At 40.7% G+C, this 134,386-nt stretch overlaps 1 protein-coding gene across 3 annotated transcripts; it reads right to left on the bottom strand.

Moving 5' to 3' along the window:
* Positions 1-22,076: 22,076 nt before the first annotated feature.
* On the bottom strand, positions 22,077-133,031 carry ELP3 (elongator acetyltransferase complex subunit 3). 3 transcript variants are annotated; one of them, XR_004350481.1, is made up of 16 exons: positions 132,924-133,020; positions 127,137-127,236; positions 124,275-124,413; positions 114,726-114,796; positions 113,724-113,787; positions 111,955-112,023; positions 109,441-109,595; positions 86,995-87,156; positions 83,756-83,882; positions 74,884-75,077; positions 55,119-55,209; positions 52,564-52,629; positions 50,760-50,987; positions 49,742-49,823; positions 35,935-36,168; positions 22,077-23,405 (listed from the first exon to the last, which is right to left on the bottom strand). XR_004350481.1 is itself a non-coding variant. In XM_032635841.1 (15 exons), the coding sequence occupies exons 1-15, from the start codon at positions 132,940-132,942 to the stop codon at positions 23,329-23,331; spliced, it is 1,644 nt and encodes a 547-aa protein (XP_032491732.1). In that variant the 5' UTR covers positions 132,943-133,031; the 3' UTR covers positions 22,077-23,328. The 3 variants fall into 3 exon arrangements, 2 of the variants coding, with proteins under 2 accessions (XP_032491732.1, XP_032491731.1); XM_032635841.1 differs by lacking the exon at positions 35,935-36,168 and having other exon boundaries at positions 132,924-133,031; XM_032635840.1 differs by lacking the exon at positions 35,935-36,168 and having other exon boundaries at positions 74,884-75,074; positions 83,750-83,882.
* Between the last annotated feature and the right edge of the window lie 1,355 nt (positions 133,032-134,386).

Raw genomic sequence — 134,386 nt, 5'->3', positions numbered from 1 at the left:
ATCGATAGTGTGAATTTCATTTTAAACTTTCCGTGGTTGAAAACGATTTCACCCTTATATAATCTCAGTCTAAGGATTTGTCAACTGAAGAATAAATGCGCAACCTAAAAATTGAGAATTATGTTTTATTTAGGGCATCACTGAAGACTATAGCCCAGGAAGGCAGCTTCTCAGATGTCTCTGAGGGTCTGTTCCAAAGAGGTCAGGGAGGAGCTGGGATATATAGGAGCTTTCGCTAAAAAAAAAAAAAGGTAGTGGAACATCAAAAGAAAACCACTAACTACATAAAACAGACATCTGGGCTTCCCTGGTGGCGCAGTGCTTGAGACTTCCCTTGCCGATGCAGGGGACACGGGTTCGTGCCCCGGTCCCAGAGGATCCCACGTGCCGCGGAGCGGCTGGGCCCATGAGCCATGGCTGCTGAGCCTGCGCGACCGGAGCCTGTGCTCCGCAACGGGAGAGGCCACAACAGTGAGAGGCCCGCGTACCGCAAAAAAAAAAAAACACCAAAAAAAGATACCTTAAGTTAATGATTTTAGCACTTTTCTATATATGGGAAGATGCAAGAGTCTGGGTTGGTTGAAATCATTCCTTTGATATGTACTTTAACTATCTAGGGCCAGTCTCCTGTTACTCCATCCTGAATCCCCTGAGGGCACACTGTCAGGGCAGCTGCAATGGCTGCTGGCTTGATGGCCAGCATAATTTATTGTTTACCGGAAAGGCAGGCAACATTCTTTGTTTACTGAAATGCAGGCAACGTTTTTTGTTCACAGATTTAAGGCTGCATTCTCTAGTTACAGAGCAGTGTCAAATTCCACACCTGGCACTGAGATCTTGGTACAGAAGAAAAAAATGTCTGTTTTCAAGGGGGGGGTAACAAATGATTAAAACAAAAGCGGTAGTTAAATATTTGTTATTCAATTTTTTTCAATTTAAAATGCAAATCGAGTGTTGCCCATTCTAATTGAATGGCCTGAGGGGATGGAGTTGGGTCAGAAGAATGTCACTACTATATATATTTTTTATGACGAGGTCTTTTTTAAAATTTTTATTGGAGTATAGTTGATTTACAATGTTGTGTTAGTTTGAGGCACACAGCAAAGTGCATGAATTATAAATATACATATAGCCACTCTTTTTTAGATTCTTCTCCCATATAGGCCGTTACAAGAGTATTGAGTAGAATTCCTGTGTTGTACAGTAGGTTCTTATTAGTTATCTATTTTACATATAGTTGTGTGTATATGTCAGTCCCACTCTCCCATTTTATCCCTCCCCCCTTCCCCCTTGGTAATCATAAGTTTTCCGTATCTGTGACTCTATTTCTGTTTTGTAAATATTATAAGTTCATTTGTACCATTTCTTTAGGTTGCACGTGTAAGTGATATCACATGATATCTGTCTTTCTCTGTCTGACTTACTTCACTCAGTATGACACTCTCTAGGTCCTCACTACTGTCTTGAATGAGCCCAGTGGATGGGAGGTTCTCAGGGGCCTCCCAGGACTTCTGTGACCTCTCTGAGGTTATGAGAGGTCCTTCCTTTTCTTCTGAGTCCCTCAACACAATCCCGGTTCAACAGTGAGAATGTCCCATCCCATATAAAAGCCGTGCTTCAAAGGTGTGACCTGTACCCTCTCCCTATCGGTGGGGGTGGGGTGCTGCTACGGTGGGGTGCCAGGCCTCCTCCGCACTCCCTGCAGGATGAAGGGCTGGGGCCGTAGACAAGTCCAGGTGGGGAGGCCTGTCCTAGGCTGGCTTTGTGAGGTCATGCATCTCTTTTCTGGTTGGCCACTTGCTCCTGCAGCCCTAGGAATCTGGGGGTGCTTTCAGCTTCTCCTGGCAGAGACCTAGTTGCCCCTAGTTTTGGACCAGCCCTGGAACCCCACGCTGGCTTCCTCTCGCGTGGCTCACCTCTGGCCCCTGGGAACATTTGTGCGTCTGCATCCAGACAGATCCTGGGAGCGCGTCCCCTCCTCTCTCCCTCCTCCCTCCCATCCCTCTCACTTCCCCTGGAGGGGCTGTCAGAAGATTCCAGATTTCCCTGGAGGGCGAAACTGTGCCCATGCAGGCGGAGCACAGAGCAAGCTCACAGAGGGGCCTGCTGAAGCCGAATTCAGGTGATGGCAACTTCCACCTCCCCTCTTTGAGGAAAGGGGATGAGGGGTGTCTCTAAACCCCTCATTTTAGATTCCAAAATCGTCTCATCTCCAATCTGACTTACATTCCTGATCTGGATGATGAGAGGTTTAAGATCCATGTCCAGTGCCCTGAGTCTGGGTACCCCACTTGGATAGCTCCCTCCTCAGAAACCTGCTGGAGCTACCATTTTGCTTTTCGTTATATGGACCATCTCCACAGGCAGTGTCGCCGACCAGCTTTATTTAATTTAATTTTGGCTGTGTTGGGTCTTCATTTCTGTGCGAGGGCTTTCTCTAGCTGCGGCGAGCGGGGGCCACCCCTCATCGCGGTGCACAGGGCTTTCACTGTCACGGCCTCTCCTGTTGCGGAGCACAGGCTCCAGACGCGCAGGTTCAGTAGTTGTGGCTCACGGGCCTAGCTGCTCTGCGGCATGTGGGATCTTCCCAGACCAGGGCTCGAACCCGTGTCCCCTGCATTGGCAGGCAGATTCTCAACCACTGCGCCACCAGGGAAGCCCTATTATTATTATTTTTTACTACCAATACCTTCACATGATTTCATCAATTTCCCTCTCGGCCCCCCTACCCCCTATGACATCTCAGACCCACGTTTGTCCTGTTTTAGCTGTAAGAACAGTCTCCTTTGCAGACATTTAAAAGTTAGCCTAAGTCAGCACTGTGACGTCACACTGAGTTCCAGATGGGTCCCCTCCCCTGGGGGTGAGGAAGGAGCCTGGGGTGTGTACTCTGGCTCCATCTTGCTCTGTCACGCTTTCTATGTCCTCCTGCTGCAGGCTCCTCAAAGGTGTAGGGAGAGCGGGGGGCACAGAAGAAAAGGGTAAAGCCTATGTGACAGGAGTGCCATGATGAGGCCACCTGGTACCTCTTTACTTTAAAGGCATGAGGTGTGTTTCTGGAACACACCTTTGCAAGGACCTCTGTGCCATGTTCTTTCTTGCCATTTGGTGGATTCTCTCCCTACCCTGGTCCCCATCTGCATCTACAATATCTGCTGTGGTCTGAATGTGTCCCCCCACCATTTAAATGTTGAAATCCTGCCCACCAATATGATGGTCTTAGGAGGTGAGTCCTTAGGGAGGTGATTAGGTCATGAGGGTGGAGCCCTCATGAATGGGATTAGTGTCCTGATAAAAGAGACCCCAGAGAGATTCCTTGCCCCTTCTGTCATGTGAGAACACAGCAAGAAGACAGCTGACTGTGAACAAGGAAGCAGGTTTGCATCAGAAACTGAATCTGCCGTCGCCTTGATCTTGGACTTCCCAGCCTCCAGAACCGTGAGAGATAAATTTCTTCTGTTTATAGGCCACTGGTCTATGATATTTGTAACATGGACTAAGGCAGCCTCTTTTTGCTGATTTCCTCATCGCTGAAGACACTCCTCTTGGAAGGAGGAACTTCAAGGTGTTTCAAGCAGGCTGTGTTCCCTGGATCCTCTTGCTTTATGGGGATGTGTCCATCCTTGCACTCCTACTCACTGCTCATGAGCTTATGTATCCTCTGACTCGGGTTCTCCCCAACCCTCTCTCACCATCTACATCCTGGTGGCCCCACCAAGATGGTCCCATGAGTTTCTATAGCTGGAGGGAGACCTCAGGCACCCCTTCCCTGGGAGCTCCCCATCCAGCTCAGTACTTTTCCTGGAGACCTCTCAGCTGGCTTGTGGGAGGCCCCTGCCTCCCTCTTCTAGTCCTGTGAATTCCCTGCCAGTAATTCTCCTTTCAGTCTTCTCGTTCTAGGCTGGGGGTGTCCAGCTAGATTGGTTCTGCTCTAGTTCACTGGGTTACTGGATCTGCTCTCATTTATTAAAATGTTAGTTTATTAAATCTCAGCTGTCTGTAGAAGTAGAGGTCCTTGTCACTAGCCTCAGCTTGGGGACTTCAGCCCAAACTCTGACACAGCAGGAAGAGTACCATCACGTCCTGCGTGAAGGATGTACTTACACATAGGTTATTATACTTTTGGTTGTTGATCTTTTTCTTAAACTTACTTCATTTATGATAATCCCCTGCAAGCTTTGAGACTGTAACCCCGGCTCTATATTTCTCCTTATTTTTTAAAAGATTGTTTGATCTCTTTTTTTTTATTGGAGTATAGTTGCTGTACAATGTTAGATAAGTTACAGGTATACAATATAGTGATTCACAATTTTTAAAGGTTATACTCCACTTATAGTTATTATAAAAGATAAAAAAGATTGATCTTACTCTGACAGAAGTGAATTAGTCTCCCATTGCTTTGCGTTTTATTAATTTTGCTGCATGTTTGGCTTTTTGCAGGAAAAGTTATCTGAAACTTGGAAACAGGAAAAAGAGAACACTGAAAGTGTTCTTTCAGTGCAATGCTAGGCCTGACTCTATTTACTAGGTATTTCACAAGCCCTTGGGGCAGAGGTTAAGTTAACTTGCAGATGGTCGTCAGGTAGAGATGAAAATCATTTCTGTCCCGCGGAATAGATAACCCCAAAGGCTTATGGCCCTGTTGGACATTAACCAGTTTTGTATTTAACCCGTAATTAAACCATATGTACATATCTAGCTTCTCAGTTGATCTTTTGATAGGTTTCTTTGTTTGGTTTTTTAACAACAGAAATTTATTTCTCAAGAGTTTTGGAGTCTGGAAGTCTGAGACCAGGGTTCCCACATGATTAGGTTCTGATGAGGACCCTCTTACTGATTTGCGGACAGACGTCTTCTCTCTGTATCCTCACATGGCAGAGAGCAGAGAGGGAAGCAGGTTCGCTCCTGTCTCTCTCTCTCGTTTTAAACATTAATTAATTAATTAATTAATTAAATTTTGGCTGCATCAGGTCTTAGTTGCAGCATGTGGGAACTTTTTTTTTTTTACATCTTTATTGGGGTATAATTGCTTTACAATGGTGTGTTAGTTTCTGCTTTATAACAAAGTGAATCAGTTATACATATGTTCCCATATGTCTTCCCTCTTGCGTCTCCCTCCCTCCCTCCCTCCCTATCCCACCCCTCCAGGCAGTCACAAAGCACGGAGCTGATCTCCCTGTGCTATGCGGCTGCTTCCCACTAGCTATCTACCTTACGTTTGGTAGTGTATATATGTCCATGCCTCTCTCTCGCTTTGTCACAGCTTACCCTTCCCTCTCCCCATATCCTCAAGTTCATTCTCTAGTAGGTCTGTGTCTTTTTTCCTGTCTTACCCCAAGGTTCTTCATGACATTTTCTTTCCCCTTAAATTCCATATATATGTGTTAGCATACGGTATTTGTCTTTCTCTTTCTGACTTACTTCACTCTGTATGAAAGACTCTGGGTCTATCCACCTCATTACAAATAGCTCGATTTCGTTTCTTTTTATGGCTGAGTAATATTCCATTGTATATATGTGCCACATCTTTTTTATCCATTCATCCAATGATGGACACTTAGGTTGTTTCCATCTCTGGGCTATTGTAAATAGAGCTGCAATGAACATTTTGGTACATGACTCTTTTTTGTTTGTTTTTTTGTTTGTTTGTTTTTGCGGTACGCAGGCCTCTCACTGTTGTGGCCTCTCCCGTTGCGGAGCACAGGCTCTGGACGCGCAGGCTCAGCGGCCATGGCTCACGGGCCCAGCCGCTCCGTGGCATGTGGGATCTTCCTGGACCGGGGCACGAAGCCGCGTCCTCTGCATAGGCAGGCGGACTCTCAACCACTGCGCCACCAGGGAAGCCCTACATGACTCTTTTTGAATTATGGTTTTCTCAGGGTATATGCCCAGTAGTGGGATTGCTGGGTCATATGGTAGGTCTAGTTGTAGTTTTTTAAGGAACCTCCATACTGTTCTCCATAGTGGCTGTACCAATCCACATTCCCACCAGCAGTGCAAGAGTGTTGCTTTTTCTCCACACCCCCTCCAGCATTTATTGTTTCTAGATTTTTTGATGATGGCCATTCTGACTGGTGTGAGATGATATCTCATTGTAGTTTTGATTTGCATTTCTCTAATGATTAATGATGTTGAGCATTCTTTCATGTGTGTGTTGTCAGTCTGTATATCTTCTTTGGAGAAATGTCTATTTAGGTCCTCTGCCCATTTTTGGATTGGGTTGTTTGTTTTTTTGTTATTGAGCTGTATGAGCTGCTTATAAATTTTGGAGATTAATCCTTTGTCAGTTGCTTCATTAGCAAATATTTTCTCCCATTCTGAGGGTTGTCTTTTGATCTTGTTTATGGTTTCCTTTGCTGTGCAAAAGCTTTGACGTTTCATTAGGTCCCATTTGTTTATTTTTGTTTTTATTTCCATTTCTCTAGGAGGTGGGTCAAAAAGGATCTTCCTGTGATTTATGTCATAGAGTGTTCTGCCTATGTTTTCCTCTAAGAGTTTTATAGTGTCCGGCCTTACATTTAGGTCTTTAATCCATTTTGAGCTTATTTTTGTGTATGGTGTTACGGAGTGATCTAATCTCATACTTTTACATGTACCTGTCCAGTTTTCCCAGCACCCCTTATTGAAGAGGCTGTCCTTTCTCCACTGTACATTCCTGCCTCCTTTATCAAAGATAAGGTGACCATATGTGCATGGGTTTATCTCTGGGATTTGTATCCTGTTCCATTGATCTTTCTGTTTTTGTGCCAGTACCATACTGTCTTGATTACTGTAGCTTTGTAGTATAGTGTGAAGTCAGGGAGCCTGATTCCTCCAGCTCCGTTTTTCGTTCTCAGGATTGCTTTGGCTATTCGGGGTCTTTTGTGTTTCCATACAAATTGTGAAATTTTTTGTTCTAGTTCTGTGAAAAATGCCAGTGGTAGTTTGATAGGGATTGCATTGAATCTGTAGATTGCTTTGGGTAGTAGAGTCATTTTCACAATGTTGATTCTTCCAATCCAAGAACATGGTATATCTCTCCATCTGTTTGTATCATCTTTAATTTCTTTCATCAGTGTCTTATAATTTTCTGCATACAGGTCTTTTGTCTCCTTAGGTAGGTTTATTCCTAGATATTTTATTCTTTTTGTTGCAATGGTAAATGAGAGTGTTTTCTTGATTTCACTTTCAGATTTTTCATCATTAGTGTATAGGAATGCCAGAGATTTCTGTGCATTAATTTTGTATCCTGCTACTTTACCAAATTCATTGATTAGCTCTCGTAGTTTTCTGGTAGCATCTCTAGGATTCTCTATGTATAGTATCATGTCATCTGCAAACAGTGACAGCTTTACTTCTTCTTTCCCGATTTGCATTCCTTTTATTTTTTTTTTTCCCTGATTGCTGTGGCTAAAACTTCCAAAACTATGTTGAATAAGAGTGGTGAGAGTGGGCAACCTTGTCTTGTTCCTGATCTTAGTGGAAATGCTTTCAGTTTTTCACCATTGAGGACGATGTTGGCTGTGGGTTTGTCATATATGGCCTTTATTATGTTGAGGAAAGTTCCCTCTATGCCTACTTTCTGAAGGGTTTTTATCATAAATGGGTGCTGAATTTTGTCGAAAGCTTTCTGTGCCTCTATTGAGATGATCACATGGTTTTTATCTTTCAGTTTGTTAATATGGTCTATCACGTTGATTGATTTGCGTATATTGAAGAATCCTTGCATTCCTGGAATAAACCCCACTTGATCATAGTGTATGATCCTTTTAATGTGCTGTTGGATTCTGTTTGCTAGTATTTTGTTGAGGAATTTTGCATCTATGTTCATCAGTGATATTGGCCTATGGTTTTGTTGTGGTACATGGGCTTCTCTCTAGTTGTGGCATGCAGGCTCCAGAGCACATGGGCTCTCTAGTTGTGGTGTGCGGGCTCAGTAGTTGCAGTGCATGGGCTTAGGTGTCCCCAGCATGTGAGATCTTAGTTCCCTGACCAGGGATCAAACCTGCGTCCCCTGCATTGGAAGGCAGATTCTTAACCACTGGACCACCAGGGAAGGCCCTTGATAGGTTTTAACATCTTTCTGTTTACCTCATTAATTAGTTAAAATCTTTGACATGTGTTCTTTTTTTTAAGGTTATATTCCATTTATAGTTATTATGTAATGTTAGCTATATTCCCTGTGTTGTACAAAACATTCTTGTAGCTTACTTATTTTATACGTAGTAGTTTGTACCTCTTAATCCCCTACCCATGTTTTGCCTCTCCCCAGTGGTAACCACTAGCTTGTTCTCTATATCTGTGAGTCTGTTTCTTTTTTGTTATATTCACTAGTTTGTTTTATTTTTTAGACTCTGCATATAAGTGATATCATACAGTATTTGTCTTTCTTTGTCTGACTTATTTCACTTAGCATAATGCCCTCCAAGTCCATCCATGTTGTTGTAAGTGGCAAAATTTCATTCTTTTCTATGGCTGAGTAGTATTCCATTGTATATATGTGCCACATCTTCTTTATCCATTCATCTGTTAATGGACACTTAGGTTGTTTCCATATCTTGGCTTTGTAAATAGTTCTACTATGAACATTGGGGTGCATGTATCTTTTCAAATTAGTGTTTTCCATTTTTCTGGATATATAGCCCAAAGTGGAATTGCTGGATCATATGGTAGTTTTTAGCTTTTTGAGTAAACTCCATACTCTTCTCCCAAGTGGCTGCACCAACTTACATTCCCACCAGTAGTGCATGAGGCTTCCCTTTTCTCCACAATTGCCAGCATTTGTTATCTCTTGTCTTTTTGATGATTGCCATTCTAATATGTGTGAGGTGATATATCACTGTGGCTTTGATATGCATTTACCTGACAATTAGTGATGTTGAATACATTTTCATATACATGTTGGCCACTTATATATTTTCTTTGGAAAAATGTCTAGGTCCTTTACCCATTTTCCAGTTGGATTATTTTTTTGGCGGGGGGGTTGTTTTTGCTGTTGAGTCGTATGAATTCTTTATATGTTTTGGATATTAACACCTCATCAGATACATTGTTTGCAAAGATTTTTCCCATTCTGTAGGTTGTCTTTTCATTTTGATAATCATTTATTTTGTTGTGCAAAAGTTTTTTTTTTGAATAGTCCCACTTGTTTATTTCTATTTTGTTGCTGGTATTGATACTTTAGGTGTGATTTCCAGAAAATCATTGCCAAGACCCATGTCAAGGAGATTTTTCTTATATTTTCTCCTAGGAGTTTTATGGTTTCTGGTCTTGCATTTAAGTCTTTAATCCAGTTTGAGTTAATTTTTGTGAGGTGTAAGGTAGGGGTCTAGTTTTATTCTTTTACATGTGAATGTCCAATTTTCCTAGCACCATTTATTGAAGAGACTGTCTTTTCTCCATTGAGTATTCTTGGCACACTTGCCAAATATTAGATGATTGGATAAGTATGGGTTTATTTTTGGATTCTTGATGCTGTTCCATTTGTCTATGTGTCTGTTTTTATGCCAGTACCATACTGTTTTGGTTTACTGTTTTGTTTACAACTTTATAATATAGCTTGAAATCAGGATGCCTCCCACTTTGTTGTTCTTTTTCAGGATTGTTTTGGCTATTTTTTTGTGTGGGTCCATATAAATTTTAGGATTTCTTCCTATTTCTGTAAAAAAATGCCCTTGGAATCTTGATAAGGATTGCATTGAATCTATAGATAGCTTTGAGTAGTATGGATATTTTAGCAATATTAATTCTTCCGATCCATGAACACAAGATACCTTTCCATTTATTTATGTCTTCTTTGATTTCTTTCATCAATGTCTTGTAGTTTTCATTGTAGAGATCTTTCACTTCCTTGGTTAAAATTATTCCTATGTACTTTATTGTTTTTAATTCTATTATAAATGGGATGGATTTCTTTTTTTTTTTTCAGATAATTCATCGTTAGTGTACAGAAATGCTGATTTTTGTATGTTATTTTGTATCCTGCAACTTTACTGAATTCATTGATTAGACCTAATAGTGTTTTGAAGTCTTTATGATTTTCTATATATTCAATTATATCATCTGCAAATAGAGACAATTTTACTTCTTCCCTTCTAATTCTGATGCTTTTTATTTCTTTTTCTTGCCTGATTGCTCTGATGGGGAATTCTAGTGCCATGTTGCATAGGAGTGGTAAGAGTGGGCACCCTTGTCTTGTGCCTGATCTTAGAGAAAAAGCATTCAATCTTTCACCATTGAATATAATGTTAGTTGTGGGCTTGTTATATATGGCCTTTATTACGTTGAGGTATGTTCCTTCTATACCTATTTTATTAAGAGGGTTTTTTTTTATCATGAATGTATGATGAATTTTGTCAAATGCTTTTTCTGTACCTATAGAGATGATCATATGCTTTTTTTTTCTTTCATTCTGTAACTGTGATGTAGCCCATTGACTGATTTGCATATGTTGACTTATCCTTGCATCCCAGGGATAAATCCCGGTTGACCATGGTGAATGTTCCTTTTAATGTGAATTTGGTTTGCTAGTATTTTATTGAGAATTTTTTACATCTGTATTCATCAGGGATATTGACCTGTAGTTTTTTTTCTGGTAGTGTCCTTTTCCGGCTTTGATATCAGGGTAATGATGGCTTGTGAAGTGAGTTTGGGAGTGTCCTCTCCTCTATGATTTTTGGAAGACTTTTAGAAAGATTGGAGTTAATTCTCCTTTGATGTTTGGTAAAATTCACCAATGAGGCCATTTGGTCCTGGGCTTTTCATCATTGAGTGATATTTGATTACTGACTCAATCTCCTTATTAGTAATTGGTCTGTTCAGATTTTCAGTTTCTTCTTGATTCAGTCTTGGTCGGTTGATTGTAAGAATTTTTTCATTTCTTCTAGGTTGTTCAGTTTGTTGGCATGTAGTTGTTCATAGTGGCCTCTTATGATCCTTTGTATTTCTGTGATATCAGTTGTAATGTCTCCTTTTTCATTTATAAGTTTGTTGATTTGGGCCCTCTCTTTTCCTTGGTTAGTCTAGCTAAAGGTTTGTCAATTTTATCTTTTCAAAGAACGAACTCCTAGTTTTATTAATCTTTTCTATTGTCTTCCTGTTCTCTATTTCATGTATTTCTGCTCTGATCTTTATTATTTCCTTCCTTCTGCCAACTTTAGGCTCAGTTTGTTCTTTTATTTTGGTCATGCTGTGTGCTTGTGGGATCTTAGTTCCCCAACCAGGGATTTGACCCGGGTCCCAGCAGTGAAAGTGCCGAGTCCTAACCACTGGACTGCCAAGGAAATCCTTCTTTTTCTTTTTTTTTTCTAGTTTTTTGAGACATAGAGTTAGATTGTTAATTTGAGATCTTTCTTGTTTCTTAATGTAGGTGTTTATAGCTTTGACCTTCCCTCTTAGAACTGATTTTGCTGCACCTGTAAGTCTTGGTATGTTGTGTTTCCATTTTTGTTTTTTTCAAAATACTTTTTAATTTCCCCTTTAATTTCCTCTTTGATCCATTGGTTGCTCAGAAGAGTGTTGTTTAATTTCCATTATTCATATATTTTCCAGTTTTCCTCCTATTATTAATGTCTAGTTTCATACCATTGTGGTCAAAGAAGACACTTGGTATGATTTCAGTCTTCCTGAACTTGCTGAGGGTTGTTTTGTGGCCTAACATTTGGTCTATCCTGGAAAATGTTCTGTGTGCACTGGAGAAATATGTATATTCTGCTGTTATCAGGTACAATGTTCTGTATATGTTATGTCCATTTGGTCTATAGTGTTATTCAAATCTGCTGTTTCCTTATTGACTATGTCTGGATGATCTATCCATTGTTGAAAGTGGGGTATTAAAGTCCCCAATTATTATTGTGTTGCTGTTTATTTCTCCTTTTAGCCCTGTTAGGTTTTGCTTTATACATTTAGGTAGTTTGATGTTGGGTGCATAAATATTTACAATTTTATATCTCCTTGATGGATTGACCCCCTTATCATTATATAATGACTTTCTTTGTATCTTTTTACCATTTTTAGTTTAAAGTCTATTTTGTCTAAGTATAGCTACCCCTGCTTTTTTTGGTTAGCATTTGCTTGAAATATCTTTTTCCATATCCCTTTACTCTCAGTCTGTGTATGTCTTTAAGGCTAAAGTGAGTCTCTCGTGGGTATCATATTGTTGGATATTTAAAAAAAAAAATTTTATTTATTTATTTATTTTTGGCTGCTTTGGTTCTTCGTTGCTGTGCACAGCTTTCTCTAGTTGCAGTGGGGGCTACACTTCCTTGCGGTGCATGGGCTTCTCATTGCGGTGGCTTTTCTTGTTGTGGAGCATGGGCTCTAGGCACGTGGGCTTCAGTAGTTGTGGCATGTGGGCTCAGTAGTTGTGGCACGTGGGCTCAGTAGTTGTGGCTCGTGGGCTTAGTTGCTCCGTGGCATGTGGGATCTTCCCAGACCAGGGCTTGAACCTTTGTCCCTGCACTGGCAGGCGGATTCTTAATCACTGCACCACCAGGGAAGCCGCCCCCCCTCTTTTTTTAATCCGTTCATCCATTCTATGTCTTTTGATTGGAGAATTTAATCCATTTACATTTAAAATAATTATTGGTAGGTAAGGACTTATTATTGCCATTTTGTTAACTGCTTTCTGGCTGTTCTGTAGATCCATTGTTCCTTGTTTCTTATTCTTCTGTCTTTCTTTGTGTTTTGAGGTCTTTTAGTATCAGTATGTTTTGACTTCTTTATCATGTTCTTTTGTGTAATTACTATGGGTTTTTCCCCTGTGATTACCGTGGGACTTACATAAAATATCTTAATATTATAACACCATATTTTAAACTGATAGAAACTTAACTTCAATAGTATTCCTAACTTCATGCCTCACAATTTAGGTTATTGATGTTACAGTTTACAAATTTTTTATATTGTGTAACCAATAACAGATTATTGTAGTTATGGTTATTTTTTTACTACATTTGTTTTTTAACTTTTTTTTTTTTTGCGGTACGTGGGCCTCTCACTGTCGTGGCCTCTCTCGTTGCGGAGCACAGGCTCCGGACGCGCAGACTCAGCGGCCATGGCTCATGGGCCCAGCTGCTCTGCGACATGTGAGATCTTCCCTGACCGGGGCGCGAACCCGTGTCCCCTGCATTGGCAGGCGGACTCTCAACCACTGCGCCACCAGGGAAGCGCTGTTTTTTAGCTTTTAAACTAGAATTGTAAGTGAATTATGCACCACCATTATCATATCACAAAATCTAACTTTGACTATATATTTATCATTACCAGCAAGTTTTATTCTATCTTCTTATGTTTTTAATATGTTAAATAGCATCCTTTCACTTTCACTCAGAGAAGTCCCTTTAGCACTTCTTGTCAGGTAGGTCTAGTGGTGATGAACTCCTTCAGCTTTTGCTTGTTGGGGAAGTCTTTAACCCTCCCTCATTTCTGAAGGACAGCTTTGCCAGGTATAGAATACTTCATTGACAGGTTTTTTTTCTTTCAATATTTTTAATGTGCCATGGCATTCTTCCTGGCCTAAAAAGCCTTATTGAGTTTTCTTTATGTGAATCTTCTCTCTTTTCTCTTGCTACTTTCAAAGTTTTTTTTTTGTCTTTGACTTTTGACAATTTAATTATAACATGTCTTGGAGTAGACCTATTCAGGTTCAACTTACTTGGGATCTTCTGGGCTTTATGGATCTGGATGTCCATTTCTCTCCCCAGGTTTGGGAAGTTTTCAGCCATTATTGTTTTAAATATACTTCTTGTCCCTTTCTCTCTTTCTTCTTCTTCTGGAATTCCCATAATGTGGATATTACTTCTTTTGATTGTGTCCCATAAGTCCTGTAGGCCTTCTTCACCACTTTTCATTCTTTTTTCCTTTTACCCCTCTGACTAGATAAATTAAAATGTCCTGTCTTGTAGGTCATTGATTCTTTCTTCTGCACAGTCAAGTCTGCTTTTAAAGGTCTCCTTTGAACTCTTCAATTGTATTTTCTTAAGTCATTGTATTCTCAGTTCTTGGATTTCTGTTTGTTTTCTTTTGATGTTTTCTATTTATTTGTTGAAATTTCCATTTTGTTTATGCAATGTTTTCCTAATTTAGTTGTCACTGTGTTCTGGTGGTTCACTAAACTTCTTCTTTTTTTTTTTTTTTTTTTTTTTTTTTTTGCGGTACTCAGGCCTCTCACTGTTGTGGCCTCTCCTGTTGCAGAGCACAGGCTCCGGACGCCCAGGCTCAGCGGCCATGGCTCACGGGCCCAGCCGCTCCGCGGCATGTGGGATCTTCCCGGACCAGGGCACGAACCCGTGTCCCCTGCATCGGCAGGCGGACTCTCAACCAGTGCGCCACCAGGGAAGCCCTCACTAAACTTCTTTAAGAGGATTATTCTGAATTCTTTGTCTGACAGTTCATAGATCTCCATTTCTTTAGGGTCAGTTATCATACCTCTATTGGTTTCCTTTGGTGGTGTCATGTTTACCTGATTTTTCATAATCCTTGATTCCTTATGTTGGTATTTGTCCATCTGAGTAAGTGGTCTCCTCTTCCAGACTTTACATGTTTCCTTTGGCAGAGGCAGGTCCTCACCGGTCAGCTCAGTTTACGTTTCTGAATGTGTGTGCTGGTAATGCTCTTGGACAGGTAAGACTTGCTAGCAGGGTCTATTTTTGGGTGAGGCCACTGCCTGAGCTCTGAGGTGGCAGAATGGGGTTGTGCCACTGGCTGAGAACAGTTGGATAGGACTACTAGCTTGGTTCCCTGCCCAAGCAAACTTGGTTCTCCGCCTAAGCAAAGTTGTAGGATGAGCTCTCTGGTTGCCTCAGTTCTCTGATCAAGTTTACTAGATGGTCAGGATTGAGTACTCTACTCAGCAAAGGATGGGGCTATGAATTAGCTTCCCTGTCTTGGAGGGGCAGCAGGATGGGCCCCAGGACCTGCATGGCTTATTCTTTGGGGACTTGAATCAGGTAAGACTGAGCTGAATTCCCTGGCCAGTTGGGACCTCTGGTTTTGCTCTGCAGACAGGGAAAGCCGTGAGTGTGCTCTCTGTTCAAGTGCCTCTGTAAGTAGGACCATTGGGTGGGCCGTGCAGCTTCCCATGTGCTCTGGTCAGGTTTTCTGGTAGGATGAGCAGAGGGCTGCATTTAGCAGTGGGTGGGGCTACGAATTAGCTTCCCTGCCCAGGTGCAGTGGGAGAACCAGTTCCAAGGCCTACAAGGCTCTTTGTATGTGGTCTTGACTCAACCTGACCCATGCCCCAAGTTCCCTGGCTGAACAGGGCCACTGGCTTTGCTCTGCAGACCACCAGCTCTCTGCTCAAGGGTTGCTGGGTTCACAGCTTCCAGGTGTTATGGTCAGGCTTTTTGGTCAGGCGGGGCTGGAAGCTACACTCATCAGTGAGTGGGGCTGACTCAGCTCCCCTCCATGGGCAGGAGGAAAAGCCAGCTCATAGCTTCTTCCCAGGTGTTCCTGATCAGGCCTTCTGGTCAGAAGAGGCCAGGAACTACGCTCAGCTGTAGGTGGGGCTCTGGTTTAGCTCTCCTGCTTGGGTGAAGAGGGGAATTCTCCAAGCCCAGCAGGGCTTTTTGTTTGTGGTCTTTACTCAAGCTGACCCACTCCCCAAGTTCCCTGGCCAGTTGGTGCCCCTGGCTTTGCTCTACAGGTCATCAGCTCTGCCTGCCATATCCCCTGCTCTGCTTGAGCACTGCTGGGCTATGCAGCCTCCCAGGTATCCCCAGTCAGGCTTTCTAGCTGGAAGGGCTGGGAGCTACACTCAGCAGTAGGCTGGGCTCTGACTCAGCTCCGCTGCCTGGGCCAGGGCAGACCAGCCTCCAGGGCTGGCACAGCTCTTCGTTTGAGGGCCCACATCAGGCAAGCCTGCATCCTGCCGAGTTCCCTGGCCAGACTGTGCCCATCTTGGCTCTGCAGATGAACGAAACGGCTGCAGTCGTTGGGACCACTGCTCAGGTAGGACTCGGTCTGCTAAGATCTGAGTGGTGGTTGTTGCCAGCCCTTCCCCACTTCTCCATCACGATCGGATTCCCGGGGGTCAAGTCCTGCAGGTACCCCTGCAATTCCTGTGGGGCATGACCAGAGTGGGGGGATCCCAAGAAGGGACCCACAGTGGGAGCTGGATATGTACCCTTGGCTCTCTTTTCCCACTGGAGGCGCCGTAGACTCAGGGGCGACCGCTCAGTGTGATACTGCACCAGCCTGGGGATGAGGCAGTGCTGTCAGCCTGCAGCGGCTCCTCTTACCCTTCTGATGTGGTGTCTTGGTCTCTGCAGTGCCGTGCTTGCTTCAGCCTCACTCTTGTGTTCTAGGGTTCTCTCAGTGGTGTCTTGCCCATGAATAACTGTTAGTTCTTCTTGAGGGGGAGTGAAGGCCTATAGGAATGGATAGTGTCACTGTCTTGGTGATGCCACTGTCCTCTGTTGTCTCTTGTCTAATATTATTGGATGAAGGCCCCACCCTGTGACCCCATTTACCCTTAGTTACCTCCAGAAAGGCCTGATCTCCAAATTCAGTCACATTGGGGGTTGAGGCTTCATTTTTGGTGGGGGGGACACAAACATTCAGCCCATCAGAGCAGGGCTTACTGATTTTGCCGTGGAGTTGCCGTCTGGGTTGTTTCTTGAGGAACTCTATATGATTGTATGTTTAAGTCTTTCCTCTTGGGCTGGTTATTCTCTAGAAGAGCCTGTCAATTTCTGGCCTGCGGGGGAAACATCTTGTCAGCATTCTGAAAACTGAGCTGGGGAAGACGGCGGGAAGTCTCAGTACTCACTATTTAATATGCATGGGTTCACTTCATCATCCTGTTCTCAGTTGTTACCTGGACCTTCGGCTTCATCTGGAGTTCTCTCACCCGAAGATCCTCTCTTGTTTGACTCCCTTAATTCACCTCCAGTCTGTTGCTGAGGTAGTAACAGAGCACGTGCTGAATGGAGGGAACCCAGGGGACCCAGGACCTGTAAAGGGGCTCTGTCAGTCCTGCTCCGGCTCTTCCCTTTCCCTCCAGTGTGTTGCCAGGTCCTGTGGCTTAAATTGTACTGGAACTTTCTCCACTATCCAGTCTCAACTGCCAACTGAGTTACTATCGTCCATCTGCTTTAGAGCTTCCAAAATCTTAGCACTTTCGTCTCCTCTTTTGTCCTTGTGGATTAAAAAAAGAAAAGAAATCCCCTTTAGTCTGTGTGAGCTTTGGTTGGGAGCCAAACTAGATGTGCACATTTACTCCTCTATTTTAATTCGGAAGCGTCCATCCTTTTCTCTGAGAGTAACTTCCAGAGTTACTTGGTTTCAGCTCTCTGTTTAAGTGGATTAATTACCTACTGCTGGTTCTCTTCCCGTATTATTCCTATTCCTAAGTTCCTTATTTGGATATGTCTCTTGGCTGTATTTATTCGAGTTGTTTTTCAAAGGAGAGCTCACTGGCAGTTGTGGTGAGAAGTGGCTTGAGGTTGATGGGGGTGGAGAGCAAAGAGCAGCAAGGCAAACATAGCTTCAAAAAAAAAAAGAAAAAAAATCCCTTTCCAACCCAATTGCCAGCCTGAAACCATCGGTTTTAGAAATTCTAGAGCCACCACTGCTCATAGGTATTAGGGTCCTTAAATCTTTGCGAGTTTGCGAAAGTCAACCTGTTGCCTTTATACTTAGCTCTTCACTTACCAGCTTTGTGGCCTTGGTTACGTTATTTAACCGTTCTGAACCTTGGTTTCTCATTCATAAAATGGGGCCAAAATTCCTACCTCGGAGGATTGTTGTGAGGGCAATACCAGGCCTGTCCGCTCAGATATTCTTCCCTTTCTCCTTCCCTTTCCCCAGCGTTCCTTTCCCTTCCTTCAGGTTGACGTAAGTAGTCCCTTAACTACTGCCCCAGCACCCCAAGCACGCAGTGGTCCAAGACCCTAGTTTTTGCAAAGCTAGATGGAGGCAGAAGCCAGCCTCAAACCCAGGCAGCTGGATGCCATGCCGGCTCTTCCTTGGAGGGTGGGGTGGGGTGGTGGCCAAGTGCCAGGCCCCTCCCCACGCCCCGCTGGACAGCAGGGACTATCATCTTCCTGGCTCACTTCCCTGGTGGCACAGTGGTTAAGAATCTGCCTGCCAATGCAGGGGACACAGGTTCGAGCCCTGGTCCGGGAAGATCCCACATGCCGTGGAGCAACTAAGCCCATGCGCCACAACTACTGAGCCCACGAGCCACAACTACTGAGCCCACTAGCCACAACTACTGAAGCCCGTGCACCTAGAGCCCATGCTCTGCAACAAGCCACCACAATGAGAAGCCCGCACACCGCAACAAAGAGTAGCCTCCGCTCGCCGCAACTAGAGAAAGCCCGCACGCAGCAACGAAGACCCAAAGCAGCCAAAAATAAAAAGATATTAATTTAAAAAAAGGAAGAGAGTTACAGAGAAGGCATGTGAGCCCTGAAATACCATTTAAAAAAAAAAAATGTTGTGAGGTTAGCTCATACCGCTAACCTCACAGACAAGATCGGCCCTGAAACAAGAGGATAACCTTCCCTGCAGGGCTTGAGCAGTTGAGGAATGTGACCTGAAGCAGTAACTTCCATCAGGGGAGATGAGATAAGGTACGGTCACCTCTGACCTCAGTGAAAGTACGTTCACGCTCCGGCGCCTCTCGGTGACGCAGAGCTTGGCATTTTGTGTGATGGGACTTGCTCCCAACCGCAGGTGCTGCTTCCTCTGCCGGGGCATGGCCAGGCCGCAGGCAGGTTGCTCCTTCCCCATCTCCTGGAAGGTGGGTAACAGTGAAGGATGGAAGGGCTTGGGGGCGAAGAACCACAGGGAGGGACACAGAAGCCTGTCACGGATGAGTGAGGCTTGTAGAAAAAAACGAAAGCAAATCTTAGTATTGAGTCAACGAGTGTATCCCCATGCTTCATACACAATTCTAGCTATTGTGACAATGAGGATATAAAAGAATGTAAGATATGAGAAGACGCACTTAAAGTGTGGGATCTGCAGACAATGGGAAGCTAGGTAGTCATTAAAAAGGATGAAGTAGATCCGTGTGTACTGACACGGGAAGATGCTGGTATTACTTACATTTTGTGGAGTGAAAAAGGTTATAAAGCGACATGCACCGTGTGACCATTTTACGTAAAGGTGACTGATGGCTGTGTGTGTTTGGGTGCGGGTGAGACGCATGGAAGCACGTTCATCACAGGGCTTACCAGTGTCTGATGGTGGGATTTCAGGTTATTTTGTACCTTTCTGTTTCATTTCAATCTGTTATATTGAGCATATATAATTTTTAGAACCAAAAAAAGCTATTTTTATTGAAACGGAAAGAGCAGACTCTCCCTTTGCTCTGCGTTCTCTCTTGATGACATCGTGCCCTTCCACTACCTGCACTGGGGAAAACCGGGCTGGTGACAGGACTCAGGTTACAGGTTGCTGTGAGGATGAAATAATGTGAAAGCACAGCCTCGTTGCTCAATACTTGTGTCTTCTTTAAACATAAGCTGACTGAAAACATGGGGGTGGGGTGGAGAAAGGCCGAGTCAGTGACTCGCGTTGGAATCCTAAACCCACTTAGTATTATAGCTGAGCTCAGGGCTTCTGTGCTGGGCCGCTCTGCGGGCACCTTTCACGTGGATGTGTATGCGATCCGTGGACATTTAGGGCTGGTGCCGACTCTAATGGGCAACGTGGTGACCCTGGGGCTTCAGGCCCAGCCATGATGACACCAGCCTGTGTCTTCATTTGTTAATGGGGGAAGATGAGCGTTGACCATGAGGGCTGCATAAGGGTGGCCTAGATAGAGAAGCAGCACATGGTGGGCCTCAGATGGCAGTTCCCTCCTCGGAGGAGTCGTCCTCCAGGTGGACAGAAGGGTATTCTAGGCATGTGGAGACAGGAAGAGATAAGGCTGCACATTTGGCTGTAGAAGAGCAACTGGTTTGCCCCTTGTTACAGCCATGTTTGATAATCTATGTTAAAATCAGATTCTTTAAAAGGTCTGTAAGCTTAGTTTCTGGAGCTGTCTGCACGGAGTTCAACACAAGCGTCGAGGGCACACACAACCCTAAGGCACAGATGGGGCACTGCTTCTCCTCCCTGCCACGGAAGGTGGCCAGCCTCCCTCGGGGGACTCCCTAAGTGGATGTGGCTACCTGTGCGCACTCATGGGAGACCGCAGTCCATGCTAATACTGGACAACTTTCCGGGAAGCCCCCAGAATGAGTGATATTTGGAAATGCTTTTTGCTGTTGCAGAGTCTCAGCTAGTTTCTTGTCCCTCAAAGCATGGATCTGACAATTTGTAACCCTAGACTTATGTGAATGCAACAGAAGGAATGACCAGAGGATGGGAGAGAAGGCAAAAGTCAGAGATTCTAGCTGCCAACAGATAAGAAACTCCCATGTTAAAATGGGCCAGATACTGCACTTGTTACACATTGGTCATAATAGCCAGTACCTGTAGTGTGTTTTACATTCCGCAGGCCCTGGTCTAAGAAACTGACATACGTGAGCTCATTTAATCCTGACAACTACTGCACGGGGGAGAAACTGTTATCATTTCCACTTTACAGACAGGAAACTTGCTGAGAGGCAGAGTTTTCTTGCTCGAGGTCACACATCTGTCGAGAAGCCACTTCACTGGAGTTAACCGCATTTTACATAATGTCGTGGTTTATGCAGTGTCTCTCAAATGGGACCCCACTGGACCTTGCGCTTACCCTGACAGATGGGCGATTCTCTCATGTTATAAACTGGAGGGGGGGGAGTGTGTAGTTGAAAAAGGGGAGGGGACTTGCCCACAGCTTCAGAGTTAATAAAGGAGCCCAGGTTTTCAGAACCTAGATCTTGAGCTCTTTCATCAGCTTAAGGGTCTGTGGGTTCTTTATGAACAAAATTTTGTTTTTCATTAGATGATAATCTTAAAAAACAACAACCCATAAAAACCTTTGGAAATGAAAACTTGCATTTCGAAAGCTGTTTTCATAGAACAGGCTTTGGCTTTTAAGTTGTACTTTTCAGTATTCGTTTGTGTTAGCAGACATTTTTTCCTTTGAAAGGGCTCCACATTCATTCCTAAGTTGGGGAAACAGTGAGCTCTACCAGGCCCTTTTACTTGGCGATAATGTATTTTTAAAGTCTCATTTTTTATTTGAATAGATTTCAGTCTGTTTTTGATAATTTAAAAACAACAACAAAACCTCTCCAGGTGATTTAACAGAAACTTGAGTCAAAAGCGGAGCTATGTGAGTGGGCCTGAGATGGTTGCTAAGGAGTCATTCAATACAGATCAGAAACACAAGCTGCAGCTTTAAACGTTTCACGCGGAGGCCGACAGGATCCTGCCTAACTGATCTTTCTCACGAGGTGGTCATTTGAGCAAGTGCACGTATCTCTAGGAGAGCCAGGCCAGCCGGGCTGTGGAGGCGCCAGGCACCACAGATGCCGGGGACAGTGCTTGGCAGTCAGGGGAGAAGCTGAAGCTTCTAGTGGCAGAAAGGCTTGGTAAAAGAAATGTTCACATATCGAGGTCTGGGGAAGTCATTCTGGCTTATCCGTGAGTTAACTTGAATCTGATGCTAAACAGAACAGCCTGTTTGTGGCCTATCAAACATACGCTGTACATCTGCTTTAATTATTGAAGAAAAGGGCGCACTGACTGGAAGAATGTCGATGTTAAACATGAAGATTAAATGCCTCTCTGGCTGGGAAGCCAATGCCGATACTCCTTCCGTGACAAGACTTCCTTCCTAGGTGCCAAGAGCATACTGACTAGCTGTGTATGTGCTGATCTTTTTTGTTTTTTTTTTCCCCCCAAGACTGTGCTGAAAACCACGCTTCTCCGGGGCAGTTCCTCAGTTATCTGAGAGGCTGTGTTCTGGGCTATAATTGTCAGTTTGGCTCAAGATTGAGAAGTAGCTGACTTCCTTAAATGGCACTCACAGAAAGCCTCTGCAGTGCCACAGCGAGCCCACAGGAAGTCAGCGCCGTTTGCCTTGTAGCAGTTTAACAAAATGGCAAACGGGACCCAGGAAGAAACAAACAGTGCCCCGGGCAGGAAACCCAAACCCGTAACTCACAGCAAATGTCACTGCGTTTACAGGGAGAGGAAAAAACCTTACGTGATTCTTCCTTGTATGTTGAAGATTTTATTTTTCAAACTTTTAGAAGAATCAATTCCATTTAATAAACCTTTGTAAAATGCCACAGAAGCCAAGGGATGCAGGGTTAAGCTATGTTCTTAAGAACTGACCCTCTCCAGGCTGAGTCTCCTTAGATTACCTGGAAGTTACATAGAGGCAGTTCTATAAAGATGAAACTTTGAAAAAGCCAGTCTCTTTCCTATTTTTAGATTTGGGCCTGTTTTCCATTTTTTTGCTTTCACAAAAAAGTTTAACCTTGATTTTTCTCCATTTAAAACAAACCAAAATCGATTTAAAGAATTAAAATAAAGGGAACAGCACCTGTGGATGTGCCTCTTGACATCCACAGATGTCACCCAAACCCAGACACATGTACGACAGACTCTGCCTGCTCAGGACAGACCAATGGGGAAGCCAAACGCCTCTCTGGGAAAAAGTGCCGCCCAAGGTGTTTTGCAATTGTCAAGAGACTGCAAAGTACAGACGATTAAAAATGTGAAATAAACGGACGTCTGTAATGGCCCTTCATAGATGGTAGACGCCCAAATGAGAAAGGCTGGTTTCAAGCTTGAAACATAAGCCTACAATCTTGCTTCTTCTCTCCCCATCACACTGTCATTTCAAACCAGAATGATGTCCATGAAAAGAAAAGCTCATTTTCTTGACCTGTGCTGGAAGGCATATGTAGTTATAGGTCAGAGATCAACGTGACAGTTTTCACATGTCCCAACCTGGCGTTTTGTCTGTACAGGATATAAATAACCTGCTGATAGAAACTGGATATAAATAACCTGCTGATAGAAACTAAGTGTCCTCCTCAAATGACATAGTCAGTTTTTAGTTCATGAACCATGCAGTTCAAATGAGATGATCAGTTTGCTTTTGTCACTGTGCTTGAGTCATGGTTAGGTCACTTGCAGGCCTCATGCAGAATTTAGAAATTGGATACAGGACTAAAGCCTCGAAACGGAAGTGACGTCTTGAGAACATGCAGGAGGGCGCGGTGCGGGGGCTCTGAGCGCCCAGGCTCCGTGGGCTTGGTCAGCAGACACCCGGCCCGGCCCTGAGTGCGGCTTCCAGTCTCTGTGGCTCCAGCGGGAGGGCGAGGGGGAGGCTCCTTGTCAGCGGGTCAGGGAGGTCCATGTGCTTCGCTCAGCCTCTGTGCTGAGTGTTCAACACATCCTGAATCTCTGTTTTCTGCCAGGGAGGATAGGTGTCAAGGTGCGCTGGTGTGGCGGTTATTTTAGATTTTTTACCATGTACGGACCTTGCAATCTGTAGCCAATCTTTCTGTAATAATTCCTGGTGCCAACCCCTGTGAAGAAGCAGAAAAACAAAAGTCAGAAGAGTCTCTAACTAAGCATGACTTTAGCAGCCCTCAAAAGCCAGCACACGTGCCCCTCGTAGCCGTCCTCCTTTTCCCACTCTCATTCACAGGCCAAAGTCCTTTCCAGATCGAATCTCATTCGATTAAGTTTGGAACTTTAAAAACATTCTGAATTCAAGTTGCATTAAAACACAGGAACTGTATTTCAGAGCCTGTGGGTTTACAATCCTGTGGGTACCATGCAGCACGGCTTCAGGTGTTATAGGTGAACGGGAAGTGGTGGATCTAACGTGTGAGATGTCCACACTCCAAGTGAAGCGAGACAGCGTTATGGTTTCCTGGAAGGTTGAACGAGAGGTCAGGTATGGGAAGTGGAGTCTCCACAGCCGCCGGCAGCCAGGGTGCCCTGACCAAGCGAAGTGTCAGTGCCACTCACTCATCCAGAGCAACGATTTTCACCAAACACCATCAGTGGCATTAAATGAGTGCTACTTAATTTGCATTTCATTCACTTTAATTTTTTTGGGGGGGTATTAATTGGTATACTTGTTTTGATATACGAGCAGTGTTAAGTACCAGGAGTTTACGTCAGTTTTATATTTGCATCCATTTGAGGAACACTAGCTGATTTTAAGTCAATATTAAAGGTCTGTGAAGTTTTTTTCTTTAAAAGGAATCATTATCCTAAATGGTGCCGCTGTAACGAAACATGATCACATTTGAGAAGCTGAGCTCCTAGGAGGATAAAGCATGGCTTATGTGGTATTAGCTATACGAGTGGCTAAGAGAACAGGCTTTTGATCATTCAAAAGATACGGATTTAAGGTCTAGACCTGTCATTTTAAGGGCTGTAGCTCTGGCCAATTACTTAATTACATTTTATCATCTATAATAACGTACCTATGTTTTAAGGATATTAAATATTAAATGAGATGGTCCTTGATATGTGCTTAGTCCGGAGTCTGGAACAAGCCAATTCCTCCAGGACACTGGCTGCTGCTGTTATTATTTCAGAGCTTTTCATGGTCTGATATCTGATTCTATTTCTAGCTTCACTGCTCGCTACTATTCTCCCCTGAAACACTGTGCTTCAGCCCCAGCGCAGATTTAACTTCTCTAAAAGCTCCCCGCGTGTCGGGCTCTGCCTAGCTTCCAGGCTTGGCTCATGCTGTGCCCTCTAGCAAACTGATCGAACCCAAGGAGGGGGTCGTGGGAACCTCTGAGCCGGAGCTCGTCGGTCAGAAGCACAGTGACAACCTAGACTTGCAATTGGCATCTGAGGTGGGGTCAGTCCCGCGGGACCGACCTGTAACCTGTGGAGTCTGATGCCACCTCCAGGGAGACAGTGTCAGAACGGAGGCAATGGTAGGCCACCTGGCTGGTGGTGCAGAGCTGAGTGACGTGTGGAAACCCCACACGTCCGGCGCAATAGCGGTCACGTAAAGGAAGACGCTGGCATTTCTCTTTACCGTGCTCCTCCCCACGGTGCACTGCGATTGCCGGTCGGCCTCCCCACGTGGTGGAAGCTCTATGTATCTTGTTCGTCACTTTGTATTCCTAGCGATCAGTATGTGCATTAAATCAGATCACTGCTAGCCCCCTCCAGTCTCGCCTAGTTCTGTAGCCCAAACATTTACTATTTAGGAAGAGGGTTTCCTAGCGTGTTTTGTTTCCCACCTCTTTCAAAAAAATTTCAAGTATTAAGAAAATGGAACTGAAACTGATGTGATGAAGGTAACAGAACCGTGTCATGTGATAACAGGTCACTGGAGAATTTCCCTTTTAATCCAAGGATTACTAATATTCCGTCTTGCACAACTTCAACCTTGTCTTTGTGTTCTAATCATTACTTTTGTTCAACACTGTGGCTTGGGGTAGAGCAGGGGGAAGACAAAAACATGAACAAATAATGGGTCAGGCAGCAGCTCAGACCCACCGGATCCAGGAAGACACCTCACACCCCTCAGAGGGTACAACCACTTTAATGTTTGCACTCTCTCCTAAAGTTCTGTATCCGTAAGCGTGTCCTATGACCCAGCAAGTATACTCCCAGAGTGAAAAGAGAAATGAATGCTTACAGCCAACAAAAGACATGTTACTCATAACAGCCAAAACAGGAAATAACCCAAATATCTATCAATAGTAGAATGGATAAATTGTGTATTTTCACACAATGGACTATGATACTGCAACAAAAAAGAAAGAACTAGAGCTACCTGCAATGCCATGGATGAATCTTACAGACCTAATTTTGCATGAAAGAAACCAGATGTAAAAGATTTCATCAATACAAAGTTCAGACACAGGCAAAACTAATTTTAACTGGTTACATTTGGAAGATGATATGGACTGAAAGAGGGAACCAGGGAGTCTTCTGGAGTGCTGAAAAATGGTATATCTTGAGCTGGATTATTATTGCATGTACGTCTTAGCTCAATTTAAAAAAACTCAAGAGGGGGCACATCCATTTAATAGATGTTCAGTGTGTTTTGAGAGCTCAACTTGTCCAAAGAATTCAGCAAAATAAGGAAAAAGGATGAGAGGCAGGTGGTTAAGAAATCATTCCTGGAGTGATCACTCTATTACACAGATGCCTCTGAAGTCATTCAATGCAGTGCTTTCTATTTCTAGAAGCCTGCATGCCAGAAACTATTTTTTTCATCCTCTTTCTCCGCACTTTAAAAGTTCACATTCCAACTGAACTATGCTCTGTGACATGACAGCATTCGTCAGAGGCACAGGCACCCTGAGATTAAAACGTGCTTTTCCTCATCACCTGCATGTACAGACTACAGCATAAATCTAAGAATTCTGAGCAGAGAAGTGACGTGACTGACTTACATTTGAAAGAGATCACTCTGACCGCTATTTTGAGAACAGAATGAAAGCTCCAGGAGGGCAGGGATTTTTACCTGCAGAACTGCTAGCACCCGGAGCAATGCCTGCATATATTAAGTACTCATTGAAATATCTGTTCGATGAATGAGCAAGTGGCCAAGGGCAGAAACAGGGAGACCAGTTAAGAAGCTATTGCAATAATCCAGATGAGAGATGGTGGCTCAAAGCAGAGTCAGGGTGGTGAAGAGTAGCTGGACCCTGGAAACATTTAAAGGCAGAGTCAAAAGAATCTGTTGATGGGATGTAGGGTGGGACACACAGAGAGGGGCCCGAGGTGACTCTAAGGTTTTTGGCCTGAATACAGGAATGGTTTGGAGAAAGAATGAACTGCCAGTTAGTGAGACTGAAAGATGGTGAGAAGAGGGTGGGGGAGGAGGACATCAGGAGCTCGGCTGTGGCTGTGCTGCAGGTGAAATGGCTATTAGACATTCAAGTGGGGATGCTGAGGAATAGGTGATTTTGGAAGCCTTTCTTGCTCTTAGATGGTCTCTTTCCTTGGATGCTCTTTTGGAAAGAAATTTGTTTTATCTTAATTGAAGGATAACTGATTTATAATAATATTAGTTTCAGGTGTACAACACAGTGATTCAAAATTCTTATAGATTATACTCCATTTAAAGTCATGATAAAATACTGGCTATACTCCTTGCTCTGTACAACATATCCTTATAGCTTATTTTACACATAGTAGTTTGTGCCTTTTTTTTTTTTTTTTTTTTTTTTTTTGCGGTATGCAGGCCTCTCACTGCTGTGGCCTCTCCCGTTGTGGAGCACAGGCTCCGGACGCGCAGGCTCAGCGGCCATGGCTCACGGGCCCAGCCGCTCCGTGGCATGTGGGACCTTCCTGGACCGGGGCACGAACCCTTGTTCCCTGCATCGGCAGGCGGACTCTCAACCACTGTGCCACCAAGGAAGCCCTAGTTTGTGCCTCTTAATCCCCTACCTTCCTTCCCTCTCCCCACTGGTGACCACTAGTTTGTTCTCCATAGCTGTGAGTCTGTTGGAAAGAAATTTCTGACTGGGGCAGTTGTCTTATGAGGGGAGCTGGCTGGGGAGGAAGCAGGTGGGTGGAGGCTGGTGGAGTGGGCAGCTGAAGACAACCTGGGTCCTTTTTGATACTGTTAGTTTGAACAACTAACCAAGTGTGAAGCTGCTCTACCAAGGAAGCTGTTAGGAAATAATGTTTTCCGTTTGGTTTAAGCCATTTTGTTTTGGTACTTTTTTGTATTGTACTAATATACATAAGATACTTATTTTAACCACTGTTAAGTGTACAGTTTACTGGTATTAAGTACTTTCACTCTTGTGCAACCATCACCACCATCCGTCTCCAGAAGTAAAACTGAAACTGTACCTAGTAAACAATAGCTCCCTGTTCCCTCTTCCCCCTGTCCCTGGCGAACCCCCGCTCTACATCCTGTCTCTATGGATCTGGTTACTCTAGGTACCTCATGTAAGAGGAATCATTCCGTATTTGTCTTGTGGTGACTGGCTTATATCTTCAAGGTTCATCCATGTTGGGTTTAAACCATGTGAGTTGAGTTCTGTGTTACTTGTAACTGAAAATGTTGTAACTGACATGTGAGCTTGAGGACAGGAAGAGATTAAACACATGAGGTCAAGTCAGCACTTAAAACCATAAATCAGGGTGGTAATTCTGACCATGCTGCTGTCCTACTGGCAAGTCCCAAGACAGAGCTCAGATTCCTCAGCCTGATTTTCACAAAGATTTTCACGTCCCATCTGGTTTACCTCTAGTTCCTGCCACAACTGACCTCAGTCCTTATAGTCCGGCGTTACCAAACCAGGCATGATTTCACTAATCCACTGGCTTGGCCGCTGCCCCTTCAGTGCTGCAGCCCATGCCCCAGGGCACTCCCATTCATCCTTGAACCCTCACTCGGACACCACTTTCGCCAGGAGACCGCTGCACACACCTCCCCTCTCCACAGAGTCTGGCATTCATAACCCCCCTCTCCACGCTGGTGGGATCCTTTAGTCCTTTAGAGTTCTACCGTTTCAGTAGTCATGCTGTGCTTTATTTTACTTGCATGTCTAACCCCCTTCCTAGAATGTAAGCCTTTTGAAGTCAATGACTTCTATCCTCAGGGCTTAGTACATATAATCAACAGGCAATGAATGCTTGCGGATTTACTGTACTGTATTCAGTTATCATTGTGTTGTGTATATATAAAGAAATGTGCTCCTGGGGGATGTATTTTTTTTAAAAAAAAGAAGAACTGGCCCTATGTTAGCTGCCAGGTAGTGGGAATGACTCAACGTAAAACGGATGAAGGGGGGTAGGGCTTCTTAATCTAGTTACAGATTTCCTACTTGGTTAGCTTACAGATGTAGAGGCAGCTCTCTGATTTATACTATTACCTCTAACTAATAAAAAACTTCCCCTAAAATTTTCAGAAATATTTCTGGATTTTAAAAAAATTGAAGTACAGTTCATTTACAATGTTACCTTAGTTTCAAGTGTATAGCAAAGTGATTCAGTTATGTGTGTCTGTGTGTGTGTATATATATATACACACACAGACACACATATAAGACATTGAATATAGTTCCTTGTGCGATATAGTATGTCCTTGTTGGTTATCTATTTTACATATAATAGTGTATATCTGTTGATCCCAACCTCCTAATTTATCCCTCCCCCTATTTTCCCCTTTGGTAACCGTGTCTGTTTTCTATGTCTGTGAGTCTATTTCTGTTTTGTAAGTAAGTTCATTTGTATAATTTCCTTAGATTCCACATATAAGTGATATCATATATTTGTCTTTCTCTTGCTTATGATAATCTATAGGTCTACTATGTTGCTGCAAATGGCATTATTTCACTCTTTTTTATGGCCGTGTAGTATTCTATTTTCTGTGTGTGGGCATTATTTTGTTCCTTTTTATGGCTGAGTAATATTCCATTGTACATATATACCACATCTTCTTTATCCATTTATCTGTTGATAGACATTTAGGTTGCTTCCATGTCTCGGCTATTGTATCAATCAATAATGCTGCAGTGAACACTGGGGTGCATGTATCTTTTCGAATTCGAGTTTTCTCTAGATATATGCCCAGGAGTGGGATTGCAGGATCATATGGTAGCTCTATTTTTAGTTTTTTAAGGAGCCTCCATACTGTTCTCCATAGTGGCTGCACCAATTTACATTCCCACCAACAGTGTAGAAGGGTTCCCTTTTCTCCACACCCTCTCCAGCATTGATTATTTGTAGACTTTTTAATTATGGCCATTCTGACTGGTGTGAGGTTGGCTTTTTATACTTCTAATTTTACAAAATAGATGCCATTTCCCATGGGCTTAAAACAGTCTATTACAGAGAATTTCAAATATACAAAAGGAGAGACAATGGTATATTGAACCTCCACAGACCCACTACCCAGCTTCAACGATTATCAATTCATCCATCAGACTTCTAATGCTTCTAGCTGTCTACCCACGTGAAGTCACAAGACAGATTTAACATTTCCTCTTGGTTCTGTTCAGCTCAGTCACTGGAGACATGTTTAATTCCCCTCTTTCAAATAAAGATGATGGTAATCTTTACCATCTTCTTTACCAGTTATTACCAGATTGAAGATGTGCAGCTGGTCAAAGAGCTTTACTTCCCCAAACATGCCACAAGCTTCATCTGTCCACCATAAATAGCTGTAGAGGTGAGAGAGAAGCTGTTCCTTACACCCAACACAGGACTCGACTCAACACCCCTGGACAACCACAAAGTGCCATGTTCTGGAGTGCCCTAAGTGTGCCGGTTAAAGGAACAGCTTTACTGGGGTACAACTCAGCATTCCTCAGTCAGATTCCCATTGAGCATGCAGCCTCCTCAGGTTCTCTACTTTTGCCCTAATACAGGAGGTGGGCGCTGGAAACTGCTACCACCTTGAGGAGAGGCACTCAGGCTTTGCTATGAGCCTTTTTGAAGGAAAGGCATATCTTTCAAGCTCCTCTCCTTGTTTTCAGTAACATGCTGTAGCACTGAGATGAGAAGTCTACTTCTAGACCTTCAGGGAGGCCTTAAGTCTTTTAACCTCTAGCCAGTCTGGACTCCAACCTCTTACTCAAATGACTAAACAAAAATATTCCCCATTTGTATTTCTCTGTGCCTCTTTGTTTCTTGAAAGAAAGATTCTTCCTCCGTTTCTACACTCTGCAGAACAGGCTGGCAAAAGTATTAGCATTCTTAGCCAGCTTAGAAGGGAACACACCATCACTGGCGTGGGTGGAGGCCACACTCGGCAGCCTTTCTCCTCCTTGGTTAGCAGGGCTCCTACAGTCCTCGTCACAGTAACTTTCCTCTTGTTAGCCAGCCAAGAAAAAGCAATTACCTTTCACAGCTGACGTCAGCCAAGCTCCTGGACTGACGTGGGCAGCTGTGTCACAGGCTCCTGCCCTTGAGGACAGACACGCAGCGGGGCTGTACAAGTATCCATGTTCTCTACCTGATCGCCTGCGTGCGATTCTGCCAATCCCTGGGCTGGGGGTGAGCAGGAGTAATCTGTGCAGCAGTCCTCAGGGAGCCCTAGCGGCAGAGCCAACAGTTGTCAGCGGAGCAGTAAGGACGGGGAGCAGAGGGGCAGTCCACATGCTTGCTTTGTTTTATCCTCCGAGTTGCTGAACCCACAACCCGAATCTACCTCTATCACGGGGGCCTTTTTCCTACTCTTGGAGGCAGGATAAATATTTTTATCTTCACTACTTTACCAGCTATGATGATGATGAAAGGAGAGACAGTGAAAAAGAATACCTTGGGGCTCCCCTGGTGGCTCAGTGGTTAAGAATCCACCTGCCAATGCAATGCAGGGGACACGGGTTCGAGCCCTGGTCCGGGAAGATCCCACATGCTGCGGAGCAACTAAGCCTGTGCACCACAACTACTGAGCCCATGCACCTAGAGCCCGTGCTCTGCAACAAGAGAAGCCACCGCAATGAGAAGCCCGCGACTGCAACGAAGAGTAGCCCCTGCTCGCCACAACTAGAACAACTAGAGAAAGCCCGAGTGCAGCAATGAGGACCCAAAGCAGCCAAAAAACCAAACCAAACCAAACCAAAAAACTAAAAAAAAAAGTGTGTGTGTGCGGGGGAGGGAGGGGGAAATCACAAAACCTTGAATCAAAGATGAAAATGGAAGAAACCTAGCTGTTTATTTAAATTCTACTGATTCTATATTAGAAAGTATGCAATCTATTTTAACATAAATTTAGAGGAAGCAGGCAAAAGGAGTAAACTAGTCAATGTGGTACCTGATTTGGCTGCAAAACTCTGCCTCTCCACCTTACTGCAGCCCTTTCTTTCTAAGGGGATAAATCCAACACCAGAGTAAAGCTTAGAAGCTGAAAATACACACATTTTCCCTTTAAAAGAGAAAATAAGTCAGGAGCAGGAAATGAGCCTCAACTCAACCTAGCTTGTGATTCTGACTAACTCCATCTCAAAACAAAAGAAGCAACAACTTTATAGCTGAGCAACTGTGAAGTACAAAGCTAGAGGAAGACGACTCTTTTCGGAGCCCTTAAATACATGCCAGGCACGCATGCTGGATGCTCAACACACACCAACAAGACTGAGATTACTATCCTGGGAGGCACGAGAGCTTCAGAAAGGGTCATAACTCAAGGTCACATGGCTGGGAAGTAGAAGAACCATAATTCAGGGCCAGCTTGTCTCCACGGCACGCAGAGTGTTCCCAAGGAGCCATGGTGCCTGTGTTGTGGGTGATGCCACACCCTGCTTCCCCCGCTCTGGCTTTAAATATCTAGTTGGCTCTGATAACAGTACATCCATTTTTTATTAAAGCACAGAAAGGACATTTGACTTGTCTCAATCACCTTACCTCCTCTATCTGTGTCTAACTTCTCAGTGTCCTTTGTTTGATAAATCACTAGATGAAACAAACATGGTGACCTTATTTCCATTTCACTAACAGAGCTCAGTAAGAAACAATACTTACATAAAAGATTCTGATAACATAGGCAGGCAGCACAAAACTGTGTTAAAAGATATGGCTTACAAGTGTGAGAACTACTGGGAAGGGGGATACTTTTAAATAACAACTGGATAAATGTGGTCACCCTTTTTAAAATGAAGAGAAATACGATGTAGAGTTCGGGGGAAAAAAAGCAACAAAGATGGAACAATGATGGAAACTAGACCCTAGAGGAGGAAACAAGTCAGGAGTATTTAAGCTTACAGAAAAGGTGACTTCAGTCTTTGACCAGGATCAACTTTCCAGCTGAAGACAATTAAAAAATTTAGACAAAATTAAAAATGCTTCCACTAGAAAAATATCAAAGATCTAACAGTTATTATCAGGCAGAAAATAAGGAGAAAACGTGAGCTTTGAGAAGGAAGTAGAGCCTTTTCTGCCTCAGTGGTGATGCCAACCCAGGAAGGTTGACCAGAGACAAGTAGGATGGGAGGAGTCACGTGGCCACCAGAGGCAGAGAACCAGCTGCCAATACCTTGAATCTCACTCCCCTTCACGAAGGGAGGTGGGGGAGCAACGAACATCTAGGTCTTGAAGTATTCCTGAAAACAAATTCTCTCATAAAATGCTCAGCGAACAATAAAAACGAGGCACACTTAGAGACGACAACATGATAAGAAATAAGAGACTTCAAATCTGGAGTCCCTGCCATATTTGACATAGACTGTAGAAAAGCTATGCTTACTACATACATGGAGATGGATACCGAATTTAAGAATGTTTAGAAGCAACAGGAAACTATAAAACATAATATAACAGAGTTGAAAAAGATGCCAGAAATCAGAGAATTGAACGATAAAATAACTTAGGCATCAATGGATGAGTTTAATGGTAGATTAGACTTAATCAGTAAAGTGTAAGTTAAGTCAGAAGGAACTATCAACAACGAAGCATGGAGAAACAGAATAACGGGTGGGGGAAAGAGGGTATGAGACACAATAGATACAATGAATAGGTCTAACATATGTTTAACTGGAGTCCCAGGATGAGGGGGAAGAGACTGGGATAAAATCAATATATGAGTCAGAGACTGAAAATTACATTGGAAAAAAAAAACCACCAATTAAAGAAACCCAAGCAAACCTAAGCAAGCTGAAGCAGAGGAAATGCACATATAGCAACAATCATGGGAAAACTAGAGAAAACAAAGACGATCTAAAAATAAAGATACTAAAGAAATCATAAAAGCAGCCAGAGGGCATCCTCAAAGACAGACATCTGACCTCCTAACTGCATCACTAAAAGTCAGAAGACCCTGGAAAGACAGCTTCAAGGTGCTGAAAAAAAATAAATGCAAACCCAGAATTCTATACTCAGTGAAAACTTACTTTAAGAATAAGCAAAATAAGATATTTCATACAATCAAAATTAGAATAATTTGCTACCAGCATATTATTACTAAAATAAATTCTTTAGGTACAAAGAAAACAATACTTGCAAATTACCCAAATAAATACTCATCAGTAGTAAAACAGATAAACTGTGCTATATCCACATCATGGAATCCTATATATCAATGAAAATGAATAAACTATCTTAGAGATTCAGCAACGATTGAAGAGCAAAGAAAGTGATAAATACACCAGTAAATCTAAATGAATATGGACTGTATATAACAATAATTATAGTAGTAATAATAATGTCTTTTGGATTTTTGAAAAAATATATCTCACACACAGACACTTCAGAAAAGAGGACATCTAAATGGCCAACAAGCATATGAAAAGGTAGTCAACTTCATTAGTCATCAGGGAATGTAAATTAAAACTACAAAGAAACACCACTACATACACATCATACTGAACAACTGAAACTCTTATACATTCCTGGTGGGAGTGAAAATTGGTAGCCCTTTGGAAAACCACTCTGCAGACTCTTATAGTTGAACAGATGTATTCCCTGAAATCCAGCAATGCCACCCCTAGGTATATATTCCACACAAATGTGTGTTTATGAGCCTTAAGATACATATATAAGAATATTCATAAGCCCAAACTGGAAACTACCTAAATATCCAGCAAGAGTAAGACAGATAAACTGTGAGATGTTTGCATAATGGAATCTAGCCTATCAATGAAAATGAATGGACATAGCCACATACAATGTGACCTAATCTCACAAACAATGTTGCACCAAAGTAGCCAGAACAACAAAAATATACCAAAATGATCCCACTTATCTAAAATTAAAAACAACAAAACTAAACTATTTATAAATGATTCATAATTAGGTAGTGGAATATAAAGAAACACACAGAAGAAAGTAGGAAAAAAGAGGCTACTGGTGAAGGAGGAAGGCAAGGAGAGGGGAGGGGATTACAATGGGGTGGGGTCAACAGGGATGTTGGTTATGTTCTTGACCTAAGTGGCAGCTGGTTAAACAATTCATTTTTTAACATCTAATCAACTTTGCTGTCTATTTGCTACAGTTCACTGTCAACTTTTAAAAATGAAAAAAAAAAATGAAAACGAGAAGGTAAGATTAAGTTATTTCAACTACATGAATGTTTCTTTAAATGGGGAAATAAATCAGTTCTTCATGCATATGGAAATTCAAATGAGAAAACTTGGGTTTAGTGATTCCAACTGGACAAAGAAAACATGAAATTTCTAATGTGACTTAATAGAGGAAGAAATCGTTTAATCAAGTATTTATTGAGGATATACTAGGAGCCTGGAAATTAATGAGTTTTACCTCCTGGAATCTTCAAGAAAAGAAAAACTCTAGCCTAATAGACATTTTCATGTCTGAAGAAGGAAAATGAATTCAAAATCTGGAGGTTCATTCCTGTTCTTTGACACGACCTTTGTTAGGACACAGGGCTGTGCTTCATGGCTAGTTATGTGTTGGACTGAATTAAAATTGAGCCCACATCACATTCCTAAAGCCAAACTTGAAAAAAGAGAAAATATGCTAAATCTATCCTTTGAAACTTAAATCTCTGATTTTTCTGATTAGATGCAAAAGATTGAGATAAGTCATGATCACTTAGTAAAAAAAAAAATCAGTGAAATAAAAATAACTTCAAAAAACTGTTTTAATTACTTTTGGGTTCAATTAATCAACTATTTATTGAGTGCTTGATATATGACTAGCAGCATTAATACAAGGCAAATGTATTCATTAGTTTCATTCATTTGCTACTGAAATGAGATTTTATTACATCTCACTGATCTCTTGGTAGGATGGCAATATTTCACTCTTCAACAATACACACTGGTATCAGAGCTGGGGAAAGGTTTTTCTTCTGTTTGAAAATGAGCCAGATTAACTCAATGACCCTAAATCTTTGAAAGAGAATTTTTTTTCCGTTCTGTTAAAAAGAAACTCTTAGGTTACCCACATATGATCTTAGCTCTTCAAAGTAGTTGGTTATTGCAAGTCATTAACACAGCACGTTAGTACATTTATTCTCCATCACAGAGACTATCTCAGGAGAAGAGATTCAACCAGTTACCCAGCAGCCTAAAGGTTCCCGTTTCTTCTGAAATGGGTACACCACGATAACAAAGTAAAAATGAACAAAGAATAAAAGCAGTAACTTATAAAGCACGTATAGAGACTCTAAATAGAAGCTACTGTGGTAACTTACAGTAGGGTGATACTTACAGCAGGGAGATGCTGGAGGGTTATCCTATAGCTCTTAGGTTTATTCTTCACAGGGAGTCTGACATAGGAGGGCCCACAGTCATCTAATTCAAAAATGAGTGGCTCTGTTCCCACCAGTGCAGAATGTATGCTATGTCACAGATCGTTTTCACTACTTCATGTCTCAAATCATTAGTGTGTTTCTGTAGAAGTTAAAGACTGTCATCGGTAACCTGGTAGGAGGAGGGATCCCTTCTATTTAAAAAAAAAAAAAAAAAAAAAGACTTTAAGAAGGAAAATGCTAGAGTAGAAAACACTAGAGATCAGTCCCTCTACTGAAACAACCAGTTAGCTGGAAACTTCAATCAAAGCCAACTACATGGGGACACCAGAACCTGATAAGGCACTTACAGCAACCAGGGGAGTGTCTGATGAAGGGAGAGGCCGCTGCCCTTTGGTAAGAGGGCAGCAGATGTGAACCACCTACCATCCCCCTCTCCTAGAGTGGCCAGCTGGAGCCAGGGTGGGCAGTAAGGGTATCTGTTGTATTCCCTTACCACCTTTTTAAAAAAGATTCAGACATTTAAGGAAATCCCTGTCAGGTCACAGGCTGATTGCAGAGAAAATGAAACAAGAAATTTTAGTGAGCTCATGCAACAAAGAATACTGATTTTGCCAAAATAGCTTGAAGAAATACAAGTGGATGACTGCAGCCCTTAAGAGCAATCCCCGAGGAGGGAGAGAATCTGACTTTTATAATTCTTGAGTATGTGCAGTTCTAAACAAAAAATTGCAAAGCATACCAAAAACAGGAAACTAAGACTCATTCACAAGAAAGAGAGAAGTGGACAGAAACTATGCCTGAGGAATCTTAAACACTGATTACTAGGCAAAGTCAACTGTCTCAGTTATGCTCAAGGAGCTAAAGGAAATCATGTCAAAGAACTAAAGGAGCACAAACAACAAAAGCAGAAGTCAACAAGTGGGACTGCATCAAACTAAAAAGCCTCTGCACTGCAAAAAAAAAAAATAAATAACAAAACGAAAAGGCAACCTACAGAATGGGAGAAAATATTTATATTTGCAAACCGTATACTGGATAAGGAGTTAATATCCAAAATATATAAAAACTCATATAACTCAATAAAAAAAATCGGATTAAAAAAATTGACAGAGGAACTAAATAGACGTTTTTCCTATTGGCCATAGAAGACATTCAAATGGCCAACAGGTACATGAAAAGGTGTTCAACATCACTAATCATCATGGAAATGTAAGTCAAAACCACAGTGTGATAGCACCTCACATCTGTTAGAATGACCATCACCAAGAAGTCACAAGAGATAACAAGTGCTGGTGAGGACATGAAGAAAAGGGAAGCCTGGTACACCACTGCTGGAATGTAAGTTGGTAATGTTTTTTTCCACTATGGAAAACAGTACAGAGGTTCCTCAAAAATTTAGAACTACCATATGATCCAGCAAATTCCACTTCTGGGTATATATCCAAAGGAAATAAAAACAGGATATTGAAGAGAAATCTGCACCTCCATGTTTATTGTAGCATTATACACAACAGCCAAGATATGGAAACGACCTAAGTATCTGTCAATGAATAAATGTATAAAAAAACTGTTCACACGCACACACACACACACAGAAATATAATTCAGCCCTAAGAAAGGTGGAAATTCATTTTCATACCATTTGCAGCAACACAGATGAACCTTGAGGACATTATGCCAAGTGATAATAAGTCAGATAGAGACAAATACTGTATACCACTTGTGGAATCTGAAAAAGCCAAACTTGTAAAAAGAGAGCATAGAATGGTGGCTACCAGTGGCTGCGGGGTAGGGAAATAGGAGAGATGCCATTTAAGGGTACAAACTTGACACCTGTAGATAAATAAATCCTGGTGATCTAATACACAATATAATGATTACAGACAACAGTACTGCGTTATAAATATCAAATCTGCTAAGAGACTGGATCTTTATTATTCTCACCACAAAAAAGAAATGATAATCATGTGATGTCTTAGAGGTGTGACACTACAATGGCAATGATTCTGCATTATATAAATGTAAAAAACCAACATGTTCTACATCTTAAACTTACACAGTTATATGTCAAATCTATTTCAGTTAAAAAAAGAAAATAAAAAGGACTAAAGGAAATGAGAACACTGTATGAACAAAGGGGGGAACCCAATAAAGATAAATTATAAAAAGGAACCAAACAGAAATACTGGAGCTGAAAAGTACAATAGCTAAAATAAGGGACCTGTGTTACACCACCACCATCAAGCATACTAACACCACATCATAGGAGTCTCAGAGGGAGATGAGAGAGACAAAAGGTAGAAAAAATAAATATTGGCCAAAAACTTCCTAAATTTGATGAAAGACATGAATCTACACTCCTAGGAAGTTCAACAAGTTCCAAGCAGGATAAACTTAGGGAGATCCACACCGAGGAACATTATAGTCAAAAAAAAAAAAAAAAAAAATTTCTTTTTTGGCTGTGCCGAGTAGCATGTGAGATCTTAGTTCCCTGACCAGAGATCGCACCCGGCCCTCTGCAGTGAAAGCGCAGAGTCTTAACCACTGGCCCACCAGGGAAGTCCCCAAACTGTTGAAAGCCAAAGATAGAATCTTGAAAGTAGCAAGACAGAAGTGACTCGTCACATACAAGGGATCCTCAATAAGATTAAGAGCTGATATCAGAAACCATGGAGGTCAGAAAGGAAGTGGGGTGACACATGTAAAGTGCTGAAAGAAAAAAAACCTGTCAACCAAAAATTCTTTATCTGGCAAAAGTATTTTTCAAGGATAAAGGATAAATTGAGACATTTCCAGATAAACCAGAACTAAGGAAATCTATTATCACTAAACCTACCCTACAAGAATCCTTCAGGATGAAATAAAAGGACATTAGGTAGTAACGCAAAGCCATGTGAAGAAATAAGTAAACACTGGTAAAGATAACTATATAGGTAAATATAAAAGCTGATATTATTGTTCTTTTGGTTTGTAACTCCTCTTTTTTCCCGATATAATTTAAAAGGCAAATTCATAAAATAATTATAAATTTATGTCAAAGGTCAGACAGGTATAAAGACGTAATCTGTGACAGTAACAATGTGAACAAGAGATAGAGATGTATAGGAGCAGAGTATTTGCGTATTACTCAAACTAAAATGATTATTACCCAAACTAGGTTGTTATAAATTTAAGATGTTAATTGCAATCCCTAAGGTAATCACTAAGAAAATAACTCATAACCAAAAGAGAGCTGGGGTGGATTTAGTATCAAATGAAACACATTTTAAGTAAACAAAAGTTTATAAGAGACAAAGAGGGATGTTGCAAATTGATAGAAGGTTCAATCTGTCAAGGTTTAACAATTATAAATATATATACATCAAATGACAGAACCCCAAAATATATGAAGCAAAAATGGACAGAACTGAAGGGAGGAATAGATAGTTCTACAAGAGCTGGAGACTACCATACACATTTTCAATAATGGAGGACTTGAACAACACTTTAAACCAATTAGATCTAACAGAACACATCACCCAAAAACAAAAGAATACACATTTTCCACAGGGGACATGTAGCATTCTCCAGGTTAGATCATACATCAGGCCATAAAACAAGTCTTAATAAATTTTAAAAGACTGAAATAATACAAAGTATGAAAAAAAAAGTACAAAGGAAAAAAAGACTCAAATCACTAAAATTAGAAATGAAAGAGGAAACATTACTACTGACTTTACAGTAATAAAAAGAATTATAAGAGAATATGAATAACAATATGAATACGTATGTACACCAACACATCGGATAACCTAGTTGAAATGGACAAATTCCTAGAAACAAACTATGAAAACTGACTCAAGAAGAAACAGGAAGTCTATATAGTCCTGTAACAAGTAAAAAGATCGATTCAATAATCAAAAACCTCCCATCAAAGTAAAACTCAGGACCAGATGGCTTTACTGGTGATTTCTACCAAATGTTTAGAGAATTAACACCAATCCTTCTCAAACACATCCAAAAACCTGAAGAGGGACACTTCCTAACATCCTATGAGGCTAGCAATATCTTGATACCAAAGCCAGACAAAGACACTACAAAGAAAATTACAGACCACTGTCTTTATGAATATATATGGAAGAAAATATTTAAGAGTCTTGTAGCCAGAGGATATTAAAAATTCCTACAACTCAACAACAAAAAGACAAACAACCCAATTAAAAAATGAGCAAAGGACTTGAATAGACATTTTTAAAAAGACAAATGACAAATAAGCACACAAAAAGATGTTCAACATCATTTTAGTCATCAAAGAAATGTAAGCCAAAACCCCAATAAAACATCACTTCACACCATTAGGATGGCTATAAAATAAAAAAAAAAAATTTAAAAGAAAGGAAAATAACAAGTGCAGGCAAGGATGTGGAGAAATTGCACCCCTTGTGCACTGTTGATGGGAAAGTAAAATGATGCAGCAGCTGTAGAAAACAATTCGGTGACTCCTCAAAAAGTTAAATGGAATGACCACTGATCCAGCGACTCCACTTCTGGGTACAGACACAAAGGAACTGAAAGCAGAGACTCAAATAGCTATTTGAATACCAACATGATAGCAACAGTATTCACAATAGTCAAAAGATGGAAACAACCCAAGAGTGTGTGTGTGTGTGAAGCATGGATGAGCCTTCAAGACATTATGCTAAGTGAAATAAGCCAGACACAAAAGGACACATATTGTATGATTCCATTTCACAGAGTCAGAAAGTAGAAGTTACCAGGGGCTTGGGAGATGGTGAAATTGGGAATTACTGCTTAGTGAGTACAGAGTTTCTGTTTGGGGTGATGAAGATGCTTTGGAAATAGTGGGGATGGTTGCACAGCATGGTGAATGTAACTAAAGTTACTGAACTGTATACTTAAAAATGGTTATAATGGCAAATTTTATGTTATATACAATTTACTGCTTCCCCAAATAGGGGGAAAAGTCTTTAAGGTGCATTAACTATTTTCGGTATTTATGGAGAGGAAGGAACGTCGATTGGGGTCAGATCTCCCTAGGGAAAGCATGTACCCTTGCCTAAGATGGTCTTCTATATTCCATAGCCTAGAAGGAAGACATAAATGGGCAACATCTTAGACCTAAAGCGTGAGACATTTAGACAGGCCTGTAAGGGGAAACAGAGGAATGTCCTCATGGAATAGAGGGCAGACATAGGTCAGATGCAGGTGCTTCTTGTGCGGCCTGCCAAACTCCGCTTAGGACAGTGTTAGGTGTGCCTGTGCTGCATGATGGCTGCATGAAAATACTGACATCAGGACGGGGACAAGAACCCCTAACGCTAGGTATGCCCAAAGACAGTCCATCCTGGGAGAAGGCTACATGAAGTTTCCTGTAGAAAGGGGCTGGATGCCTATTAATCACAAGTTAATGAAAGTGTGTTCGCTCACTTAGTATCCAAAGATGGTCACTACCAGAGCCTCTCTCTTTGAGAAGTGGGATTTTTTCCTTTCCCTTTAAATCTGGGCTGGCCCAATGACTTCCTTAACCAAAAAAAAATGGGGCAGAAGTCACATCGTGGCAGGCAGTCTCTAAAATGACCCTCGAAGTTCACTGTCTCCCGGTATTCACAGTCATGTGTACTCCCTTTCCCTTGAAGGTGGCATTAGACTCGTCGGCTCTCTTCTGAGACCAGGCTATGAAGACTAGGCTTCCATGTCAAAGGGACTCTGTCTCTGTGATTACTCTGCTGGGGGAAGCAGGCTACCACATGATGAGCAGCCCCATGGAGAGGCCCACATGGCATGGGGAGGAACGGTGGCCCTGAGACCAACGGCCCGTGAGAAACTGAAGCCTGCCAAAAACCATACAGTGAACTTGGAAGTGACCCTTCCATCCCAATTGAATCTTGAAATGATTACAGTCCCGGCTGACACTGTAAATGCAGCTGTATGAGATGCTCTGAGCCAGAGGCACCCAGCTAGGTCCCTTCTGGATTCCTTACCTACAGGGACCATGAGATAACTGCTTGTTGTTTTCAGCCACTACGTTTTGTGGCTTTTTTATTACACAGCGATAAATGATGCATATAAGATGTTCTGCAACTTCTAAACTGAGGCCTTTCCTCCCTCCTTTTAGAGGCCAGCCTTCATGCTAGGAGAAGTTCAAGGCATGTGGAGAAGCAGCAAGGTGCTCATGTGGACAGTCTCAGCCAAGCACCCGCTACCAGCTAGAAGACAGACTCTAGGCAAGCCACCCCAGCAGCTGCCAGCCATTCAAGCCACTCCAGCCGAGGCCCTAGACATCATGGAACAGAGATAAGCCATCTTCTCCATGCCCTGCTGAACGTCTGACCTAGAAAATCACTGAGCAAATAAAATGGTTGTTTGAAGCCACTAAATTTTGGGGTGGTGTGTTCCACCACAATAAATAACCCAGACAACCACTAGTTAGTAGGATTTGCAGTAAGAGGTAACAGACCACACAGGGTATATAGATCTGGGGCTTCTGACTGGTATACTAGACATCAGTGATTCATTCACAAATGGTGGACAAACTGAACAACTGGATGCATTGGGAGGCACAGGATGAGGTGCGTAAGGAAACATTACCCTGTGGCTACAATCTAAAACCTAAATCCACCACTTAATGTCTTGAAAATGTGAGCCGTTGGTTAGAGTCGACAGTTTAAGCCAGACTGACCAAAGAAATCCCCTGTGTATGTCTTGCTGGAATTAGCAATGCCCAAACTAAAAAGGCTCTATAATATCAGTATCTTGGTTGTTGCTAAAAAAAAGGAGCATCAGTATTTTCCAGCATTATTTAGTCACCTGCTCACCCAAATGGGAAGAATCTGCCAAAGCCCTGCCTCTAACAGATCTAAAAGAGAAAAGCTTTATCAAATTGAATGGGTTATAGCAATGTCAAACATTCAGAGAAAAGCACAGTACTGATCACATGAATGTTACACTGGTAAGGAGTTAACACTGCAACAAACTATAAAAGAGCCTTTGTGATAGCAGATGGTGAGCAGTGCAGGCTAGACCACTTTGGAAAAGGAGTCCTTACTCAGAAAGAAGCCTGTGAAGCATGTAACTTTACAATAAAGGGGGTCCTTTATATTAAAGCTCCCAGACCTCTCGGGCATATTATTGGGAACCACATAATATAACTCTCTTCCTCTACCCAAGCAGAAGTATACAGCTATCATTCCCAATACCCATAAACAAAAGGGAACAAGAATGTGGAGAAAAAGTCTACAAACGTAGGTGTGTCAACTAAATTAGCAAGGCTATCCTCCGAGACTTTAACCCGCACGTTTCGGAGACACAGGAAGACTTGACAGCATGGATGTGGGAAGAGCAACAGCACATGCCAAATGCAACTCCTGTTCCTCCAGTGCCAGCATATCTGCTGGTATCACTAGCTTCTGCCTAGGGAACATCACCAAAAATTCACTTGCCCACAAGATCCAAACAGTGGAAACTGACTAATGGCCTATTTGGGAATGTTTGAAAAACGTGCGTTAATTAATATAGTCATGTGATGCCAAGTGAGAGATGGGTCCAATGCACTTGATATGTAATGTACTATATAACTGGTACCTGATTCATCTATAAATGAATAAACATCAAGTCAGGGAATAAAGAGTCCTGAAGTGAGCTATGTATCAATGCCTCCACAGCAATACAGACACCACTTAGCACACATTTAGCTAATTTGACACCAAGCTAAGTAGTATTCTATGCCATCAGTGCTAGTCTGATTAATAAAGACGATGAAATTAATAAAGTTCTTGTTGTAAAGCAATATTTTATGTTGTACTTATTGTTCTTGAAAAGAAAGATATTCACCACCACCACAACAAAATCCCACTGGAACATGCACCAAAAAAGAAATATGTATGATCACAGTTAGAATATCAAAATGAAAGAAACAGAGGAATATACAGAGCCCTAATAATGTGCATTTAACGAGGGAATAGTTAGGGGATAATTTATGAAAAGATAAATTATGTAAAGGGATGAAACAGAAGCTATAAAAGAGCAAACAGCCTTTTCCCTTCCTTTCTGAGAAGTCCTATATTAACACATGCGGCACAAACCGGTTTGCATTTGGCAGGCTTCCTGTGTCCATTAGCAAATAGGTAAGCCAAAATAAGGAAAGCTTTTCTAGGCATTTTAGTAATGATTACAAGTCCATTACCAGACAGATCTAGTTACAAATGTACCCTTTTTTTTTTTCCAATTAGATTATAATGCAAAGAATAAAACTACCTTCACCTCAAAAGGAGGGAGATGTGTCACAGCCTGGAATACAGGCCAAGTTTCTGGGGCCCAGTAAGTAATCTCAGTCATTGGTAGTTCACTGAAACAAAACGACTGTTACTTTCTGCCCACATATCATTTGATTAATCAGTGGCTCTGGAGCACAAGACCATTAATTTCAGTCCCAGGAAGCCATATCGGATGCTGTAAGTCTCAGGCACGTTGATTTTTTTCACTAGTGGGGATTGTACATGTGGCTTTAGAGTCATACAACTCTGAGCATCATGATCTAGAACGATGTCATCCCACGGTGACTCGTTTGCTCATCCTGTATTTAAGCTCTTTTCTCCCCTCTTCTCTGCCTTTTTAAAAGGTTTAAACAAAATGGCTATCAGCCTCTGACTTCAGTGATTTCTGTCATCAAACACTCAGACATTTTCCTCCTTTCTCATCATCATTGTTTGATCCGTCAGCCTGGTACAATTCTTGGCCAATGGCCATGTTAATTTTCTACTTGAAAGAACACAAATAGGATACCGCTTATGACGAAGGTAGTAGGGGGAGCTTGGGGAATAGCTGTTCATCTTGATGCACAGCAATTAGCTTGGCAAACAGAAACAGGAACATGATTGGATCTGATGCCTAGCCAAAACTGCCTAAAGGAAAAAAAATCATTTTGTTGGAGGTATTAAGTGGCTCTTTAAATAGTGGCTATCAACAGTTATATTTGCCCTTTGAGAAATCACACGGGCAGTGTGACATCAGAGATCTCCAGTTTCCATGGTGATTATTAGTGATGGCATTTCAAATGTTATGGTTAAGTTCTACAGTGTAATCTTTGCACTTTACACCATATGAGAGGGAAGGAAAAAACTGCTCCATCTTAACGTTTTTAAAGGAAAGAATGCTGATCATCCAAGTAGATAAACATCATGGCTTTTAAGGAGATACGATTTGTTAATCTTAAACAGATGTGTGCTGATCGAAGCTACATGAGTAAGTTGATGAAAGATACTAAAGTACTTGGACTTAAGTATTAATTAACTTAATTAACTGCTTAGATTAATTAACTGCTTAGATATTTAGCAGCAATTAACTGTTATTTCCTGCCTACACATTATAAGCTGGTTGTTCTCATACTACTGATTTACCCACTTTTATATGTAGGAAAAGATGATTTTCTTACGCTGAAGCAACTAATCCTGAGTTGAGAAATAGTCTAAGTAGGGAAAAATTTGTCTTCCTCTGCAGTTAAGGACAATCTGCAGGGTGAAGACTGAGCGAGCTGCTCTGGCCCCATCAACATCCCTCAAAGGCAGGGTGGCATCTCCTCCCTCCTCTCTCTGCCCTCTCAGTCCATGTTCCCCACACACAGGAGATACTCAATACACGTAGTGTTTTGATGTTGATGAAGTTAGCCATTTCATTTTTGCTTTGTTTAATTTTCACATTTAGAGTTGATGGTTAATTTTAAAACACACAGTTTACTTACTAAGACAATTTTATATACTTAAGCAGAATGAATAAACTTAAAAGTCACTCTGAGAAAGTGCTTCATTGGACTCTGATAAGTTTTCAGTTTTCTCATGTATCTATAAAGTTAGTCTTTTAAAAAAGATAAATCAGCTATAAAATATACAGTATGTACCTTTTATTAACAAAATATCTTGAGGTAACAGATAAAAACAATTTGGTTTTTAATATGGAAAAATAGACTATATGGAGTCTTTCTGACTAGTGATTCAAATCACATCTACTGTGTAGTTAATAATATTGTCTAGAGGCAGAATCAAAGATTATAAATCCAAGAAAACAGAGAAAATCTGCCGGCAAGATGAAGGGACGTCACAATGAATCAGGATGTAATTAAAAAAAAAAACTCTACATAAATGCATTCCTCTTACAGTCACAGAAACCAGAATGATAAATGATCTGTCTCTCCCTTTACTCAAGCTACTAGTTATGCCAGGATAGAATACCTAGACCACCACCGTGTATGAGTTATGCAAAAGCCTACAGACCAGAACAAGGATGGATTTACAAATAAAGGACAAGGTCAGGGAAAAAAAAGTAGGACACAGGTCATAAAATATCACTACTTGGGACAAAAATGGACATGCCTCCACAAATCATGGCTAGGATTAGCTACCTACGGGAAACTTTATCATCAAATACCCCAAACTAAATGAGACTGAGATCAATTACTAATGAAATTAAAGGGTCTCTTAATATGGTTTTAGAAAAGAATCTACTTCATATGTAATCAGTACAACATAGTTGGTCTTGTTGAGAACTAAAAGCAATGAAGATGTTAAGGGGCAGAATTCTAGACTGTTAGAACTGTAAAAGATAACCTAACCCACTTATTTTTAGTAAAGAAATAAAGGTCCATGGAGATCAAGCAACATTATTCAAGATCACAAGGAGAGCTACTGTCAATGCAGGAATAGAATCCTAACACCCCCGTCCAAGCGTCTCTTCTTACACACCACACCTCATGAAGTCTTGTGAATAAATGCAGCACACAAGCACCAGTACTATCACAAGACATTTGCATTCTAAGGATCAACCTATGGAGAATAATCCACTTTTTACAAAAACCAATTAAACACACACACACACAGCATTGTACTTAAATCAGAAAGACCAAAGTCAACTGAACAAATATGGAAGAAAAAAAACAACCAAAGAACACATTATGATAAAAAAAAACCACTTTAAATCTGCCTTCCTTGAAGTTCTGAATAATGGACACCTCAGATGTCTGATTCAGAAACTTAAATAGAACAGTAATATATTACTAAGTTAGAGAAATAAAATGCATCACACACAGAGTAAATGTTCTTGGTGTTTTCATTTGAAGAGTGATCAGGTTGTCAGTCAAACAGCAAGTCAAGGCCCTAGCTGGTTTCCCCAGCACAGAGCAGTGGTGGGGAGGCTCACAGACCATAGAGACAGGAAGTAACACAGAACTCCCTTGAGCGCCCACGAATGCAGTCCAGGGCTGCTTCTGTAGAAACCCTCTGGCTAAGAGAAACCCCTGTACAGAAACCAAGTAGTCTTACTGTGACAACTAATAGGCAGAAAGGTTCTTCCCTGTTATTTTCAGCAAGTCTCTTCTTGTTATTTTAAAAGTTCTACAAGCAGATGATCTGAAATTGAGCTATTATTTAGAGTATAACAAAAGGCTAGAAAGAGGACAGACGCTGATTTCCACTTAGAAAGACACTGCTCAAAAAGCAGAAACTGAGGCTCTTACAGGCAACTGAATGTGACCTCAGGCAAGTCAGAGGCCACTCTCTGCATGTAACATTTCTAAAAAGAGATAGATATCATGAAGGCAAATTAAATATAATGGAGACGTGAAAGAATACAGATGCCCTGGGACTTCCCTGGTGGCGCCGTGGTTAAGAATCCACCTGCCAATGCAGGGGACATGGGTTCGAGCCCTGGTCGGGGAAGATCCCACATGCCACAGAGCAACTAAGCCCATGCACCACAACTACTGAGCCTGTGCTCTAGAGCCCATGAGCCACAACTACTGAGCCCGTGCGCCACAACTACTGAAGCCCTTGCGCCTAGAACCCATGCTCTGCAACAAAAGAAGCCACCGCAGTGAGAAACCCGCACACTGCAACAGAGTAGCCCCTCTCACCGCAACTAGAGAAAGCCCACGTGCAGCAACGAAGAACACAGCCAAAAAAAAAAAAAAAAATTAAGAAAGAAAAGAATACAGATGCCCTTCAGTTTCAAAACTGATCAAGTTCCCACAGATACCAGAAAATCACTTGATTGCCTATCAGACTTTGGGAATGCAGGCACTGCCAGGGTCACAGAGAATATCTTTACCTTAGTGATTTGAAAGAGGATACTGCATTTGGAAGAGAATACTAAAACCCTTGCTACTCAAAGTATGGTCTGAAGACGATCAGTATAGGTTATCACTGGGTGCTGGTTAGAAATCTAGGCTTTCAGGCCCCGCCCCAGACCTAACGAGTCAGAATCTGCATTTTAACAAGATCTCCAGATGATTCACAAGCACATTAACGCTTGGGAAGTCCTGTACTGAGAACACTGACAGTGCGCTGGCAAAAGAGGCCACTGAAATTTCGGGTAATCCCCGGGTGCACATGTACAGAGTTCTGAGTCGGTCTGGCTCTTTCCTGGTACCAGGAAAGGCTGACTTCTGGACAACCACAGGCTATACAAATGAGAAGTAAACATTTTTTTTATTACAAATATTGGCACCAATTAGGTGAACCTCATTTAGTTCCAACTTCTTTAGTGGGATTAAAGGTAACACAGAACAAACAGAGAACAGACTTGTGGTTGCCAAGGGGGGAGGGGGAGCGGGAGGGAGAGGGATGGACTGGGAGTCTGGGGTTAGTAGATACAAACTGTTACATTCAGAATGGATAAACAACAAGGTCCTACTGTATATCACAGGTAACTATATCCAGTCTCCTGGAGTAAACCATAATGGAAAAGAGTATAAAAAAGAATGTATATATGTGTATAACTGAGTCACTTTGCTGTACAGCAGAAATTAGTACAACACTGTAAATCAACTGTACTTCAATAAAAAATATTAAAGATAACACAGAAACACAGAGCTAGCCATGTTAAAAAAATGCTTTATTATCTGTCTGGATAATGCCAAAAACCATAGCCAGACTGAATAATCGATTAAGTGAGCCTGGGTCATTACATTTCCGTATTTGGAATCATTGAAATCTGGGCAAAGGTACTGATTCATTGATTGGCAACAACTTACTGATTTTTTTTAAAAAAGTGTCATTTCAACTTTCATTTAATAATGCCATAGTCTAATGGGAAAACAAATGCTGGAGGGAAAATAACCTGAATCTTGATCATGGCTTTCACCATGTTAGCTTCTTATTGAGAATAGCAAAGTCTGTGAGGATATGAGTGAAAGGGTGCATATGTGTTATTTCTTGCTCCACTTACAGCAGGCCTTCCTTTACATGCCCACTTCTCCACTTATCTGATGTCCTAGGCAAGGTAAGGGGAAAGCTTCCAAACAGGGGAAATCTGTTCCCCAGGAACAAAGTCACTGAAAACAATTTTTAAGGAGCAAGGAACGCTGCCTTTCAACATCTTGTACTGGCAACTAGGTTCTGTTTTAATTTCCAGAATGATACTGACAAATCTCCACACTGACTTATGATTTTCTTAGATCCATATCATCAAATTTCATTTTTCCCAGACAGAGTAACTGGGCACAAAGCACAAGAGACCAGTGTGACAGACCACGAGGAAGACAGGATATGGATTACTGGCCTTGCCACTCAAGAGATGGAGAGCTTCTGCAAGCTCTATTCCGCCAAACTGCTTACAGGAATTTTCTTTGTGTTTGAGCACCAGCCTTTCCCTATTTGGCTCTGCCCAATTTTGAACATAATAATCATATATGGGGAAAAGAGAGGCCTGAGGTACTTTTCATTGTGGTACCAAGTTAAAAATGTGAACGAATCATGAACTTTGCCCTCCCCCAGTTACCTGATATAACAGCTATTTTCCCAGATCCATGTTCTTCTCTAGCTATTCTTTCTGCTTCCTCCATCAGTAGCATGCCAAATCCCTGTAAGAGGCAATGGAGGGGTTAGGGAATTAAGAAGGGAAGAAGTCATTAAGAGGGGTCCATAAAACAAGAAGGGTAATATTTTGTAGCTGCTAAACTCTTTTAAGATAAGAGTGACAAAAAAACCATTTACGGGGGTAAGGAAAAGTTTCACTATTCAATTATACCAGAAGCACACTGTAGCAGACTAGGAATAACTGCAACAAAAGCCATCAAAAGGTATTCTGTGGATGACTAATCTAGTCACAGCAAGGGTGTAATTGCCTCTCGATTTGTCTCTTTTTAAACAAGTTCTAGGCAATCTCCAGGTGATGAAAGTCTGGGGCATCTACCCTTGTATTATTAGTCACCCCTTCAATTTCTAAAAAGCTTTTTGAAACCAGGCAATATTCTTAAATCACCAATATGGGGGTTTATGCTACATCCACCATTAGCAGTTTTAACCTATTCTCCTGAAATTTTAAAAAGTGAGTTATTTATTTAGGTTGTTTGGGGGAGTGGAATAGTGTTCCACTATATATATCACATAGCTTGCTTGTCTTTACGAAGTGCTTTAACATTTCATAAGTGCTTTCTTTCAAATTATCATCTCCTTCGATCCCAAAATAGTTGAATCATACGAAATTGCCAGTATTAGACCATTTCTGACTTTCAAAAATAGCAATTTCATACGGTTCAGTCTATTACTATATTCCACTTGACTGAGTCTCAATTTGTCTCTCCCTCCCCCTCCCTCACACCCAAAGGGGAGCAATTTAAAGAGAAAACATCTCTGAACAACTGTAGTATTATACTGGTTCCTGTTTCTACACTTCCCGAATTTCCCCCCTCCTTTTCCTCTGCTCCCACCCTTCCACCCTTGCCCCATTCTTTTTCTCTTTTCCTCCTCTGAGCAATTTCTTAATCACAGTCAAACAGAAATGGAATACAGGATACCTGATGCTGAAATTTAGTGGGATCCCGACTGCTGACGGGGACGACACTTCCATACACATGCAGCTCTCGGACTATGGACACCCCGCCGACCAATTCGAAACGGAATGTCTCCTCTGAGCACTTCCGTAATCTCAGGAGGCCAATCAAAATGTCTTGATCGGGGTCTTCATAGGATAAGAATGTCTCCCAGCCACCATTTGCAACATAATCTCTTCTTACCAATTCAACCTGTTTCATAAAAAGCCACGCAAAAACTTTTTTTTTTTAAACTAGAGAACAAAGCGCATTTCTATTATTATATATGTTTATTTAGACTAATATCCACGATTAGGGATAAAGAATAAATAACCACAAATTATGTTTCTTTTTACTTGTCTCCTCTCAATAGCACTGATTAAACGAGAGTTCATGACTTGTTCGCGGACTATAAAAAAGGAAACCAGTCTTACAATTTCATAAACATCTGAACCTCATTAACCTTGTGATTCTTACAGTTTGGCTCAGTAAATGCTTCCATGTATTTAAATCTGATCCTCCATGAAGAGTTTCTAAGGTAAAATTATACATTATGTCACGTGTGCAGCTCTTGGGAGCACCCTGAGGCCCCAGAACTGTCAGGTACTCAATGGTTTTCTTTTCTAGTCCTTACCTCCTCCACTAAAACCTGCTTTTAGGGGAAAAAATGTGTTATTGGTTACTTATTCCTTGATGGAATTTTTAAAAAAAGTATCCCACAGGACCTTTAAAATAGTATGCCTAGTTATGAGATTAACATGTTAAAGAAAATCCAACCACCGGAGAGGGGCTTTTGGGGAAGCTTCTGTGTCAGCAGTCTACATGGGCTTTTGACTCTTGCTTCCTGCTCAAGTGTCCCTTGTACTTTGCGTAAATATAAGCAATATGCATGCAGAGAAAGCTACAGATGTGGGCATGGTCACACCCAGATACACTATGAAAATGGGCAGACTGGACCCACAGCGAGGTGAATAAACAGACTAATACTGATATTCCTCCTCAACTTAATGTTTGCTGAATAACTGGATTGCACAAGAATTTGACAAAATGACTAACTATGCTTGGGTCTCCTTTTTTCCTCAAAAGATCCAAAATGTGAAAAACGTCAATCAAATAAACAATTCACTTTGAGAACAGAAATATCAATGCAGATCTACTCTAGCCTTTCTCAAATGGGCTCCTACACGACAGCTAACCCCCACAGAAAATCTGGCAAATGGCTAACACGATGTCATTCTAGGAGAGAAGTTAATTTATCACAAACACGTTGTGTGGAACCCCTGTTGATATGGCTGATCTATTCGCTTGATTACCATCAACAGGCAATAATTTAACAGATGCACACAGAGATAAGCACATGACACTCAGCTTTACCTGAAGGTAGCCACTAGTCACATTTGGCTATTTACATTGGAATTACTTGAAATTAAATAAAATTAAAAACTAAGTTCTTCTTTGCACTAGCCACATTTCAAGTCACATGTGACTGGTAGCTGATATCCTATTAGATAGCACAGATTATAGAACATTTCCAACACTACGGAAAGTTCTACTGGACAGTGCTGATCTACAATGAAGTTCAAACTTGGTTTTCCTAACCTGGCTCTTCTAGAGTTGAGCCACCCTCATATCTGGCCTTCCCGGCTTGACTTCATTCTGAATTACTCTTTGCTCTTAGTTTACTCATTAACTTCTAGGGTCTAGGTCCTACTGGTAAGTAGGTGTAGGCCCAGGCTTAACAAAGATTAATGAACAGGACCCAATCTCTCTATAAAATGAAGAAACTAACCTGGTATGGACGCACTTTGTGATGAATTTCTTGGATTCCAACCTCTCTGGTTCTCACATCTCGACACTGCCAAAAAAAAGAAAGGAAAGAAAGAAAGAAAAGAAAGAAAAAAAAAAGTGGGAAGGGGGGCAAATATAAAACTGGTAACTAATTCAATTTTTATTGAAACTTCTCCACCAAATCCTGGGCTCAAAATTAAGTTTGGACATAATTTACATTGAGGTAAAAGAAATGAATTAAAAATGAAGCCATCTTTAATAAACCTGAGGATAGGGAAAAACAAACTAGAAATACATGAAGTTGGTACAGTATTGCTTTTAAAATAAGTTTAGAATCCAAAGGAGATCAATATACAATATTGAAAGTAAAGAACATACATTCTAAAATCTGAAAATCCAGAGGATATAACTGTATCTGAAAGTGCAACCCAAAACTATGTCTACCAAAGAGTAAAAACTGAATTCCTGGGCTTCCCTGGTGGCGCAGTGGTTGTGAGTCCGCCTGCCGATGCAGGGGACATGGGTTCGTGCCCCGGTCCGGGAAGATCCCACATGCTGCGGAGCGGCTGGGCCTGCGCGTCCGCAACGGGAGAGGCCACAGCAGTGAGAGGCCCGCATACAGCAAAAAAAAAAAAAAAAAAAAAAAAGAAAAAAAAAAGAAAAAACGGAATTCCTAATTTTTTAAAACCTTCACCATTTTATGGCAGTTAACATTTTTAGCATCACCATATTTGTATCATTTTAGGAATGTCAGAAAGAGGGATGCTAAGACTGCTGTTTTTTGCAGAGAAGGGCTCTGTGGAAGAAAGGATGGGAGGGAGGAAGGAAGGGAAGGAAGAAGAATGGAAAGAAAGAACCTTGAGCTATTTATTATACAATCTGAACCACAGTCACAGATTGGCTCTTTGAGTGTCCCTGGGAAGCACAAAGCTGCCTGCCTATATGGAAGCAGTGCCTGGTCTGCACGGCCAAGCTATGTGATGTAACTCTTGCTTCTATTCCACAACCCAGTGTGCAGGCTACACAGCCTGACATTTATAATTACAGTAACTATTATATGCCCTATGGTATATTTTCCCCTATAGAACTGTAAAAATTATTTCCAGGATTCTAACATTTTCCATCAGTGAGAAAAGATTGCCACAGGAAATCTGATGATGTCATGCAGCTATACTACTAATAGTATATTTAGTATATATATGGATGGAATTCTATGAGAAAAATAAGAGCTCATTATTCAGTCCATGCCCCGGGAACCCATATTACATGCTTTTAATGAACACTTGCATGCTTTTTTCTTTTTTTTGGAGGGGAGGGGAATGCTTTTTAAGGCAGAGATTGGTGTGTGCTTATTTTCTAGTAAAGACACTGCCTATGTGAACTGGATGTCTTTCGGTGTGACTGCATTCCAGTCTTTAGACTCAATCCCAGGTTACCTGATGACACGCTATCACGGGTTAAGAGGGGTACAGGGTTAAAAACAGTGCCTGGTTGATGAGGTCAGCAGGCTGGGCAGGCCGGGTGGGTCACTGGGCAGTGGTACTCTCAGGAGGAGGAGCTGGACGACAAGGACAGGCAGGGGGACTGGGAGGCTGAGCAGGCACATGCTCTTGTTTGGGGCTTTCATTACTGCACATACATTTGCTGTTTTTCTAGAACTGAAATTTTTTTGGGGGGGAGGGTAGAATAAGCCATAATGTTCACAAACTCTCCTACGGACAAACAATTTTCTGAAAAATTTTCTCCATAATATATTGACAGAGGACAAAATGTTTTGGGTAGGTCCACAAACATGATATGCAGTCCTCTCAACGACATCTTTCGAAGTGGGGTCCATGTTTGCACTGTGCATGAGAACCTCCCACAGCTCCATCCCAGATGGAGTGAACGAGAATCTTTGAAGGCAGAGGCCAGGAATCAGTGCTCAGGCCTAGACACCCTCCTGGACTTTTCTCTTTAGCAGCTCTGAGAAATAGCTCCTAGGGCACTGAGTTTCAAACCTTATCGTGATTTCAGAATCATCTACAGACTGTCAAATTGCAGATTCCTGGGCTCTTTCAGGGAAAGCAGAAAGGAGGTGTTTAGTAAATATTTGTGAAATAAATGAGTGAGTGAATAGACATGGGGGTGGGGCAGGGCGAGGGAGACTGGTATATCTGGGCAATAACATTGCTAATTATTTCAGTATGTAACCCTTGTTTCTTCAACTGTTGTATTCTTCTCTAACCACTAGTCAAGAATTGAACACCCAATACTTCAAAACAACAAAAAAAGTTTTTTTAAAAAAGGAGTTGAACACAGTTGGCAATCTGAGAAGGCAGGGAAGACAACCATTAAATTGACAAACCTACGCTCTTTTAGAAGAAAGCAGAGGGGTGTAGGGGATAGGATGCAGACTTTGCAACCACTAGCTTCAATTTCAATGTGTCATACAGTAAGAATGGCTTCAATACATGAAAGCTTTTTGACCAAACCTGTAAGTTTGTAATGTGATAGTATCACAGGTTTTCGTGTCTCAGACTACTTTGATCTCAACAGTTATGGTCAGACTCTTACCTGTATTCCAAGGTCTTTCATTCTTGCGAATGCCAGCTCTCTCAAGTTACCATGCTCTACTCCTGAGCTGACTAAGGGCATTGGAATATCTCTGTAGGAGAAAAACATCAGCTGTTGTAAAATATAAGTCACTCTCTACAGCAGTAAAAGGCATGGATATTTAAAAAACAAAAAGAACAAAACCACCCCTTCCCCACCTCAAAACCCGACCAGGAAAGCAGAGGTTGAATATTCTGACCCGAAAGCAAGGTTCACCGCTTTCCTACCTCCCAGTTTTCCCATCTATGAAGTTATGATTTTCACCTATCACTCAGGGTTTTTCTAAGAAACATCTGATGAAAACACTTTATAAGATTACAAAGTACAAAACAAATGCCCAATAACCATTAGTAATGATTTTTGGCTGAAGAGACAGACATCTGTACTAAACAAAACAAGAAATAAAACTGTCTTTTACAAAGTTTTTACAAAGTCCAACTTCAGAGAAATAAAAATTATTATTAACACACTGATTTATAGCTTACAGACACTTTCCCATACAGTTGCTGAATGACAAGTAACCAGGAAGCGCAAAAGCCTGGCTTAGACAACTGGTCTCAAAGAATAAATTTTTTCCCATTTCCTAAAAATCTAAATTAGAAGTGACTCTGCATTCGAAGAATAAGAACTTGCCTAAAGATGAGAGTAGATAAAATTTTTTTCCTGGCATTAATATAGTGTAAAGTGCCCAGCACCAAGGAAATGTCAAGCAAAAGTTGAAATTATGAGTTTCATTTTAGTAGCCCCCACTATCCCCTCTAGACAAAAATCAGTATCCAAAGACAGTTTAAAAAAAAAACCCTAAAGTAAGAATATGCTCAGCACATCTCCAGTTTAAAGACAAATCCCCAATTTCTTTTGTCTAATATTTGGTTGATTAGAAGACTTGAAGAATACGTCATTTATCTTTTCTTCTCATTTTTGCTTTTGAATCAGCTTGAGTCTTTTCCTTCTCTTTTCACTTATCCCTCCAAATGTTAAGTAAATAAAATTAGCTAATTCATCTATTTGATTCTAATAAGATATTCCCCACTCACTCAAAAAAGTATCAAAAGCCAATTGATTAGCATTAAAAACTATACACAATAAATCTATCAGGCTCTGGAAGCAACTATAAAGCACTGATAAGCCAAAATTCTTTAAGAGAAAGACATACCAAGGAGTTCAAAGTGAGAGCAACATAAAAAACATATTTTAGAGTGATTAGTTAATAGATATGGTTTACTTATACTTTCTAGTAAAATAAACTTTCTATCTTTGGAACTATAATTTCTTAAAATCAAATTCATCTTAAATTAGTAAGCAGATGAAACCGAAAGAAGGCTACTCAACTAAAAAGTATAGTTTATTTTAGCAAGAAATGCACAAACAACTGTTTAAAATATTTTACTACTTCATATTATATAAGTCAAAGTTAGTCTTCCACATGTCCCTTTTAACCCTGAAATATTTTATAAACCACTCACAAATACATACGTATAGTTTCACAACAGAGTAAAATTTTGAACACTGTTATACATCATGTGAAATTAATCTGATAAAACCAATGGCAACCACTGTTAGTGATAGGGACAAAGTAAAGGGACAAATTAGGCAATTAAACAGTTAATCCCACTAGGGGATTGTAAGTAAAGAAAAAAGTATGGGAGACCCCTGTAAGTTAATGGTCATTCAAGAAAGCAGGTTTGCTTAACCACAAAGCCAAGTAGGCCTGCTTAGCAACAAAACCCATGCATGAGACAAGCCCCAAAACAATAAAAACAATGGTGACATGAGACCCACATCCTGCCCAGTGAGCTCAGTAAGTTCATGATCCCTAGGACATGCTCTCTGCACATATAAAAAACAGTACTTTATGGAAAGGTGACATTTCAAAGTGAAAGACCTGAAATAATTTTTCCATAGTGCCATGACAGTCCTGGCTTGACCATGTAGGGACAAGAAAACTCCCCTGCCCAATCTGGAGGAGGAGCTGATGATGGAAGCATGACTTCTACTCAAGAATGAGGAAGAAGGTGGTCTTTTCACCCTCCCCACTTTTCCTTTGATTACAAAACTGTAGCCCACTAAGTTCTCAGGGCACAGCACCTTCTTGCCCAGCCGCTTGTAAGCCTCACAAACATCCTATTCTATTCTAATAAATCACTGCTTATCTATCACTTTGACTCTCGCTGAATTCTTTCTGGGCTGAGACATAAAAGACCGGGTTCCTTGGGGCCCCCCTGAAACGACACTTATCGGTTTCGGCAGTACCCATTACGCGAGATACATCTGATTCTTGTTATTCATGGCAGTGAAGTCCTATAATGTGCCATGAACACTGAATTAGCAAACAGTGAAGCACTGCTCCCATGGAAAATGCAGGGTTAGGTTCCTGTGAGCCTTTAGTCCATTTTCTCCAACTGATCAACATGTAACCTTGTTTTATGTGGGTTTCCAGCTAAAAACACTTTATTTAACACAGAATTGATTCGGTAACATTGCACTTGTGGCCAATAGCACTATAATTCATGCTGCAATGAAGCTTATCTAACACATTCATTTTCTTTGTAAGACACATCACAGCCTTCTTGTACTTAGGAACACTAGATAGACAGCACCTCGGCACTACATGTGGGGGCTATTTTAAACAGCAAAATCAACAAAAAGCATAAAAATGTGAAAAATGCGTTATTAAATGGACTGTGAAAGGACACTTGTTACAGTATGAGAGCTGAAACAAGTACACTGCATCATGCCAATATCCTGTTCCTCACCAAGCCTCCAACTACCAGTCTAGCATCCACCGATGACTCCTTCTGTATCACCGTCCCTATAATAGACATCAACGGTGATTATCTATTTCTACCATCCCTTCTGCATTTATTAGTTGAGCTTGTATATTAAGGAAGAACGTTCCCTTCTCTATTTATTCATTTATTTATAAACGCATAGATTTCTATTTTATTCAATGAGCTGTAATCTGATATTAACAGTATTTATTTTGTTGCTTACATTAGATTTGGTCAGTGGGCATGCGTTCAGGCTGGCTTTGGGGTCCTTCTGACACGTTCCCACCATTCTTTGAATATTTCTTTTACTTTCTGGAACAACATGATGTTACACGTTGATCTTATATGTTTGCTGCCCCAGTCCTAGAATTGGCCACTTATCCAAGCATCGCTGATTCCTTTTAGTGGAGGGTGGTATTTAGAAACCAAGATCTGAGCACTCATTGTGCTCATTACTATTGAGGTATCATTGCCTCTAGACCCTTTCAGTGTACACAACTAAGAAATTTATGTATGTATACACATATGTATATATATATTTATATTCATATATTCAAATATAGAAACATGATCGTTTCTACATACAAATTTAAAAAGCTGTGAAATCATGCTGATAATTACAATTCTAATCCAGTGCCTCAGTGTTCTTTTCAGCTTTCTACCCTTCAATGTCTGTAAATCCCTTTGGACAGTGAGAAACCTGGCTTCCTTATCTTTAGTATATTTATTTGTTTGCTAAATCAAACAACTTATTTGCTCAATATAACCAATCTCCCAACTACTCCTGGTGATACCTCTGCACTCACTATTACTCTACATTTCTTCAGATGCCAGGCATGCTGCTCTCAACACCTCTGTGGCACTGCCTCTGGAGGTGATGGGAAGGGGAGATGAAGGGAAAGGAAGATGGGCTCTACAAGTATTTTTAATAATGAACCAGTCCTTTTTTTTTTTTTAACATCTTTATTGGAGTATAATTGCTTTACAATGGTGTGTTAGTTTCTGCTTTATAACAAAGTGAATCAGCTATACACATACATATATCCCCATATCTCCTCCCTCTTGCGTCTCCCTCCCACCCTCCCTATCCCACCCCTCTAGGTGGTCACAAAGCACCAAGCTGATCTCCCTGTGCTATGCGGCTGCTTCCTACTAGCTACCTATTTTACATTCGGTAGTACAAGTAAGTCCATGCCACTCTCTCACTTTGTTCCAGCTTACCCTTCCCCCTCCCCGTGTCCTCAAGTCCGTTCTCTACATCTGCGTCTTTATTCCTGTCCTGCCCCTAGGTTCTTCAGAATCATTTTATTTTTAGACTCCATATATATGTGTTAGCATACAGTATTTATTTTTCTCTTTCTGCCTTGCTTCACTCTGTCCATCTACCTCACTACAAATAACTCACTTTCGTTTCTTTTTATGGTGAGTAATATTCCACTGTATATATGTGCCACATCTTCTTTATCCATTCATCTGTCAATGGACACTTAGGTTACTTCCATGTCCTGGCTACTGTAAATAGAGCTGCAATGAACATTGTGGTACATGACTCTTTTTTGAATTATGGGTTTCTCCGGGTATATGCCCAGTAGTAGGATTGCTGGGTCATATGGTAGTTCTATTTATAGTTTTTTTTTTTTGTGGTACATGGTCCTCTCACTGCTGTGGCCTCGCCCACCGTGGAGCACAGGCTCCAGACGCGCAGGCTCACCAGCCATGGCTCACGGGCCTAGCCGCTCCGCTGCATGTGGGATCTTCCAGAACCGTGGCATGAACCCATGTCCCGTGCATCGGCAGGTGGACTCTCAACCATTGTGCCACCAGGGAAGCCCTATTTTTAGTTTTTTAAGGAACTTCCATACTGTTCTCCATAGTGGCTGTATCAGTTCACATTCCCACCAACAGTGCAAGAGGGTTCCCTTTTCTCCACACCCTCTCCAGCATTTATTGTTTGTAGATTTTCTGATGATGGCCATTCTGACTGGTGTGAGGTGATACTTCACTGTAGTTTTGATTTGCATTTCTCTAATGATTAGTGATGTTGAGCACCCTTTCATGTGTTTGTTGACAATCTGTATATCTTTTTTGGAGAAATGTCTATTTAGGTCTTCTGCCCATTTTGGATTGGGTTGTTTGTTTTTTGATATTGAGCTGTATGAGCTGCTTGTATATTTTGGAGAAGAATCCTTTGTCAGTTGCCTCATTTGCAAATATTTTCTTCCATTCTGAGGGTGGTCTTTTCGCCTTGTTTATGGTTTCCTTTGCTGTGCAAAAGCTTTTAAGTTTCATTAGGTCCCATTTGTTTATTTTTGTTCTTATTTCCATTTCTCTAGGAGGTGGATCAAAAAGGATCTTGCTGTGATTTATGTCATAGAGTGCTCTGCCTATGTTTTTCCTCTAAGAGTTTTATAGTGTCTGGCCTTACATTTAGGTTTAATCCTTTTTTTTTTTTTTTTTTTTTTGCGGTATGCGGGCCTCTCACTGTTGTGGCCTCTCCCGTTGTGGAGCACAGGCTCCGGACACGCAGGCTCAGCGGCCATGGCTCACAGGCCTAGCTGCTCTGTGGCATGTGGGATCTTCCCGGACTGGGGCACGAACCCGTGTCCCTGCATCAGCAGATGGACTCTCAACCACTGCGCCACCAGGGAAGCCCCTTTAATCCATTTTGAGTTTATTTTTGTGTATGGTGTTAGGGAGTGTTCTAATTTCATTCTTTTACATGTAGCTGTCCAGTTTTCCCAGCACCATTTATTGAACAGGCTGTCTTTTTTCCATTGTGTATTCTTGCCTCCTTTGTCACAGATACAGTGACCATATGTGCGTGGGTTTATCTCTGGGCTTTGTATCCTGTTCCATTGATCTACCTTTCTGTTTTTGTGCCAGTACCATACTGTCTTGATTACTGTAGCTTTGTAGTATAGTCTGAAGTCAGGTAGCCTGATTCCTCCAGCTCCGTTTTTCTTTCTCAAGATTGCTTTGGCTATGCGGGATCTTTTGCATTTCCATACCAATTGTAAAATTTTCTGTTCTAGTTCTGTGAAAAATGCCTTTGGTAGCTTGACAGGGATTGCATTGAATATGTAGATTGCTTTGGGTAGTATAGTCATTTTCACAATGTTGATTCTTCCAAACCAAGAAAATGGTATATCTCTCCATCTGTTTGTATCATCTTTAATTTCTTTCATCAGTGTCTTATAGTTTTTTGCATACAGGTCTTTTGTCTCTTTAGGTAGGTTTATTCCTAGATATTTTATTCTTTTTGTTGCAGTGGTAAATGGGAGTGTTTTCTTAATTTCTCTTTCAGATTTTTCATCATTAGTGTATAGGAAATGCCAGAGATTTCTGTGCATTAATTTTGTATCCTGCTACTTTACCAAATTCATTGATTAGCTCTAGCAGTTTTCTGGTAGCATCTTTAGGATTCTCTATGCATAGTATCATGTCATCTGCAAACAGTGACAGCTTTACTTCTTTTCCGATTTGCATTCCTTTTATTTATTTTTCTTCTCTGATTGTTGTGGCTAAAACTTCCAAAACTATGTTGAACAATAGTGCTGAGAGTGGACAACCTTGTCTTGTTATTGGTCTTAGAGGGAATGGTTTCGGTTTTTCACCACTGAGAACCATGCTGGCTGTGGGTTTGTCATATATGGCCTTTATTATGTTGAGGTAAGTTCCTTCTATGCCTACCTTCTGCAGGGTTTTTATCATAAATGGGTGTTGAATTTGTCAAAAGTTTTTTCTGCATCTATTGAGATGATCATATGGTTTTTCTCCTTCAGTTTGTTAATATGGTTTATCACACTGACTGATCTGCGTATACTGAAGAATCCTTGCATTCCTGGGATAAACCCCACTTGATCATGGTGTATGATCCTTTTAATGTGCTGTTGGATTCTGTTTGCTAGTATTCTGTTGAGCACTTTTGCATCTGTGTTCATCAGTGATACTGGCCTGTAGTTTTCTTTCTTTGTGACATCTTTGTCTGATTTTGGTATCAGGGTGATGGTGGCCTCGTAGAATGACTTTCAGTGTTCCTCCCTCTGCTATATTTTGGAAGAGTTTGAGAAGGATTGATGTTATCTCTTCTCTAAATATTTGATAGAATTCGCCTGTGAAGCCATCTGGTCCTGGGCTTTTGTTTGTTGGAAGATTTTTAATCACAGTCTCAATTTCAGTGCTTGTGATTGGTCTGTTTATATTGTCCTCCTGATTCAGTCTTGGCAGGTTGTGCTTTTCCAAGAATTTGTCCCTTTCTTCCAGGTTGTCCATTTTATTGGCATATAGTTGCCTGTAGCAATCTCTCATGATCTTTTGTATTTCTGCAGTGTCAGTTGTTACTTTTCCTTTTTCATTTCTATTCTATTGATTTGAGTCCTCTCCCTTTATTTCTTGAGTCTGGCTAATGGTTTGTCAATTTTGTTTATCTTCTCAAACAACAAGCTTTTAGTTTTATTGATCTTTGCTATCGTTCCCTTCATTTCTTTTTCATTTATTTCTGATCTGATCTTTATGATTTCTTTCCTTCTGCTAACTTTGGGGGTTTTTTTTGTTCTTCTTTCTCTAATTGCTTTAAGTGTAAGGTTAGGTCGTTTGAGATGTTTCTTGTCTTTTGAGGTAGGATTGTATTGCTATAAACTTCCCTCTTAGAACTGCTTTTGCTGCATCCCATAAGTTTTGGGTCCTCGTGTTTTCATTGTGATTTGTTTCTAGGTATTTTTGATTTCCTCAATTATCTCTTGCGAACCGGTACTTTTAAAAGACACTAAAATTTTCAATACAAGTAAACTCTCTAAGGTCTTATCATATGGTGTTGTTAAGCAGAACTATATGACAGAAAGACAGAATTACCAGCAGGGCTAGCTAATAATTTGTGGTGCCTAGTGCAAAAGGAGAACAGGGGGCCTCTTCTGAAAAAATTATTAATGGTTTCAAGATGGTGAGAGCAAAGCATTAGGCCAAGCTAAAGACCTATGAGACTATACAGGTCGCATGTCCCTGAAGCTGGCACTGACTACCCCAAAGCACAAGTCAGTGTGGACCTGGTAACACAGGGCTTTATAATGATGCTGACAGTTCATAAATGTCCTTAAATTTATGTCTGTCACTACAAATGCAATATGGCTTTAATGGTCTTTGGCAGTGAAATACCTGGAGTGTACCAGACAGGAGTTTTTCCTCATTAGGGAATAGAAATGTGGCAATCTCCACTTTCAGTGATAAAGTTTTTTTCACTAAAAATGAAGAGAGAGAGTTCTATATATGTTGAGCATCTTCTATGTGCAAAGTAGTATATTAAGCAATTTGGAATATATAAATAGACACTGTTACAGACTCCTAGGAGTTCAAAACCCAGGTAAGATTACTGACCATCTGAACTTGATACATCCATCTAGGTGGGACTTAAAATTATTTTTAGGTTTTTCAATTTGTTTCACTTTCTTGGCTTGAAGAGATACTACATTCAAGAATATTCACTTATCTCTTTCACAGGTAACATTTCAAGCTTACAGGCACTAATATTTGCAATCTGCTCATCAAAAGCCTTTCAAAATGCTGTCTAGAGCTTTTTTGGTCTGAAGTTTCTCGCACTTCAGAAGCATCTTTTGGCTGCAAATTGGTATTCTATTCTAATGCTTCACAGTGATTTAAAAAAATCACATCAAGGCAGACAGCTGTTAAACAGCCTGTGGGCACCAGCAGTTTAATGTGGCTCCATCATGTCCCTGTACAGAATTTTACATTTAATCATTGACTGCACCCTTCAGGGCTGCAATACAGAATCATCTACTGGGATGCTACTTCATAAAAACACTGTGTAAAATGGTATTGACTCAACTGTCATAAAATTTAAAGTGTAAATTAATTAAGAAAAAAGGGGGGTGGGGTGGGGAAAATGGCCAATTAGAAAAATATCAGGTAATCTAATAGTAAATTATAGTGTTTTTTTAAAAAAAAGACAAGTGTAAAACATTGTGTTTTCACTTGAAGTATCTTCCCTCCCATTTTTCTTCCTTTGTTCCTTCCTTCTGACACCTGTCTAGAAAATAATTCCTTAAATCTTCTCCTCCATGTATAGGTTTAGATTTCCTAGTCAACACTAAGCAAGTTGCTTGTAATTAGTAGAAGCTGTCACCAGGTGAACCAACATAGAGATAGCCAGATTTTCTAAAGGCACAGAACGATTTTCCTCTACTATGATTTAAAACAAAAATTAACTATAATTATTAAAATCACCTGGATTAAACACCCTAAGAGGAGGCTTTTTCATTTGCCAATGGTTTCTTTCCAGCAAGACATAACCAACTGCTTCCAAATTAATAGAGGGTACTTAACTGCACTTCTAGACCACTATCAGTTTTCTACATTTTCAGAATCGTTCTAAAAGTTTAAAACTGAAGCTAGAATAAACACTGCGATTCTCTTCTCCCAACTCAAAAGGTTTCTCAGCCCCTGAACACTGTGTAAACACTCAGCCTTCTCTTGTACACATCTGTATGTAAACCTGAGTTACCCATTAACACTTTCCTTAGCACTTCTTTTTCAAGATTTTACCATCAAGCCCTCGATACAAGTTTTTTTCTAGAAGTCTAGATATACCAAGTTCCAGCTATATCTGAATATAACTTTAAAAACATCAGTAAATGGAGCATAAAGTTTTTATGCAGATATATGAAGCTGTTTTATCAGAACACAGCTACCAAATTGTTATTAAGTGTTAAGTGTACTATGTGAACAAGGACAGCTCTCCAGAGAGCTGCAATGGGGTCATGACAGGAGAACAGGGAACAGGGAGGTGTCTTTAATCAGCCTCATGTTCGTTATCCATAATATCATGCCTTTCTCCTTGTACACCCTTTTGGTTGTATAATATACATATTCTTAATTCTTGCTGTCATGACCCCTTTACAATTTTCCTATAGAGACTATATTTGCTGCTCCTGTTTTCTTGAAATCCTTATTTTTTCAGTTGGTGGTAAGCCAGGATAATGTCCCATAGTGGTATTTCATAAAGCCTATAAAATTAAGCTCTTAATGTTATAGCAATGTCTTTGTTGCTTTTGACTCGCTGGTTATAGCAGTAAGAAATTTAAAGCAAAAGGAGGATGAGGGGAAGATGGCAGAAGAGTAAGACGCAGAGATCACCTTCCTCCCCACAGATACACCAGAAATACATCTACACGTGGAACAACTCCTACAGAACACCTACTGAACGCTGGCAGAAGACCTCAGACCTCCCAAAAGGCAAGAAATCCCCACGTACCTGGGTAGGGCAAAAGAAAAAAGAATAAACAGAGACAAAAGGATAGGGACAGGACCCACACCAGTGGGAGGGAGCTGTGAAGGAGGAAAGGTTTCCACACACTAGGAAGCCCCCTTGCGGGCAGAGACTGCAGGTGGCGGAGGGGGGAAGCTTTGGAGCTGCGGAGGAGAGCACAGCAACAGGGGTGCAGAGGGAAAAGCAGAGAGATTCCCGCACAAAGGACTGGTGCCGACCGGCACTCACCAGCCTGAGAGATTTGTCTGCTCACCAGCCGGGTCGGGCGGGGCTGGGAGCTGAGGCTTAGGCTTTGGTCGGATCCCAGGGAGAGGACTGGGGCTGGCGGCGTGAACACAGCCTGCAGGGGGTTAGTGCACCACAGCTAGCCGGGAGTACGGGGAAAAGTCTGGACCTGCCGAAGAGGCAAGAGACTTTTTCTTCCCTCTTTGTTTCCTGGTGCGCGAGGAGAGGGGATTGAGAGCGCTGCTTAAAGGAGCTCCAGAGACAGGCGTGAGCTGCGGCTAAAAGCGCGGACCCCAGAGACGGGCATAAGATGCTAAGGCTGCTGCTGCCGCCACCAAGAACCCTGTGTGTGAGCACAGGTAACTCTCCACATACCCCTTCCAGGAGCCTGTGCAGCCCGCCACTGCCAGGGTCCCGGGATCCAGGGACAACTTCCCCGGGAGAACGCACAGCGCGCCTCAGGCTGTGCAACGTCATGCCGGCCTCTGCCGCCGCAGGCTTGCCCTGCACTCCATGCCCCTCCCTCCTCCTGGCCTGAGTGAGCCAGAGCCCCCGAATCAGCCGCTCTTTTAACCCCATCCTGTCTGAGTAAAGAACAGACGCCCTCTGGCGACCTACACACAGAGGCGGGGCCATATTCAAAGCTGAGACCCGGGAGCTGTGAGAACAAAGAAGAGAAAGGGAAATCTCTCCCAGCAGCCTCAAAAGCAGCGGATTAAAGCTCCACAATCAACTTGATGTACCCTGCATCTGTGAAATACATGAGTAGACAACGAATCATCCCAAATTGAGGAGGTGGACTTTGAGAGCAAGATTTATGATTTTTTTCCCCTTTTCCTCTTTTTGTGAGTGTGTATGTGTATGCTTCTGTGTGAGACTTTGTCTTTATAGCTTTGCTTCCACTATTTGTCCTAGGGTTCTATCCATCCATTAAAAAAATTTTTTTTCTTAATAATTGTTTTTTATTTTAATAACTTATTTTATTTTACTTTATCTTCTTTCTTTTTTTCTTTCTTTCCTTCCTTCCCTCCCTCCCTCTCTCTCTCTACCTTTCTTTCTTCTACTAATTCCTTCATTCTACTTTTCCCCCCTTTCATTCTGAGCCATGTAGATGAAAGGCTCTTGGTGCTGCAGCCAGGAGTCAGTGCTGTGCCTCTGAGGTGGGAGAGCCAACTTCAGGACACTGGTCCACAAGAGACCTCCCAGCTCCACATAACATCAAACAGCGAAAATCTCCCAGAGATCTCCATCTCAACACCAGCACCCAGCTTCACTCAACGACCAGCAAGCTACAGTGCTGGACACCCTATGCCAAACAACTAGCAAGACAGGAACACAACCCCACCCGTTAGCAGAGAGGCTGCCTAAAATCATAATAAGTCCACAGACACCCCAAAACACACCACCAGACGTGGACCTGCCCACCAGAAAGACAAGATCCAGCCTCATCCATCAGAACAAAGGCACTAGTCCCCTCCACCAGGAAGCCTACACAACCCACTGAACCAACCTTAGCCACTGGGGACAGACACCAAAAACAATGGGAACTACAAACCTGCAGCCTGCAAAAAGGAGACCCCAAACACAGTAAGATAAGCAAAATGAGAAGACAGAAAAACACACAGCAGATGAAGGAGCAAGATAAAAACCCACCAGATCTAACAAATGAAGAGGAAATAGGCAGTCTACCTGAAAAAGAATTCAGAATAATGATAGTAAAGATGATCCAAAATCTTGGAAATAGAATAGACAAGACGCAAGAAGCATTTAACAAGGACCTAGAAGAACTAAAGATGAAACAAGCAATGATGAACAATACAATAAATGAAATAAAAAATACTCTACATGGGATCAATGGCAGAATAACTGAGGCAGAAGAACGGATAAGTGACCTGGAAGATAAAATAGTGGAAATAACTACTGCAAAGCAGAATAAAGAAAAAAGAATGAAAAGAACTGAGGACAGTCTCAGAGACCTCTGGGACAACATTAAACGGACCAACATTCGAATTATAGGGGTTCCAGAAGAAGAAGAGAAAAAGAAAGGGACTGAGAAAATATTTGAAGAGATCATAGTTGAAAACTTCCCTAATATGGGAAAGGAAACAGTTAATCAAGTCCAGGAAGCACAGTCCCATACAGGATAAATCCAAGGAGAAATATGCCAAGACACATATTAATCAAACTGTTAAAAATTAAATACAAAGAAAACATATTAAAAGCAGCAAGGGATAAACAACAAATAACACACAATGTTAACCCCATAAGGTTAACAGCTGATCTTTCAGCAGAAACTCTGCAAGCCAGAAGGGAGTGGCAGGACACATTTAAAGTGATGAAGGAGAAAAAGCTGCAATAAAGATTACTCTACCCAGCAAGGATCTCATTCAGATTTGATGGAGAAATTAAAACCTTTACAGACAAGCAAAACCAGAGAGAGTTCAGCACCTCCAAACCAGCTTTACAAAAAATGCTAAAGGGGCTTCCCTGGTGGCGCAGTGGTTGAGAGTCCGCCTGCCGATGCAGGGGACACAGGTTCATGCCCCAGTCCAGGAGGATCCCACATGCCGCAGGGCGGCTAGGCCTGTGAGCCATGGCCGCTGAGCCTGTGCGTCCAGAGCCTGTGCTCCGCAACAGGAAAGGCCACAACAGTGAGAGGCCCACGTACCGCAAAAAAAAAAAAAAAATGCTAAAGGAACTTCTCTAGGCAAGAAACACAAGAGAAGGAAAAGACCTACAATAATGAACCCAAAACAATTAAGAAAATGGGAATAGGAACATACATATCGATAATTACCTTAAATGTAAATGGACTAAATGCTCCCACCAAAAGAAACAGATTGGCTGAATGGATACAAAAACAAGACCCATATATTTGCTGTCTACAAGAGACCCACTTCAGACCTAGAGACACATACAGACTGAAAGTAAGGGGATGGAAAAAGATAATCCATGCAAATGGAAACCAAAAGAAAGCTGGAGTAGCAATTCTCATATCAGACAAAATAGACTTTAAAATAAAGACTATTAGAAGAGACAAAGAAGGACACTACATAATGATCAAGGGATCGATCCAAGAAGAAGATATAACAATTGTAAATATTTATGCACCCAACATAGGAGCACCTCAATACATAAGGCAAATACTAACAGCCATAAAAGGGGAAATCAACAGTAACACATTCATAGTAGGGGACTTTAACACCCCACTTTCACCAATGGACAGATCATCCAAAATGAAAATAAATAAGGAAACACAAGCTTTAAATGATACATTAAACAAGATGGACTTAATTGATATTTACAGGACATTCCATCCAAAAACAACAGAATACACATTTTTCTCAAGTGCTCATGGAATATTCTGCAGGATAGATCATATCTTGGGTCACAAATCAAGCCTTGGTAAATTTAAGAAAATTGAAATTGTATCAAGTATCTTTTCCGACCACAACACCATGAGACTAGATATCAATTACAGGAAAAGATCTGTAAAAAATAAAAACACATGGAAGCTAAACAATACACTACTTAATAACGAAGTGATCACTGAAGAAATCAAAGAGGAAATCAAAAAATACCTAGAAACAAGTGACAATGGAGACACGATGACCCCAAACCTATGGGATGCAGCAAAAGCAGTTCTAAGAGGAAAGTTTATAGCAATAGAATCCTACCTTAAGAAACAGGAAACATCTCGAATAAATAACCTAACCTTGCACCTAAAGCAATTAGAGAAAGAAGAACAAAAAAACCCCAAAGTTAGCAGAAGGAAAGAAATCATAAAATTCAGATCAGAAATAAATGAAAAATAAATGAAGGAAACAATAGCAAAGATCAATAAAACTAAAAGCTGGTTGTTTGAGAAGATAAACAAAATAGATAAACCATTAGCCAGACTCATCAAGAAAAAAAGGGAGAAGACTCACATCAACAGAATTAGAAATGGAAAAAGGAGAAGTAACAACTGACACTGCAGAAATAGAAAAGATCATGAGAGATTACTACAAGCAACTCTGTACCAATAAAATGGACAACCGGGAAGAAATGAACAAATTTTTAGAAATGCACAACCTGCCAAAACTGAATCAGGAAGAAACAGAAAATATGAACAGACCAATCACAAACACTGAAATTGAAACTGTGATTAAAAATCTTCCAACAAACAAAAGCCCAGGACCAGATGGCTTCACAGGCGAATTCTATCAAGCATTTAGAGAAGAGCTGACACCTATCCTTCTCAAACTCTTCCAAAATATAGCAGAGGGAAGAACACTCCCAAACTCATTCTACAAGGCCACCATTACCTTGATACCAAAACCAGACAAGGTTGCCACAAAGAAAGAAAACTACAGGCCAATATCACTGATGAACACAGATGCAAAAATCCTCAACAAAATACTAGCAAACAGAATCCAACAGCACATTAAAAGGATCATACACCATGATCAAGGAGGGTTTATTCCAGGAATGCAAGGATTCTTCAATATATGTAAATCAATCAACGTGATACACCATATTAACAAAATGAAGGAGAAAAACCATATGAACATCTCAATAGATGCAGAAAAAGCTTTCAACAAAATTCAACACCCATTTATGATAAAAACCCTACAGAAAGTAGGCACAGAGGGAACTTTCCTCAACATAATAAAGGCCATATATGACAAACCCACAGCCAACATGGTTCTCAATGGTGAAAAACTGAAACCATTTCCTCTAAGATCAGGAACAAGACAAGGTTGTCCACTCTCAGCACTATTGTTCAACATAGTTTTGGAAGTTTTAGCCACAGCAATCAGAGAAGAAAAGTAAATAAAAGGAATGCAAATCGGAAAAGAAGTAAAGCTGTCACTGTTTGCAGATGACATGATACTATGCATAGAGAATCCTAAAGATGCTACCAGAAAACTACTAGAGCTAATCAATGAATTTGGTAAAGTAGCAGGATACAAAATTAATGCACAGAAATCTCTGGCATTCCTATACACTAATGATGAAAAATCTGAAAGAGAAATTAAGAAAACACTCCCATTTACCATTGCAACAAAAAGAATAAAATATCTAGGAATAAACCTACCTAAGGAGACAAAAGACCTGTATGCAGAAAACTGTAAGACACTGATGAAAGAAATTAAAGGTGATACAAATAGATGGAGAGATATACCATGTTCTTGGATTGGAAGAATCAACATTGTGAAAATGACTCTACTACCCAAAGCAATCTACAGATTCAATGCAATCCCTATCACACTACCACTGGCAGTTTTCACAAAACTAGAATAAAAAATTTCACAATATGTATGGAAACACAAAAGACCCTGCATAGCCAAAGCAATCTTGAGAACGAAAAACGGAGCTGGAGGAATCAGGCTCCCTGACTCCAGACTATACTACAAAGCTACAGTAATCAAGACAGTATGGTACTGGCACAAAAACAGAAAGATCAATGGAACAGGATACAAATCCCAGAGATAAACCCATGCACATACGGTCACCTTATCTTTGATAAAGGAGGCAGGAATGTACAGTGGAGAAAGGACAGCCTCTTCAATAAGGGGTGCTGGAAAAACTGGACAGGTACATGTAAAAGTATGAGATTAGATCACTCCGTAACACCATACACAAAAATAAGCTCAAAATAGATTAAAGACCTAAATGTAAGGCCAGAAACTATCAAACTCTTAGAGGAAAACATAGGCAGAACACTCTATGACATAAATCACAGCAAGATCCTTTTTGACCCAACTCCTAGAGAAATGGAAATAAAAACAAAAATAAATAAATGGGACCTAATGAAACGTCAAAGCTTTTGCACAGCAAAGGAAACCATAAACAAGACCAAAAGACAACCCTCAGGATGGGAGAAAATATTTGCAAATGAAGCAACTGACAAAGGATTAATCTCCAAAATTTATATGCAGCTCATGCAGCTCAATAACAAAAAAACGAACAACCCAATCCAAAAATGGGCAGAAGACCTCAATACACATTTCTCCAAAGAAGATATACAGATTGCCAACAAACACATGAAAGAATGCTCAACATCATTAATCATTAGAAAAATGCAAATCAAAACTACAATGAGATATCATCTCACACCAGTCAGAATGGCCATCATCAAAAAATCTAGAAACAATAAATGCTGGAGGGGGTGTGGAGAAAAGGGAACACTCTTGCACTGCTGGTGGGAATGTGAATTGATACAGCCACTATGGAAAACAGTATGGAGGTTCCTTAAAAAACTACAAATAGAACTACCATATGACCCAGCAATCCCACTACTGGGCATATACCCTGAGAAAACCATAATTCAAAAAGAGTCATGTACCAAAATGTTCATTGCAGCTCTATTTACAATAGCCCTTAGATGGAAACAACCTAAGTGTCCATCATCGGATGAACGGATAAAGAAGATGTGGCACATATATACAATGGAATACTACTCAGCCATAAAAAGAAACGAAATTGAGCTATTTGTAATGAGGTGGATAGACCTAGAGTCTGTCATACAGAGTGAAGTAAGTCAGAAAGAGAAAGACAAATACCGTATGCTAACACATATATATGGAATTTAAGAAAAAAAATGTCATGAAGAACCTAGGGGTAAGACAGGAATAAAGACACAGACCTACTGGAGAATGGACTTGAGGATATGGGGAGGGGGAAGGGTAAGCTGTGATAAAGCGAGAGAGAGGCATGGACATATATACACTACCAATTGTAAGGTAGATAGCTAGTGGGAAGCAGCCGCATAGCACAGGGAGGTCAGCTCAGTGCTTTGTGACCGCCTGGAGGGGTGGGATAGGGAGGGAGGGAGGGAGGGAGGGAGGGAGGGAGGGAGATGCAAGAGGGAAGAGACATGGGAACATATGTATATGTATAACTGATTCACTTTGTTATAAAGCAGAAACTAACACACCATTGTAAAGCAATTATACTCCAATAAAGATGTAAAAAAAAAAAAAAGAAATTTAAAGCTAAAAATGAATGGGGAGAATGCAAATTCTTCATCTTATTGCCCGTGTGATCTATGCCTTGTTACTCTTGGTAGGAAAAGTATGGTGTCTATGGCTGTGAAATTTCTATTCTGTGATATCTGTTGCCCTGCTCTGCTGCTGGGAAGTAGTGTCTTCACTGTTCTCTGGTTGCCCCAGTGATGGCTTCACTGCTCTATGGTTGCCCCAGTGAGTTAAATGCAAATACTATTTTTCTTTTGTTGTTATTAGTATTACTTATTGCATCTTTGTTTCTATTGTATTAAGTTTTTGAAACAATCTCAAAGTCACAGAAAAATTCCCAAGTGTGGTACAAATAACTGTATTCCTGAAGTATAATACTTGAAAGTAAATTGGGAACAAGATGTCCCAATACCCCCAGAATACTCTAAGTATTTCCTACAACAAGGATATTCTCTTGGATAACAGTAATACAGGAAAACTAACATTGGCACTTTACTATTGTCTAATCCTAGACTCCATCCCAGCTTCCTGTGAGCCTCTGGTCACAGCATTTCCATCAGCTGATCAACACATGACCTTACTTTATGTGTATTTCTGTTTAAGGTGTCTCTCTCTCTCTCTCTCAATAAATAGGCAGATGATTCATTATCATGAAACTCATAGCTCATGTCTGAATGAAGCTAATCTAACACATGCCTTTTCTAATCAAACTGTCAAAAATTAAATACAAAGAAAACATATGAAAAGCAGCAAGGGAAAAACAGTATCACACAAGGCAATCCCCATAATTAAGGCACAGCATAGCCTTCCTGCACTCAGGAACACTACACACAACACTTCAGTACTATGCTTAGAGGTCATTTTAAACAGTGAAATCACCAACAAACAGCACAAAAGTGCAAAAATCGTGGCCATTAAACAGACTGTGAAAAGGACATGTGCACACACCATTGTATTTGTTATTGTTTGTTACATTTACAATTATTTCTATCTCTACCAATATGTTGAAAACCACAAGTTCACACCAGTATCTCCTATTCCCAAACACCATGGGGTACATTCGAATTTTCTCCTTTTTCCTATTTGTCATTCCCTTTTCAGATAACAGAAAACCCAGCTCCCATTATCCTTAATATTATCTGCTTATTAGATCCACCCCTTGCAAGTTACTGACCCTCTGTTGCTGTCCTCGTCTCCACACCCCTCAGACACATCCTCCTCGCCCTACTGAGCTCTGACATCTGGTGCCAGGTCAGCCCTCAGTGAGGACGCCTTCCTCACACATCTGGGCTGCAGCAGCCTGAACCACACCACCACCTCCCCCCCCGAGAACACCCTTCTCCCCGTGCTCTGGGCCCTGCGGCTCCCTGTGTCCCTCGTGTGGATGCCTGCGTTGCTCAGTAGCTCCTAATGTCTTTTGGACTGAATTGTTCCAGAAAGGTGGAAGAGAAGAGGAAGGATAATGCAAATGATTTTGATGGCTGATTTTCTAGTCACTATCTCCTTAGTATTTTTACCTGTATTTTAAAAAATAGAGATCATTAAGCAATTTAGGTCAAGTTGGGCCAATAATTTTAAAAATTTGAGAAATAAATACGCTGTGCCAGAAATGTGGTGGAAGTACCCTTTGACCTTTAAGGAAATCCATTATTTTATATCCTTGATAATTTTCCTTTAGTTGATAGGTCTGCTTTATGTTATTAGTAGCACAGTTGTTGTGCTCAGTGGAATCCTAGTCACAGCAGCTGACTGGACATGCATTTATCGATCCCCATTTGGCCTTGTACTGGTAATACTAGAATCCAGGCAGTTTTTGGCAGGGTGGTGGAAATGTGCCTTAACGACCAGGAAGTACAGGAATGGCTTTGTCAGGATTGTAGGTAAATAGATAACTTTATGGCTTCTAAATTTTTCCTTCAGTGTTATGTTTCTATTTAAAAAAAAAAAAAAAGACCACGATTGTAAATGAGATCTCAGTTTCTCCTAGAAAAGTAGTTCAGATGATTTCCTTCACACTATCAGGAATATGTCACTCTTTCTCCACATTTACATTAATGTCAGTAAAGAATGCTCGTTGATACTCTTTCTTTTTTCTTCAGAGGCTCTAGAACAGGGATAACAGACACATGGCTCGACGTCCTCCTCCCACAACTAGAGTATCTGGGTTGGAGCAGATCTGAGAAAGGAGACGCTGATGTAGATCACAAGCTCCTGGAACCAAACACCATGCCCACTTCCCATCATCCTCCATCTCCTGGCTCGCGAATGGAGAGATGAACATGTGAATAAACGTGATACTGGCAAAGAGGCTTGGACGTGCTGTCCTATCATTTCCATCCTCTCTATCTACAGACAGCATTCTAGGTGTCCCATTTTTAATTAAAAAAAATTCAAACCCATCAATTTGCAGTAAGACTCTTCTCATTAGAAACTGTTAACAGATAAGACTCGTCACTGATGACTTCTGGCATAAAAGATTAGCACATTACCTCTGCACTCGGTACACTCGAGTCCACGGAGGCACGAGGGCAAGGATCCGGGCCACCAATTCAATCAGGTCACTGGGAGAATAACTCTTGTATCTTCCCGATTTCCACAGCTCATAAAGCCCAGTTCCACGAATCACCAGGGTAGGGTAGAGTTTCAAACCATCAGGACGAAAAGCAGGGTTCTCAAAAAACTCCTGTGAATAGAGAAAATGACTTCTCCATTAGTTATATGGAGATTACCCATAGTGAAGTTTCAATCTGGGGCTGGCTTCTCTCACACACCTATGTGGTCCTTAGACTGACTTTCCTTCCTATCAAGCGAGGGAAGGTAGACAGAACAGAAACTCATTGTTTTTACAGCCTCAGTGGAACAAAACATGTGTGTGCTGGGTGACCAAGCCCTTGCCAACCAACCCAACCCCGGTCCACTGCTGTGGTGTCATCGCATGCTGCCCTCCCCACCTTGCTTTTCTGTCTTTGCAAAGGCAATTTCCTCTGCCTGGAAATTTCATCCGTTTTTCTTCGTCTAGCTAATCTTCAGGTCTCAGCTTGAATGCCAGTTCTTCAGAGAGGTCTTCCCGACGTTCAAATACAAGTTGCTTCACTTAAAAATGTTTTTTGGAATTCTGTATTCTTGCCTTCCTAGCAGCATCATACTGACAATTTATCTGATGCCTGGCTTCACCTCCAGACTGCATCCTCCTTTAATAATGGAATGTATTTAATTGTTTAAACTTTTAAAAGTTGTGACATAGATCATCATCTGGGCTGCAAAACCTAAACTGTCTACTATATGGCCCTTTGCAGAAAAAGTATGCCGACCGCTGGATATGACTATTTTGTCCTCAGGCCAACCGGCACCATTCCTAACCCGGGATACACACAGTCCATTTGTTATCTGGACACTGAGGGATACATCTAATTCATCTACTTTGACATAGTAATTTCCTGCACTGTATCATCCCAGCTGGCTGCCTTATTTCTTTACTTGGGATGTAGCAAGGAGACATCAGGCATTCTCCTTTCTATGACTTTGCACTGCTAATCTGCTCTTATCTTGATTTCGCCTGACATGTGATAGAGGAATGAAGGTGGACTCATACAGCTCCCTCTCACCCCGACCCTGGCGTTAGTACTTAAATGGCCAGCAGTACTGTGTCTTTTGAATTGTGAAAATGCTTTTTTATCTTGTGCTGTTATTCTTACAGAGCTTTCCATTGTTTAACTTGGTTTTCAAAGAAATATATAACTATAGAGTTTTCAATCTCTCTCATTGATTTCTGTCACAGTCTTAAATGCTATAATCTTTGTGCACCATTTGCTCTTAGGGCTATTCTTCTGTAATTGCATGTAATTTTCCCTGTAACATTTATATATTAAAGATTCATGAGGTCTTTAATATTCTATAGCCATCCACAAAGAGTATGTATGCAAGTCACTTTCTACCTAGTATGCATCTATATTGGAACATAGGATTTCAGTAAAGTACTTCTGGTTACTCGTGTAATAAGTTAGGGGGACATATGGGCTGATATAATCCTTTCATAAGAATGATGATAGATGGAATTGGTGCTGGACTTCCGGTTATACATGGAGAATTAAAATATGTTTCTTTCCTTTCCTTCCAAAATCACACTGAAATAAGAGGAAATAATTTTTTAAAAAAGCATAAACCCAGAAGAACAAAGAGAACATCAGAGGAGACAGGAGGGGGAATAAGTGATAGCAATAAATTTTTGGAAGACAGAAAATGGGTGGAAGATTGGTAAATGACTTTGCAAATGAAGAAAACTGTAAACAAACTATCTGCAAAGGGGGATACGGATGAAAGGGCAGCTCAGTCACACCAGAGTCCCAGGAACGAGCATGGATCAGAAATAGCAGTAATGACAGTTCTTCAGAATATAGTTATGATTCAGATGATGTGAATATTATACCAACAAAAAGACAAAAACCTTAGTGAGTGATTCTGATACAGAAAGTGAAAATGAAACTCACGATGCTGGAGAATGCTCCTTTGCTTCTACAGAAGAGTGGACTGAAGACATTTCATGAAAATTAGAAGACTTTACAGGTGTGTCAGGTGTAACTACTGAATGTAATAACCCACAAAGTGTTAGTGAAATAACAGAATTAATTTTGATCAGCCGAAATAAAAATTGCCGGCCACAGGCATTAATTTCTGCAAAAATACCCCAGTCAATAAGGAGTTTAAAAAAAAAAAAAAAAGGAGGGAAAATAATTTCACAGAATTCTGTAAGTGTGAAGGTATTAGAACAGAGACATTTTGGGGCATGTAAAAGGCTTACTTCCCATGATGAATCCTTTCTTAGAAAGCTGCTGGAGAATGTGTTTTAGTAAAGTAAAAGAGTAAACCAATAAAAAGGATTAACTTGGTTTCTAAAAAACAAAGAATCCAATCCTAGAGAGTGGAGAAGAGGAGCCCTAAGGAAGACCTCTGTGAACTAGGCACAGAGAACTGCCAGTCCAGTTTGGAGCTGGAAGATTAGACCTCTAGGAGTTATGTCTCCAGCCTAAAAAAGGGACTTAGAGAATATCTGATAGGGTCGGCTACTGAGAGAGGGGCTTTAACACTGAATGGGCACACTTGAAGGTTACATATACTCAGAGAACTAATAAGCAAATAAAGAAATAAGACAATTTTACTGTTAACTCTAGGAAAAACAAAGTTATTTAAGAAAAGAAAGTAAGTATAGTATATTACTTGGCTCCATGCAAATAATAATAATTTATGTAAAAACTGTAATGAAAACACTGACTACTCACATAACTAAAATAGTGGCCTAATAATATTGGGAGAATGGGAGTTCCAAGAATTAACTCTTTAACTATTGTATTGGTAACAGTAAGACAAGAGAATCTCTCTACTGATAGTCAGGAAACAGGAATCCAAGCATAGAAGAAGGAAACATAGTGGTAAATACTGGGAGCCCACCCCCCACCTCCCCTGGCCTGGCCACAACAGTTGAAAGTGGCGGAGGACTACAGTGTTTTTGATGTGACCCCTTTAGGACTTACTGGATTTTCAAACACTAGTTAATAATAACTTTATTAATTAATACCTTTTATACTATAAAGATAATTAATTTAATAAACATCATTTTGGTGGCAATGTGGATGATACATTAGAAGGGAACATGGCTGGTGACCGTGGGACTTAGCTAAGCAGCTGTCTACCTGTGCAGTGAGCTGACAAAAGCATGAACTGAAGTTGTGGCAGTGGGGATGAAGAGGAGGCGACAGCCCTCAAAAATATTCAGAGGGAGTAATAGACAGGACCTCCTGTTAGATTAGACCCACGGTAGAGGGAACAGCGACAGCAGCAGCAGCAGTGATGTACTGAGCACTCGCTATGTGCCAGGCATTCTTCTAAGCATGATGCATGCATTACCTCTGCCCACCTTCACAACAGCCTCATTCAGAGATGAGGAAACTGAGGAACAAAGCAGTCCGTTTGCTACCAAGTGGCGGGTGGGGCCAGGATTCAAACTAGGCCCAGTCTGGCTCCACATATTCTCTCTTTCCTTCTGAATGACTGAATGTCTAGCTTGGGAGGGTATGTGGATGATGGAACACCAATATCACAGGAAACAGAAGACGAGGAGACCACGGGGGGAATGAAGTATGTCCATATTGGACACGTTAAGTCCGAGGTACAAGTAAGACATCTGGTGCTAGTTGAAGAGTATTCAGCAATTGGACTTAAGAGCTAAGGCTTAAGGCTGGAGAGGAAATGAGATTAATTGAAGTATAAGTGGTAAAGTTAGAACAACAGAAGAAAGACGAGCATATAGATGAGAGCAAAAGACAGAAGCCACATTTAAGTGGTGGGAAGAAAAAGAAGATCTAGTGGAAAAGAAATAGTCCTAGAGGTTAAAAAGGGAACCAGGGGACAGCAGAGTCACAAAAGCCAGGGAGGTGAGAATTTAAAACTGGAGAGTCTTTAACAATAACAGGTGCTAAGACTGGATAAAATGTCAGCCAAGAAGTATCCTTTGGATTTGGAGATTACCAAGTACTTTACAGTGTTTGAGAGAATAGTTTGAGAGAGAGAGAGAGAGAGAGAGAGAGAGAGAGCGCGCGAGAGAGAGTGTGTGTGCGTGTGTTGGCGGGCAGTGAGTAGAAGCCAAGCTGCAGTGGATTTGGAGGAAGCAGGGACACTGAAGCGTTTGTAAATGACATGGGGGCACTCAAGGGAAAGGAAGGCAGGGTACTGCTGTTTTTCACTGTAGGCCGTACAGTACAACTTGACTTTTAAAATTTTGCATGTATTCCTTTGATACAAATAAAAAATAACTGAAAACGGAAAGTTCTGTATCTGTAAGATCCAACCCGACCAGGATTTCAACATCATTCAGGTCATGCATAGTGATTCATCATAAAGCAGACTTTCCTTGGCCTAAGAAAGGCGACACAGAAAGGTGCAAAAGAAAGGGTGCCTTCCTAAGAGCCTGCTTCTACCTGAGACTCACCATGGCCTTTAACAGTTACTTAACTGCGTCAGGTCTTGTTTCCTTATCTGAGGAGGCTGCAACAGGTGGTCTTTTCTGATATAATTCTACACTACCTGTATTCTATGATATTACCTTAAGTATCAGGCCTTTACATTAGGAAAACCGAGCAAATGAAGACGTAACAACAACAAACACCTCTAACCATACCTGCCAAACTGTAACTTGATCATACTGGCTTTTAGGAAAAACAGCTCAGTGGGGAAAAAAAGGAACTTCTGAGTGTCCAAAGGGTGGGCAAACATTAATGGACTTTGAAAGATTTCGCATTACTGACAAGAGGTTCTGGAGATAAATTTCTCCTCAAGAGAAACTGACACTCTCTAGGCATTTTCAGCAACCTGAGCTTGGATATCCAGGAGCAGTCTAATTTTAAAAGAATAAAATACAAAAACAGCTAAAGGTTATTTTGAGTAGTAAATGATATACCATTTTGGAGGCCTGAGGACAGATGGAAAGGGTGAAGTTAATGCTCGGAGGATAAATTCCTAAGATGTTAAACATTCTCCATCACAACCAGGACTTTCAGCTTATAAGAAAAAGGAAAACTTCACTTCCAAAATAAATCTCAGTTACTGAAAAATATAAGCAAGTGCTATTTATCACAAACAGCTATGAGCTCTGTACCTACCACAAGATAAGAGTGTGAATCTGCAATGAACAGACGCAAATGACCAGCCCTGCTCTTAGCGACCCGGAACTGACCTAAGCAACAAGGTGTGAGAGCAAAGCCAATTTATAACTAACACATGCAGGCACATAGCTGGGTAGAGGCTTTATGGATCCATGCCAGGCAAGGCTATCTTGTCCTCTACAGATGTAACATTTTTTAGACTTCTACAATTATACAAGTAGACCCTTTACTTAGCAACCCTCCCTATGGATAAAACACATTAAGGGAACTGTATCTGTGGGTCGCTAATAATGTGACAATAAAATAAAGTAGGGAAAAAAGAAGTTTTTAAAGTGTAAAATATACTGCCTACTAATTCAGGAAAAGTTGTGAATTCCAAATAGGCCCAAACAAGATTTCTTAAACAAAAACTAGTTTAAAAAAATTTAGTAAACCTTTTATTGAAATATATCTTAGTATAAAAAAGTACACAAATCATAAGTGTACACCTTGATAGATTTTTACAAATCATGTAGCCAGCACCTAGACACTCAAATCAAGAAAAGGCACCTTATCCAAACCTCAGAAGCCTACCATATGCCTGTTTCCAGCTACAGTTCCATCCAAAGCTTCTGAACCTCACATTAATAGGATTGTACGTTAGGTAGTCTTTTGGATCTGGTTTCCTTTGCTCAATATTGTTGAATAGAATCAGCCACGTTGTTGCATGAAGTCATAATTAATTTACTCTTATTGTTTTATGTATTTCATTGTTTGATTACACCACAACTTACAATATTGATGTTTTTGACTTTAATGGACACTTGGGTTGTTTCCAATCTGACGGTACTACACTCAGTAATTTGTGACTGTGTCTTGGTAAATATGTGTGTGCGTTTCTGTTGGGTAAACATGAAGGAGTAGAATGGCTGGGTCATGGAGTATGCCTACGTTCACTTTTAGCAGATACTGTCAAACAGTTTTCTAATATGATGTACTATATTCCCACTGGCAGTAAATGAAAGTTCCAGTTGCTCCATACTCTTACCAACACTTGATATCGTCTTTTTTCATTTTAGCTATTCTTAGCTATTCTGATGAGTATACAGTAGCCATGTATTGTAGTTTTAAATTTCATTTCTTTGAAGATAAATGACTTTGAGAACTTTTAAATAGTTTTACTGAATATTTGAATATCCTATCTGTGAAGTGTTTGTTCAAGTTTCTTTTTTTCCCCCCATTCTCCTATTAGGTGGTCCCTTTTTTTTTTTTTTTTTTTTCGGTACGTGGGCCTCTTACTGTTGTGGCCTCTCCCGTTGCGGAGCACAGGCTCCGGATGCGCAGGCTCAGCAGCCATGGCTCACAGGCCTAGCTGCTCCGCAGCATGTGGGATCTTCCCGGACCGGGGCATGAACCCGTGTCCCCTGCATCAGCAGGCAGACTCTCAACCACTGCGCCACCAGGGAAGCCCATGTCTTTTTTTTTTTTTTTAACTGATTTGTAAAAATATTTAAGACCATCTATAGATTAATTTTTTAGAGAATTTTTCTCTAGAGAGAAATCAGATTTCTCATTTTAGCTCTATTTTGTTACTCATTTGCTGGGATGCAGTTAGAAAAGGCATATGGTCTGCTCACATTCCCTGAAGGTTTCTTTGAAAAGATTATAAACAAGCAGATAAATCCGTTTACATGAAGGGCTGTCTTTGCAATATTATTTCTGAACTATTCTTTATTTTGAAGACACTAAGAAAATGAATTTTAAGACTCAGCTATTTGCTATCACTTGACATATTTTTTCCAAGGGCACTTAAAGTTATGAATTCTGGTTATAGCACTGGCCCACCTAGGAGCTGTGCTAAAGAAAAGTGTGTTTCAGGTGCCTTTTAGGCCTTAAGTCTGGGTGCCTGGCTAGTACTACTGAGGGGAAGATATTAGACTCAAAATCTATTACATAGTCAATATGGGGGAATTAATAACCTCTGTGAATTAATGCTGTCTTATAAAATAGGCTTTTATTTGTAATTCATTGGCTTAGAAATAATAAACTTTTTAAAAGGAAATAATTATTAACTTCACAAATAAGGCATGATGAATTCTATTGCTCTAATAAACAGAGCAAAATAAAAGCAATTTTGTGGATGAAATAACTTGATAAATATTTTCATTCTCTTCTCTAAAAGGATATCCTTAAGCCACTTTCCCTATTTGAGAATCAGAAGTAAAAAAGCGTTTTGAGCAATCTCATTTCCCAAGACAAAGCTAACATGTGATGGAGTAAAAACAAACAAACAAACGAACAAACAAATGAACCCCAGAGTTAGGTATTAAAATTCAAAGAACAGAAAGGCTAGAGGAAAACAGAATATTTTCTTCCACTGTTTAATGAAATGCTGTACGAGAAAGGCAGTTCTAAGCTTAGAAGTATCTTAAGAAATCATCACTGAGAAAGTAAGTAAGTAAATAAGATAGATTTGACAACAGAAACAAAAGGTCAAGGATAGGTCGGGGAAAATATTTTTAACAAATATAAAAAACAATCCATAATGTTATTACTTAGAAAGTCCATATAATTAATATTAAAAATATTCATATCGAATAGAGTAACTGGTCAGAGGACAAAAACACACAATTCCAAAAAGATGAAAGAATTATACTTATTAAATACAAACCTGAAAAATACATTACCTATAATTACAAAATACAAGTTGAAACGGCACTTTTATCCATCAAATTAACGAAGATAAAATATTGTATATGTGTGTGTGTGTGTGTGTGTGTGTGTGTGTGTGTGTATATATGTATGTAGAAAATACATACATAGGAGAGAATTATTTTGGGAAAAAGATAACCCTGCTGAAATGAGTGTAAGTTGTTACAACCCTGGGAAAAACAACTAAGTAATATGGTGAGATTCTTTTTTTTTTTTTTTTTTTTTTTTTTTGCGGTACGCGGGCCTCCCACTGCTGTGGCCTCTCCCGTTGCGGAGCACAGGCTCCGGACTCGCAGGCCCAGCGGCCATGGCTCACGGGCCCAGCCGCTCCGCGGCATGTGGGATCTTCCCGGACCCGGGCACGAACCCGTGTCCCCTGCATCGGCAGGCGGACCCTCAACCACTGCGCCACCAGGGAAGCCCGGTGAGATTCTTAAAGTAGTTATACCTTCACCTGATAATTCTACTCCAGGGAATTTGTCCTAAAGAAATAACCCTAAATACTACAAAAAATTACAGGCGTAAAATTTGTTGATGTGCAGTCTATTTACAATATCAAAAACTGATAATATCTTCAATTAAAAAAACTGGAAGTGGTTAAGCAAAGTATGGCATATTTGTTCAATGGAAATTAAGTGGATATTTAAATATGTTAACCTTTTAACAGAGACCAGGCTATAACAGGAATAAATGCTTGCTATAATGTTAGTGAAAAAGCTATTAAAATAATTACTATCATATATGTAAGTGTAAGTATATCTTTGTGTATCTATGTATCACCCACCCCATCCCCTAAAAAATCCTAAGTATAAAAAAGTCCTGGGAGTATACTGACATGTTAGAGTTTTATTTGGTGTCGGGGCTGTGAGTGACTCCTCTTTCTCCACTGTGTCATAATGAGAATGTCTTGCTTTAATAATGGGAAAAAAATCAACAGTAAATAATCAAAGCGCAGAGAGGGTAGAAGCAGCATGCAGAGGCATTCTCAAGTAGCTTGGTTTAAGGTAACACTTACTGTAAACTGTTCAATGTCTCTCTCTAGTCCCACATTTGGCAGATCGGGCATCATATGAGCCACAACTTTGAAACCAGAATCTTTGGCCAGGTGAAAGGACTCACATACCGCCTTCACAGTGTGGCCCCTGAAGAAGAAAATTCACTACCTGTTACACAAATAAATGGGCAACAAGGTGAGTACAAGGAATAGAGGGAAAACAATCTCTGAGACAGGTAACAGTAGCTCTATAATGAAGAATATGGTTGGGGAAAAAGAAATCTTAGAAAGTCATTTTTACATCTCCACCTCTGAGAAGGCCTGGAAAAAAATAATTTTACTTCTGAGATATTTCTCAGAAATTCCCTTATGCACTTACTCAAAGTTCTGACAGTAAGTGACTGAGGTCACAGGAGTTAATATACACTAATATTATTTGATTTAGCATCATCGGCCAAAATAAGCTTGCTAATGTAAATATCTAGGTTAAAAACAAGAATAATGAGCTCAAAACCATGCAGGAGCAGCATCTTGTTATGCTCTTTCCTTTAAAAATCTTTTAACAAATAATTTCATTTGGAGAAAGAAAGGGGGGTGAAGAGAGGAAAGAGAGGAGAGAGAGAGAGAGAGAGAGAGAGAGAGAGAGAGAGAGAGAGAGAGAGAGGGAAAGAGGGAGGGAGAGAGGGAGGGAGGGAGGGAGGGATACATCTATACACAAAGTAGATTTCACTCCGGTGGGTTGGAGGGCCCTAAAAAAAAAGTAAGAAGAGAGAATGATTTAGTGACAAGGCAGAATCATTTGGGGTCAGCTATATAAATCATCTTAACATTCTAGTGCCACATTCAAGTAAGAAGCAAGCCCGAATAATAGTTTGGGGCTACTAAAGACTGAAGCCCTGTGTCAATCCTTTCACTACCTAGCCACTCCCATTCACCACCAAAGAATCCTACAAACCATGGACTCCTTCCCACTCTCTGAAGGTTCCCATCCATTTCCATGGCTTCCATCTCTAATCTCTCTCTCTCTCTTTTTTTTTTTTTTTTTATAGTACGCGGGCCTCTCACTTGTGGCCTCTCCTGTTGCGGAGCACAGGCTCCAGATATGCAGACTTAGCGGCCATGGCTCACAGGCCTAGCTGCTCCATGGCCCGTGGGATTTTCCTGGACCGGGGCACGAACCCGTGTCCCCTGCATCGGCAGGCGGACTCTCAACCACTGCGCCACCAGGGAAGCCCCTCTAATCTCTTTTTGCTAACGACTTCTCAATCTATATGACTGGGCCAGGCCTCTCTTCTGACACCACGCCCAAACATCCAATACTCTAATGCTGCACTGTACAATATTAGAGTCACGAGGCACACGTGGTTATTCAAGTTTATCTTTAAATTAATTCAGATGAAAAATTCAATTCCTCGGTTGTGCTGTCACAGTGGACAGTGCGGGTACAGAACATTTCAGTCACTGCAGAATGTTCTGCTGGACAGCCCGCTCTAAAGCAAACCTTCAACCAGCTGTCCCACAAGCATCTAAAACTTAGTTTATTCAAAATTAAACTCATCTTCCCTCCAAGCCTCATTATTTCCCATTCTCTCTTACCCTCATTCCCACTCAGTCACCGAACACTGCTTTTCAGGACATCATTTCCTGCTTAAATTACCGCAGCAGCCTCTGAACTGACCTTGCTTCTAGCTTGGTCTCCTTAGTCCACCCTGACACTGTGATCCCCAGGACTTCCCTGCTGGTCCAGTGGTAAAGAATCCGCCTTCCAATGCAGGGGACGCGGGTGCAATCCCTGGTCAGGGAACTGAGATTCCACATGTCGCAGGTCAGCTGGGCCCGTGCGCCTCAACTAGAGCCCGCATGCCTCAAACTACAGAGCCCGTGCACAACTAGAGAAGAGAAAACCCGCAAGCCACAAATAGAGAGAAGCCCGTGCACCATAACAAGGAGCCTGCGTGCCGCAACCGAGACCTGACGCAGCCAAAAATAAATAAATAAAATAAAATAAAAAACGAATCTTTTAAAATAAATAAATAAATAAAATAAAATGCAGATATGCCTTGATCACAAGTTAGCTTGCAGCCGGGCCTTGGATTAAAGCCCAAACTTGCTGGGCTGACTTCTAAGGCGCCCCACGGTCTGGCCGTTCTGCTGACCCTGTCAGTCTCACCTCTCACCACGCTCCTACCTCACGCTCCACACTCCCACCAGATGAAACCACTCCAACTTCCTGAAATGTGCCACGTGCTCCTATCCTCAGCAGCTTGCTCGCACTCTTCTTTCTGCCTGAAAAAATCTGCCTCTTCCCCACCTGACTAACTCAGACTCTTCCTGTAAGTCTCAGCTTCGATGTCACTTTCTTCGAAAAGCTTCCCTGACCTTCCAGAGACTCCTTCCACCCCCAAGGTACCTCTCTGGCGTAGCCTTGGTTACTGCAGCAGCCCTACCAGCGTTCCCGGTTCAAGCCTTCCCCGACAAGAACGCACCCTATGCAGGCTGATCTTTCTCAAGCTTGATATCCATCTGACTCTTCCTGTGCAGAATGTTTAATAGACCTCTACTACCTAACGGGAAGCATCCGCCCTCCTTAGCCTGGCACTCTTCCTGGTTGTTGCTAAGACCCATGTGTTTCCCTAGTTTCCCTTTACTTCCTTCTCCGAGCACAAACCTCTGCCATGTCTACCCAAATCCTATTAAAGTGAAGCAGCCTTTAAGGTCCAACTCAACACACACTTACTCCCTGAAGCCTGCCTTTACTTCTGGAGGGAAGAGAACTTCATATGGCTCTATCAACCCTTATTTCTTTCCTTCCTTAGACTCCCAAATTTCTCAAAGTTTATACCCATCACCTCACCAGCCTTTCTTTCACTACCCTACCAACTGGCATTTGCTTCACCAAAACTAATCTCTTAAATCTCACACTAGTTTCCTTCTTGTTCAAACCCTTTTCTTTGTTCCTATTCTCCTTGGCCTTCTCTCATGCTTTAAACTACTAACCTTGAGCCCTGCCCTCTGCTTTCCATATGGGAAAGGCTATTTATCGCAAGAATTGGAAGAGAGATGAGCATGTTTATAGACTACTGGAAAAAAGCCAGTAAACAAAGACAGAAAATCAAGGAAGGAGGAGATGGAATTAAGAGCACAGACAGAAGAATGAATAGGAGGAATACCTAGACCTCTCCCTGTCAGATGGGTAGTAACACAGATCCAATCGGTGGGGGAAAAGGAAGGCTTGTGCAAGATCATCTGCACCGTCTTACCGGTTGGTATCTCTGGCCACATCCTCATAGACACTCTGCACCCCAATCTCCAGCCTTGTGCAGCCATAAGTCAACATATCACTTAAATGCCGCTTCATGCAATAATCTGGTCTGGTCTCAATAGTAATTCCGATGCACTTTGTGAGGCTTCTCTCAGAATACCTGTAGAGTAAAATCGAAAAGTAAACAACTTGCCAAAGCTTTAGGACATCTGCTCTCATTTAAAGGATGTCTTCCTTTTGTCCTCCCGGCTCTAACCCAGTGGTTAAGAGCATGGGCTCGGACTTCCCTGGTGGTGCAGTGGTTAAGAATCTGCCTGCCAATGCAGGGGACACGGGTTCGAACCCTGGTCCGGGAAGATCCCACATGCCGCAGAGCAACTAAGCCCGTGCGCCTCAACTACTGAGCCTGCGCTCTAGAGCCCGCGAGTCACAACTACTGAGCCTGCGTGCCACAACTACTGAAACCCGTGTGCCTAGAGCCCGTGCTCTGCAACAAGAGAAGCCACTGCAATAAGAAGCCCGCATACCGCAATGAAGAGTAGCCCCCGCTCAAAGCAACTAGAAAAAGCCCACGTGCAGCAACGAAGACCCAATTCAGCCAAAAATAAATAAAATAAATAAAATTTTAAAAACAGTTAAAAAAAAAGAGCGTGGGCTCTGGAGCCAGACTATCTGAGTTCAAATCCTGGCTCTGCTATTTCCTAACTATGCAAACAGGAAAGTTATTAACCTCCCTGTGCTTCGGTTTCATTATCTGCAAAATGAGGATAATAGTAGCTATACCTCATGGGACTGATGTGACTGAGCCAGCACAAAGTAATGTTATCATCACCATTATCATTATTATTCTCCTCAGTGTGCTGCAGCCATAATCTCCTTGAAAGCAGGGATTTCAACTGTGAGAACCCTAATTTTCAATTCCTAGCAACGATTTTTCATGGAAGTGAAAACCATCTGCATTATATATTTCCCACTCCATATTTTAGAGTCATGTTAAATAAAAGAAAACAAAAGAGGGGGGAAGGGAGGGTATGCATGATGATCATAGGAATAATTCAGATGAAATGTCTTCTATACCCACAAGTCTTTTTGTCAAGCCTATTAATCTTAGCAACAACTTACAAAATTAGGAATCATTTTTCTCCTTCACTAAACCCAGATATCAGAGTAGTGAGGACCATTTTAAATTTATTTATTTATTTATTTTGGCTGCGTTGGGGTCTTCATTGCTGCGTGCAGGCTTTCTCTAGTTGTGGCGAGCGGGGGCTGCTCTTCGTTGCAGTGTGTGGGCTTCTCACTGCAGTGGCTTCTCCTGTTGTGGAGCACGAGCTCCTGGCGCATGGGCCTCAGTAGCTTTGGCTCACGGGCTCTAGAGCACAGGCTCAGTAGTTGTGGCGCACGGGCTTAGCTGCTCCGCGGCATGTGGGATCTTCCCAGCCCAGGGCTCGAACCCACGTCCCCTGCATTGGCAGGCGGATTCTCAACCACTGCACCACCCGGGAAGCCCATGAGTACCACTTTAGATTCAAGCTAGAATCTAGAAGAGGAAAATGACTTGCTAAGTGGTCTGCTGATGCGATGGAACAGGAACCATTACCTAGACGCCACTGCGGCCAAGCACTGCACTATATACTCCACATGCAGTGAATGCTCCCGTTAGCTCTATGAAGTATGTCTTATTATCCCCATTTTACAGATAAAGAAAGTGAAGTTCCTAAAGTGATTAAATACTTTGTCCAAGGGTACAGAGCTCATAAAATCCAAGTCAGGATTTGAAGGTAGGTCTGTCTGACTTCAAAAATCCTACCCTGTGTTTCACTCTATCACATGGCTTGGACAATTCAGCATGGGACATCAGATCTGTCCTCTCTTCAACTTCTCCTAGAACGAAATAATTCTTCTCAGTGTACCCTTCTACAACTTTCTCAATGCTTCAGGCAGGGTGAGGGAAGCCTTTTTTGCCACTTAATTTCGTATTTCCAAAGAAGTTCATAGCTTTTCTTCTTGAAAAATAAAAATCATAAAATTTCCATAGTTTTGTAACTACTGTTCTCCTTTAAGTTCATTTATTATTGACAATTCATAATTGTCAATAAGACTGACTTATCTAAATTAATAATAATTATTAAGAAGGTTACGAATCACTGAAGGACTGATTCTGAAGTCTTTCACTCTAGACGTTCAAAGTGTTTACACTATTACCCTATTCCTAAGGTTTTATATAGGATTACTACAGGCAGCAAGAACCAAAGGTAAACAACTAGTCTATAGTTACTAAACGATGAATCATAAGACAAAAAAGGGCACAGATCTTATCAAATCTTGCCTCTGACAGCTAGCTTCTCTGAAACAATCAGATCAGAAAGTCTCATGCCTCTCAAACAGGTGGGTCCCAAGGCATGCAGAATACATGTAACTCACCTTCTTCAAATACCAATTATTGTGTTTGGAGAAAACCATTGTTTTAAAATATTAAGGGACTTTCCTGGTGGTCCAGTGGTTAGGAAATCTGCCTTCCATTTCAGGGAACATGGGTTTGATCCTTGGTTGGGGGAACTAAGATCCCACGTGCCGCGGGGCAACTAAGCCCGTGCACCACAACTACTGAGCCTGCGCTCTAGAGCCCGCGAGCCACAACTACTGAGCCTGCACGCTCTGGAGCCTGTGCCCCCACAACTAGAGGGAAGCCTGTGCGCCACAACAAAAAAGATCCTGCGTGCTGCAACGAGGATCTTGCGTGCTACAGCCAAGACCCGACACAGCCAAATAAAATAAATAAATATTTTAAAAAATTAAAAAAAAAGAAACACTGATGTATTATGGAGAAAGCATATTGCATGAGAGCTGAAAAAACCAAAAAGCGGAAAACTCTAAGTTTCGAGTATATTTAACAAAGTAAGTGAGAACATTTTACAATCAGGCATTCCAAAATTGTATCATAAAACCTCTCTATTAACTGATATTTTTATAAAACCCACAGTATTTCCTGGGACTTCCTTGGTGTTCCAGTGGTTAAGACTCCATGTTCCCAATGCTGGGGGCACGGGTTCAATCCCTGGTCAGGGAACAAAGATCCTATGTGCCGCAAGGCGCAGCCAATAAATAAATAAGTAAACACAAACAAACAAAACAAAACAAAAAAACAACCCACAGTATTTCCTAAAAGGATACCATTAAGTTATCAGCAAAGGTGGCAGCACAACAGTACCCAGCAATACTAAAACTAGAGGACAGGCAACTGCACAGATGGGAATTCATCTAGAGGAAAGAGAAGTCCACTAGCTAATCTCTATTGCACAGATCATCGAAGGCCCAAGCAAGACTGATAGAGAAAGCTGCTGCGAGGATGATAAGGTCTCTTCATAAGTAGTTAGAATGTAGTACAGGACATAGAGGCAAACCTTATTCGCAAACAATAATTTAACTCCATTTCAAAAGTGTCTTTCCTCTTGGGGAAAATGTCATTACCTTGTGCGGGAGCAGAAATGGAGGAACAAAAAATAACTCGTTTTTAAAAGCCAGTATTTTCTATTTACCACTATCTTTCTTTCAGAATTGCATTTTCATCTGAAAAGCCATTAAGCAGAAATACCTATCAAATTTGAGTAAAAACAATGGAGTATTTTCTAAAGAACAGAATATAAGGTCATCTTATACAGTATAAGGTCATTTCTAAAAGGATTTTTGTTAATGCTATATATAGTTCTACACATCACTAATTCTTGCCTCTTCATTAAAGGGAGATGTAAAGATATCAGGATGATTGGTTTTTTAAAATATTGCAAATATGTTCATAAAGGCTGTCAACTAATCTAAGCAAAATGTCTGAGCTGGCATTTTATGGCCTGCTATAACCCACCACACTGTTTAGACAGCCATCCGACAGTGTGGCTCTCATTTACTACTGAGTTCAATTACCATACCATTGGGGAGCGGGGAGAGGCAGACTTGTTAAATTCTTGGGCGTTTAGTAAATGTACCAAGTTTTCCAACCCTGATCATGAGCTTCTAAGAGACAAAGTCAGGACTTGGACCCAGGTCTTCTGATTCCAATTCCACTTCTCTTTTTGTGGCATTATAGGGTCATTTTAAATAAGCCTAAATGCCACCACTGTGGGGCTATGCTGAATCCTATACTTTTCTGTATGCCACAGGAGTGGCATCAACTATAAAAGATGCTAATGTTCTCTGTGAAGCATAATTTAAGCCAATAACTTATGCCGACAGCATTTATTTTTTAACTGGGGGGTTGGGGCTAGGAGGGGGTGGGAGATGGGACAATAACCTGGGAACATAAAAGCAAATAAAAACCAAACGCTACCCAGACTTCAAGACAAAGCTCAAATACGTTTCTCCTGCCATGACATCTTCCCAGCGCCTCTAAGTAATTCTGCGCTCTCATCCCTAACGTACCTTGCCCCTACTCTGAATGGAGCTTGTCTTGTTATTTGTGGCTATGTCTGTCTATCCACCTAGACAGGAAGCTCCTGGAAGGCAGTAGGCTCGTATACATTTAGAGGTAAGGGCTTCAGCACTAAAAACTCTCCTTCAATATAAAAATTACAAATATGAAGAATGAGTAAATGAATGAGGCATAACCGAAGACATAGGAGGTCTCTCTTTACCCCCATAGCAGCCTCTAGCTAATCCTACTGGTTACCTTTCCTCTTGCAAATAGTTAACCCTAAAAGTTGCTGAACACTAGGCCAGGTAATCTACAGAAAGTAAAGATACAGTAGTTCTTGTCCCAGAGATGCTCAACAGTCTAGCTGTAGGGATAAGACACACAGCTAAAACCAAGAACCACTTAAGAACAAAGAGCCAGAAGTGGCAGATATATAACTGGATAGAAATGATTTCTTGGAAAGCATGCTTCTATTTCTGGAAGGAAGAAAGTGACCTATAAAAGTGACATCTATTGTTATTACTTACTGTCCCTTCACACTAAGGTCCCAACCAGGGGGACACAGAAGAAAGACGATGTGAAGGTCTCTTTATTATCTTCTGTAAACGGTTTCTGATTTGCTCCAAGAAGGCTGTGGCATCAAAGAACACTTCTGATTACTATTAATCTTCTGAAGTCCTCTCTAAAACCTCTGTCATTAATTAAGTTGGATGTGTCTTACTTTAGATTTCCTGTGTGAAATCTCACTAGAGGTCTAAGCCCAAATTTCTGAGAGGTTTATGGACCCTTTCCTACATGGACATCCCTCTACCTCAAACTCAACCTGCTCAAACCAAATCACAACGTAAATATTTGTAATATGTAGATTAAATATTGATTTTCATTAATCACAATGTACAAACTCTCTTTTGCATCTGCAGTCTCAAAATGAGTAAGTAGAATTTATAAACTTCTTTGGACAGCCAAAGATTTTTTTGACTTGCCAAACAACATCTGGGGTTATTGGTGTAATTCCTCAGTAATACCACAGAACACATGCTTTTTGTTGGGGGGGGGGGCATGGTGGTGCGGGGGCTATAATCATATCTGGAAAATATCTCAACAAAATTTTATGTTCTGTATAATGCTGTGCTAGTGATATTCCAAACTTAAGAATGATTGAGTTGAATGTTTGAGAATTTTAAAATAACTATCTTTTCCCTTTTGAGATGGTGGTCAAGTTTGCTTCCTGGATATTGGCAGTTATGTCAAGAGGGTCTGTAACATAAGGTTCTGCCCAACACAAACTGAGGAAACAGACAGGAACAGAAGTTCAAATTTTTTTTTTTTTTTTTTTAGAAGTTCAATTTTTAAATGAGTACAACCTATGAAAAACTCACCTGGTAACATAGCTTAGAGAGCAATCAGGGACCTTTGGTCCCTTATCATGCTAGTTGACAAGGTTTAAGATATATGAAAAACAAGCCATAACAGTTTGGGTTTTGATTCTTTCAGTAGCCAACAAGAATGCTACCATTTTATACTCCTAATCAGACAGCACAAGAGCCAACAGCAATGTACTATTAATAGAAAAAAACAATCATGGTTATTACACATTCTTTTAATATTGTATTCACATTCAAATTTAAGGGCTATACACATAAATGCATTATAGAAAAGTTGTCATTATCAGAAAGTGACTGCTAGATGAAAAATAACCTTCGAGCACATCGTTTATTATTTTTTTTAATTTTTATTTTTTTTGCAGTATGCGGGCCTCTCACTGCCATGGCCTCTCCTGTCGCGGAGCACAGGCTCCAGACTCGCAGGCCCAGCGGCCATGGCTCACGGGCCCAGCCGCTCCGCGGCATGTGGGATCCTCCCGGACTGGGGCACGAACCCGTGTCCCCTGCATCGGCAGGCGGACCGTCAACCACTGCGCCACCAGGGAAAGCCCCCGAGCACATCTTTTAGATAAAAATTCCCATTCCAGTAGAAATCTTCAAAGCATACAATGTCACAGAAAGAAGTAACTTTAGAAATAATACAGTCCTGCCTCCTCATTAAAAGTCTGGAACCTAGGGCTTCCCTGGTGGCGCAGTGGTTGAGAGTCCGCCTGCTGATGCAGGGGACACAGGTTCGTGCCCCGGTCTGGGAAGATCCCACATGCCGCAGAGCGGCTGGGCCCGTGAGCCATGGCCGCTGAGCCTGCGCATCCGGAGCCTGTGCTCCGCAATGGGAGAGGCCACAACAGTGAGAGGCCCGCGTACAGCAAAAAAAAAAAAAAAAAAAAAAAAAAAAAAAAGTCTGGAACCTAATTCTTAACGCACAGTTCTTCCCACTGCACTCATTTAACAATGTTTTTTAAGTACAGTAAGTCCCCTACATACAAACGAGTTCCATTCCAAGAGCACATACATAAGTCCAATTTGTTCTTAAGTCCAACAAAATTAGCCTAGGTACCCAACTTTTACAGATAATGCCAGACACATGAACTAACTTACGTGACTGGACATGCAAACGCATGTTCACATCTTTGAAAGTTCGCAACTTGAAGGTTCATATGTAGGGGACTTACTATATCTTCTCTCCTCAAGGAATTGTGTTAGATATGACAGACCCTCTCTCCATAAAACTGCCAACTAGACTGTTAAAAGAAACAGTTTCAATGCAGAGACACATAGGGGTGGAAAGTAAATGGATGGAAAAAGATACTACATAGGGAAAACAGTTATGTAAAGGCTGTAATGTCTAATTTAACATCAATAAAAGGAAACTTCAAGACCAGAAATAAAGGACATTTCATAACGATAAAAAGGTAACTTCATATTGATAAAAAGTTCATATACCAGGAAAACATATCAATCATAAATGTGCATACTCCTCAGAGCAGATCTTCAAAATAAATGAAGTAAAAACTAATATAACTAAAGGGAGAAATAGATAATTCTTCAATCATAGTTGGATATTTTAATCTCTCTTAGCAACTGATAGAACTACACAGAAAACAAAACAAAACAAAACCAACCAACCCCAAGACAAGGACCATCTGAACAACACTATCTACCACTTTGACTGAATTGATATTTATAGAACATTACATCCAACAACTGCAGAATACACATTCTATCAAATATACATAGTTTGTTCACCAAGACAGACCATATATGCTGAGCCACAAAATAAACCTCAATAAAAAAACTTCAAGAAACTGAAATTGTATAGAATAGACCCTCTCTGACCAATATGGAATTAAATTAGAAATCAATGACATTAAGAAATCAAGAAAAACTCCAAGTTTTTGGAAATTTAGAAATTAAACCATCCATTTGTATATAATCCATGGGTCAAAATACAAACAATTTTAGGAAACATTTTGAACTGAATAATAATTAAAATACAACATACTAAAATTTGTGGGATTCAGCCAAAGCAGTGCTTAGAGGAAAACTTTAAAGCTTCAAATACTTATCAGAAAAGAAGAAAGGTCTATAGTGATAAGTTTCTATACCTTACTTAAGCATAGAAAGAGCAAAGGAAATCCAAAGCAAGTAGAAGATGATAATAAAAATAAAAGCAGAAATATATTAAGTAGAGGACATAAACAAAACCAAAAGTTAATTCTTTACAAAGAACAATATTTGATAAACCTTAACTAGACTAATAAAGAAAAAAAAGAGAGAACACAGGTAATCAATATCAGGAGTGAAGGAGGGATGATCACTAACATCCTACAGACATTAAAGACAAAATAAGGGAACATTATGAACAACTTAATACCAAAAAGTTTGACAATCTGGATAAAACAAATTCCTTGAAAAATATAATTTACCAAAATGGACACAGAAGAAACAGAAAATCTGAATATTCCTTTATCTATTAAAGGAATTGAATTAATCATCTAAGACCCTCCCATAAAGAAACTCCAGTCTTGGATAGTTTTACTGTTGAGTTCTAGCAAACACTTACAGAAGAAATAATATTCATCTTACATGAACTCTTTCAGAAAATAGAGGAGGAAACACTTCATAAGTTGTTTTATAGGGCCAACATAACACTAAAACCAAAACCTGACAAAGAAGTTACATAAAAGGAAATCACAAACCACCATCCCTCATGAACAAAATCCTTTACAAAGTATTAGAAAGGTGAATCCAGTGATATATAAAAAGAAAAATATATTTTGACCAAATAGGGTTTATCATAGGAATGCAAGGTTAGTTTAACATTAAAAGATCAATAAAAGTGCTATATATTATCAGAATAAAGGAGAAAAATCATATGATCATTTAAATACAGACAGAGAAATCATTAGACAAATGAGTTAATGATAAAAACTCTTAGCAAAATTCTTTCATCTGATAAAGGTATCTACAAAAAAACTCACAAGTAACACTATACTTAACACTGCAGTATTAAATGTTTTCCCTGTATTACTGGGAATAAGACAGAGAGACTCACTCTCACCACTTCTATTTAACACTGTACAGAATGTCCTAGCCATTGCAATATGGCAAGAAAAAGAAAAGCATGCAAATCCAAACGGAAAAATTAAAACTCACTGTATTTGCAGATTATATGATGGTTTTTGAAGAAACTCCCAGCAAATTTACAAAAACAACTTTGAGAACTAAGTAGTGAATTTATAGTAAGGTCATATGATATAAGGTTAATATACAAAAATCAACCATGTATCTAGATACTAGCTGCAAACAATTTGAAAATACAATTTTTAAAAATTTCATTTAATATAGCATCAACAAAATACTTTGGAATAAATTTAACAAAAAGCTTACAAAATATCCAAACTGAAGATTGCTAAGAGAAATTAAAAAACACTTAAGGAAACCAGGAGATAGACTATGTTCATAAACTGGAAAACAATATGTTAAATGGTAATTTTCTCAAAATTCTTCTATAGTTTAAACACATTCCCAATCCTATCACACTTATATTTATTTACTTATTTTTTTTAACATCTTTATTGGAGTATAATTGCTTTACAATGCTGTGTTAGTTTCTGCTGTATAACAAAGTGAATTAGTTATATGTATACTTACATCCCCATATCCCCTCCCTCTTGCACCTCCCTCCCACACCCCCATTCCACCCTGCTAGGTGGTCACAAAGCACCAAGCTGATCTCCCTGTGCTATGCAGCTGCTTCCCACTAGCTATCTATTTTACATTTGGTAGTGTATATATGTCAATGCTACTCTTTCACTTCATCCCAGCTTACCCTTCCCCCTCCCCGTGTCCTCCAATTCACTCTCTACGTCTGCGTCTTTATTCCTGTCCTACCCCTAGGTTCATCTGAACCTTTTTAATTTTTTAGATTCCATATATATGTTAGCATACAACATTTGGTTTTCTCTTTCTGACTTACTCCACTCTGTATGACACACTCTAGGTCCATCCACCTCACTACAAATAACTCAACTTCACTTCTTTTTTGGCTGAGTAATATTCCATTGTATATACGTGCCACATCTTTATCCATTCATCTGTCGATGGACACTTGGGTTGCTTCCATGTCCTGGCTATTGTAAACAGTGCTGCAATGAACATTGTGGTACATGTCTCTTTTTGAATTATGGTTTTCTCAGGGTATATGCCCAGTAGTGGGACTGCTGGGTCATATGGTAGTTCTATTTGTAGTTTTTTAAGGAACCTCCACAGCAGATGTAACAATTTACATTCCCACCAACAGTGCAAGAGGGTTCCCTTTTCTCCACACCCTCTCCAGCATTTATTGTTTGTAGACTTTTTGATAATGGCCATTCTGAGCAGAGTGAGGTGATACCTCGTTGTGGTTTTGATTTGCATTTCTCTAATGATTAGTGACAACTGAGCATCCTTTCATGTGTTTGTTGGCAATCTGTATATCTTTTTTGGAGAAATGTCTATTTAGGTCTTCTGCTCATTTTTGGATTGGGCTGCTTGTTTTCTGGATATTGAGCTGCTTGGATACTTTGTAGATAAATCCTTTGTCAGTTGCTTCGTTTGCAAATAATTTCTCCCATTCGGAGGGTTGTCTTTTTGTCTTGTTTATGGTTTCCTTTGCTGTGCAAAAGCTTCAAGTTTCATTAGGTCCCATGTGTTTATTTTTGTTCTCATTTCCATTTCTCTAGGAGGTGGATCAAAAAGGATCTTGCTGTGATTTATGTCATAGAGTGTTCTGCCTATGTTTTCCTCTAAGAGTTTTATAGTGTCTGGCCTTACATTTAGGTCTTTAATCTTTTTTTTTTTTTTGCGGTACGCGGGCCTCTCACTTGTGGCCTCTCCTGTTGCGGAGCACAGGCTCCAGATATGCAGACTTAGCGGCCATGGCTCACAGGCCTAGCTGCTCCATGGCACGTGGGATTTTCCTGGACCGGGGCACGAACTTGTGTCCCCTGCATCGGCAGGTGGACTCTCAACCACTGCGCCACCAGGGAAGCCCTTTAATCCATTTTGAGTTTATTTTTGTGTATGGTGTTAGGAGTATTCTAATTTCATTCTTTTACATGTAGCTCTCCAGTTTTCCCTGCACCACTTATTGAACAGGCTGTCTTTTCTCCATTGTATATTCTTGCCTCCTTTGTCAAAGATACAGTGATCATACGTGCGTGGGTTTATCTCTGGGCTTTCTATTCTGTTCCATGGATCTATATTTCTGTTTTTGTGCCAGTACCATACTGTCTTTTTTCTTTTTTTAACATCTTTATTGGAGTATAATTGCTTTACAATGTTGCGTTAGTTTCTGAGTATAACAAAGTGACTCAGCTATATGTATACATATATCCCCATATCCCCTCCCTCTTGCATCTCCCTCCCACCCATACTGTCTTGATTACTGTAGCCTTGTAGTATAGTCTGAAGTCAGGGAGCCTGATTCCTCCAGCTCTGCTTTTCTTTCTCAAGATTACTTCTGCTGTTCAGGGTCTTTTCTGTTTCCATACAAGTTGTAAAGTTTTTTGTTCTAGTTCTGTGAAAAATGCCATTGGTAGCTTGACAGGGATTACACTGAATCTGTAGATTGCTTTGGGTAGTAGAGTCCTTTTCACAATGTTGATTCTTCCAATCCAAGAACATGGTATATACCTCCATCTGTCTGTATCACCTTTAATTTCTTTCATCAGTGTCTTATAGTTTTCTGCAAACAGGTGTTTTGTCTCCTTAGGAAGATTTATTCCTAGGTATTTTATTCTTTTTGTTACAATGGTAAATGGGACTGTGTCTTTAATTTCTCCTACAGATTTTTCATCTTTAGTGTATAGGAATGCAAGAGATTTCTGTGCATTAATTTTGTATCCTGCTACTTTACCAAATTCACTGATTAGCTCTAGTAGTTTTCTGGTAGCATCTTTAGGATTCTCTATGTATAGTATCTTGTCATCTGTAAACAGTGACAGTTTTAAATCTTTTCCGATTTGGATTCCTTTTATTTCTTTTTCTTCTCTGATTGCTGTGGCTAAAACTTCCAAATCTATGTTGAACAACAGCGGTGATAGTGGGCAACCTTGTCTCATTCCTGATCTTAGAGGAAATGGTTTCAGTTTTTCACCATTGAGAACCATGTTGGCTGTGGGTTTGTCATATATGGCCTTTATTATGTTGAGGTAGGTTCCCTCTATGCCCACTTTCTGGAGAGTGTTTATCATAAATGGGTGTTGAATTTTGTTGAAAGCTTTTTCTGCATCTATTGAGATGATCATATGGTTTTTTTTTTTTTTTTTGCTGTACGCGGGCCTCTCACTGTCGCGGCCTCTCCCGTTGCAGGGCACAGGCTCCGGACGCGCAGGCTCAGCAGCCATGGCCCACAGGCCCAGCCGCCCCGCAGTATGTGGGATCTTCCCGGACCGGGGCACGAACCCGCGTCCCCCACATCGGCAGGCGGACTCCCAACCACTGCGCCACCAGGGAAGCCCGATCATATGGTTTTTATCCTTCTGTTTGTTAATATGGCTATAACACTTTTTAATAGAAATTGATAAGCATAAACTTTATATAGAAAGGCAAAGGACCTAAAATATCCAAAGCAATCTTGAAAAACAATGACAGAGTTAGAAGACTTATACTACTTAAATGTATAAAACTGCAGTAATCAGGACTGTGGTACTGGCATAAAGACAAAAACACATCAACGGAACAGAAGAGAGTACAGTCCCAAATTTATATAGCCAATTGATGTTTTAAAAAATTATTTTATTTATTTTTGGCTGCATGGGGTCTTTGTTGCTGCGCGTGGGTTTTCTCTAGTTGCAGCGAGTGGGGACTACTCTTCGTTGTGGTGCGCTGGCCTCTCACGGCGGTGGCTTCTCTCGTTGCGGAGCATGGGCTGTAGGCGCACAGGCTTCAGTAGTTGTGGCTTGTGAGCTCTAGAGCGCAGGCTCAGTAGTTGTGGTGCACGGACTTAGTTGCTCCGCGGCATGTGGGATCTTCTGGGACCAGGACGCGAACCCACGTCTCTGCGTTGGCAGGCGGATTCTTAACCACTGAGCCAACAGGGAAGCCCTAGCCAATTGATTTTTGACAAAGGTGCCAATACAATCTATATAGGAAAGGGAAGTTTTAAAACAAGTAATGTTGAAACAATTAGGTATGTATATGGAAAAAAAGAAACCTTGACTCCTACCTCACACTATACATAAAATATTAAATCAAGATGGATCATAAGCCTACGTATGAAAGGTAAATATAAAGGCTAAAACAATAACTAGAAGAGAACACAGGAGAATATCTTTTTGCCTTATGAGTAGGCAAAGGTTTGTTAGAGATAATACAAAAAGCAGTAATTATGAAAGAAAAAATTGCAAATTAGACTTTACCAAGACAAAAGACTCTGCTCAAATACATTAACATAATGAACACTCAAGCCACAGACTGGGTTTTTGTATTTGTAAAATATAGATCTAACAAAGGTCTAGAATCCAGGATATATAATAGCCCAATAAAAAATGGGCAAAAGATTTTACCACACACTTCACAAAGGAAATATATATAGAAAGCGTAAGCACGTAATAAAGTGCTCAACATCATTAGTCATCAGAAAAATGCAAATTAAAACCACAATTAAACCCACAACACACCCACTAGAAGAGCTAAACTTACGAAGACTGACAACACCTTATGCTGGTGAGGATGTGGAACAAATGAACACTCATACATTACTCGTAGGAGTAAAAATGGTACAACCACTTTGGGAAAATGTCTGGCAGTTTAAAAACTAAACATATGATGTAGCAATTCCACTTCTAGTTATTACCCAAGAGAAATAAATACATATATTCACAAAAAGACTTATATAAGTATGTTCACTGAAGTTTTATCATAATAGCTACAAACTGGAAACAGCCCAGCTATATCCATCAATAGAATGGATAAACAAACTGTGCTCTATGCATATAACAGAATCCTACCCAGCACTAAAAAGGTAACGGCTACTGAAATACCCAACATGGATAAATCTCTAAATATAACGCTCGGTGAAAGACGCCTTACACAAAAGAGTATATGCTATATGGTTCCATTCATATGACGTTTTAGAACAGGCAAAACTAATCTATGAAAGGAAAAAAAGGGAAGACTGCTGCTTCTGGGAGGTGCAGGTGAGGATTTACTGGGAGGAGACAGGAGGAAACTTTCTGGGACGATGGTAATGTTCTATATCTTAGTATGATTTTGTTGCACAGGTATATGCATTTGTTAGAACTCATCAAAGAGTACCCATAAGACCTGTGCATTTCACAGTATGTAAATTTACTTGAAAAGAAAATATTACAAACAGTGAAGTAGCTAATGATGTGCAAATGCACGTATTCGGGGAGAAGGGTACTGAAGTCTGCAGCCTGCTTTGAAATGTGTTAAAAAAATAAAAAGAAGGATTGATGGGTGGATAGAGGAATGGCTAGTTGGATAAGTATGTGATAAAGCAAACACTGTAGAACCTCGGTGACAGGTATGGGATGTTCACTGGAAAATTCTTTCAATTTTTGTTTGTTTCAAATAAAATGCTGGAAGAAAAACAACTAATATCACCTCTTTTTATGATGACTAAGATTGTATCCTAGGTTGGACTGCCAATGTTGGGGATCCTGGTCACCATCTACGAAAATCTGATTATCAAGGGAGTAAGTAAAAGTGACCAACAATATGAAGTGAGGCGCGGGGATGGGGAGGGTATTAGAGCCAAAGTCCAGACATGCAAGAGGTTCTGAGGCCTGCCAGAAATAAGGCCAGGGCAGCAAGGCAGGAGACTGCCACTTTCAGGCCTTCTTAGGTTGCTTTGCTTTCTTCATTCCTCTGCAAATCTATGAAATTAGCTTCTGGGCCTGGGACCCAGCATTACCTAGCACTCTAGTTTTTCCAAGACACAGAAGGACATAGTTGGAGGATTTAAAGTCATTGATGGAGGGGGAAAAAAGAGGAAGGAACAGAACTGAATTAAAAATTCCACAGGGAGAAGGTATGACTCACCTACTTCTTGGTGGGTAACTACCCTTTTAAATTGAATCTTGTGAAAACAGCCAAGGAGCATTAAAAATTGAATGCAAAACTGCTTCTGGGCCAGGCTGATTAAAAAGGAATAAAACCATTTTAAAAGGTTGTTTTGAGATATTTGGCAACATTTGCATTCTGGTGAACGGGTGACTCAGATCCCACTGCTGGTCCTTGTCACCTCCAGAGCTATGATTTTTAGAGGATGATAGTCACCAGTAATTGATGATCTCTGGAGATTACTGCAGTCTCAGTCTAGCTGATAGTAATGAGTGATTATCACTTTGCTTGATTTAATGAGCCTTCACAGAAATCATACCTGCTTTGTCCTTGACCTCTCTGTTCACTCAAGCTTTCCAATGTTTCCATCTGCAAGGATATAACATACTGCTTGTTACTAACCTGCCATAAATAACAACCAAGTTCACCTTGTTAGGGCTTTTCCTTACCCTAACTCTTAATCTTTTAAGAAAAAAGCAAAACTTTAACCAGATGACACACAATAGCAAAGCAGAGACACACTTGAGCTGATAGAACTTGACACTAATTCGAACAAAGACTTTTAACCTTAAACACGGTTGACTCATCTGTCACAATATGTAACTTTTAACTTAATTTAAAATTAATCTTAAAAAAAAAAAACTCACCTAGGGACTTCCCTGATGGCGCAGTGGTTAAGAATCCACCTGCCAATGCAGGGGACACAGGTTCAAGCCCTGGTCCGGGAAGATCCACCTGCCGCAGAGCAACTAAGCCCGTGTGCCACGGCTACTGAGCCTGCGCTCTAGAGCCCGTGAGCCACAACTACTGAAGCCCGTGTGCCACAACTACTGAGTCCACATGCCACAACTACTGAAGCCCGCACGCCTAGAGCCCTTGCTCTGCAACGAGAAAAGCCATTGCAATGAGAAGCCCGTGCACCGCAACAAAGAGCAGCTCCCGCTCGCTGCAACTAGAGAAAGCCTGCGCACAGCAACGAAGACCCAACGCCACCAAAAATAAATAAATAAAATAAATAAATTTATTAAAAACAACAACAAAAAACACCCCACCTATGCCAAGCTTGTCAAAGTCAGTATTACATCTGTGTAGTTGTACTAGTATCAACTACTAGTAAAATAAACATGAAATTCATCACCTTACCTCTGAGAGAAGTGGGTCATGCTGGGTAACCCAAACAGTTTTCATGAATACCCTCTGCGCAAGAGAACTTAGAGAACGGCAAAGTAAATATCTCATCCAAAAATTTTGAAGAAAACGTTATGTTCAAAACACAGTATCTCTGGGCTGCTCTACATTTTGCAAAGATGTCAACATTTGAAAATAGTTTTCTATGTCTCTATAATACAAACCAGACAACTATTTCTTCAAATTATACAAAGCTTCCCTGAAAAACAAATACCAACTCTATTATAGGGAATTGGCAGTAAAAATTTACCTCAACAAAGCAAACAAGATACCACAAATTGGCTTTTTCCAGATAATCTCATAAAAGTATAGAGACCAGGAGTAAAAAGCAAAACATGTCGAATGTGGGTTGGCAGGATTCAGTGTAGCATTTATGGATGGTTTCATGGCTCCCAGATTGTACTTTTACTACTTCCCGAGAGCCATTCATGATATTTGTTGCAATGAAGGCTCAAATCCCATAAAAATTTTTATCCGAAAGTAAAGTGTTTGTTGCCCCCTTGAGGTAAATTCAAGAACAGAAACAAAACAACGCCGGCTCTGCCTGGTCCATTAGAGAAAGAGGCTTGCTTCTCCAAACGGCTTTTTCTACACACATACCGTAATCGCAAGTTATAATAATAATAAAACTCTATTTTCACCCGGACAAAAAAGAGGCAATTTACAAACACCACTAGACACTGCACCATTTCTGCAAAAATAAAGATAAAACTTCACACAAAGAATAGAGCAAATATTTTTAAAGTTTCAGTTGATGAGATGTCAGACTAACTGCATCCTAAAAATTCATTATGCAGATCTTCAGTTGGCCTAGCTCACATGACCCGGGGGACCCAAACTGTAGACTGAAAAGCTCTGCAGCAAACTTTCATGGGGGTGAGGAAGGGCGGGACAAGTCCAAGATACTTATGGCTCAAATCCACATAATGTGCAAGGTCTGCAACATGAGGACAGCTGCACTGATAAAAAAATATACAATACATAAGCATGCGTAGAAAAATATGATGGTCTGAATAGATTATCCTGTGAGGGAATTCTCAGAGTTCAATGATTTTAGTCAGTAATCCTCTGAGGTACTGCTGCCATCCTAATATCATGGGGCTTTGAACTAATTAAGGTTGTTTTTCTTCCTCCAATTGCATTTTATTCTAAGCTATCATCTGATTTTCAGTATTATTAGGAAGAATGCGATGGATTTACATCATTACTCCTCTATAGATTGAAAGACTTCAGCGTTTTACTCAGCGTGACTCATATTCATGAATGATCAAGTTCTGAATGAGCAGTAAATATGGTCCCATCTCATCCTGCTACGAAAGGCCCTGCAGGATGGAGAGATCACCTGGGCCAGCTGTTGCTCAAAGTCCACATTCATGGACATAGAATTAACCTGTCACATCCTCTACTGACAATCACACAAAGTAGCGGCTCACACATGCTTTCCCAGCTGCTGAACTCTCTACCCAGGCCCCTCAAACTACCCTTGAGATTTATTTAAACTTATGAGGAAGTCTCTACTCTTTTCATTTATACCAACCCAAAGGAGAGCAAAAGAAGGGGCTGGGAGAAGTAGGGAGAGCACAAAAAGACGGCCCTGTCCCCAATTCCAAGAGGAAGCCCTACCTAGGTCGTTAGCTGTCAATATCTGACCAACAGATGGATCATTCAAAATTCATTCACAAGTGTGCTTGTCCAAAAACTGTTTTAATTACAGGGTAATGAAAGTTTCCTCACTTGTAAAACAGGGATAAGTTAAATACTTAAAGACTTCTTATAAGAACTGAATAAGTGAATACTTATCACAATGCTCAGCACACTGTACGCTGTATACGTCCTCCTTTACCCCCACGTCTCATGTCCCTTTCTCCTCAGTGCTAACTATTGCCTATGATGATCACCATTCTACCACCTCTTCTATGCATTTACACTCACAGGCACGTATACAAAAATGATGGGCTCACACTGCAAGAATGGCCCTAAAAATTGCGTCTTCATGTAGCATACCTTGGAAATCTGAAACTCTCCCATAAGGTGACCGTATCCATTTGCATGGCTATAAATAGCATCTATGAGCTGATAATCCCCAATTTTATATCGCCAGTCCAGGCATCTCTTATATAGCCTATGGACATCCCCACCTGAACGTATTCTAAGCATTTCAAACTTAATGCAGCCAAAGTAAAACTCTCGATTTTCTCCCACAAACCTGTTCTTCCTTCTGTCTTTTCCATCTCAGTATGTGACACAACTCTCGATCATTTCCTACAACCAAAACCTGGGTGTCATCCTTGATTCGTTCCTCTTTCTTACTGTGGACCTCATCCAAAATCTGTCAGTTTCCACACAAAAATACAGCTAATCCATCTATTCTTTTCTGTCATTACTGCCACCACCCTCATCTGAGCTGGGGTGGATACAACACTCTTCCACCCAGTTTCCCACGTCCACTCTTGCACCAACATTCTCATGTTGCAGCCACACAATAACCAGAATGAGCTTCTTACAAACCCAAACACATCAGTCTCCTGCTTGAAACCATTCATCTACTTCCTACGGCTGATTCGAAAGTTTTTAAGTCCTCAAAAGCATGTATAATCAGGCCCACACCTAACTTTTCAATCTCCTTTCATGACATATGCCCCCCTTTTCACTGGAATCTAGATACCCTGGCCTCCTCTCTGTTCCTGGAACACCTCAAGTTCTTCCTCATTTCAGTGCCTCTTCTTTTTTCTGCGCTCGGCCTGACTCCCTCCTTATACTTCAGATCTCAGCTTAAACGTCACCACTTTGTGTGCAGAATCAGCCCAGGTATTCTCCATCATAGCCGTCTATATCCATCACAGCACTTACTGTTTGTTATTTGTTGAACCAGTAGAATGTAAGCACCATGAGGGCAAGGACAACATCCGTCTTGTTCACCATGTTGTTCCCAGTGTCCAAGGCAGTGCATGGCCCCTAATGGGCCTTCAATTAATGTTCAGTAAATAAAAGAGAATAGTACACAGTAACTTAGCCAGGTGTTCCTGAAATTTCTGAAAATAAAAACTATTCTAAGACTTTCATTTCTTAAATCATTGAACTATATATGAAACCTTAGTATTCTTCTCACTAAAAATGGAGACATGAGGTATCAAAAGAAAGCATAATTGTCTTCTGTCAACTAGAATTTGAAATAAATGATCCCATCCATAAACAAATTATTTAATAGTTATTAAACAGTAATTAAAACAAGTTATTAAATAATAGTCACTTGTTTTTCTATGGCTGAGTAATATTCCATTGTATATATGTGCCACATCGTCTTTATCCATTCATCTGTCGATGGACACTTAGGTTGCTTCCATGTCCTGGCTATTGTAAATAGAGCTTCAATGAACATTGTGGTACATGACTCGTTTTGAATTATGGTTTTCTTAGGGTATACGCCCAGTAGTGGGACTGCTAGGTCATATGGTAGTTCTATTTCTAGTTTTGTGTGTGTGTGTGTGTGTGTGTGTGTGTGTGTGTGGTATGCGGGCCTCTCTGTTGTGGCCTCTCCCATTGCGGAGCACAGGCTCTGGACACGCAGGCTCAGCGGCCATGGCTCACGGGCCCAGCCGCTCCGCGGCACGTGAGATCCTCCCAGACCCGGGCACGAACCCGTGTCCCCTGCATCGGCAGGCGGACTCTCAACCACTGCACCACCAGGGAAGCCCTCTATTTCTAGTTTTTTAAGGAATCTCCATACTGTTCTCCACAGTGGCTGTATCAATTTACATTCCCACCAACAGTGTAAGAGGGTTCCCGTTTCTCCACACCCTCTCCAGCATTTATTGTTTGTAGATTTTTTTGATGATGGCCATTCTAACCAGTGTGAGGTGATACCTCATTGTAGTTTTGATTTGCATTTCTCTAATGATTAGCGATGATGAGCATCCTTTCATGTGTTTGTTGGCAATCTGTATATCTTCTTTGGAGAAACGTCTACTTAGGTCTTCTGCCCATTTTTGGATTGGGTTGCTTGTTTTTTTGATATGGAGCTGCATGAGCTGCTTGTATATTTTGGAGATGAATCCTTTGTCAGTTGCTTCATTTGAAAATACTTTCTTCCATTCTGAGGGTTGTATTTTCATCTTGTTTATGGTTACCTTTGCTGTGCAAAAGCATTTAAGTTTCATTAGGTCCCATGTGTTTATTTTTGCTTTTACTCCCATTTCTCTAGGAGGTGGATCAAAAAGGATCCTGCTGTGATTTATGTCAAAGTGCTCTCTATGTTTTCCTCTAAGAGTTTCATAGTGTCTGGCCTTACATTTAGGTCTTTAATCCATTTTGAGTTTATTTTTGTGTATGGTGTTAGGAAGTGTTCTAATTTCATTCTTTTACATGTAGCTGTCCAGTTTTCCCAGCACCACTTACTGAACAGGCTGTCTTTTCTCCATTGTATATTCTTGCCACCTTTATCAAAGATAAGGTGACCATATGTGCATGGGTTTATCTCTGGGCTTTCTATCCTGTTCTACTGATCTATATTTCTGTTTTTGTGCCAGTACCATACTGTCTTGATTACTGTAGCTTTGTAGTACAGCCTGAAGTCAGGTAACCTGATTCCTCCAGCTGTTTTTCTTTCTCAAGATTGCTTTGGCTATTCGGGGTCTTTTGTGTTTCCATACAAATTGTAAAATTTTTTGTTCTAGTTCTGTGAAAAATGCCTTTGGTAGCTTGACAGGGATTGCACTGAATCTGTAGATTGCTTTGGGTAGTACAGTCATTTTCACAATGTTGATTCTTTCAATCCAAGAACACGGTATATCTCTCCATCTGTTTGTATTGTCTTTAATTTCTTTCATCAGTGTCTTATAGTTTTCTGCATACAGGTGTTTTGTCTCCTTAGGAAGGTTTATTCCTAGATATTTTATTCTTTTTGTTGCAATGGTAAATGGCAGTGTTTTGTTTGGATGGGCCTAGAGTCTGTCATACAGAGTGAAGTAAGTCAGAAAGAGAAAAACAAATACCTTATGCTAACACATATATATGGAATCATAAAAAAAAGAAATGGTTCTGATGAACCTAGGGGCAGGACAGGAATAAAGACGCAGACGTAGAGAATGAACTTGAGGACCCAGGGAGGGGGAAGCTGGCAAGCTGGGACAAAGTGAGAGTAACACTGACATATATACACTACCAAATGTAAAACAGATTGCTAGTAGGAAGCAGCTGCAACATGCAGGGAGATCAGCTTGGTGTTTTGTGACCACCTAGCGGGGTGGGATAAGGAGGGTGGGAGGGAGACGCAAGAGGGAGGGGATATGGGGATATATGTATACATATAGCTGATTCACTTTGTTATACAGCAGAAACTAACACAACATTGTTAAACAACTATACCCAATAAATATGTTTTTTAAAAAAAGTCACTTGTTTTGTTGATTATATAGCAGTTAAATGTCTCAGATTAAAAGTACTCCCAGTGCTCTTTTTGGGTGGGCTCACCTAGTCCAATCAAAGCTACCCCTGCAGTTTAGACCAGCCTAAGGCTGAGAAGATCTGCACAGTGGTTTTTTTGGGTTTTTTTTAAAGTAAATTTATTTACTTATTTATTTATTTTTGGCTGCATTGGGTCTTTGTTCCTGCACGTGGGCTTTCTCTAGTTATGGCGAGCAGGGGCTACTCTTTTTTGCGGTGTGGGGGCTTCTCACTGCGGTGGCTTCTCTTGTTGTGGAGCACTGGCTCTAGGCGCGTGGGCTTCAGTAGTTGTGGCACACGGGCTCAGTAGTTGTGGCTCATGGGCTCTAGAGTGCAGGCTCAGTAGTTGTGGCTCATGGGCTAGGTTGCTCCATGGCATGTGGGATCTTCCTGGACCAGGGCTCGAACCCGTGTCCCCTGCATTGGCAGGCGGATTCTTAACCACTGCACCACCAGGGAAATCCCTTGGTTTTGGTTTTTTGTTGCTGTTGTTCTTTCTTTTTCTTTTTTTTTAGTTTCTTTTTATTCTTTCACATAGTGATTTTGTGAAAATACTAATAACCAATGGACCATACTCACTTTTTAAAAACATAATCCTTTTTCCCACAAAACAGAAGCAACTACAAGGACTAGGTCTGTATGAGATGACAGATGTTAACTCAGCTTACTGTGCTCATCATTTCATGATATATGTGACATCAAATCATTATGCTGCACACCCTAACTTATACAGTGCTCTATGTTCATTGTATCTCAAGAAAATTGGGAAAAAATGTATTTAACCTTACAACCCATGAAAGGTATGCAAATAAAAAGAATGACATCCTCTCCCCTCCCTCCCCGAAAGAACTAGGAATATAGACATAGAGCAAAAGGAATTCTCACAGACTGCTGCTAGGAGGATTAACTGACAGCCAGCGTTGGTGAATATGATAAAATAAGGATTTCTTACTTGACTGCCTCGTAAATATTGTTGGAGGTATGTCCTGATAAGGCATCATGTAAATTTCGAATAAAATAATCTCTGTATTCTTCTGGAAGGGCCATAAATGTTCCACCCATCACAATAAATTCCACTTTATCCACACTGTGACCAAGTTGTTTTAACTGAAAGACATAAATTCATCAGCATTAGAAAGATATAGTCAACTACCCTAAGAGTGTTATTGCAAATTTCTAATTTTACTTTGCGGTGTTCTCATCAGTATAGTTTAAAAATGAGAAGCAAACATGTTAAGCAAATTCTATGGACTAAAAAAAATAGACTCCAGGGTCTGAAAAGGAAATTATTGCTCAAATAAGGAGGACGAGAATTAAAAATAATAAACAAGAAGTCTGATGTCAACTTACAGAGTTAAGTGAAAATTTAATAATACAAAGAATATAAATTAAGAGAGCAGCAAAGCAAATAACACAATATGTAATAGAATAAACAAATATTTATTGATTACATATTTTATGCCAGACTTTGTGGTCAGCACTGGGGACGAAGAAGACTATATGCAACATAATCAGGACTTGATGCAAGTGAAAGAGAACACTAGATTAGAAAGAAACGTTAAGAAAGCAGTTTTAAATTAAAAGTTTTGAATTAATTATGAAGTTTCTGGGTACAGGTAGCACCTTAAGCCTAGTTTCAGGAGTGGCGGAAGGACAATGAAGTCTGAAATATGACATCCCTTCTATTTGGGAAGAGAATGGTATAGATCTTTCAGTTTTTCAACTACAATAAGGCAAGATTCTAATTTTTAGAAACAGGTATTTAAATTTCTTGCCATATCTTAGGCCTGAGAAAAACTAGGTCAAGTAGACTACAAATTATGAACTCTAATGTACTACGTAAAGAGGATGTCCACACTTAATATAAGCAAAAAGTTACTTTGTTTTATACTTGTTTCTGAAAATGGCAAATAACTTATACATACATACATCCTTATACATATGTAAATCCTTACAGATACATAAGCATATGGGCATGCATGTGCATACACATGCAAATATATATCTGTAAGTACATGTACATAGCTATCAACACTAAAAGAATACTTTATAACTATGGTTGTTTACCAGGAACACACAACAAAATCTTCCTGGTAGCTTTTTCAAAATATCTTGCCTGGACCCTAAACCAGACTTAATCAGAACTTCAGCGGTGAAATCTGGCATGTGTTTTGGAAAAGTTACTCAGGTGATTCTAGTGCATTTACAGTTAGGAAAAGAATCACTACTCTCTGGTAGTTTCTAAAATCTTTCAAAACCCATGCTCCTGTTTGGAAAATATAAACATTTCGAACTCTACTGAAACACTTCAAATGAGTTAAATATCATGGGGAATTCCCTGGTGGTCCAGCCAGTGGTTAGGGCTCTGTGCTTCCACCGCAAGTGGCATGGGTTCCAAAAAAAAAAAAATTATGGCTAAAAAAGAAATTGAAGCAATTGAAGCAATGGTCAGTTTAGGAACTATGTTGGCTCCCTGCAGGTGGGGTCCTCTCCTACAGCTGACAATCCTGATCCATATATGCTTGGGTGACAATGATGTGAAAATTAGAAGTGGTTGGTATCCACTCGTAATAACAGTTAAGCACAGAAGCGACTTACTGACTATGGTATGTGCTACTTTCCATTTGAGATTTTCTAGTTGTCTTACTAGATGTAACTATAAAAACTATGGACAGTTCTTGCATTGTTTGAAATTGGACAAGTTTAAAATAAAATTGTGAAAAAGAAAATCTGTATTAATGTTCAGAGTTCTTGAACAGAGCAAGGCCATCTACACAGTACTTGTTTTTAATCAGTTATATTGAGGTATAATTTTTTTTTTTGGTGGCTTTGCCATGCAGTTTGCAGGATCTAGGGATCGTGGCCTAGGGACTGAACCCAGGCCACGGCAGTGAAAGCCCGGAATCCTAACCACTAGGCCACCAGGGAACTCCCGGGGTATAATTTATATACAATAAAATCCACTAACTTTAACTGTACAATTAAATGAGTTTTGACAAATGTTTAGAGTTGTGTAACCACTGCCACCACCACCACCAGTATACAGAACAACTCCATGGCTCCCAAGAGTCCCTCATCCCCCTGTACAGTCAATTCCCCATTCACACCCCAGCAAACTAGTCACAATACTTCTCACTTGGCTTATGGAAGCTAAAATTCAATCCACCCACCTATTGTCTAAGACATATCCATATTCTGTAAATTTCATACCATAAATAACTTTCTACAAATTGAAAGAACTTTAGAGACTATAAAATCCTTACAGAAAATAAGACGGTCTTTAAAGCAAGTAGTGTTTTTGACCTTGCTAGGTATTGCATAATAGTCCCCCTCCCTCAGATGGATATTAAAAACTTACAAAGGGGAGAAATATTCTTTCAGTTCTTATTTCTGGTTCAACTCAAATCAAGCAATAATACCTTCTAAGTATAAAGATCTAATGTAACAATGCTTTTTAAAACCTTACCTGTTCTATTCGGTGTCTTGTCTGTAGATAAGGGTCATACCTAGCACGGATAGCTCGCATGGAGGTTGGCTAAGAAAAAAGAAAAGTATCCTGTTATGCCCACGCTGAATTAAGAATAAAAAGTAGTTTCAAAAGCGTATTAAAAATAAAGTTCCCTTGGGCTCCTTTCTTCCTCTCTCAGTCTTGTCAGGGTTCAAAACAATGTCCTGAATAGCATTCAGCTGGTCTCCACTCAACAGCAGGCAGCTCCTTGGACCATAGTTATATCTTTGTGTAAACCCTTATGGAATCCCCAGGGTCACCAAATTGTTATACTGCTCACAGACATAGCTGTGTATACACATTCAAAAGAGTTACTTGATAAAATAACCTTTAAACCAGATCATTAAATATCAATACAACAACAGTTTGTAATGGCTTAACAAAAAGCCATCATGCTATCATACAATGGAATAGTCTACGGCCATGAAACAATATACTGATATAAAACGTTCCCTAAGATACATCGTTAAATGAGAAAGGTAAGGTGCAAGGTTTTGATAGACTACCTCCTGTGTAAAAAGTTAGGATAAAGAGTATGTATTGCTTTTATATCTATATACTATCTCTGAAGGATGTATAGGAAGGGGATGATACTGATTTGTCTTCGGGGGCTGAAGCAGAAAGGGGTGGTGGCCAGGGGAGAGTGATGACAGGGAGTCTTCACTGAAAAATTCTTTTAGTATTTTTAAAAATTTGAACTATGAAAAACAGGTAAGAAATGAAAAAACATGTATAAGAAAAAAAGTCACATGGTTTCCTGGCTGCTGGCCTCTTTGGATGAGGCCGACGGCTTCGAAAGCCTGCTCGCTGGCCTCCTGCTTTCACTCTTGCACCCGCTCTAATCCTGCCCTCACAGAATCATCAAATGATCTTTTAAAAACCGGAACTGGATTATATCATCCCCCTGCTTTAAATCTGGATGGCTTTTCACAACACCTATAACAAACTCCTTGCCCTGGCTTACAATCCCCTGCATCACCCGTCTCCCGAATCTCATTCTCCCCTCACCTGCTCTGCTCCAGATGCCCCCACTGTCATTCTGAGCCTGGCTCCATGTTCCAGCTATTCTCTCTGCTAGGAATGCTCTTTCTTGGTATTCTTGAAAGGCTCTTTCTTGTCATTCAGGGCTCAGTTTAAATGTCACCTCCTCAGACCATTCCTTCCTAGCCCCCAAGGCTGAAGTATCCACCCTGCTACGACATCTTACTTGACTTTACTTCCCTGCTTTGCATTTACTAGTACCTGATTGTTTTTTCTTGTTTGTTTCTTTACTATCTACCCCCATTTATTAGAAAGTAAATTTCTCAAGACCTGATCTGTTTTTTCACAGCTGCAGAGGCAGGACAATGTACTGGTGAGGAGCACAGAATTCAAAGCCCGGCCCTGTTACATATTAGGGGCGTGTCTCCAGGCCAGTCATGTAAGACTTCTAGGCCCTGGTTTCCTTATCTAAAAAACTGGGATAATAATAGTGTCTACCTTCAAAATCCTGCTGTCAGGTTTAAAGTTGTAAAGCACTTAGAACAATGTTAACATATTAATAATAAGTGCTTACATAACTATTTCGCCAGTGACTAGAACGACAGACACTCAGCAAATGTTTGGTGGATGAATAACTTATGTAATCAGGAAAAAAAAAAAAATTTTAAGAAAGCTGGTACTTATAAAAGCATACTCTTAATAAAGTATGCTGTAACACTCCTCAGGACAGCCTCACATTACTTTACCTCATATCCAGTATAAGACTGGGTCGAATATTCAAAGTCTGAATCAGGTCCACCAGGGCAGTATCTGCCAATACAATAAAACGAAGATGTCAGATACAGAACTTACTTCAACAGTCTAGCTCAAGTATCTACAGGCTCCGTAAAATCCTGACTGAACCAGCTTCATTTTCGAATCCTAACAGAAGATTGTACCTTTGTAGTATCTGCAAATATATACATTTTCTACTAACAAGTAAAAAGATAAACATATAAAGGAACATTATTACAGTCATTTTCAGAGTATTGCAGTCACTATTATGTTAGAAGTTTAAGCTTTTAGGGGCAAATAACCAGGCCTAAGTTTTCCTAAGTTTGGACTGATACTCACAGTGCTCTCTTGGTAACTACACTTAAGAAAATCTTTCTCCTGATTAATAACCTTCCTGTCTAGAGTCATGAATATTCTTCTGCTAATTTTTCTAATTATCTAAATTTAGTAAGTTTAAAGATTATTAGTAAAGATAAGTTTTTACTTTGATACTTTTCTGATCCAAATTCATTATAAACTTCTGACATTTGGAATTTAGGCAGCTCATATTTCCACGTATCGTTTATCAAGTTAACAGAATATCTACTGTTTTGAGTTCTGTAACCTATGAATTTTTTTTACTGTGTATTGCAACAAATTAAAATCTTTATATGCTTCATTTTTAAAGCATCGAGACATCCTACTAGTAGGTGCTTGTTTCAAAGAACTAACTTATGAATCTATTAAGTCAAAGTTTTAAATGTTACCAGGGAGTTCCCTGGTGGCCTAGTGGTTAGTGATGCCGGGCTTTCACTGCTGTGGCCCGGGCTCAATCCCTGGTCGGGAAACTGAGGTCCCAAAAGCCGTGGCCAAAAAACAAATACAAACAAAAAAAAGTTTTAAATATTACCAGCATGTATTGATCAAGGCTCTAGGGGACTTACTGGTTCAATTAAAATACACACACATACACAACTTATCACAATCATACTCACACACATATGTTTCCTGTAAAACTGATGTGTGGACATCTGTGGGGTTTGCACATGACAGCCACAACAGCAATCTATAAAAGGAAGATTAATAAAAAAGCAATTATGAAATAATTCATACAGGTGGCACGGGTGCCACCCGCTGGGGCTCCGCTCTCCCTGCACAAGCCCGCGCGTCCTTCCCGACGAGGTCCCTGCGCGGCACGGCCAGGCTCAGTGCAATTTTGACAGCAATCATCATACCGAGCTATTATGAAGTGTGACGTCAGTCTGGAGGACGGATAATATATAAGCCAGTTCTTGACACCCTATCTTACAAGGAAACATCTGAGGCCATCAGTCCACTTCACTTTGCCATTGAACATGAGCCCTATAGGCATGTAATACATAATTGTTGAAGTGTAAGTAAAATGTGGAAAATATATCTTCTTCTGGCTCAAGGAATATTATTATAAAAGAGTTAAAAACTGTGGCCTTTCATTTATACAAACGGAAAATTGTATTGACTTCTCTCACGTAGTAAGGCTTCTAACGTGAGGAAAAACATGGAATGACAAGTGTGGGAAAGAGCAAGCACTAAATTACTATCAGAAAAATAAACGGAGCAGCACAGTGGTGCTCGGTGATTTATGGGGGCAATTAGTCACCACCCCAGGTGCTGCTGAGGACAGCATGGCGGCAGACTCGCCAGGCCCGAGAGGAAGAAGAGGCTTTGCACTGCTCTCCAGACAACTTTTCAAACAAGAGAGGATATTTGAGCACATTAGGTTCCATGTCTTCCTTCTGGGTGCCCACCCTTCACATTATTCAACCAACCTAATACATAAACATATTTTTAGCACAATATTAACTTGTTCTGTGTGTGTTAAAAAGACCAACTGCAGCTTTTTTCTCTCCCACTGTCCAAAGTTGGTGTTTCCCTATCCCGTAAAAAGCAAAACAAACAAACGGAAAAACCCTTTCCCCACTCACAAGTTGTCCCCCTGACATGTGCCTTCGGTCTGTCTCATTACTTTTGCATCTTGCTACTATGTTCTATATTTGCTCAGAGCCACTGGGTGCTAAGGAATTTGGTCTGCTGCTCCTCCAGGGAAGTTTGGTGAGCTGGTACAAGGAGGTGATAAACAAGGCCATAAAACACAGGGTAAATGAAAAAGATACATAAACCTCCTGGTATTTCTTTTTTTTTTTTTTTTTTTAACATCTTTGTTGGGGTGTGGTTGCTTTGCAATGGTGTGTTGGCTTCTGCTGTATGGCAAGGTGGGTCAGCTGTGCATGTGCATGTCCCCATGTCTCCTCCCTCTTGCGTCTCTCTCCCACCCTCCCTGTCCTGCCCCGCTGGGTGGTCGCAGAGCACTGAGCTGATCTCCCTATGCTGTGTGGCTGCTTCCCACTGGCTGTCTATTTTACGTTTGGTACTGTATATATGTCCATGCCACTCTCTCACTTCGTCCCAGCTTACCCTTCCCCCGCCCCCGTGTCTTCCTGATATTTCTTAACATGCTCTTTAACATACTGTATGTAGTGCCTATGTATATGTGCATAACAAAATAAGCCTGGTAAAACGTAAAAAAAAAAAAAAAATCATACAAAATTCTGGAGAGTTGTTATCGCTCAGAAAGCGGGAGAGGAATGCAATCAGAGGGTGGCACACAAGCAGGTTTCAAAAGTACTGGTAACGCTGTATTTCTTAAACTGAGCTGTGGGTACCAGGGTGATCTCTTTTCAATATTATTAATTTTCAAAATGTACATATGCATTGTATCCACTAGTTTGTATTATATTTTACAATAAATTAAGTGCAAAATAAGGAATTAATAATTTTTAAAGTCACGGTGATTCTTACTCTCTCTTGCTCTTTGATTTGTTTTAATAAAATAGCCTACAAGAGAACAATTACTTACGCAATTCTGTAAAATTGTATCTAAACCTAATCTTTGTATCCCAAACTCTTCCCAGTAGATCTCAATATTTAGAATAGAGACTATTAAACTGGAGCTAGACTTCAGAGTGTGTGCAAGATATTCTCAGAGGGGTCTGTCAGAGCCCAGTGGGGTAGGAAGAGCATCTGCTTGAGAAGGACGTGATGGCAGAGTTAGATAATCAGTCACATATGGGGGCAGCTGGTCAAATAAGGGTATACACTAAGATGAATGCAAGCCAGATTTCTTACTGTCAGAGAAGAAAGTTATGATTTTTTAATTTATTTTATTGAAGTATAGTTGATTTACGATGTTGTTAATTTCTGTCTACAAAAAACTGATTCAGTTATACACATATATACATTCTTTTTCATATTCTCTTCCATATGGTTTATCACAGGATATTGAATATAGTTCCCTGTGCTATACAGTAGGACCTTGTTGTTTATCCATCCTATATAAAATAGTTTACATCTGCTAGCCCCAAACTCCCAATCCATTCCTCCCCAACCCCGCTCCCCCATGGCAACCACAAGTCTGTTCTCTATGTCTGTGAGTCTGTTTCTGTTTTGTAGATATGTTCATTTGTATATTTTAGATTCCACATAAAAGTGATATCATATGGTATTTGTGTTTCTTTTTCTGACTTACTTTACTTACCATGTTGCTGTAAATGGCGTTATTTCATTCTTTTTTATGGCTGAGTAGTATTCCATTGTATATATGTACTACATCTTCTTTATCCATTCATCTGTCAATGGACATTTAGGTTGTGTCCGTGTCTTGGCTGCTATGAACATAGGGGTGCATGTATCTTTTTGAATTATATCAATAGTTTTATCCAGATACATACCCAGGAGTGGGATTGCTGGATCATATGGCAACTCTATTTTTAGTTTTCTGAGGAACCTCCATACTGTTTGCCATAGCAGCTGCACAATTTACATTCCCACCAACAATGTAGGAGGGCTCCTTTTTCTCCACCCCCTCTCCAGCATCTGTTATTTGTAATGACTTTTTAATCATGGCCATTCTGACCGGTGTGAGGCGGTACCTCAGAGAAGAAAGTTAAAATATGCAAAGGGAGAGAACTAGAATGAACTCTGTGGGTTGGATGAAATTAAAGGTACTGTTGTGGACTCACAGTACACACACATACACACACACACACAAATATAGATGTAAATGTTTTATGTATATGTGTGTGCACATATATATTTCCTAGTTTGGTCCACGGAGAGGGTCTGGGAGCAGCAACACCCTAACGGCATTGAGCACATCTAGCACTCAGATCTTTGTTTCTAAATATTCTTCTCCACTAAAAGAAACCAGGGCTCCTTGGAGTAACAGCTGATTCCAGGGCTGGGGTAAAGAAAGTACAAGATGAGCCTGGAACATTTTATTATGACTGAAAGCTAGAAACTGCCCAAAGAATGATGGGGACATTTAAAAAAGAAACAGAAACCAGCTTGAAAGGGCTCCTACTGGTCAAAACTGGGAAAATTTGTACATCAAAATAAAAAATGATAGAACAGATTATAACCCACCAAACAGGAAACCATTTAATCCAGTCACATAAATGAATGAGGAGACTGGAAGTCTGATAAGGAACAGGATATTTGCATAGTTTCAAAGTACTTCACCGGGCTTCCCTGGTGGCGCAGTGGTTGAGAGCCTGCCTGCCGATGCAGGGGACATGGGTTCGAGCCCTGGTCTGGGAGGGTCCCACATGCCGCGGAGCAACTGGGCCCGTGAGCCACAACTGCTGAGCCTGCACATCTGGAGCTTGTGCTCCACAACAAGAGAGGCCACGACAGTGAGAGGCCCGTGCACCGCGATGAAGAGTGGCCCCTGCTCGCCGCAACTGGAGAAAGCCCTCGCACAGAAACGAAGACCCAACACAGCCCCAAATAAATAAATAATAAATAAAATTTTAAAAAAAAGTACTTCACCACACAAAACTTCTTAATTACAAAGTGGAAAAGAATAACTTTACAAAGGGGACGCCTAGCAGACATCACCTTGATCAAAGACAACATCAGTGACAGGACAACAAACTATGCACCACCTGACAGGATATAAGAACACAGTATCACTTCTGTGATGTTCCTGCCAGACATGCAAACCCAAATCTAATTATGAGGACACATCTGATTAAACCAAATTGAGGGAGATGCTACAAAACAACTTGCCTGAAATCTTCAAAAGTGTTAAGGTAATGAAGTAAAGGAAAGACAGAGGGAAGTGTCCAGACTGAAAAGCCATGACAACTAAACACAGCACGTGATTCTGAACTGGGTCCTGTAGGTCATTACTGACACACCATTAGAAACTTGAATGAGGTCTGAGGACTAGATGATGATAATGTATCAGTGTTAAAATTTCTGATTTTGATGGCTGTATTGTGCTGATGTAAGAAAATGGTCTTGTTTGTAGGAAGTACACACTAAAGTATTCAAAGGCATTGGCTTTGCACCTTACTCTCAAATGGCTCAGGGATAAAGTGTTCTTTGTAGTGGATTTTCAACTTTTCTGTAAGTCTGTGATTATTTTTTAATAATAAAAATGATTAAAATTGAACTTAAATCATTAGTGATCTACAGAAACTCCAAAATAAATAATTTTGCAAATCAAGGGCTTCCCTGGTGGCACAGTGGTTGAGAGTCCGCCTGCTGATGCAGGGGACACGGGTTCGTGCCCTGGTCCGGGAAGATCCCACATGCCACGGAGCGGCTGGACCTGTGAGCCATGGCCGCTGAGCCTGCGCGTCCGGAGCCTGTGCTCCACAACGGGAGCGGCCACAACAGTGAGAGGCCCGTGTACCACAAAAAAAAAAAAAAAAAAAAAAAAAAAAAAAAAAAAATGCAAATCTGAATTAAAAACTTAGATTTTCAAACAAATGTTTGTATTTAAAATGAGACACAAGTGGTATATGTATACCACTGATGAGGTCAATCTAATTTCCCAATCTTTTATTGAGGGCCTACAATATAGGCCAGGTTCTGAGCTACACAGAGCAGGTGGGCCCTAAGACTACAAAAATATTAATGCACTGCCTCTGTCCCCTGAAATCATACAAGCTAGCAGGGGAGGAGGACACAGAGAAATAGGCTATTTCAAAACCACATGGTAAGAAGCATGTGGTAAAAGAAAATACTAGGGATGCCCAAAGAAGGGGATTAATTAGCCCTGACCAGGGGCGTCAGGGAAGCCTTCCTAAGGGGTTGACAGCCATGCTGAGTAAGAGTTAACTGAGCTAAGAAGGCAGAGGGACGTGGGGACCAGGGAAGCAATGTGCAGGAGTTTTCAAGCATTTTTGAAGTGGCTGAACTCTCCCTTCAAGTAATGTTTTACTTAGAACATCAACTTACAGAAGAGAGAAAAGCAACAGCCCTGGGTGAAGTAGAGATGGGGCCTGCTCCCACAGCTTCCCTATTATTCCCCACAGTAGCTCCTAAAACACTTATACGGATCCTGTCGTTTTGTAGAATACAGCTTAAAGATTACTGATAAGGTAGAAAAAGCTATGACTTTGGAGTCAGCCAGAGAGATGAAACTTTGAATCTTTTATCTACCTCTTACTGTGTATTTTCCTGTTTTGTAAAATGAAGACAATACTACCTACCCTCAAAACAGTTTTGAGGATTAAATTAGAAAACACACCAGTGCAGTGGCTGATATGTAACAGGTGGGCAACATATGGTCACTACTGTTGCAATGAGTAATGATACTACTCTGAATAATAAAAATCATGATTTTCAAAGCAAAAAACCCAACAAAACGAACAAAAACTCAAATACAAACAGACTCAAAACGGATCATAGACTTAAGTATACTAAAAAGGTATGCCACAGACTGGGAGAAAATATTTACAAAACACATGTCTGATAAAAGACACATATCTTAACTATTAAAAAAAAATCCTTAAAACTTCACAATAAAAAACCCAAACAACCCAATTAGGAATAGGGCAAAAGATCTGAAGAGACACTTCACCAAAGAGGATGCACTGAAGGCAAAATAAGTATATGAGAAGATACTCAACATCGTATGTCATTCAGGAATTGCAAATTAAAGCAATGAGATATCACTACATACCTAACAGAATGGGCAAAATCCAGAGGACTGACAACACCAAATGCTGATGAGCTTGTGGAGCAATAGGAACTCTCATTTACTGTTGATGGAATGCAAAACAGTGCAGCCACTTTGGAAGACAGTTTGGCAATTTCTAACAAAGCTAAACGTAGTCTGACCATATGATCCAGCAATCATGCTCCTAGGTATTTATTTACCCAAATGAGTTTGAAAACTTTTGTGTATGCAAAAACCTTCAAACAAATGTTTATCGCAGCTTTGTCCATTATAATTGCCAAAAATTGGAAGCAACCAAGATGTCCTTCAATAGGTGTGTGGATAAACAAATTGTGGCACACTCAGACAATGGAATATTATTCAGTGCTAAAAAGAAATGAGCTATCAAGCCACTAATAGGACATGGCATAACCTTAAATGCCCACTGCAAAGTAACAGAAGCCAATATGAAAAGGCTACAAAACATACTGATTCCAACTATATACCATTCTAGGAAAGGCAAAACTACAGAAACAGTAAATAGATCAGTAGTTGTGAGAGGTATGAAACAGAGGAAATGATGAGGGGAGTTTTAGGACAGTGAAACTATTCCATATGATACTGTAACGATGGATACGTGAAATTATGCATTTGGTAAAACCGACAGAATGTACAACACCGTGAGTGACCCCAATGTAAACTACCCACTTTGGTTAATAAGAAGATAGCAGTATTGGTTCATCAATTATAACAAATGTGTCAAACCAATGCAAGGTATAATAATAGGGCAACCTGGGGAAGGGGGAGAGGAAGTATATGGGAACTCTCTGTGCTTTCTGCTCAATTTTTCTGTAAGCCTAAAGCTGCTCTATAAAAAAATATAAAGCACTACAGTAACAGCAGAAGTAAAAGCATGGAGGTTAGTGGGCATATATCTGGAGAAAACTATAATTCAAAGAGATACATGCACTCCAATGTTCACTGCAGCACTATTTACAATAGCCAAGACATGGAAACGACCTAAATGTCCATCAACAGATGAATGGACAAAGAAGATGTGGTACATATAAACAGAATATTAGCCATAAAAAATAATGAAATAATGCCATTTGCAGCAACATGGATGGACCTGGAGATTATAACACTAAGTCAGTCAGAAAGAGACAGATAAATATATGATATTGCATATATGTGAAATCTAAAATATGACGCAAATGAACTTATCTACAAAACAGAAGCAGACTCAGACACAGAGAACAGACTTGTGGTTGCCAAGAGGGAGACATGGTGGGGGAAGGATGGATTGGGATTTTGGGATTAGTAGATGCAATTATATATAGAATGGATAAACAGCAAGGTCTTACTGTATAGCACAGGGAACTATATTCAATATCCTGTGATAAACCATAATGGAAAAGAATATGAAAAATGTATATATGTGTATAACTTAATCATACATTTGCCATACAGTAGAAATTAACACAACACCGTAAATCAACTATACTTCAGTAAAATAAATTTTTTAAAAAGCACAGAGGTTAGGATGCATAGCAGCTAGGGAATGACAATCAGCTGTGTTCCTTTGATATTTTTAATAGTCACTTTGGTGATACTGCAGAAAATGGATTTGGTGCAGGTAAGACAAAGTAGGCCCATTAGGAAATGAGTAAAACAATCTAAACAAGAAATAATAAAGGCCAAAACATTCCTCCCAGTGGTGGTAGGAACGGACAATGCATTTCGCATCTTTTAGAAACTGAGTGGACGGGGGCACCATTAGCTAAGGCGGACAAGGAAGATGGGTGAGCAAGTCTGAGGTTTTGGTTATGCTATACTTAAGGGTATACTTACAGGCAATCAAAGGAGAAATGTCTAACAGGCAATTTGACATGGATATGAAGCTTGGGGAGAAGTCGGAGCTACGAGTCAGCATATGGCAAAACTTAAAAACATCAATGGATGAGATCACCAAAGAAAGCATGCATGGCACTAAAAGCAGTTGGCCCAGGACCACAGAAAAATCAATTTTTAGATGGAAGCAGAACAAGAGTAGCTGTCAAAGAAAGAAATGATCCGAGGTAGGAGGAAGACAGAGAGAATGGAATTATGAAAGCCAAGTGCATTTGTCAGGTTGAAACATTGCTAAACCTTTGTCTCCACGGTGGCAAGCCCACACACAATGCTGAAAACTGAAAATCCAAGACTTACCCATAAAGCACGTTATTTAGGGATATGGAAGTAAATGCCAAGAAATCAGCTAAGACCTAAAAGTGGTTGCCCTGGGGGAACAGTCGGGGGAGAATGGGAGGTGAGGGATTTGGACCTCTTCATTTTTCTGAAAGAGTCTTTTATACTAGGTACAAACAAACAAACCCCAAACACTTAAGTTCAAAGGAGAAGAGACTAGGATAGGTGGTACACTGTGTGTGAAAGGTCTGGGGTTTAATTAGTCACAAATATATGATCCAGGAGATATGGCTACCCAGCAAGTCATTATAAGCTGCATTTACTAGAAGTACAATATCCCCATCCAAACAACAGACTGAGCTTCTTAGATCACACCAGGAACACAGCATTCGCTTGGGTACCATGTTTTACGAGGGGCTAAATACCATCAATTCTTCCCTCATGTCTTTCACACTCATCCTTTTTATCGTGGAGGCCCTACCTTGATTCAGGCTCTTAACACTTCACACCTAGGTCAAATCAAGAGTATCCCAACTGGTCCTTTTGGCTCCAAGCTACCCTACAACTTGTATGCAAATTAATTTTCTGAAAATCTATCTGGTTCCCATCACTCCCCTTCTCAAAAATCTTTCAGTTTCCTATTATCTGGCTATTTTGCAGGACATTTAAGATCTTTTACAAGTGGATCTCACGCTAACTCTTCACCCCAATGTCCTGCTGCTTTCCAAAATGAATTGTCAGCCCCAGTGAGTCTGGTACACTCGTGGTTCCCTGCACACACACCTCTTACATCATCTCTACCTCTGTGCCCTAGTTCCTGGGTCCTTGCTCCCATTACTCTTTGAACCTGCTCTTCTCTGCTTGTATGGGTGCCATTTATATGTTAGTCAAGCTCCACGCTTCCTCTTGGGCTTTCCCTAGTCCCTTTTACTGCAGGGACATCTCTGTCCTCTGGACTCCCATATCACTCCCTATGGTGTCAACTGTCTCACAATTACCATATATATTAACAAAACGACTTTGCACTATCAATTTAACTTTTCCAAATACCTTTTATAAGTATCAATCTTATAAGCCACAAGCTTAAGATGGCCAACAATATTGGTCATCTTATGAGAGTCACCAAGCATCTAGCTATACTTAGACACCAAAACCCAAAACATTATCTCCTCCTCTAAGAACAGTGACCTTTTCCCCTCTGTGCCCTCCTAGCATTCTGCACGTGTCTCCACTCCAGCACACACCATAGCATATGGATTTTATTAGTCCAAATCCCCCACTTCCACCTCATTACCTGGGTGTTACATGGAGGCAGGGATCTGTGGTGGAACAGATACACAATCAATCTTTGATGAACTGAATCACTCACCCCACTGGCAGTTCTGATGGGTTTTGCCTTTAACTTGGGGACCAAGACCTTTCGATACTGAGGTGGGACTGCAGCAATGATATCCACCAGGCGGGGCTGTGCTGAAAGGCCATATTTGGCAGCTGTCCTGGTTTTCACCCTGAAAGTAAAGCATCTAGCATTATCAAGATCACAGTATTTCAAGGACAAGCTAACAAAAGGATAACCTATAAATAACATCATCAACTCCTTTCACCAGATGACAACAGTGGTTTTAACATTTGTAATTATCAGGGAACTAGAACAAAATTCATGACTTCCTTTTCTCCAGAGTACCAGAAAGAAAACCAGATGACTATAGGGCGGGGGCCCAGGACAGTGATACAATGTAGGTCTCGTTCAAAGTAGTGCTCCAGCTTCGAAGGATTCTACCCTTTTCTCAGCTTCCACACTACTACATTTGGGATCAGATTAATTCTGTTGTGGGGGATTGTTCAGTACATTGTAGGAGGTTTAGCAGCATCCTTGGCCTCTACCCACTGGCACCTCTTCTTCCCGTTGTAACAACCAAAAATGTCTCCAGACATTGCCAAATGACTTGGGGGTGGGGATGGTCATGCCTGGTTGCAAAGCACTGCCTCAGGCCAACAAAACAAAACAAAACAAAACAATTTAAAGCAAAGCTATGCAGAACCAAATAGGAAATAAAGTAGATATATTTTTAAAGCTTTAAAAGTTTTAAAACTTTTTCTAATTCAAAATATTACATAAAGAACAGAACAATAAAACATATAAATATACTCTAACAATTATAAAACAATCACTCTTGTAACCACATTCCGAGAATATGATCAGCACTTCAGAAGACCCGTTTGCCCCTTCCTGACCATAACCCTATCCCTAACCCCCAGAAGTAACCTTTATTCCAACTAATAATTCCTCGCTTTCCTCTATAATTTAGCAATTTTTCTTTTCTTCGTGGCTGCTAACCAAATCCTAATAGTCACTTTATCTTTTCACTTTAATCCATCTAGAAATATTATGGGGTGTTCAAATCATTTCAACAAATGGTTACTGAGTACCTGATAGGTACAAGAGACTACCTAAGTACTTGGTACGTCAGGAGGTTGTAAGGCATAGCTGTTTCGTGCTCTATGTTCGCATGTTTGCAGACAGGCATGCACAAAAATAAATCTACAAGTAATAAAAACATATGTATCAATAATAAAACACACACACAACAATGAATGATTCCAGAGCTCAAGAGAGGAACTCAGTGTGTGCTGGGGAGATATTCAAAGAAAACGGGCACATTAAAAAGACAGGCTTCAGACAGACAATAAAGACACAGAGATGACACCGAGAGCAGACAGGCTGGCTTATGTGAAGATGCAAAAACAGGATAGTACAGATTTTAAGAAATATGAGTAGACCAACTTAACAGAAAGCAGAAGGTTTCCAATATGAAGATACAGAAGTTTAAAAAGTTGGAAAAGTAAGTTGAAGCCACACCGAGAGGCCTTACATAATGGGCCGAGGAATCTGCGTTTAATTCCACAAGCACTGGGAATGTGCTGAAAGTTCCCGCACAGGGACATGACGAAGGAAAATTAATCCAGCAAGACAGTAAAAAGAACTGAAAGCATAAACTACTGCAGGAGTCTAGACTTAAGTTTAAAAAGGAATGGAAGAGGAAGTTGGTGGTGAACATTAAAAAGTTATAATGAAGAAACAGTAGGCAAAATTTTGACTCTAAGTGGACCTAAGGGAAAAGATTCAAAGATGACACTAGAGTTTCAAACCTGGGTGAAGGTTAAAACAATTAGGCAAAGAGGACATCTTGAGTAGGGGCTGGTTTTAAAGAAGATGCTAGCTTTAGCTTTAGATGTGCTAAATTAAAGAGAATGACAAAAATATACAAGAAGTAGAAATGTTCACGAGAAACAAAAGATTTGTATAATTAGGGGTATAGCCAACAAAGATGAGGAAAAAAACCCCACTGCTAAACACACGGTAGAAAAACCAATTAAATATAATGTCTTCATGGTATAAAAGAATAGTTATTAATTTATTCCTTAGCAAATGTTTATCAAGCACAATGTTCCAAGGAAGGGGTATAACATCGTAGTATCTCAAGTAACAGAAGACAGGGTCCAAAATAAGGTCATGTGAGTAATGACTAGACCATTGATGACCTGGGGATGGGGGGAGAACCCTTTCACCACAGCAGATCTGTATTACAAATATATAGTAAATAAGCAGATGCAGAGAGGAAAAACCACTCTTATTTGAGCCAAGTCAAAGCTGAACATGGTTGTGGAGAGGAAGTGGATGAACGTGTCCAGGAGGTTCTGAAGTAGGGAAAGGTTGGATTTGATCAAAGGCCCCAAAGAGAGGGCTTCCCTGGAAGAGAGCTAACACCTCTCTGAGACGACCGGGAAGAGAGGAAGGATGTGAAATGAGATGGCACAGAAGGACAGCACCTGGGCTCTGGAGATGGATGACCTGATTCTAAATCCCAGCTCTGCCAATCACCAGTTATTTACTCCCGAACAAATTATTTAACCTTTCTCTAAGAGGACCCATCTGTCAAATGAGGTAAATACCTACCTCAGATAGTGTTTGAGAGGATCAGCTGAGCTAACACATATAACGTACTACTAACAGCGACCGGAATACCGTAAGCGCCCAAGGAATGTTAGAGACTATTAGTATTATAAGGCTATAAGGCAATTTTGCCATAAATAATCTATAGGGCAGGGAAGAAAGCTAAATTCTCAACTAAAACGTGAAACATGAGATAGAACCAGTAGTGTCTGATAATTTCATAAGAGATCTACTACCCAAGAACAAGATTACCTTCGTTTTTATAGATCCACTTACTTATTTAGATCGATGTCTTTCCCCTGTTCGTGGGCTTCAATTAGTTGTTTAATAACATCTCCTATGGTCAGCATCATCAGCTCAGCAGGGCTGAGATCTCCTGAAAAGATAATATTTGACACTAAAAAAATCATATTATTCAGTAAAGTTTTTGTATTTATTAGGAGTTTGTCTTCCAAAATCATTCCAATCATGCCAAAATGATAGCTCAAGTACACAAGACACTACTGTTCACAATTTGATCATATATTTTATATCTTTAATTTTAAAACCAACCTGGCTTCACCTATATATGGGAAGAGTTCACTTTAGAAGCATATACACCTCAAGAATGGTAGATGCAGGAAAGAGTAGAGACAAACATGAGGAAAAAGAACCTAATCACACAGGAAAGGACCATAGTTAAAGTAGCTTCCCTTTATCTCCAGATTGATAATTACATTTAGATGCATTATTTCATCTGATTCTCAGAACACAGTGAGGTAGACGGAACAAGAATATTTGGCTGTCCCATAAAAATGCTACCAAGGGGTGAAGTTGAAACTCAAATCCAGGTATCCGCAGAAGTAATGTTAATACTATTTTGAAATACAAAGCAATGTAGTACTATTTTGAAATACAAAGACATGGGTCTGTGCGTGCCTAGGGATCTTAACACATCTGTAAAATAGTCTGTCCGCCATCGCAATATTCTCCTGGCAACTGAGGCCGCCCTTCTCCTCTAAAAGGCAACAGCAGAAGCTGACATGTTCTTACATGACCCCATCCCCCCAGTTAAAGTTGACTGGTTCAAGGATGGGCACCTATCCAGGTCGGGCAAATCTGAGCTCTTTTTCTCAAAGCAAAAGACACCAGTCCCTCTCCAGTGATAAAAAGTTGTGAGATTTCAGCTTGGGAGCTACTAGCAAGCCTGCCTCCTGCCTGCAGAGAAAGCTGGTGTGCAAAGATAATGATGTCATCAGAGAGAAACACAACCCTGGCGCTCATGGACCCCTTTCATTTATCTCATTTGAAACCTCACAACACTGGAGTTACCACATTTCACAGATGTGAAAAGTTAAGGCTAGTTAAGACATAATTGTAAAGGGCATAGTTAAGACTCAAATCCAGGTCTTTTCTCCGCAACTTACATGCTTTTAACCACTGTACCAAGCCACATCTAATTTAATGAGGTAAAGCTAACACATACAAAACAATCTGAGAGAAAAAGAAGTCCATCTGTAGTCAAAGGCTTAAGTGCTTTCTAAACCATGTAACTCAGCCCTTCAGAGTTCTACAAAGGTGCCTGAGGAGCCATGTAACAGGTCGGGCTGGTGGTGATTAAGTAAAGGAGGAAGGGAGGGAGAGGGAGGCTCTCTTTCTCCATTTCAACCAAAGCCGCTGGGCTTTCATCTGTTTATATGCTGAAGTTCTGCATAAGAATTTGGAGAAAAGGTGATTCGGGTGATAAAAATACAGGCAGACCTCAGAGATACTGCAGGTTCGGTTCCAGACCATCACAATAAATACTGCAATAAAGCAAGTCACACGAATGTTTTTGGTTTCCCAGTGCATATAAAAGCTATGTTTACACTGTACTGCAGTCTGTTAAGTATGCAAGAGCATTATGCCTTAAAAAAAATACCTTAATTTAAAAATACCTTATTGCTAAACAATGCTAATCATCATCTGAGCCTTCAGCAAATCATAATCTTTTTGCTGGTGGAGAGTCCTGCCTCGATGTTAGCTACCAAACTGATCAGGGTGGTGGCTGCTGAAGGCTGGGTGGCCATGGCGATTTCTTAAAATACGACCACAGTGAAGTGTGCCTCATCCGTTGACTCTTCCTTTCATGAACGATTTCTCTGTAGCAGGCGACAGCAGGGTACCCACAGAACTTTCAAAACTGGAGTCGATCCTCTCAAACCCTACTGCTGCTGGTTTAACTAGGTTTAACCTAATAGTCTACATTCTTTATTGTAGTTTCAACAATCTTCGCAGCATCTTCACCGGGAGTAGATTCCATCCCAAAAAACCACTTTCTTTGCTCATCCGTAAGAAGCAACTCCTCATCCATTCGTTTCATCGTGAGATTGTGGCAATTCAGTCCCATCTTCAGGCTCCACTTTCAATTCTAGTTCTGTTTCCACCACATCTGCAGCTACTTCCTCCACTCAAGTCTTAAACCCCTCAAAGTCATCCATGAGGGCTGGAATCAACTTCTTTCAAATTCCTATTAATGTTGATATTTTGACCTCTTCCCATGAATCATGAATGTTCTTAATGGCATCTAGAATGGTGAATCCTTTCCAAGTAGGTTTTCAACTGACTTTGCCCAGGTCCATCAGAGGAATCGCTATCTACGGCAGCTATAGCCTTACAAAATGTTATTTCTTAAATAATAAGACTTGAGAGTCGAAATGACTCCTTGATCAGGCTGCACAATGGATGCTGTGTCAGCAGGCATGAAAACAACGTTAATCTTGTACGTCTCCATCAGAGCTCTTGGGTGACTAGGTACATTAACAATGAGCAGTAATATTTTGAAAGCAGTCTGCTCTCAACAGTGAGGTTAAAATAATCAGTAAACCATGTTGGAAACAGATGGGCTGCCATCCAGGCTTCGTTCCATTTAGAGAGCACAGGCAGAGTAGATTCAGCATAATTCAGAATGGTTAAATGAACATTAGCTTCAACTTAAAAGTCACCAGCTGCATCAGCCTCTAACAAGAGAGTCAGCCTGTCCTCTGAGGCTTTGAAGCCAGGCACTGACTTCTCTCTAGTTATGAAAGTCCTAGATGGCATCTTCTTCCAATATAAGGCTGTTTTGTCTACATTGAAAATCTGTTGTTTAGTGCAGTCACCTTCACTAATTATCTTAGCTAGACCTTCTGGATAACTTGCTGCAGCTTCTCCATCAGCACCTGGGGCTTTGCCTTGCATTTTTATGCTATGCAGATGGCTTCTTTCCTTAAGCATCATGAACTGACCCCTGCTAGCTTCAACCTTTTCTTCTGCAGCTTCCTCAACTCTCTCAGCCTTCAAAGAATTAAAGTTAGGGCCTTGTTCTGGATTAGGCTTTGGCTTAAGGAAATGTGGCTGGGTGATCTTCTATGCAGGTTACTAAAACCTTCTCCATATCAGCAATAAGGCTGTTTTGCTTTCTTATCATTCATGTGTCCAATACAGTATAATCTTCAATTTCCTTCAAGAACTTTGTGTTCACAACTTGGCTAACTGGTGTAAGAGGCCTAACATTCAGCCTACCTCAGTTTTCGACATGCCTTCCTCACTAAGCTTAATCATTTCTAGCTATTGATTTAAAGTGAGAGATGTACGACTGTTCCTTTTACTTGAACCCTTAGAGGCCACTGTAGGGTTACTAATTGGCCTCACTTCAATATTACTGTGTCTTAATAGGGAAGCCTGAGGGGAGGGAGAGAGATGGGGAAATGGTCAACAGGTAGAGCAGTCAGAACACACACAACATTTATCAATTAAAGTTCATCGTCTTATGTGGCAATTTGTGGGGCCCCGAAACAATTACAAGAGTAACATCAAAGATCACTGATCACCATAATAAACATAACAATAATGAAAACGTTTGAAATATTGCGGGAATTACCAAAATGAGAGACATGAAGTGAGCAAAAATGCTGTTGGAAAAATGGAGCTGATAGACTTGCTCAAACAGGTTGCTACAAATCTTCAATTTGTAAAAAACACAGTATCTGTGAAGTGCACTAAAGCTAAGTGCAATAAAACGAGGTATGCGTGAAGATAAAGATTTTTTAAACACGTGTATAGCCCTTGAGTATATCAAGAATTAACCAGAGAAGTAAATTAGTAAGAAAAGGCTTCGTGGAGGAAATCACACAGTGATCTTTAAAGGGCAGGATCTGGACAAGCAAAACAGAGGGCAATCCAGAAGGAACAATGTTAGGTATAGGAATTGCCTATCATCTTTATGTGCAGGAGTACTGCCTAACTACAATAGAGGCTTTTTGACAGGGTTCAGTAAGAACAGATTACAGGGTACACTGGCTACAAGGCAAAGGCATTTAGATAGGATGCAATACACAGTGGAGAATTATATGTTCTCAAGTTTGGGAGTAAAAAGATGAAAGTAGTGTTGAAAGAAAATAAGTACAGATTTATCCTTGAACACTGGCTTGAACTGCACAAGTCTACTTATATGCAGATTTTTTCAAATAAATACAATACCTGTATTTTTATTTTACAGATCCTTAAATTAACTAAGTGTGGGGAAAAGTCTGTGTTTGAGGATCTGAGTCCTGATTCTATCCAAACTGTTTCAGCTTCCTGCCCTTTGGTGAGTCATTTATCAATTCCTTTGTTTTTCAGACAGAGATAGCAACACTCAGAATTTCAACTGTGCAGGGGTCAGTGCCCCCGACCACCCCCCTCCATTGTTCAAGGGTCAACTGTATACAAAATATACTAAAGAAAAAGAGGATACAAAAAATGATTCAGAAGATGAAAAGAATACACATCCTCTGGATACTAAGTAAAAGGCTCTTGAAAGGCAACATTGTTAAAAAACAAAACAAAACAGATTTACAGTAAAAAACTTGGATGACAGACTCAGTCTCTACCTTCCAAACCCTACTGGCTGTGTGATAATGGGAAGATGAATGGCTTCTGAGCTCCCATTTCCTTGTCCGCAGAATTAGGATAATCCATACATATCTTTCACAAGATTCAGTGAGAATCAACAAAAGTAATGTATATATGAAAGCCAAAGTATTATTCAAATATCAGTTCTTAATGAAGGTGGGTTAGGGGGATAGTGGCTAGAATGATGAGGAATAAACTATTTCAAGAAGCAATTTCTATAAGAACTAACAGGACTTGGTGATAAATGAAGTCAAAAGTTTAAAGCTGGAGATGGAGGAGCAAGTTAGAGGGAGATGACTAATCAATTAGGGGCATGTAGAATTTGATGCCACAAAACAACTGAAGGTAACTTGGACACTTGAAGCAGTTGATGCCAAGAGGCACAGTGATTAAGGAACAGATTTTTTTTTTTAATTTTATGTTTTTGGGGTTCATAGAGACAGCCTGACAAACCAGTTCTGGGCTAGGAAAGTTACTGAACTCTTTTAATCTCGGCTTCATTTGTGAAAAGGCAGCGATATCAGCCTAAGAATTATTAGCAAAGGCTCAACAGATGGCAGCCATAGTTATCATACCCATCACTATTATTAGACCGACTGCTCAATTGAGCTTACAGAGATAACACTAGCACCTGTGAGAAAATACTTGAAATTCGACTCCATTCGGCTGAAAAACTAAAGGTGGAATTGCTCCACGCTAACTCAGGAGGTAATACAAACGGGGAATGGCTGCCTAACTGCCCCCACAGAATCCAAGAATAATTCAGTGGTTTTCTTTCTTTCTTTTTCTAACTTTGAGCTTTAAAACAATCTCAGATAAAAAAGCACGTGAAATGTGTCGTAAAACGAATCTTAGCAAATTAAGGGTCCGAGAACGTGTTAAATCCACCGACCACGTTAACTTCTTGGAGGGTATACCTTGGACTAGAGCTTTTGTCCTTTATGCAAAAGACACCAAGTGACTGCCAAAAAGGAAGAGTAAGGATAAATTAGTTCAAAAAACACAACAGGTGAAAGGAGAAAGCAGGGGGCTGGAGGCCACAGACGGACAAGTGGCTGGGGAAACTGGATGAGGTAGCGGATTCCCGCGGGAAAAACCGGCTTCAACATCTGAGAGACCCGGGGTTCGCCCCTTCCCTACCACCGCCCCGCTCCCCCTCCCTTATCGCACCTTTCCGCTTCTGCCTCATCTCTCCGCTGTCGTAGCAGCCGCCACCCCAGACAATGTAGCGCTACCCACTCGGACCTCTGGGAAAATTGACAGCCACAAAGCAACCCTGTCCTGTCGTAAAATGACGATCAATATATCGTAAAGCTGTTCCCAGAAGACAGCGCGCGCAAGGGTCCGCCCAGCTTCCCTGCAGCTGCTCGCAGAGCTCCAGGAGGCGGGGCAAAGCTGCGGCCCGGGCGAAGCAGGCTGGAGTCTAAGGGTTGTAGGGTCCCCTAAGGGCAGCTTGGGCATTAGAAACCGCGATCTGGGCAGCACAGCGACAGGACAGAGCTTATGGACAGAGGCTGTGTCAGGAAACCTAGATAAGAGGGTGGATGTGGGTGGTCTCTAAATAAAGGTGGAGGAGCCCAGGGTGCGTTGCGTCCAGGGTGGCTGGGCGGGAACGTGAGTGGGGATCGCGGGAAACTGGATTCAGAGCCTGGAAGAGACCATGCAGGAATCAAGTAACGATCTGAGGTTCAGGCTCTGACGCCAGTGGATCCCCCTGGTCTCAGATGAATGGCGCGTTATCAATAACCATCATGAAAGCTCTGGAGGTCTCTCCAGAAAAACGCACACACGCACAAAGTTTTGTAGTGTTTGCAGGCAGGACTTGGAATCATGTTTTCCTGAAACCCATCCATGATCTCCTTTGTTCATGGACCAGAAATTAAGAACGCCGCTCGTTAAAAAAGACAGGAATCTGTGCTGTTTTCAATTCCTTACTTTCCACTAGAACTGAGGTACCTCTAAGTCTTTGACCTCACCATGACACTGAAACTGTCCTGGTCTTTTGACTGCCCAGCAGGACATATTCAGTAGCATTTATGTGTTCTTATTGTCATCCTAGTACCAAGTGACATAAGTTAGCTACTTAGGAAGTCTTTTATTATAGGACCCTCCACACTGAGTTTTTCTTCTGCTTTTTCTCAATCCTGCTGTATATCATCTCAAAATATTGGTGTACCAGAGGGGTCACTTCTCAGCCTTGATTCCCAGAGTACCAGAGCTTTTAAACACCATCTGTCTGCTCCCATTTTTATAGTCCAACTCCGACTTCTTCCCTATTTGACATCTTGTTAGATCTGCATGTCTGATATGTATCGGAAACTTAACATGTCCCAAAAGGAACTCTGCTTTTACTTCAGTTCTGTTCTTTCCCCAATCTTCCTTAAAATGAAGACACCATCCTCTACCTCATCACTCTTTTACCTCACACAAGAGAAAGAGATGGGTAGTACATTTGTAGATTTTAACTAATAATTGGAAATGTAGTATTTGAGCTAATATTTGATATATAGATATCTGGGGGAAGAGTATTTCAGACAGAGGGAACACTTAGAGCAACGGTCCTAGGGAGAGAGGATGCCTGGTGTATTCAAGGAAAGTAAGGGGGCCGCTGTCAGTTGAGCAGTGAACCAGGG

This window comes from Phocoena sinus, chromosome 6, assembly GCF_008692025.1.
Source record: "Phocoena sinus isolate mPhoSin1 chromosome 6, mPhoSin1.pri, whole genome shotgun sequence".
NCBI lineage: Eukaryota > Metazoa > Chordata > Mammalia > Artiodactyla > Phocoenidae > Phocoena > Phocoena sinus.
This window is presented reverse-complemented; position numbering and strand designations above follow the sequence as displayed.

Bases quoted from the DNA above. Each gene is read 5' to 3' on its own strand.
- ELP3 (XM_032635840.1), bottom strand. The intron at 112,024-113,723 runs GTAAAGTAATGT...CTTTTTTCTTAG, and splicing joins AGTCTTATACTGGATATGAG to CCAACCTCCATGCGAGCTAT. The intron at 83,883-86,994 runs GTAAGACGGTGC...TTTCTTCTTCAG, and splicing joins GTGGCCAGAGATACCAACCG to GGGCCACACTGTGAAGGCGG.